Genomic DNA, 121,896 nt, shown 5'->3' with positions numbered 1-121,896 from the left:
AGACCAGAGGTGCAGGGGGTGAGAGGATTCACCAGAGATAGAGTGTAGAACAGAACAGGCAGACTAACTGAAATACACTGCTGAGGGGAGCAGTGGGTGAGACAGAAGGGGTCTGCTGTGCCATGTGGGTAGCTCCCTGGCCAGGGATCGAAATCATGCTGCAGAGGCTGTGGATAGCTTCACAGTGCTGTGCTTAACCCCTTGCACCACCAGGGAGTCCCCCTTCTTTCTTTCTTAATCACTTACCATGAGAGGCATGTGCCAACCCCCTTGTTTGTTGTGGCTCATTTTTTCTCACAGCTAGTCTAGAAGGCAGGTTTTACATCATCCATATTTTGTATATGAAGACTCCTGCCGCGGACCAGCACAGCAGTAGACGATGAGGCCACCTCAGGGTTGAGAGAAGCGTGCAGGGTGGTCAGGGCGTCGGCGAAAGAAATGACAAACAGACACACTTCAAGAGTGAAAATCTGAGTGTAATTTTCTTTGAGTTTGTGACCAGTATATATATGTTTTCCAAAAGCACAGGAATGAATATCAAAGAAATTAGCTTGCTCATGGGCTCAGTCTATCACCATCAGGGAGGTGATCTACATAACAAGCAATGACCATTATAGAAGAAAGAAGGAAGTATAGAAAGACAGATAAGGGATTAAAGTTTGTAGTTTTAGAAAGACAGGATAAGATTTTTAGCATTCTTGTAGTGGTTCTTGGTGGTCGTTATCTTTTGATAAGCTTCTGCCTTTTCAGGGAACTTCCGCTGAACTTCCTCTTCTTCAGGGTGTTATGCTGTTCACCCCCCCCCCCCCCCCCCCGCCCCCCTGCGCTGGTTGCCCAGCTGGACCTAGGGCCGGTTAACCCTAAAGGTCACTGCAGGGGGAGGTGCAGCAGACTCCTGAAGTTGAAGGAACAGAGAACAAGCGTGGACAGAGCCTCACTTCAGACTCAAGTATCATACTCCACTCCTGTGATCACAACTCCTGCACACACTCACTCTATTCTGCTGTATTCTGGGACCAGCTAAGCCTCTATCCTAGGAGGATTCTTCCTTTTTCTCTTTATTTTTTTATTATTTTTTTTAATTTTCTAGAGGCATGTCTTATTTATTTACTATTTGTTTGTTTGTTTGGTTTATACATGCACTGGGTACAGTCAGAAGCCGGGAGGGTGAGAGAATTCACCAGAGCCAGAGCAGGGAGCAGAATAGGCAGAAGGACCGAAATACACTGCTGAGGGGAGCAGCGGGCGGCAGGAGAGGTCAACCCAGCGCTCAACCGCTGCGCCACCTGGGAGGCCCCCTTTTTCTCTTTATACTTGAATCGTTCACCACCATTCCAGAAGTATAAAGGTAAAGTTAGAACACAAATGGAGGAAAAAAACATTAAAAAACAAAAGGGACCTCCCTGGAGGCACAAGGGGTTAAGCATCAGCACTATGAAGTTATCCAAAGCCTCTGCAGCACGTGTTCGATCCCCAGGCAGGAAGGTACCCCTAATGGTGCAGCACACCTCTCCTGTTTCACCCGCTGCTCCCCTCAGCAGTGCATTTGTCAATTTGCCTTTTCTGTTCCCCACTCTGTCTCTGGTGAATCCTCTCATCCCCTGCACCTCTGGCCTGTACCCTAGTTCTTGCATGCACAGATAAATAAATCTTTAAAAATAAATAAATAAATAATTTTTAAAAAGGTGTGGCATCTAATAGGGTAGGGAAATGAAAACCATATTACCATATTCATTGAGTGGCACATGCCTGTGGGATAGAAATATCAAAAGAAGTGCTCACTGTTCCTTCCCCTGTGGACTGTGTCATCCAAAAGTAGGTAAATATGTATTTAAAAAAATACAAAGGGACTCAAGCGACAAGCCAAAGCTAATTGTAGCTTTATGGGATCTAAATTTAGAAATGCTGACTCACTTAAATTGAGTAGAGTGACTGTGGGATGGGTTTGGAAAAAAAAACAAACAAAACAAGAAAGAAATGATTTCTGATGTGGAGTTCTGAAGAACAAGGGTGATAGGGTTTAACAACAACTAAAAACAATAAACCACATTTTTCTGGTGATAACTTGCTCAGTTAAGCTGGGGAGAGATTATTATGGGGCACAGATAAGTCTTTGTAATTTTAATCATGCATGTTTTATAAGCCAGTTTTCCTAAGATCACAATAAAAATAGCTAACATTTTGAAGTGCTTACTATATGCCAGGCAAATATATATATGGTTTGTATACATATCATTTGTTTAATCCTCATGGCAATCCTATAAGGTACTTACTGTTATTATCCTTGTTTTACAGAGTGTTTAATTGAATTGCCCAAGGTCACCTGGCTAGTAAGTGGTGAACTCTGTCTGATTCAGAGCCTGAGCTCTGATCCTCTATGCTCCCTTTCTTTTTAGAATTTCTTTTTTTAAAGATTTATTTATTTAGGCATACAAGGACTAGGGGTACAGGCCAGTGGTGTGCCGGGTGAGAGGATTCACCACAGATAGAGTGGGGAATGGAACAGGCAGATCTACTGAAATACACTTCTGAGGGGAGCTGCAGGAAAGACAGAAGTGGGTAACCTCCCTGGGCTGGGGTGGGTAGGGGGGGTGGGAGTGGGTGGGGGGGAGTGGGAGGGTGGGGGGGTGTAACTCTTTCTGCAGAGGCTGTGGATAGCTTCACATGCTGTGGTTAACCCTTTGTGCTACTGTAACAGGGTGGTCCCAGGAAAGGGGGAGGTTCCCTGCCCCACCCAAGGGAGGGTGGAGCTGAGCAGGAAGAGGAGAAGCTGCAGAAGAGACTGAGGAAGGAAGCAGGATGGAGCCAGGAGACCTGGAGGAGGCACATGGAGCCTAGAGACACGTAAAGAAACTGCGCTTGTCTTTTGTTCGTGGACTGGGTGACACAGATGTGGATGAGACCTGTGGGGAGGTGACAATGGCAGCTTTTATCTTGATGTTGATTTTGCTCTTTTCCTTCCGGGCTTATCCGGTTGTTTGTGACCCTTTTCTGTGGGTCCCCACTGGAAGATGCTTTAGACTTGTAGCAGGCTTTGGGGCCTTGTTCTGGGCCGATCCCATATGGATGGACTTTTACCCACGAGGGGACGGGTAACTTTGGGTGCTTCATTTAGAAACTAGACTCTTTGCCTTACCTGTATTGTTTCCTAGTTTTATTAAAGATCCTTCCCATTAGTCTCATGTGTTTTGTGTTGATGCGGCGGATGGCCGAACCCATTTAGAATAGGCAGGTTTGCGGGGTTTGGGCTGCCCCTCTCCCTGTCCTATAACACTACCAGGGAGGTCCCTATACTCCTGTTCTAATTTCATTTAACTAAAGAGGGTATTCTACACAGCTTAGCAGAGAATAGACATTGCCCAATTAAAAAGTTATATTACTAAGTGGTAATAAATTTCATTTAAAAAAAAAATCTCTTGAATCTGCTCACCTTTCTCCATTTCAACTGCCACAGTTTGTCAGGTCATCTTTCCCCTGAACAATTGCAATCGCTTCCTGCTTCCACTTTTGCTACCTTTCAATCCTTTTTCAGAACCCCATAAAACACAAATATAAACATGTCTCTTTCTTGTTTAAAACCCTTCTGTGGCTACTCATAGTTATCACTGCTTCAATGTCTGCCTCTTCTGCCATTCTGCCAGACTGTAAGCTCTTTGGAGATGACTGAGGCTATCTTGTTCAAATGTTGCATCTCCAGCATCTACGATAGTGCCTGGTACATAGTAGAAGTAAAATAAATGTGTTGAATGAATGGAATTGAAATGACCCTTTAACAAATATATTAGTAACTTAAAAAAGAATCAAGTCAAGGGACCTCCCTGGTGGCCTGGGGTTATTATCACCGCCACAGCCCACTACAAAGGCCTGAGTTTGATCCCCAGCCAGGGAGCAAACCCACATGGCATAGCAGATCTTTCCTGTCTCGCCCACTGCTCCCCTTAGCAGTTTATTTTAATAAGTCCACCTGCTCTGCTCCCCACTCTGTCTCTGGTGAATCCTCTCACCCTCATACACCTCTGGCCTACACCCCAGTTCTTCTACACAAAAATAAGTGAATAAAATCTTAAAAAAAAATAATGAAGTCAGAGGTACAGAGGTAGGTTTTTTCATAAATCGTAATTACCTAATTATTTATTTTCTTCTTAAATATCTCATGCCCTTATGGCCTCATGGACAATAAGCTCCACAAGGGCAGGGACCATGTGCGTCTTGTCCACTACTATACCATGCTCTATGATAGGTTCATAGGAGGTGCTCAATAAATACTTTTTGTTTGACTAATTTCAATTACCAATGTGGATTGGAAACTGATGCAGCAACGATGACAAATAGTACTGGTTAGGGCAGAGTTGGAATAATATAACCATAGATATAAGAGCTGTGGAGGATGAGTATTCTTTCATTCATTCAGTACATATGTACAAGGCAACCCCTCTGTGCTAGACACTGTGTCATGGAGCTTAAGTCTAGTGACAAACAGGCAATTTGAATCACTTGGACAGATTTCCCCTAGGAGGGCAGAGAGAGTGTACTTAAAGGATGGTCTAGGAGGGGACATTCCTTGGGGTAGGATGTAGGATGTGTAGGGAAGAGGGTATGGAAAGTGTTGGACAGTATTCCTATGCTTATGAGATCAGAGGCAGGAGAGCCACTGAGTCTCTACACATAGAGTAAGGTTCCTTAACTTCCTCCCTTTTATCCAACAATTTTTTATTGAGCCATACCATGTGTCTGTTGTGCTCACTGTCAACCAGTGTCAAGAACTGTACTAGTTCATCAATCAATTTATAGTTCAAAACTACTTGTTGAAAAACGAATATATGTAAACATACATAATTTAACGTTTGTATTTATCAAAATTTTGTTTTTAAATTTTCCCTCTTAGTCCTTTAGGGAAACATGATTCTGGGCTGATCTCTTCCCCAACCCCCAAAGTGCTTTGTAGAGGCTTAAGGAATGCTTACTGAATTAATAAATGAACATATGTGAGTAATGAACCTGACCATCAAAAAGGAAAAGCTTTAGACCAGCGCTTTTCAACAGATCTTCGATAAAAATGTTCTGTATCTGCACTGTCGGGCAAAACGGTAATCACTGGGTTGTGGGGGTACTTTAAGTGGCTATATTAGGGAAGAACTGAAGTTTACATCTTAATTTTCATGAATTCTTACATCATTTTTCCTTTTTTTTTTTTTGTGGGACCCTACCCCGGCGGTGGGGGAACGAACTGGCGCTGCAGAGGCTGCGGGCAGCCTCGCACCCCAGCGCTCAACCACTGCGCCACCTGGGGAGGCCCCATTTTTCATTTTTGTACATTGTATGCATTTTCATTTTGGTTCTATTCCCCATACAATTGCAGCCCCCTTATTTTGACCCTAATCCTTCTTCTCTCCGCCCCTCCCCACTCCCCCCCCCCTTAATTTTCATGAATTTAAATTAGAATAGCCACTCGTGGCTTGTGGCAGCTGTTCCATCTCGGATGGCCGCATAGTCGAAACAGCCTGGCACTGGCGCCAGGTAGATTTCCAGTCCCTCGCTGGAAAATAGTGATTTTAAATTAAGTGGCATAGAAAATCTAAATTCTGGGCCGCTGAAAGCTAGCTAGCACCTCTGGAGACCAATGAACCTTGCTTCCTGGCAGACACCCATCCCAGCACCACAGTGCGAAATGGCTGAAGGCGGGGAAAAGACACCTGAGCCCGCGGCCGGCGACAGCCCGAAATCCCGAGCTGCACCGCGGATCCTGTAGTTTAGACGCCCATGACATCACTACCGGTGTCACGCCGAGCGGCCCCTGGGGTAGACTTCCGGTGTCCCGTTGCTTTCTGGGAATTATAGTCATACATGCCTGATGGACGTGGACTTTAGTGGGTCAAGAACTACATTTCCCTGCTGGCTAAGCGATGCACCCGGATGCAATTACTAGAGAGCCGGAAATTGCCTCATCAGCTGTGAAGCGTGTGCTTTAGCGTTGTTGGAGGCCTGATTTCCCGGAGAGGGAGGGGAAAGGTTGCAGCCACTCCTAGTAGGGGGGTCGCCGAGGTCACTGTAGTGGGTTCGCGGTGTTGGCTGGGCGGCGCCATGGCGGTGAGTTTTGGCGGGAAGAGAATCCGCTCGGCGTGGCTATGGGATCTGGCTGATCTGTTTGCTTTTGCTAGAATCTAGGCGTTCTCCATCTGGTAATTACTGTCCTGAATGGGAAGAAATGCTTTGCTAGAGAAAGGGGAGGTCTTGCCCCTATGCTTAAGGCTTGTCTGTTGTGAGGATGTGCCTTTCAGTCCTAGCTGATGAGTCAGGAACTGGTTGATGTCTTTAACTTTACACACTGGTGAATGTCAACTGTGTTGTTTTAGCGAAATTTCTAAAACCGATTTGGAGAGAGAGGATTGATTACACTTTTCAACAAAAAATGATTACGCGCCATGAAACACACAAAAATGTCACTTTCATGGCGTCACACTTGCGTGTGGGCTAGAATCTGAAATACATGGTAAGGGCGCATTGAGTGCTATAGAGAAAAATACAGCAGGAAGCGGTGACTCGAAAGTGTGGAATGGGGTAGGGTTGCAGTTTTGAGTCCGGTTGTCAAAAAAAGGCTTTGCAGAGTCAGACGGTAGAAATGTGGTCAAAAAAAAAAAAAAAGGCTAGGGACCAAGCCATGTAGCTCTATGAGGGTGTGGGCGGATGTGATTTCCAGGCAGAGGCAACAGTGTGAGTGAAAAGCCAATAGGGTGGTTCCTCCAAAAGACAGTGATCCAGAGGGTGGGTGTAGATTCCTGACTGAAGAGTGGAGTCAATAAAGAATGGGAAGAGAGGAACTGGAGAAGTATACGAACAATTCTAGTGGATTCCATAAGGGAGAGCAGATGAATGGGATAATGGATGAAGATCTAAAGACGGCTTTTTTTTTTTTTTTTTAAAGATAGGAGAAATGATTCGCGGTGCGCTCCTGGCAATTACTTTGTAGAATGGGAAAACTGATCCAGAGGAGAAAGGAAGAGATTTGTGGAGTGACTTTACTGAGCTGAATAGAATGGATGTGATCAAGTGCATCAGTGGGGTGTTAAATAGAAACATACTTATCTGTTGTTACAGGGAGGAAAGCAAAATGGGTACCGATGGTTTCTATTTAACCACTGTGCCACCAGGGGAGGCCCCCCTAATTTTTTCTCTTAAGTAGATGCTATTATTATCTCCATGTTACTCATAGGGAAGCTAAGGCATTAGATCAACTAAAAAGAAGAGATAGAATTTGAACTCATTCAGGAATCCATTCTCATTCATTGTAATATTCACATTTGTAAGCTAATTGGAAAATTTCTTTTGCAAATATCTTCCCATAGGGAAAGTTTTCTAATCTTTTCCCAAAAGAAACCTTACTAGTAATAAAGCTGTCGTGAGACAACAAACATGGAATAGCATGGTTAAAAAATTAGTTTTTACTTTATAACTAAATTTTTTTTTAAAGATTTTTTTTTTTTTTTTTTAATTTATACAAGCACTGGGTACAGTCAGAAGTGCGGGAGGGTGAGAGAATTCACCAGAGCCAGAGGGGAGAGCAGAGCAGGCAGACTGACGAAGCATACTGCTAAGGGGAGCAGCAGGTGAGACAGGAGAGGGCTGCGTGCCATGTGGGACCCTTGCTGGCTGCTGGGGATCGAACCGGCGCTGCAGAGGCTGTGGGCTGCTTTGCAGCCAGGCGCTCAACCGCTGTGCCACCGGGGAGGCCCAGGGCTGTTTATTTTATAGAGCTTTTGACACATTTCCTTTTAATTATATATCAGAATTTTATTTTATTTTATTTTTTATAGAGGCATGTTTTATTTATTTATTTGTTTGTTTGTTTGTTTGTTTTGTTTATACATGCACTGGGTACAGTCAGAAGCTCGGGAGGGTGAGAGAATTCACCAGAGCGGGGAGCACAGCAGGCAGAAGGACTGAAGTAACACTGCTGAGGGGAGCAGCGGGCGGCAGGAGAGGTCTGCGCGCCATGTGGGACCCTCCTCCGGTGGCCGGGGAGCAGCCGGGGATCGAACCGGCGCCGCAGAGGCTGCGGGCAGCTTCTCAACCCAGCGCTCAACCGCTGTGCCACCGGGGAGGCCCTATATCAGAATTTTAGAAGGAACCTGTGGTGGTGATGTCATAAAGATAATAGCCAACTTAAAAAAAATTATTATTTTTAAACTTTTTCTTTTGGAAATTTTATTATTTTTTAATTTTTATTAATTTTTTAATTTTATATATTTTTTACACCATTTTTCATTTTTGCACAATTTTGCATTTTCATCTTGGTTGTAGTCCCATACAATTCCCACCCCCCTTCTTTTGGAAATTTTAAATAATAAATAAAGTAGATTTAATAGTATTATGATTATGTTCTTCCATGTCCGCATTGGCAACTTCAGTGATTGACAGCTCAAGACTGATACTGTTTCATATGTACCTCTTCCAGACCCTCTCCATGGCTCAGGAGCACTTTTATTTTTTTTTTATTTATTTTTTTTTTTAAAGTCTTTTTTTTTTTTTTTTTAATAGAGGCATGTTTTATTTATTTATTTATTTATTTATTTTGTTTGTTTTTTTTTTTGTTTATACATGCACTGGGTACAGTCAGAAGCGCGGGAGGGTGAGAGAATTCACCAGAGCCAGAGCAGGGAGCAGAGCAGGCAGAAGGACCGAAGCACACTGCTGAGGGGAGCAGCGGGCGGCAGGAGAGGTCTGCGCGCCATGTGGGACCCTCCTCCGGTGGCCGGGAAGCAGCCGGGGATCGAACCGGCGCCGCAGAGGCCGCGGGCAGCTTCGCAACCCAGCGCTCAACCGCTGCGCCACCGGGGAGGCCCTCAGGAGCACTTTTAAGCAAATTTCAGGCATTTTCCCATTTTACCACTAAGCTTTACATATATACGCTACGCAAACACACTTGTATATACGTGTAAAGTGATACGCTGTCTTAAAACATAAGCACAAAGCCATTTCACAGCTTAATAAAAAGCACATAATGTCTTGTTACTTGTGTATTGAGCATTTACATCATGGACTGATACTATGTTAAGTCCTTCCTTTGTATTATCTCTTAATCCTCACAATAATAATACGAGGTAGGTATAATTATCACCATTTTATAGACAGGTAGAGGAAAGGAGACTTCAAAAAGTTAAGCACTTGCCTAGGGTTCTACAGGTAAGTAAGTGGCAGAGGGGCCTCCCTGGTGGCACAAGGGTTAAGACACAACCTATGAAGCCATCTGCAGTCACTGCAAGCACGAGTTCATTCCCCAGCCAGGGAGCAACCCACATGGCGCAGCAGACCTTGCCTGACTCACATGCTGCTCCCCTCAGGAGTGTATTTCAGTCATTCTGCCTGTTCTGTTCCCCACTCTGTCTCCGGTGAATCCTCTCACCCCCCAGACCTCTGGCCTGTACCCCAGTTCGTGTATGCATAAGTAAATAAATCTTAAAAAAAAAAAAAAAGTAAGTGGTAGAGCTAGGATATGGCAAGAGAAACAAGAAGCAGAAATAGGCAGTGTGAGTTTTTGTCCAACTTGACCATTTGCTGGCATGATAAACTTCAGTTTCATCATGAAACAATTATTACTGGCCTGCCTACTTAAGGTTATTGATAAGATCAAATAAAGTTATGCTCATAAAAGTTTAAAGAACTACAGAATACTGTGAATGTATGAAAAAGTTTATGATTTAGTCCAGTGCCTCTTACTGGGGATGATTTTGTCCCCAAGAACATTTGGCCACTGGTGTGCTATTGGCTTCTAGTGGGTAGAAGCCGGGAATGCTCATAAATACCCTACAATGCATAGGATAGTCCCTGAAGACAAAGAATTATGCGACCCAAAATGACACTAGTTTAGGGACTCTGACTTAGGAGTCAGAGTTTAGGAACTCTGACTTAAATAAACCCTAATAAATTAACCAATTGTCTAGTTGAATAGCCAGTGAAAAAATTGAGGCTCATATTGATCAAATGACTGCTCAAGGTTGCACAACAAGTCTTGGGACTTGGGACCAGTGTCGGATTTCATTACAATCGGCCTTTGAGGTTTTGAGGAACAAGTTTTTCTGGGAAGCAGAAACCTCAAAGAAGAACTTTTGTGTATTTAGCATGCTCAGTGCAGTGAAAAGAAACACATAGTATTAAGTAATTTGTGAAGGCTCTTGCTTTCATATTCTGTAAAGTGGACATCATATTTATTTATTTATTATTATTATTTTTAAAAGTTTATTTATACAAGAACCGGGGTACAGGCCAGATGGGTGGGAGGGTGAGAGGATCCACCAGAGACAGAGCGGGGAACAGAACAGGTAGACTGACAAAATGCACTGCTGAGGGGAGCAGAGGGTGAGACAGTAGAGGTCTGCTTGCCATGTGGGTTGCTCCAAGGCCAGTGGGGATCGAACCGGCACTGCAGAGGCTGCAGACAGCTTTACAGTGCTTTGCTCAACCACCTGGGAGACCCATATTTATTTATTTTTTAAAGATTTATTTATTGATGCATACAAGAACTGGGGTGTAAGCCAGAGGTGCAGGGGGGTGAGAGGGTTCACTAGAGAGAGTGGGGAGCAGAACGGGCAGGTACACTGGAATACACTGCTGAGGGGAGCAGCGGGCGAGGCAGAAGTCTGCTGGGCTATGTAGGTCAGCTCCCTGCCTGGCTAGGGATCTAACTCTGCTGCACTGGCTGTGGATAGCTTGATAGCGCTTTTTTAACCCCTGCACCACCAGGTAGCCCCCACCATACTTAGGCAAAAGATATTTGTCATGTAACTTCGGTGTCTATGACATTATATTTGGTGCTGCAGTGACTAGAGAAGATTTGTAAAGTGCTTACTGCCGGGAGTTGACAGCACAACTGGGTACATGACTTCGGGATCATTTGGTTGCCTGCAATGGAAGTCAACTCAAGTTTGTTAAAATAGAGAGGAACTGAGTAATCATAGTGAGATTTCCTATGACCTGTCACCCTAGGGTAGGAGGTACAACTAGGCCTCATGTGGTCCTGGATACTTGTGACTTCGTGGTCCCCTCCCTCTGCAAAAAATACTAAAACGTATTTTAAAACTATGTTGGCATGAAGACAAATACTTAATGTTAAATATTAAAGTTTTTTTCCAAATAAAAAGTTTACTTTGTTTTTCTGATTTTAAAGCAAATTAAAATTTATTTTGAGTCCTGAAAGTATTGCAGACCCTAGGCACTGTGCCTGCTGTATGTGCAGGTTAAGTTGACTTTTAAGAGTTGTACAGACTGTTTTAAGGGTCATGCAGAAGCGATATATTTTCTGTGTAAAACTCCTTTGCCAGAACCCTGTCACATAGCTCCAACCTAAATGCAAATTTGTCTGGAAATATGGGCTTAACCATCTCTGCTCCACTCCCCTAAGAATGACTGGTCTTTTGTTGTGGAGGAAGAAAAGGGAAGGAACAGATACTGCATAGGCAACCTGCCATGGTTATCCTCGAACAGTAGTCCTTATATGCATATTAGAATTGAAAACAGGGATTAGCCTATATTGAACTAGAGTCTGGGGGCAGATTACCTGTGAAGAGGATTTGCAGTAATGGGCAAAGGAGCCGAGGACCTACATGAGTTTTTGGTAGCAGGAATGCAGAGGTATATTCTTTCTTGGAAAAGGAAATACACAGCCACACTTAGTTTTGTGGAAATTCTTAGGAAAGAGTCCCAATTACTTAGCACTTTGATTCAAATATGCAACCCAGGTCCTTGTCCATGTTATTTCTTTATGGCCACAATATTCAAAAAGCAGGCAGTGTGTCACTGTGCACTGTAAAAATCTTTAAATACTCAATAAACATTTATTGAGAGCTATAAGTTAGACAGTGAGGATATCATGAGAAATAACAGTCTCCATCATGAACACACTATGGTCCTGTGGGAAGGCAGCCATGCTGATGCTACTGTGTGATTAATGCTACTGTAAGGGAAATATTGGTAGCTAAGAACACAATAAGAATGGCATCTCAAGACAAGTGATCAGCTGAGACTTGAAGGCAATGAGATTGGGGGGTTGGTTTGAGAGAGAATAGGAGACAAGATGGACCCTGAGTGAGAGTTTAAGAGTATAGACTTTATTTTTTTAAAGATTTTATTTGTACAGAGGGGGGTAGGCAGTGGTGCGTAGGGTGAGAGGATTCACCAGAGACAAAGTGGGGAGCAGACCAGGCAGACTGACTGAAATACACTGCTGAGGGGAGCAATGGGCAAGAAAGGACAGGTCTGCTGCGCCATGTGGGTAGCTCCCTGGCCAGGGATCGATCTCATGCTGCAGTGGCTGCAGATAGCTTCATAGTGCTGCGTCTTAGCCCCTTGCGCCACCAGGGAAGCCCTGTAGTATCTGATTTTAAAAAAGTATTTAAAAACTTTTTACATATTTAAGTGATTCTTTAACCGTTCATTTGAGGTTTGATGGGAACAGCCCAACTTTTTAATCTTGTTCATTTGAATTTTAAGAGAACCATGGAAAAATGGACCTCTCAGTAAGCAGCTCAATTCTCTCGGAACCCAGTTCTTTTTCCTTTTTTAAGAACAAGTTTGCTGAAGAATAACGTGGATTATTCTCTTTTGTATCCAATAGGAAAGAAAAGGAACGGCCAAAGTGGACTTTTTGAAGAAGATTGAGAAAGAAATCCAACAGAAATGGGATACTGATAAAGTGTTTGAGGTCAATGCATCTAATTTAGAGAAGCAGACTAGGTGAGTAATAGTTTGTGATGTTCTATACATTGTGTTTTTATACCATTGGCTTTTAATACATAACTGCTCTGTGGAAAGGATTGTATTTATAATGTTTGAAATGGGCTGGAAGAGGTGACTTCCACTTAATATTTTCTTTCCTATGGAATTCTTGAAGGGTTTGTTTCTGTACAAAGTTTTAAAAAAAGTATTTTCTTATTTAAGCAAAGGCAGATTACTGGTGGTGGATGTGGTGAAATAATATACATTTGCAGAGGTGTGACCCTATTTCCCTGTGACATATACTATGCTGTAAATCAACATTACCTCAATAAATATGGCTTTACAAAAAAAGGAAAACAAATAAAGCAGGATGTTTTCCTACTGGTAAAAAGAATTCATTTTATTCAAGAGATTCATGTTACTGTGATAATAATTTCCAGAGATTCATGTTATTTTGATAATAATTGAAGTGTTTCTGTATTTGAAGAGCTTATCTCATAAGTATATATTACCTGATGTTAAGGATCATTGATTGTAAGATAAACCAGAGATAATGATATGACATTGGGGAAAAACAAAAACCAACTGCTTTCTAATAATATGTGCATTTCATCTCAACTTCCGATATATTGAAATGTAGAAAAATGTGCCTCTCAGAACTAAGGGGAATATACTGATAATAATAATAGCAGCTAATGATGAATACCTTTTAATATGCCAGGGCCATAGGAAATATGCCATTTTTTACATGCACATTCTCACGTAACCTTAATAGTTCTTTCAGATTACCAATACTTTTTTTTTTTTAATTTATTTATTTATACAAGAACTGGGGTACAGGCAAGATTCGCAGGAGGGTGAGAGGATTCACCAGAGACAGAGCGGGGAACAGAACAGGCTGACTGATGAAATACACTGCTGAGGGGAGCAGTGGGCGAGACAGGAGAGGTCTGCTTGCCATGTGGGACCCTCGCTGGCTGGTGGGGATTGAACCGGCGCTGCAGAGGCTGCGGGCAGCTTCACAGAGCAGCGCTCAACCGCCTGTGCCACCAGGGAGGCCTCTGTTTTCAATTCTAATATGCATATAAGGACTACTGTTTGAGGAAAACCATGACAGATTGCCTATGCAATACCTGTTCCTTCCCTTTTCTCCTCCACAACAAAAGACCAGTCGTTCTTAGGGGGGTGGAGCAGAAATGATTAAGTCCATATTTGCAGACAAATTTGCATTTAGGTTGGAGCTATGTGACAAGGTTCTGGTTTTCTGGTTTTCTCTGGTGGGAAAGTGGGGAGGAGCATACAGGTAGCTTCAGGGGATTCATGAGTTGGATGCTGTATTAATAAGTGTTCATTTTATTATACCTGATAGTAGTCTGTGTTAGAGGTACTTGATTCATAAAAAGGAATAAAACGCAATGAACAGGACCTCCCTGGTAGCACAAGGGGTTAAGCACAGCACTATGAAGCAATCCACAACCTCTACAGCACGATTTCAATCCCTGGCCAGGGAGCAACCCACATGGCCCAGCAGACCTCTCCTGTCTCTCCCGCTGCTCCCCTCAGCAGTGTATTTCAGTCAATCTGCTTGTCCTACTCCCTACTCTGTCTCTGGTGAATCCTCTCACCCTGCTGCATCTCTGGCCTGTACCCAGCTCTTGTATGCATAAATAAATAAAAAAATTGAAAAAAACCCACAATGAACAGCTTTTTAACTGAATTCACTACATATCATGTAATACAAAGAATACTTATTTGGAGTTCAGAGACTTTGAATTGCTTTTTATATATAGATGGCGAATAGAAATCTCAGTTAATCAGTAAAACATTAAATTAAGCTAGATTTGTTCAGAGTATTTAAAATCATTTTTCAGTCTGTTGTCTTTGCTCAATATTTTAGTTTAACTCAGGAATTTAAGTTAATCAACCCACTGTTTACTACAAGGATTATTTCTTTTTTAATGAAAAAATTTTAAGATTTTATTTATTTATGCATAGAAGAACTGGGGTGTATGCCAGAGGTGCAAGGGGTGAGAGGATTCACCAGAGACAGAGTGGAGAGCAGAACTGGTGGATCTACTGAAATGTACTGCTGAGGGGAGCAGCAGGCGAAGCAGGAGAGGTCTGCTGCACCATGTGGGTTATTTCCCTGGCTGGGGATCAAACTCAGGCCACAGCAGTGCTAGTGTGATAGCACTGAGACTTAACCCCTCAGCCACCAAGTAGGCCCAGTTTTAGAAAACTGGAATTCTGAATTTATGAATTTAATTTTAAATGTCTTTTAAATTACTAGAACTTAATTATTTATTGGAATCTCACCATCTCATTTTAAAAGGAACATACCATTTTCTTTTCATTACCTTCTTTTTCACATGTTTTTTTTTTGCAGCAAGGGCAAGTTCTTTGTAACCTTTCCATATCCATATATGAATGGGCGCCTTCACTTGGGACACACATTTTCTTTATCCAAATGTGAGGTAAGTCTGTGTTTAATATACTAGGATAGAGGATCTTTAATAAATACTATTAAGATGAATACTAAAGTAGTTAGCTTTAATAAGTACTGTTTTTAAGAAATGGCATCTATAGCTTTTATTACCTGTTAAGGAATTAAGAATTCTTTAAGTATAATTACAAATTTTTATATTTAGTTTTCACATGCTGTGTATGTGAGAGAGAGAGAAAGATAGAGAGAGAGAGAGAGAGAGAGAGAGAGAGAAAAAGAGAGAGAGAGAGAGAAAGACAAGGGCCTAAGGGAAGTATGCATGTGCATAAGTAATTTCTGGGTTACTGGAAAGACATGAAAATTATAGTGGACTAGAATTTTGGATTAAATGTACAATCTAGCTTGTGCTTTAAAGGAGGGGGTTAAGGAGGAAACTAAACTGATATTCTTTGTGAAAAGTCAGCATCTAGCTGATTTGATGCAAGCTGTATCTAGTATTGAAATTTGTAATTTAAATTTAATTTTTCCCCCCTGTAGTTTGCAGTAGGGTACCAGAGATTGAAAGGAAAAGTTTGTCTGTTTCCCTTTGGTTTACATTGTACTGGAATGCCTATTAAGGTAAGATTGCTTTTGGGATTGGTTTCTACTCTTGGTAGCTTGGAACAGATAGTAATATCCAATTCAAGAGTTTGAAATAGGATTTTTTTTTTTTTTTTTTTTATATTTTTTTTTTTTATAGAGGCATGCTTTATTTATTTATTTTGTTTGTTTGTTTATACATGCACTGGGTACAGTCAGAAGCGCGGGAGGGTGAGAGAATTCACCAGAGCTAGAGCGGGAGCAGAACAGGCAGAAGGACCGAAGTACACTGCTGAGGGGAGCAGCGGGCAGCAGGAGAGGTCTGCGCGCCATGTGGGACCCTCCTCTGGTGGCCGGGGAGCAGCCGGGGATCGAACCGGCACTGCAGAGGCTGCGGGCAGCTTCGCAACCCAGCGCTCAACCACTGCGCCACCGGGGAGGCCCTGAAATAGGATTTTCAAATACTGCTGTATATATTAAAGTGTTTTTTGAAATGTGTTGAATTTATTATAGTGTTCATTCATCCCTCTATTTTATAATTAGATAATACCCCTAGCAAGTAAAATATAGTATTTTGTGCATTTGTGACATTTATAAAATGTTGGCTTAATGTAATGAGCGTCTATTTTGGTCATTGTTGCAGATATCATCTTCATACTTTCTTTCCTTTTCTCCTTTTATTGTTTTGCCACTAGTTTACATAATTATAGAATTTTCATTGCAAATTTGTATTAGAAATAAATTTTGAAGAAGAATGGGTCAAAAACTAGAGTTGAAAGTATTCTCTAAATGTAATAGGGTTAGGAAGCTTAACTCCCCTTTTTCTTTAGTCACCAGTCTTTTATTTTGAAAAATGTCAAAGCTAAAGAAAAGGTGAAAGAATAGTAAATAGAATAAACCACATACCTTTCATTTATGGATACCAGGTCCTTAATATCCATCTTGCCACAAATGTTTACTAAATTTACACCCTTTTTGTGTGAACTTGACAATTAGGTGCAGACATGACTGTCAGTCCTAAGCGCTTTAGCATGTGTCCTTTGAGAACAAGGACGTTTTCTATATCACTACTGTCCCATCATCCCTTCTGAGAAATTTGACATTGATATAATATCTTTCTTTATATCTTTCTTTATTCTATGTCTAGTCCCAAAATGTCCTTTCTGGCAATTTTTTACTTTTGATTTTGTGGATCAGATATTGCATTTGGTTATCAGTTCTTTTTTTTTTTTTAAAAAAAGATTTATTTATTTATGCATACAAGAGCTGGAGTATAGGCCAGAGATTCAGGGGGTGAGAGAATCCATCAGAGACAGTGGGGAACAGAACAGGCAGACTGACTGAAATACACTGCTGAGGGGAGCAGCAGGCGAGACAGGAGAGGTCTGCCTCGCCATGTGGGTTTCTTCCTGGCTGGCCGGGGATCGAATTTGTGCTGCAGAGGCTGTGGATTGCTTCATAGTGTGGTGCTTAACCCCTTGCGCCACCAGGGAGACCCGGTTATCAGTTCTTTTTTAGCATCTTTTAGTTTACTGTGACACTGACATCTTTGAAGAATCTTGACTACTTCTTTTGTAGAATGTCCTATAATTTGATTGTTTTATTCGTGATGCCTCGTGACTAGATTTTGACAATAATACTGTGTTGGGGTGATATAAATTTCCCATTGTATAACATCAAAAGGTATATAGGGTCAATTTGTCCCACTTTAGTGAAATTACATTAAGAAATTACCAGATTTCTTCATTCTAAAGGTAACTTTTTCTTTTCTTACTAAAAAGTAGTTTGTGGGATGTAGTTGGGAGCCTCTAAATATCTGGTTCATAGTAATCCAGCAGTTACTCTGCTTCGGTAGCTGTAAAATGGTGACTTTTTTTTTTAAAGATTTATTTTTTGTTTAAACAATATCTGGGGTACAGGCCAGAGGTGCGGGAGGGTGAGAGGATTCACCAGAGACAGAAGTGGGGAGCAGAACGAAATCTCCTTGGCCGGCTGGGAATCGAACCAGTGCTGCAGAGGCTGCGGATGGCTTCACAGCACTGCGCTCAACCCCCTGCGCCACTGGGGAGGCCCAAAATGGTGACTTTTTATTTGTGTCATTCTTCATTTTTTTTTAAAAGAATTACTCCTTTATTGTAAGATTTTTATTTTATTTATTTTTGTGTAGAGGAACTGGTGTGCAGGGCTTCCCTGGTGGCACGAGGGGTTAAGATGCAACCTGTGAAGTTGTCCGTGGTCACTGCAGCAGGAGTTCAATCCCCGGCCAGGGAGCTGCCCACATGGCTCAGCAGACCTCTCCTTACTCGCCTGGTGCTCCCCTCAGCAGTGTATTTCAGTGGATTTGCCTGTTCTGCTCCCCATTCTGTCTCTGGTGAATCCTCTCACCCCCTACCTCTGGCCTGTGCCCCAGTTCTTGTAGACATAAATAAATCTTTTAAAAAAGAAGAGCTGGGGTGTAAGCTAGAGGTACAGGGTTGGGGGCATGAGAGGATTCACCAGAGACAGAGTGGGGAGAAGAATGGGTGGATTGACTGAAATACACCGCTGAGGGGAGCAGTGGGCAAGACAAGAGGTCTGCTGCACCATGTGGCTCAGCTCCCTGCCCAGGGATCAAACGCAGGCCGTTTTGCCTTGGGAGGTCCTTCATGGTGGTAGTGCTGAGACTTAACTCCTAAGCCACCAGGGAGGCCCCTTTTTCATCATTTTTTAACTGAAATTCCTCTGCATAGAATAGTCCCCTCCTATTTTAAAATTTACAATTCTATATTTGTAATTTTCTCCTAACATTAATATTGGGTACTTGGTGTCATCTTTGTTTCTGATAGCAGGCTCATTATAATACAATGAGAAAATGTGGTATGGAACGTTTAGAATTATGTGTTAGTTCTGTTGCTCACTAACTTTATGAAGTGGATAAATCATCTCTCAGTGTTTATTTTCTAATTTAATACTTATCTAACTGACAGTCTTGTGATAATTATTTATAGTTTGACAGTAATCTTTCAGTTGAAAAATGCTATTACTAGTGTTACTATTATTCAAAATGATAACACATGATATCTTATATCTCTTTGTACTAGTACTGCCTAACATATCAGATGTATACTGAGTACTCAGGGTTTTGAATAAATATTGTTGAGTAAATGAAGTAAAATACTAATTCATAAATCAGTACATTTTGAGGCATATGTGAGTTGTATCCTTTGCATTTTCTATGATCCAAACATGTATAAATGTATTACAAAAATTGCAGTCAATTATAGTTGGCCATAGAAGCAAAAAGGTCAAATCATTTCTGCCTTGAATTTTGAATTTCATTATCTTTAATGTTGTGTTTGTTACAGGCATGTGCTGATAAGTTGAAAAGAGAAATAGAGCTATATGGTTGCCCCCCTGATTTTCCAGATGAAGAAGAGGAAGAGGAAGAAATCAGTGCTAAAACAGAGGACATAATAATTAAGGATAAAGCTAAAGGGAAAAAGGTTTGGTGATTGATGATATTTATCTTGGTTGAAATTTAATAGTTGTCTAGTTTATATGTGCATTCCCAGTTCTAGTGCAGTATCTGGCACATAAAATGTATACGGTAATTTCTAAAAGATAACAAAGCCAAAAATTATCTTTCTGACTATTTGATTGCCTTTTTCCCCCCTCCTTATTTTGAAATAATTTCGGACTTATAGAATAATTGCAAGATAGTATGGAGTTATCTTATAATTTTCATGCAGCTCCCCTAATGCTACATCTTATATAACCATAGTACATTGGCCAAAACTAAGAAATTAACATTTGAATAATACTGTTTACCAAAATACAAACATCATTTGGATTTCATCGATGTTTTTGCTAATGGTCTTTTTCTGTTCCAAGGACCAATCCAAGATTCCACATTGCACTTAGTTGTGTTTTTTTTTTTTTAAGATTTATTTATTTATTTATACAAGCACTGGGTACAGTCAGAAGCGCGGGAGGGTGAGAGAATTCACCAGAGCCAGAGCAGGGAACAGAACAGGCATAAGGATCGAAGTACACTACTTAGGGGAGTAGCGGGCTGCAGGAGAGGTCTGCGCGCCATGTGGGACCCTCCTCTGGTGGCTGGGGAGCAGCCGGGGATCGAACCGGTGCCGCAGAGGCCACGGGCAGCTTCGCAACCCAGCGCTCAACCGCTGCGCCACCGGGGAGGCCCTTGCACTTAGTTGTCATTGTCTCCTTAGTCTCTTGTCTTTGTCTTCCATGACCTTGACACTTTTGAAGACTACTAGTCACATTATTTATAGAATGTCCCTCAGTGTGGGTTTGTTTAATGCTTTCTTGTAAGTAGATTGAGAGGCAATGTGTCCTCTTCAGTGCATCATACCAGGAAGTATTTGATACTGATGTCTTTTTTTTTAAAAGATTTATTTATTTATGTAAGAACTGGGATACAGGCCAGAGGCGCGGGAGGGTGAAGGTGAGAGAATTCACCAGAGACAGAGTGGGGAGCAGAACAGGCAGATGGACTGAAACACTGCTGAGGGGAGCAGTGGGCGAGACAGGAAAGGTCTGCCACACCACGTGGGTATCTCCCTGGCCAGCCGGGATCAAACTGGTGCTGCAGAGGCTGTGGACAGCTTCACAGTGTGGCGCTCAACTGCCTGTGCCACCAGGGGAGGCCCTGATGAAAGTTCTTTAATGGCTCCACCTATTTAGTTTTTCTTGGTATTAGAATCCTGGTGGGTATCAGACTCTACAGCGTGGCAGACAAGATAGACTCTCCTAATGCCTGCAGTGTTCTGACATCAGTAACATTGTTTTAGAATTTAAGAAAATGAGCAGATGGAATTATTCACTTAAAATTGTTAACTTGTTGGTGGTTTGTTCTTTGATGAATTTGTTTTTGCTGGTTATTTTCAGAGTAAAGCTGCTGCTAAAGCTGGATCTTCTAAATACCAGTGGGGTATTATGAGATCCCTTGGGCTGTCTGATGAAGAGATTGTCAAATTTTCTGAAGCAGAACATTGGCTTGATTACTTCCCACCACTGGCTATTCAGGATCTGAAGAGAATGGGTTTGAAGGTATGACCATCACCCTAATATTTTAAGAAAATATGAAGGAACACATTTACATTTATATGATTACCTGTGATTTGGACTTCTTAATTAATTTTTTATTTTTACTTTATTATTTTTTAAAGATTTATTTATACATACAAGAACTGGGGTACAGGCCAGAGGTGTGGGGGGTAAGAGGATTCACCAGAGTGGGAAACAGAACCGGTGAATTGACCGAAAATACACTGCTGAGGGGAGCAGCGGGCGAGTCAGGAGAGGTCTGCTGTGCCATGTGAGGTCAGCCTCCCTGACTGGGGATCGAACTTGTGCTGTAGTGGCTGCGGTGAGCCTCATAGGTTGTTTCTTGACCCCTTGCACCACCAGGGAGGCCCCATAAGTGTGTCTGTTTAAAAACATATTAAACACAAAATCAATGTAATTGTGATATATCCTGAATAGGTGGAACTTCAAAATTTATTCTTTCGATAGTTGATATAATTCTAAGTTGGAAAATAAAAAATAAAGAATAAATAATTGCTGTGTGGAAATTCTCATACACAGAGACTATACAAATTTCTTAAAGATTACCTTTTCCTTTCTCCTGTAGGTAGACTGGCGTCGTTCCTTCATCACCACTGATGTTAATCCTTATTATGATTCATTTGTCAGGTGGCAGTTTTTAACATTAAGAGAGAGAAGCAAAATTAAATTTGGGAAACGGTAAGTTTGTTGTCTTTCACTATAATAAGCATACATCATGTAATTCCTGCATCGTAAGTCAGTGCCCCACAGCCTACTTTTCTCATTGTCCTTTCCCTTTATGATTTTTTTCCCTTTTTGTTCTTTTGTATCCTTTAGTTTCCTTCTTGTCTTGCCAGTGTCTTCATTTCTCTGAGCTGCTCAGTGTTTGTAACAAATAGTACCAGGGAGAATAGGAGTGTTGGCTTTTATGATTTCACTGAAGAGTCTGTCCAGAATTCCTAGCCAAGAAGTAAAATAATAATTTTATTTGTAATTTTGTTTATCCTTTGTTCTATAAATTAAAAGTTCCCCTTGATTATATGGATTAATTTAAAACTATTTGTATTTCATAAGTGATTTTATATTTATTTATACTCTTTAGTTTACTATCACGAAGCCAAGGTCAATGAGCATTTTCTTTTAAAGATTTATTTATGTAGGGGCCTCCCCGGTGGAACAAGGGATTGAGACGCAACCTATGAAGCTATCCGCAGCCTCTGGAGCACAACTTCGATTCCAGGCCAGGGGGCAATTCACATGGTGCAGCAGACCTCTCCTGTCTCGCCCGCTACTCCCTTCAGCAGTGTATTTCAGTCAATCTGCCTGTTCTGCTCCCCACTGTCTCTGGTGGATCCTCTTACCCGCCTTCTCCCCCACCTCTGGCTTGTACCCCAGGTCTTTTTTTAAAGGTTTATTTTTATTTATTTATACAAGCACTGGGTACAGTCAGAAGTGCGGGAGGGTGAGAGAATTCCCCAGAGCCAGAGCGCAGAGCAGAGAAGGCAGACTGAAGTACACTGCTGAGGGGAGCAGTGGGTGGCAGGAGAGGATTGCGCGCCATGTAGGACCCTCCTCCGGTGGCCGGGGAACAGCCGGGGATTGAACCGGCGCTGCAGAGGCTGCGGGCAGCTTTGCAACCCAGTGCTCAACCGCTGCGCCACAGGGGAGACCCCTGTACCCCAGTTCTTGTATGCATAAAAAAAATCTTAAAAAAAAAGATTTATTTATGCCTACAAGAGCTGGGGTGTAGGGCAGAGGTGTGGGGGAGGGTTGGGTGAGAGCACTCACTGGACACAGAGTGGGGAGCAGAACAGGTGGGCTGGCTGAAATACACTGCTGAGGGGAGCAGCGGGTGAGACAAGAGAGGTCTGCTGCACCATGTGGGTAGTTCCCTCGCTGGGGATAGCTTTATAGTGCTGAGATTGAACCCCTTGCACCACTAGGGAGGCCCTCAATGTATATTTTCTCATGGTACTACCTTTCATGAAGACAGAAAACTTAATTATTTTTTAAAAAGATTTATTTATTTATTTATATAAGCACTGGGTACAGTCAGAAGCGCGGGAGGGTGAGAGAATTCACCAGAGCCAGAGCAGGGAGCAGAACAGGCAGATTGACGAAGTACACTGCTGAGGGGAGCAGTGGGCAGCAGGAGAGGTCTGTTGTGCCATGTCGGACCCTCACCCGGCGGCCGGGGATCGAACCAGCGCTGCAGAGGCTGCGGGCAGCTTCACAGCCCAGCGATCAACCGCTGCGCCTCCGGGGAGGCCCAGAAAAACTTTAAATAAGCACGGTTTGGCAGCTCTTTTTTCTGCTGTGACTATGCAGTCATTTCTTTTCACAAACCTTTTTCCTTTGCAAAGCAGCCACAGCAGATCTCTGCCTACTTGTGACCATGCAGGTGCCTTTTTTTCTTTCCCTTTTTCTAATAAGCCCATTCTTTTAAAATGTTAAAGAAAAAGAAGGGCAAGATTTACAACTTAATTAGGTTTGCAATAGAACTACCCATAAAGTCATAAATAATAGAAGTAGGTATTTCTTCAGTTAAACTGTTTTAATTAGAAGAAATATAATAACATGGTAGGATCAATATTGGGAAATCTCTTAGGATAAAACTTGTGTATTATAATACTTGTCACTATTTTTTAGGTATACCATTTATTCTCCAAAAGATGGACAACCTTGTATGGATCATGACAGACAAACTGGAGAGGTAATTATTTGTGACATAGAGTGCCTATTATAATAATCTTTATCTGGCCACAGAGTTTAACAGCTAGATTAGAAACAGAAAATAACTATTCAAGTGCTGCATAACTTAGTTCTGATTCTCTAATGGCTGTGTTGAGGGAGGCAGGATGTCATGACAGGTACAGCTACCTGCAACTTGTCTAGCACTGTGCTTCTCCAAGAGTGGTCTTGGGGCCAGCTGCCTCAACTTGTGATAGAAAAGCACATTCTTGGTCCAAAATGTGAACCAAAAGCTCAGGGATTAGGACCCCAGGAACCTGTCTTTTAACATGCTCTCAGTGTTATTCATTAGTACTGCCTGGAGAATAGAATATTCTCCTCAAAAAAAGAGTGTGGGGAGAGGTAATGAGATATGTGGCTAACTAAGGTATACAGATTCCATTTACACTTGCTTTGATCACGTGCCTATTTGCCTATTACCAAAGCACTTCTAGCTATGAATGACATCAGTTTACTGTACATTCCTGGAGGGCACATTAGTAACATTATTCCTTAGTGAATCAAGGCTGAGTGATTTGCCTAAAGCCTTGACACAGCAAGTCAACAATATCAGAATTTGAATTTAGGAGCTTCTCTGAGTATATCATTCTTTGTTACTACCTCTGAACATATTTGAATGTAACTGCTTTTCAGAATCAAAAATTATTCTGAAGTAATGTAACTTATGTGTTGAATGTTGAACAGGTTTGAAAGATTTGAAAGAGTCCAGAAAGCCCTCTTTATGACCATGTTGTGCTTTTGTATAGTCAGTGGTAGTAATATCCTACAGTTCAGTACTATGTCATAATTTTTCAAAGCATTTTCTATATATTATGTGGTCCTTTGGACAATCCTGTGTGAGGCATAGCATAGTTATTTTGCCGATGAGGAAACAAAGGGTTAGAGAGAATGTGACTCTCTTGGGACAAGCCATTAGTAAGGGCCAAAGCTGGGTTTAGAGTGTACACCCTCTGACCCCTGGTCTAGCATATGCCTGCTCTGTGACTATCTTCTAACTCCACTCCCCCCAAGCCCGCCCCCCCCCCCCCCCCCAACTCCGGCTCCTCTCCAGGGAGCTCTCAGCAAAGCATCCTTACTCAGCGGAGTCTGGGTTGTCTTTGCTAGTTCTGGTGTGGTGTGGTTTGGGTGGGAGGGTGGTCTCCCAGATCACTTCTTACACATTAGGCTTCCACAAGGAGGATGGGTATAGAGGAAAGAATTCTGACAATAAGAACCCATCTTGGAAATGTGATACAGATTTCTCACATAGCTTAGTAGGTTTAATCCAAGTTGTTTCCGCCTCAAGTTTTGTTCTGTTTACTTGTTTAGGGTGTTGGGCCTCAGGAGTATACTTTAATCAAATTGAAAGTGCTTGAGCCTTACCCATCCAAATTAAGGTAGGTTTGCCAAGGAGTTATTGACTGTATCTTTTCTGCACTATCACCTTGTTGTGTTAATAAATGTACAACATTCTTTTACATCAATATGTGTTTTTCTGCTTAGTGGCCTGAAAGGAAAAAATGTCTTCTTGGTAGCTGCTACTCTTAGACCTGAGACCATGTTTGGACAGACAAACTGTTGGGTTCGCCCTGATATGAAGTACATTGGGTTTGAGACGGCGAATGGTGATATATTCATTTGCACCCAGAGAGCGGCCAGGAATATGTCATACCAGGGCTTTACCAAAGACAATGGAGTGGTGCCTGTTGTCAAGGAGTTAATGGGAGAGGTAAGTTGGGTAGCATACTTTTTATTTTAGTGCATACAGTTAGAGGGAAATTTCAGCGGTGAAATTTGAGAAAAGAACATTTTGAGAAGGTTTCTAATTGTGGCATAAATGCAAAGTGTAAATTGTAAGTGTGAGTTTTGGTGTATGTTCATGTGTCTGTACTCTCTTAGCACCACCCAGATCAAAACATAGAACTCCAGAAGGCTCTCTCATGTCCATTTCACTGTCAGTACCACCCTTTTCCTGCAACATAACACTTGCTCTAACTTAGTCACTCACCAAGGATTAGGTACTGTTCTTCAACTTTACGTAAAGGAGTTATACAGGGTAGTCTTTTACATCTGGGTTCTCTTCCTCAGTGTTAAGTCTGTGAAATTCATATTTGCTGTGTATTAGGAGCAGGTTTTTGTTATTTGTTTTGGTTGCAATATTCATTATGTCACTGTATCACTAAAATATCATTTTCTCTCTTTTTTTTAAAGATTTATTTATTTATTTATACAAACACTGGGTACTGTCAGAAGCACGGGAGGGTGAGAGAATTCACCAAAGCCAGAGCAGGGAACAGAACAGGCAGACTGATGAAATACACTGCTTTAGGGGAGTAACGGGCGCAGCAGGAGAGGTCTGCGCACCATGTGGGATCCTCTCTGGCGGCCGGGGATCGAACTGGCACTGCAGAGGCTGCGGGCAGCTTCGCAGCCCAGCACTCAACCGCTGAACCACCAGGGGATGCCCTAAAATATCATTTTCTAATCTTGTATTTCAGCTCATAGTATCAAATAGTTTTCCTCAACAGATTTAATAGCTGCATCATATATATATATATATATATATTTTTTTTTTTGCATCATATATTGTATTACTTTTTGAATATGATTATACCTGTGTTTCTCTGTAGAATTGTAGCTGCTTTTTTTCTGAGAAGCAAGTCTTGGTTCATGTAAACTGATTCTGGACAGTTACATAGCTCTTACCCTTACAATTTATTACAGTTTCTGAATGTGTTTTACTCCCCTTTGTTTATGCTGATCTTTGGTATCTTTTTTTTTTTTTTTTTTTTTTTTTAATAGAGGCATGTTTTTTTTTTTTTTTTTTTTTTTATTTATTTATTTATTTTGTTTACACATGCACTGGGTACAGTCAGGAGCGCGGGAGGGTGAGAGAATTCACCAGAGCCAGAGTGGGGAGCAGAGCAGGCAGAAGGACCGAAGTACACTGCTGAGGGGAGCAGCGGGCGGCAGGAGAGGTCTGCGCGCCATGTGGGACCCTCCTCCGGTGGCCGGGGAGCAGCCGGGGATCGAACCGGCGTCGCAGAGGCCGCGGGCAGCTTCGCAACCCAACGCTCAACCGCTGCGCCACCAGGGAGGCCCGATCTTTGGTATCTTAATAACTGTTTGAAAGAAAAATTTGAGTAGAGTACCTCCCAATTCTTTTGAATTTTTGCTTTCTTATTTTGTAAAATTACTGTTTTCCTGGATTGTTAAATGTTCATTACACTCAAACAAAAGACAAAAAGATATAAAAGATATCTCTAGTCATTCAGTTCCCCCTTGCACAGTTTTTTTTTTTTTTTTTTTTTTTTTTTTTTGGTGGGACCCTCGCTGGCACCTGGGGAACGAACCGGTGCTGCAGAGGCTGCGGGCAGCCTCGCAGCCCAGCCCTCAACTGCTGCGCCACTAGGGGAGGCCCTGCACAGGTTTTCAGTAAACTCACTGTCTTTTGTATCCTTCTACAAGTACTTAATATCTACCCAAGCCAATGCATGTGTATACACCAGCCCATACATGTGTAGATATTTTTATTTAGGAGAAAAAGATAAGGTTTAATAATATATATATGGAGAATTTACATGACTGAATTTTTCGTGTATATATTCTTTCTCCCTCTTTTTCACATACAGATGATAGTATGTATACTTTGTCACATTGTTCTGCACATGCTTTCTTTCTTACACAACTATATCTTGATAATTTAGCAGTATAAAACACCTTCTTTGTTCATATTTTTATAGATATATAATATTTTGTGTGGCTGTACTACAATTTAGTTAATATTCTCTGTAATGGATATTTGATTATTTCCTTTTTCTCTTGGAAGTAGTGTTGCCACATCTCATTAGTTCCTGGTAAAGTTGTAGTTCTGCCTGAGAAGTCTGTACTAATAACATAGTTTTTTCCCTTTTCTTAATTCAGCTTTTTCCTATTTTGATTTGAGCAGATTATGGAGGAAAATGGGTGGATAAATTAAAAAGTAGCTTTCAGCCTTTAAGACTATTAAAATATTGAGTCTTCAGCTACATGACTATAAATTTCATAAAAGCAACTCAGCCGTATGAACAAAGGGGGATAAGTGGGAACTGAGTGGACTTGAAATGTGTGTTCCTAGGTGGAACGAATGGCTATAAGTTGTTTATTGGCAAATGAGAAAATAGGCCCAATATTATATAATCTCCTAATTTTTTTTAAAGAGAAGATCCTTTTATATACAGTATTGTCTTGTCCATGTCTCATATCAAATAACTTTTCTCTCATTTAAAGTTTTCTTTGTTTCCAGGTTTTACAGTATAGTTAATAAGCATTGTGCTGTCTTCTCAAAGCAAAAACAATTTTTTTCCTTTGATAAAAATTTTTAAGATTGAACTTGTGAACATTTGCGTGGCTCTTACTCTGAATTCCTATGTTGTCTAGGAGTACAATGTCACAACAGTATATTACTGTATTAATTTCCTCACAACCCTACCAGGTTTGGCAATTGTAATTATTTATGATTATTTTTAGTCTAGGAGGTATAAAATAATGAGTTTTGTTTTACTTGATATATTTTTGATTACAGACTTTTGTGGACTTAAAATATTAGGATTGTTTTAATTTTTTTTTTTTTTATAATTTTTTTTTTTTTAAGATTTATTTATTTATACAAGCACTGGGCACAGTCAGAAGCGTGGGAGGGTGAGAGGATTCACCAGAGCCAGAGTGGGGAGCAGAGCAGGCAGAAGGACCGAAGTACACTGCTGAGGGGAGCAGCGGGTGGCAGGAGAGGGACCCTCCTCCGGTGGCCGGGGAGCAGCCGGGGATCGAACCGGCGCTGCAGAGGCTGCGGGCAGCTTCGCAACCCAGCGCTCAACCGCTGTGCCACCGGGGAGGCCCAGGATTGTTTTAAATTTTAATGGTTAAAATAAGTTTCTTCACCTTTTATGCTGATCTGTTTCATATACAGGAAATTCTTGGTGCTTCGCTTTCTGCACCTCTAACATCTTACAAGATCATCTATGTTCTCCCAATGCTCACCATCAAGGAGGATAAAGGTAGAGTTCTTTCTTTCTAGAAGTACTTCAGTAGTCACATTTTGGTGCATTGGTTAATTCTACACTTTCTTTTCTAAGGCACTGGTGTGGTTACAAGTGTTCCTTCTGATTCTCCTGATGATTTTGCTGCCCTTAGAGATTTGAAGAAAAAGCAGGTGAGTATCTGAGTTTCATGTTCTTATTTCCTCTTTATCATGTCATTGGTTAGGAACCATTTAACTAAGTATGGGGTTAGGCTAAAAAGTTATCTCTCAGCTGCTTCTTAAAATTCATATATTTTTCTCTTCTTTGAATTTTAAATATAATATTTCATCTATTTTTTTTAAAGTTTTATCTTTTTGGAGCAGTCTTACGTTTATAATAAAATTGAAAGGAAGGTGCAGAGATGTTCCATTTACTTCATGATCTGTACTTGCATAGCTTCCCCCATTATCAGCATCACTCACCACAATGGTACATTTTATACCAAGGGTGAACCTTATAATACAAATTATAATCTCTCAAAGTCCATAACATGCCTTAAAGTTCACTCTTGGGCCTGTACTTTCTGTGGTCTTGGACAAATGTGTAATGACATAGTCATCCTTATAATATTAGAGTTTTTTCACTGCTTTAAAAATCCCCTGTTCATCCAACTTGAATCAGGCATCCTCTTTATCATAAAAGTGTTTGAACATTAGGTAAGGTGGTTGAGGTGAAGAAATTTACTAAAATGCTGAAATGGAGTAGGCCAGGATAGCAATTTCCTGAAAGTTGTGGTTAGTGAACCAGAAATTGGTTCCAGGTGTTGAATACAGGTCCCTGTAGCCAGCAACAGCTGAGAAAGCATGCTTCTAGATCCTCAGAATGCTCCAGTGATCTATCATAAACACCTATGGCAAATGTCCAATTGTTTCTTTTATTTGGTTATCCTAAGAAATTCTTTTCTTCGTAGGTAATATTTATTTAAATATTCAGATCAATATTTTCCAAAATGCAAAATATGCTAAAATTTTAATTTGATTTTAAAATGAATTCAGTATTTAAATTACTCTTTAAATATGGCATCAGCTTTATGTTGTAAAGTACACAAGAAAAAAAATCACTTTTTTCAGATGTTCTGATTTGCCTAATAATTTTAAAAGTTCTATTTCTCACTTAATTATTTATATATATAACCTAATAAGTTTTAGATATTCAAAATAGATTAAGAGCTTCTAAAATTCAACAAAACTCCATTAAAAAAAGACATAAAACTTAAATAATCATTTCTCCAAACAAGATATACAAAGAGTCGGTAATTTCATAAAGAAAATAGTCAACATCACTAAATATTAGGGAAATACAAATTAAAGCCACAGTGAAATATCACCTCCCACCCATTCGAATGGCTAAAATAACAAGTGTTGGCAAAAATGTGAAAAATTGGTGGAAATATAAAACAGTGTGTTACAATGGAAAATGTATGGAAGTTGTCAAAAAATTAATAATAGAACTACGATATAGTCCAGCAGTGATACCCTTAGATATATAACCAACTGCATTGAAAGCAGCATCTTGCTATTTGTACACTACACCCATGTTTATAGCAGTATTCTTCACAATGGCAACAAGGTGGTGCAGCCCAAATTTCAATCAGGAGATGAATCTATAAAAAGGTAGTATAACTTGGATACATTGGAATATTGTTCTGTTGTTTAAAGGATAATAATTATTACATATCCGACAACATAAATGAACCCTGAGTCTATTACACTCACAAACACAAAAAGATATATACCATTATGCCTCCAATCATTTGAGGTACATACATCAGTCAAATTGATATAGACAGGAGGCAGAATGGTGGTTGTCAGGAGCTGAGTGGGACAGAGAATGAGGAATTGTTTAATGAGTATAGAGTTTTAATTTTGTAAGATGAAAAGAATTCTGGAGACTAATGGCACAATTTGGATGTACTTAACATTACTGAACTGTATATTTAAAAATGCTATGTCTATTTTAACATAATAAAAATTTTAAATATTTCAAAAAAAAAAAAATCCCCTGTTCATCTTAAAGTCCTGTTCATCTCTCCCTCCCTGGTAACTGTTGATTTTTTTATTATCTCCATAGTTTTATGTTTCCCAAAATGTCATATTGTTGTACTCAAACAGTACATAGTTTTTTCAGCTTGGCTTTTTTTCACTTAAGCATTTAAGATTCTTCCTGGGATTTCGATTGGAATTGCATTGAATGTATAGTTGAATACGTAGTAGGGAAGAATTGACATCTTAACAATACTGAATCTTCTAATCCATGACCATGGATTATCTCTCCATTTATTTAGTTCTTTGGTCCTGTTCACCAGAGTTTTATAGTTTTCCTCATAGATTGTGTGTGTGTGTTTGTGTGTGTAGTTATGAACCTAAGTATTACATCATAGGGGTGTTAATGTGAATAATAATCCATTTTTAATTTCCAATTTCACTTTGTTATTGTTGTTACATAGGAGTGCAGTTGACTTACACCTGATCTTAGTGGGAAAGAATTGAGTTAGATATTAAATATGATGTTAACTGTAAGTTTCTTGTTGATAGTCTTCATTAAGCTAAAGTCTGCTGCTATTCTAGTTTACTTAGTTTTATCATGAATGTGTGTTGGATTTTCTCAAATGTCTGCATTTATTGATAGAATAATGTGATTTTTTTTAATGTGTTGCTGAGGTGAATTTCACAAAACTTGAAAAGTGCTGATACTCACATTATCATTGCAACTTGGAGTTTGCAAAAAGTGCTGTGTGTGTATGTGAATTTTTGTTTTTGTCTGTATGGTTTCTCTTTTTTTCTTTTTCTTTTTTTTTTTTAAAGATTTATTTATGCATACAAGAACTGGGGTATAGGACAGAAGTGTTGGCGGGGTGTGTGTGTGGGAGGATTCACTAGAGACAGAGTGGGGAACAGAACAGGCAAATCGACTGAAATACACTGCTGAGGGGAACAGCAGGCGAGTTAGGAGTGGTCTGCTGTGCCATGTGGGTAGCTCCCTGGCCAGGGATCTAACTTGCTGCAATGGCTGCGGACTGCTTTATAGTGCTGACGCTTAACCCCTTTTGCCACCAGGGAGGCCCTTGGCTGTATAGTTCATCATTTAAGCCATTCACTCTTGCTTAAACTGTTGAGTTTTTTTTTTTAAAGATTTATTTATTTATTTATTTATACAAGCACTGGGTATAGTCAGAAGCGCTGGAAGGTGAGAGAATTCACCAGAGCCAGAGGGGAGAGCAGAGCAGGCAGAAGGACCGAAGTACACTGCTCAGGGGAGCAATGGGTGGCAGGAGAGGTCTGTGAGCCATGTGGGACCCTCGCCCGACAGCCGGGGATCGAACCGGCATTGCAGAGGCTGTGGGCAGCTTCGCAATGCAACCCAGCACTCAACCGCTGTGCCACCGGGGAGGCCCTAAACTGTTGAGTGTTTGAAAGTTGTAGGTCCTCATGATATTTGGGAAAATTTAAAAATAACTAATAATAGTTTATATGTAAAAAATAGTTTACAAAAAGATAATTTGGTAAAATTTAAAAGTAATAATAGTTTATTATGTGAATAGTAATTTACAAAAAATTTGGAGGTTGCTCCCTAATGGTTATACCTAATCATAGTGTCATCTTACAAATTTTTTTGTAGGCCTTACGAGCAAAGTATGGAATTAGGGATGACATGGTCTTGCCGTTTGAGCCGGTGAGTACACTGATGATTCAGAATATTTTCACCCATCTCTTTATCAGAGACTAAAGGAACTAATATTGTCCTTGTAACAAAATTAAGTACTTGGTGGGGTATGAAAATAAGAGGGAGGTTTGCTTAAGAGTTTGCTTACTTTCACTTAATATCAGCTGTGTCAGAGAAGAGAGAGAGAAAAACTATCAATAAGCATTTTGTTAGCATCTATAATCCTGGGACAAACAAATAACATTTTAGCATCACCAAATATCTAATAACTTATTTTTCTAAGCTGGTCAATTTCCAGGTTTCTGAAGATAGGATTTTGCCCTATCGTTCATGATTGTTCATGTTTTCATTTTTATGCCTGCAGAAGGAAAACATTTAAATTAGTAGCAAATAACTTGCACGAAGAATCCAGATGACTTATTACAAACCAAAAGTAATACCATTTCTAAATTTAATTGTTTATGTCATTTTGCTATTTTCAGTGTTATTTAGTTAATTATATGCCAGTGGAGGGTTGAGAGCTGGGGAAGGTGTGTGTATAGTGCAATAACGTGGGGATTGGTGCACAGAGTTTGGGTGGTTCATGTGAGAGTAGGAAGACAATTCACATCTGGATGTTAGTCATTGTGTGATACTGCCACAATGATAAATAAAGCTAAAATGACTCCCTGGACAGCAGAAGCAAAGGATTCTGTCTCAGGGGCAGTTTTTGTGTGCAGTACAAGTTCCTGACATTGCTGTGCTTTGCAGGTGCCAGTCATTGAAATCCCAGGCTTGGGAAATCTTTCTGCTGTAACCATTTGTGATGAGTTGAAAGTTCAGAGCCAGAATGATCGAGAAAAACTTGCAGAAGCAAAGGAGAAGTTATATCTAAAAGGGTTTTATGATGGTGTAAGTAACTTTTTTATTTGATTTACTCTTGTACACTGTGATTCTTTTAATGAGTCAGAAAAAAATATTGAAAAATTCTTTATAGTTGCAGCTTTATACTGATTTGAGGGAGATTAATGTGAGATTGTCATCTTCTATTTCCACATTTCTTTTAAAGCTATTCTTTAGTCTAATAGCATTTACGTTTTTGTGTCTTCTAGAATCTTATCTAAGGAATTAATTTCTTGAGACTATATTTAAAGTTCATATTGCCATGCAATAAACTGCACAGTTTTATTGCATAGATAGTACCTGGTCCCTTCTTTTGCTCTTTTAAGTAATGAGTTCGTATTTAAAAATAAACAGTTTTATTCAATTCATTAATTTACTTGTTAATACCTATTAAATGCCATATGAACACTCCAAACAGTTTTTGAATCTCTCTTTTCTCCTTAATTGTGCATATGTTAATGTGGCTTATATTTCCATGGAAAGACTAGGCCAGAGAAAGTAAATATTCAGCCACTTTATTTAAATAGCTGAAGTTGAAATGAAGATTTTTAAGGACATAAGTGAGAATGTTCTTTATTTTTATGTTTGTTCTTATTTTTCTAGATAAATTAAAAACTGATTATATGTCTTTTTAAAAATTAATTTACATTATGGGTGATAAAATGAATACATGTAGTACTGATATATTAACTTGTTTAAATCTCAGAATATCCTTGTGAAGTAGGCACTGTTATTTCTGTTTATAGATAAAAGAGATTGAGTCACTAAGAAATTAATTAATTTAGCCAAGATCCTCCAGCCAGCCAGCCAGTGACAACTTGGCTCTAGGATTTCTACTCTTAATCACTGCATCATAGTGATTGTTAAGTATAACTTCATGATGAATTAACTAGCTATGAAGCATACTAGTATGTTAGAGGGTTGGAAGGTCGAAATTGTCTTTTCCATTTAAGACAGAAGCTATTTGAGAGAGACCCAGGAGTCAGATAGATGGAGGTCAGGATACCGGCTGAAGGGGGTTATGGCTTAGATCTGTGACAACAATGGGCAATACTTTGCCCTAGAATTAAGTTCCTCTACTAAGTAAAAGGCAGTGTGGAAAACTAGTAGGCCTTCCTCTAAGAGCCAAGTTTTCACATGATCAGAATGCTTGCTGGCAAAGGTGGAATTCAAAAGAGGAGCCTTAATCAATAGGGCTGGGTTACCTAGCCTTAGTCCTTCTCCCAAAGCCTTCAGGAACGAGGTGAGTTAGTGTGGTGGAATTCTGTGCTTGTGGAAACCTGATACATGGGAAAGAAGTGGGTTTTCCTTTCCTAATCATGTTCATGTTAGTTACCCTAGTTTTACTAAAGGAAAGACAAGGAAGTTAGAAGTATTTGTTGTAAAGCTATGCCAATGGTTTGGCATCAACCATTGGTTGATGGTCATGGTTGTAAGTGATTAACTTCCCACTAAAAATATCTTAGTTTTGTGGACAGAAAATTTAAGGGAAACCCAAAGCAAATTTTAATTGTTTTGCTTGTGATTTTGCCCACTTCTCTTTCATTTAGGTAATGTTGGTGAATGAATTTAAAGGACAGAAGGTTCAAGAGGTGAAGAAGACTATTCAGAAAAAGATGATTGACACTGTAAGTGATAAGCTCGCTTCTGTAGGGTGTTATAGAACTTTTATTTTATTTTTTTAAGATTTATTTATTTATTTATACAAGCACTGGGTACAGTCAGAACCACGGGAGGGTGAGAGAATTCACCAGAGCCAGAGCGGGGAGCAGAGCAGGCAGAAGGACTGAAGTACACTGCTTAGGGGAGCAGCGGGCGGCGGGAGAGGTCTGCGCGCCATGTGGGACCCTCCTCTGGTGGCCGGGGAGCAGCCAGGGATCAAACTGGCACTGCAGAGGCTGCAGGCAGCTTCGCAACCCAGCGCTCAACCGCTGCGCCACCGGGGAGGCCCTGTTATAGAACTTTTAATATACTCTACAGCATTAGTTAGCAGTGAGTTCTCTAGAAGAACCTGGAGCTATATTAAAGATACCATAAACTTTTATGCTTGAAAATAGGAGACCTGTTTAGCTCTCATTTAGCTTGTGATGTTGGTGAGAGTAGTATTCTGAAGCTGGCATGTACCAGGCACTTACAGAGAACTTTTTGGGAGTGACTATTTGAGATACTGGTAGTTACACTTCTTTTTCTGTAGTGCTTTGTTTTTTACTTTCATGTCTTTTTCTCCTCTATTTTTGTAACTTTCTTCTATTGAATTACTTAACTACTTAAATTTTAAAACAAATTTACATTTTTGACAGTTATATTTATCCATACTTCAGAGAGACAGTTGCCTGTAAGGCTTATTAAAATTAAAAGACAGCAGTTTCCTTCTCATCCTGTGCTTGTAGGGTAATTTTTATTTGAATTTCCAGTTTGTAGCATCAGCCACTGGTTTCCTTAGGGGTGAACTCTTTCCTCCTGCCTTGTGTCTTCTTTTCTAATCTCACCACATTAGTGTACACTTCCCCACCCCTCATCTTTGCAGTAAAGTTATATTTAACATGTTTTCTTTTACTGTTATTTACAATATATTCAATGGTTAAATTCTTGAGACATGGCTGATCTAAACAGCCATGTAAACAGTGTGCATTTTTTTCCCAACATCTTTTGATTTTCCTTGGTGTTACTATCATTTTTTCTTTTTAAATTTAATTTAATCTTTATTTTTTAAAGATTATTTATGCATATAAGAACTGGCATGTAGGCCAGAAGTGTGGGGGAGGGGGTGAGAGGATTCACCAGAGACAGAGTGGGGAGCAGAGCAGGCAGACTGAAATACACTGCTGAGGGGAGCAGCAGGTGAGTCAGGAGAGGTCTGCTGTGCCTTGTGGGTCACCTCCCTGGCCGAGGATTGATCTCGTGCTGCAGTAGCTGCAGATTGCTTCATAGTGCTGATGCTTAACCCGTTGTGCCACCAGGGAGGCCCCTGTTTCTGGGTATTTTTTATATCTTCTTTTTGTGTTTGTGTGTGAGTGGAAACTTTATAAACATCTTTCATGTTCTACTGAAAAGGAAGCTGTATCTAGGGAAGGTGATCCATTTGATGGTGCTGCATGTGGTTTCAAAAGCAAGTGTAATATAGAAAGAAAGGCAGATAGCTCTACCCTGGAAAGACAGAAGGCAGACAATGTGGGGTTGCTTTTATTATCCTTCAGGAATAGAGATTTACTTGATAGTCTAACTGACATATTTTTATTTACTTTCCTTTAGAGAGATGCATTTATTTACATGGAACCAGAGAAACAAGTTATGTCCAGGTCTGCAGATGAATGTGTTGTGGCCCTGTGTGACCAGTGGTTAGTCTCTCTTTATAGCAAGAAGGAATTTTCTCAGTCACTTTGCTTATTTTTTTGGCTTTCATTTTAAAAAAAAAATCAATTTGTCCACTCCAGGTACTTGGACTATGGAGAAGAGAACTGGAGAACGCAGACATTCCAGTGCTTGAAAGACCTGGAAACGTAAGATGGGAGAAAGTAATGAGGAAAGGGAAAGGAGATATGAAACGTGAGCAACAGAGGGAAGAGAGATATTTTATCTTTTATTCTCTACAGATTCTGTGAAGAGACCCGGAGGAATTTTGAAGCTACCTTAGGTTGGCTGCAGGAGCATGCTTGCTCAAGAACTTATGGTTTAGGTAAGCAAACTTCAAATTTTTTTGTTTGAATGACTTTGTCAGTTACATAGCAAATTATACTTTGATCTCTTTTCCCTGGCTTGTGGTGTTTTCTGAATTAGAAGTGGATGTTTTATTTAGAGGGTGAGGAAACAAGGGTGTTTTTCCCTACTGTCTATCTGGTGGTAGATGTATGCCCACATAGCTTTTATGATGTGACTTTTTTTTTTTTTAAAGATTCATTTATTTATGCATACAAGAACTGGGCTACAGGCCAGAGGTGCGGGGGGTGAGAAGATTCACCAGAGATAGAATGGGAAACAGAACAGGCAGACCCACTGAAATACTCTGCTGAGGGGAGCAGCGGGTGAGTCAGGAGAGGTCTGCTGCGCCATGTGGGTAGCTTCCTGGCTGGGGATAGAACTCATGCTGCAGTGGCTGCACTTAGCCACAGGTTGCATCTTAACCATATGTGCCACCTGGGAGGCTCTGGTGTGTCTTTTTTTTTTTTTTTAAAGATTTATTTATTTATTTATACAAGCACGGGTACAGTCAGAAGCGCGGGAGGGTGAGAGAATTCACCAGAGCCAGAGCGGGGAGCAGAGCAGGCAGAAGGACCGAGGTACACTGCTGAGGGGAGCAGCGGGCGGCAGGAGAGGTCTGCGCACCATGTGGGACCCTCCTCTGGTGGCCGGGGAGCAGCCGGGAATTGAACTGGCGCTGCAGAGGCTGTGGGCAGCTTCGCAACCCAGCGCTCAACCGCTGCGCCACCGGGAGGCCCTGGTGTGTCTTTTTTATGGAAAGATTCCAGTGCCTCAACTGTTTTGTTTTTTATCTGCCATCTTATTTTTGTTACTCAAATAAATTTAAGAACTTCCTAAATAAGTAGCTTTGTGTACAACTCTTCTTTTTTTTTTTTAAGATTTATTTTACTTATGCATACAAGAGTTGGGGTGTAGTCCAGAGGCATGGGGGGGGGGCGGTGAGAGGATTCACCAGAGGCAGAGTGGGGAACAGAACAGGTGGATTGACTGAAATACACTGCTGAGGGGAACAGTGGGTGAGATAAGAGAGGTCTGCTGCGCCATGTGGGTTGCTCCCTGGCTGGGGTTCCAGTTTGTGCGCAGTGGCTGGGGACTGCTTCATAGTGCTGATGCTTAACCGCTTGTGCCACCAGGGAGGCCCTACAACTGTTGTTGGAAATATGGATTCTGTAGATGAAGTATCTCTTAGGTTCCTCATGTACTAATTTTCTTTTTGTCTTGCAGGTACTCGTTTACCTTGGGATGATCAGTGGCTGATTGAGTCGCTCTCTGATTCCACAATCTATATGGCATTTTACACAGTTGCACACTTGTTGCAGGGGGGTCACTTGCGTGGACAGGCAGAGTCTCCTCTGGGCATCAGGTTAGTAAATGGATAAAGGAAGTATAGTTTGTTAGCAAGAGATGTGATGTTTTGATTTATGTACTGAAAATTATTTATTTTTTGTAAAATTTCATTGAACAGCCCATTGTCATGAATTTGTTTTTTGCTGTTGAACTGAGAAAAAGTAACAAATAGCCCCTCCTCTGTTGTTATTATTATCCAATCTTCATTCTTATGGGAGTCTGTTATCCTCATTTGTTACTCTAGCTAGCTTAAAAGGCGAATTCATAATTCATAGTTACGCTAAAATACTGAGTCTTTCAAACAAATATATATTTATTTTGTGGTTGTTAATTTGTTTTATTTTTAATATAGACCACAACAGATGACCAAAGAAGTTTGGGATTATATTTTCTTCAAGAAAGCCCCATTTCCTAAGACTCAGATCCCAAAGGAAAAATTAGATCAGTTAAAGAAGGAATTTGAATTCTGGTATCCTGTAGATCTTCGAGTCTCTGGCAAGGATCTTGTTCCAAATCATCTTTCATATTACCTATATAATCATGTGGCTATGTGGCCAGAACAAAGGTGAGTGCTAATAAAGATGTATATTCAATTTATTGATGATTAAGAATATCTTATGCCCTCAAGTACATATAGGACATTATTGTGGAGGATGTATTTAGATATGGCAATTATATCCTTTTTCTTATACTAAATATACTTTGAAAGAGAGTATATCTGCTTCTTTCTGTTATATCTAGAAATCCTTGTACCTTCCTTAGGCTACCAAAGCCTCTCACATATTAGGTGCATTCATGATCTCTCTGTAATTCACTTGTCCATTTATGTGACTCATTTGAACTGTTAGATGTAGGGATAAAGGTAACTTCAGCTAGAGCCAAGAACATTAGAAATGGGAGGAAACAGTCCTTGGGAGCTGAGAGGCCCAAAGTTACACCATTAACTGGAAGCAATGTTTTGGGTGTAAGGCATTTTTAATACCTGTGTGCCTCATGTGAGTTCTTAAATTTAGAATGAGGTTGCTTTTTTCCCCCCAAGAATAAGGAAGATTTTGAAGTAGAAAAGTAAAATTAACCTAATGTTCTTGTCAGCCAGTTATTTTTCTCTATTGTTTAAAATGTAGTTTTAGAGAAATTTGGTATTTCAGAAGTACTGGACAATAATATAGTTGTGTCCTTACCCCTTCACATCAAGTTTTGAGATATATTAGATTTTCAGAACTTATTGGTAAGTAATAAGATGACGTGCTTATGCCTATTTGTAATAACCAAGTTAGAGAAACAATTCAAATGCTCCAAAATAGGTAAATGAATAAAAAGTTGTGGTATATTTATAAGATGGAATACTACTCAGTGATCAAAAAAGACAAACTCATATTATTTGCATGAACATGGATGGAGCTGGAAGGGATTTTCCTAGCTGAAATAAGTTGAAAGGAAAAAGATAAAAGTATCGGATGGCCTCGATTTTATGTGGAATGTAGAGAAACTAAGGAAAGGGTTAAGAAAAAGTCAAAACTAGCAAGCTGACCATAGACCTGAGCCATACAGAAAGGGATGGGGAGCAAGGGTGACTCAAAAACTAGAGGAAAGAGCACAAAGGACTATGGTGATGGTTCATGGGTGACAAAGTAGCAGAACTACAGGGACAACAATGATGTAAGAAAAAATTAATAATAAAATAAAAAATGAAGTGCTTATGTGAGGCACTGTTCTGGTCAATTTTAGTAGCTCATTTAATTTTCACTACAACTTCTCAACGAAATTCTGTAATGTCCTCATTTTCCACATATGGAAACTTACGGAGAACTTAAATAACTCTTCCAGTGTTATCCTAGCATTGGCAGAACCAGGATGCAACCTTTGCAATCTGGCTCTGGAATTTTTATTCTCAACAGCTGTGCCTCACACTATCTAATTGTCAAGTGAATGAATGATATGTACATAATTTGAAAATTCAAAGTGTTCATAAATGTAAAGAGTTAAAGGAAACGTTCATGCTTTCCCCCACATCAGTATATTTCACAAAGCTTATCACTGCTACTAATGATTTTTTCTGGAAAACAGATGTATGCATATACCAGCATCAGCTATTTATTCTTATTTTTTACATATACAAAGATACCACCCTTTGAACACTATTCTGTGTCTCATTTTTACACTTTTTTTTCATATATTAATATTTCCAGGATCATTTAATATTCATATTTATGGCACTGCCTGTATTTGTAAAATAGTTACATTTCATTGTATGCCTGTAACACAGTTTATTTTTATTTTATTTTTTAAAGATATATTTTATTATGCATACAAGAACTGTGGTGTGAGGGGTAAGGGGTATGGGGGTGAGAGGATTCACTGGAGACAGGGTGGGGAGCAGAACAGGCAGATCTACTGAAATACACTGCTGAGGGGAGCAGCGGGCAAGGCAGGAGAGGTCTGCTGCGCCATGTGGGTCAGCTCCCTGGCCTGGGATTGAACTCATGCTGCAGTGGCTGGCAGTAGCTTGATAGCATTGAGACTTAACCCCTGTACACCAGGGAGGCCCCTGTAGCATAGTTTATGTAATTAGTCCCTCACTAATGGGCACTTTGATTTTCTTTTGCTTCATGTTGTGAACAAGACTCAGTAAACATCCTTGTGCAGTTGGCTTAGCACAATTTTATCAATCTTTTAGCATTTACCTTAAAATTTTAAGTCTAAGTTGTAATCTTTAAATTTTATTTTCTGTCTATGAACATTTACCTGTAAAGTGACAAATGGCCTGTAGCTGTAAGAGCAAATGGACATCTCCTCCTCAATTCTGAGAAGGTAAGCCCTCTGAAAGTTTAAAATTCTGCAGAAAGTTTTTCAGATTTAGGAAGTTGTTCTATAAAAAAAAAAGAAAATTTCAGGGAGTTAAAAATCTTTGATTTAGAATGTTTAGGACTAACAGCATAAATTAGTAGTTTTATCTTTAAATTTGAGTGAGAAAAATAGGTAGTATTAATTGAGGAGAGAGATGAGGATGGGGGAAGCTTATTTGTTACAACTTTGTAATTAGAATGACTAAGGGGCTCATAAATTATGACCAGAGAGAGAGAGAATCAGACACAGACGAGGATGGGAAATATAAAGACCCTAGCACTGTGACTCTGGATTCTTTCTCTTTAAGCTGAGAAAGTAGTTTGGTAGGGTATTATTTGTTTGTTTTATGCTATGAAATCTGGAGTTTGTAGGATTCATATGTGTTATTTAATGCCTGTTCTCAGGCAGTATAATGTCTCCTTCTATACTGCTACTTCTTCCACTATTGATTTTTTTTCTATTTTTAAAGATTGATTTATTTATACAGGAACCTGGGTACAAGCCAGATGTGCGGGAGGGTGAGAGGATTCACCAGAGACAGAGCAGGGAACAAAGCAGGCAGACTGAAATACACTGCTGAGGGGAGCAGCGAGCGAGACAGGAGAGGTCTGCTGCTCCATGTGGGTTGCTCTGCGGCGGGCGGGGATCGAAGTGGGCTGGGATTGAACCAGCTCTGCCGAAGCTGTGGACAGACTCACAGCGCTGCGCTCAACTGCATGCGCCACCAGGGAGGCCCCTTCTACTATTGTTAATACTAATGACTTCTTATCTGTTAAATATTTGTCTGATTAATCAGTGTCCTCAATAGAAGGTTATGTAAACTTCTTGACAAAGCTGTCACCCCTGTCAGGCCTTCGTGCATATTAGAAGAGGGAACCCCTCCAGCTCTGTCTGTGGTGAATTCCCTCACCCTCTCGGGCTAAGGGCCTGTAACCCCATTCTTGTATAAATAAATAAATCTTAAAAAAAAATCTTGTCACAATGTTATTTATTTTTCATTAATAGTAATTGTAACAAATTGGATTTATTACAACTGTAAATTTTGCTACAACCAGTGAAATAGTAATAGTAAAAGAGCATTTTTTAAAATATTTATTTTATGCATACAAGAGGTATGGGGGTGGGGTGGGTGAGAGGATTCACCAGAGACAGAGTGGGAAGCAGAACAGGCAGATCTATTGACATACACTGCTGAGGGGAGCAGCGGGTGAGACAGGAGAGGTCTGCTGTTCCATGTGGGTCAGCTCCCTGGTCGGGGATAGAACTCCTGTTGTAGTGGCTGCCGATAGCTTCATAGTAATGAGTCTTAACCCCTTTTGCCACCCGGGAGGCCCTAAAAGAGTATTCTTATTATAAATATGTCATAGTGAAAATTGTTACAAATTTAAACAAATAAGCAGAAGATAAGAATTGCAATACGAAACATTTTTAGCCAGTGCCCTAAGATTGAAAGGGAATAAAAACATTCATTTAAGATAATCTATAGAGTAGGCTGAAAATAGTTCAGCAGAATGGGCTGTTTTATAGATTGTATTAGGTTACAAGGCCCTTTGATCATCAGCCTCCTTTGTTTGTAATTCAAAGCAGAACCATATATATATTTTTACTTATACATAAATACAAATCTTGCTATAATGTGATGTTTTCTTTGGTCTCAACATTGTTGTACTATACACCATAAAGATTTTATTAGAATAGGGTAATTCATTACCATGTAGTGCAAAATTGGTACAAAGCCTCCTTTCTTTGATCTGCAAAGTCATGGTAAAGACAAAAAGAATTTAAAATTATCAAGATTGTTAGGATCTGTGTAGTGTCTCCTTAGATGGTCTTTCCTCAGGCAGAACATAATTTGAGCGACCAATTATTGTGACCCTACAGACAGGAAGTTCCTTAATACCCTAACTCTGACCTCATAAGAGGGTCTGTCCCATTTCTGAATGACTAATTGCTATGAAACTCTTCTTGATGACCAACTGACATGTCCCAGAGTTACAGTGGAGTCATTCTACATCCTAAGGCTATTTATTGCAGTGAGCAATGGGCTAAGTATCAGACTGGAGATCCTGTCTAGCACTGGTGCAACCATTTGAGTGGGCTGGACAAGTCACTGTATTGACTGGACTTCAGTGTTCCCCTTTGTAAAATTAGTATAATGTACTTTTTCTTTCCACATTTCTGTCTTTTTAGTTTTTATCTGATTATGGCCAGTCTATTTTTTTTTTTTTAAAGATTTATTTATTTATTTATACAAGCACTGGGGGAGGGTGAGAGAATTCACCAGAGCCAGAGCGGGTAACAACAGGCGGACTGACGAAATACACTGCTGAGGGGAGCAGTGGGCATGGCAGGAGATTTCTCTTGCTCCATGTGGGATCCTAGCCGGTGGCCGGGCTCAAACCGGTGCTGCAGAGGCTGCGGGCAGCTTCGCAGCCCAGCGCTCAACCGCTGCTCCACCTGGGGAGGCCCTGGCCAGTCTATTTTGATTAAATTTGTTTGCTTTAGTTTATTTTATTTATACATAGTCTTACTAATGCCTACTCATTGGCTTTCTGTTTCAGATGTCAAAATCCACAGGCAACTTCCTCACTTTGACCCAAGCTATTGACAAATTTTCAGCAGACGGTGAGTAAGCTTTTTTTAATTAATGCTGTTGTACCAGGGTCTGATTCTCCTCAGATAGCACAAGGCAATTTAAGATTGTTTTTATTGCTTTTTATTTTTGCTTTTACCAATTTAACATACTTGTGTTTTATTTGTGTACATAAATACTGTGGTTATTAAGGAGTATTTTGTGGTTATTACACCTTCTTATAAGGAGGTGTAGATTAGCAATTCAGAAAGTACTTTATGTGTACATTAGCCTTGAACAAGAAATAACAAATTATTGGGCCTCCCTGGTGGCACAGGCGGTTGAGCACCGCACTGTGAAGCTGTTCACAGCCTCTGCAGTGTGGGTTCGATCCTGGCCAGCCAGTGAGAATCCACATGGCGCGGCAGACTGCTCCTGTCTCCCCCGCTGCTCCCCTCAGTAGTGTATTTCGTCAATCTGCCCATTCTGTTCCTCGCTCTGTCTCTGGTGAATTCTCTCACCCTTCCATGCATCTGGCCTGTACCCCAGCTCTTGTATAAATAAAATAAATCTTAAAAAAAAAACAACCAACCAATTATTAATTTATTTTTTAAAAGATCTATTTACATTTATGCATACAAGAACTGGGTTGTAGGCCAAATGTGGGGTGGGGGGACTGTGAGAGGATTCACCAGAGACAGAGTGGGAAGCAGAACAGGCGGATCTACTGAAATACGCTGCTGAGGGGAGCAGCGGGCGAGACAGGAGAGGTCTGCTGCTCCATGTGGGTCAGCTCCCTAGCAGGGATCGAACTCATTTTGCAGTGACTGGTGATAGCTTGATAGCACTGAGACTTTAACTCCTGCGCCACCAGGGAGGCCCCTTATTTCTTTCTTTTTTTTTTTTTTTAAGATAAGTAAACCAATTTATTTTTTATTTTTTTTTAAAGATTTATTTATTTATTTATACAAGCACTGGGTACAGTCAGAAGCGCGGGAGGGTGAGAGAATTCACCAGAGCCAGAGCGGGGAGCAGAGCAGGCAGAAGGACCGAAGTACACTGCTGAGGGGAGCAGCGGGTGGCAGGAGAGGTCTGCGTGCCATGGGACCCTCGCTGGCCGCCAGGGATCGAACCGGTACTGCAGAGGCTGCGGGCAGCTTTGTAACCCAGCGCTCAACTGCTGCGCCACCGGGGAAGCCCCCCTTATTTATTTATTAATCAAAGGGGAAAATAGTAACTTTACAGTAGAGAAACTTGACAAGTGACTGTTTGCAACACCAGCCATCAGTCATACCAGTGTCATGTACCTCCCTGATAGTGATGCCTGAGAAAAATACACAGCAGCACTCTGTGATGTTCTTGCTGAAGATTCATAACCTCATACAAAGCATGAGGAAACATCAGACAAACCCTCTTGAAGGAAACTCTATTAAGTTCCTGACTAGTACTCAGTCAAAATGTCAGTGTTACAAAATATAATACTTGAGAGACTGCCACAGAGTTGAAGAGACCAAGGAGAAAGAATAATTAAATGCAATCTTGGTTCTGGATTGGATTCTGGAACAGATTCTGGTGTTCAGATCTATCAGATGAATATCCTAAAAAAGGATGTCAAATAAGGATATTGACAGTGACATTTGAATCAGATCTGTAGTTAATAGAATTATACTAATGTCGACTTCTGGTTTAGAAACTATGGTTATGTAAGTTGTTAATATTAGAGAAGCTGAATAAAGGGTATCTGTTTATTCTTTTAACTGTCTTTTGCAGCTTCTCTTTAGTGATAAATTATTCAAAAAAAGTTAAAAAATATTTCCAAGTAAAATTTTGTAGAAAACTTTGAAAAATCTACCTTGGGGGCTAAGAAATTAAATGCTTATTTGTACACAGGGCACAGTTTGTATTCTCATGCATTAAAATATTGTAATATTTTGCCACCTGTAAATGAGGCTGAAATGTTGGTATAAGGTATCTTTTCCTAGTTTATTCTTTTCTTCCTCATTAAAGATCACTTTATCTCATTAACTTAACATGCCTGAAAAGGACCACATATTGAAGCTAAGTGTATGCAAAGCCATACAGATGGTTCAAGTATTTTAACAACATTGTTAGGGCTCCTACTTTTGGTAGGATTTATTTTTGCTGCTCATCCATGGCAGTCCTTTAAAGGATTTGTTATTTCATAAGTTATATATAGGCTTTGCAGTGTATCCAACGGGACACATAGTTGATATTTAGTAACTGCATTTTAAAATCTTTGATTCACTTTTTTCTTCCAGGAATGCGTTTAGCTCTGGCTGATGCTGGTGATACTGTTGAGGATGCAAACTTTGTGGAAGCCATGGCTGATGCAGGTATTCTCCGTCTGTACACCTGGGTGGAGTGGGTGAAAGAAATGGTGGCCAACTGGGACAGCCTAAGAAGTGGCCCTGCCAGTACCTTCAATGATAGAGTTTTTGCCAGGTAATCTATGGATCCCAACCACTGTGTACTTTGGAGTTGCTTAGTACTGGTGCATTTTTAAGTTTTCTTACTCCCCCCTTCAAAAAATTAGATTATAATAGTAGCAACTATTCATTGAAAGTTTATTTGTGCCAGGTACTATGATAAGTACTCTGTATCCATTAACTGATTTTGACCTCATAGTAACCTTTAAAAGTAAAGATATTTTAACTGTTTTATAGTTAAAGAAATTGAGACTTTGAAAAATTTAAGTTTTTCATGAAATGCCTTGAAGCTACTGGGATACACATTTGTTTCTATCTCTGAAGCCCCACAACAATTTTATGGTGTAGTCTTGCTTTAGAGTAGGGTGGAATGGTACATGGAAAAATAGATTAAAAGAAATGGAGAATTGTCATTTTTTTTTTTTTCACCCTTGAAAAGATGTTTAATCCTTCCTGTTGGTATAGCAGGAAAAAAACAAACAACAAAACACTTATCCAACCAATTAATAAGTATAATAATAGGGATGGAGGGACTTTAGAAGAGGTGATGTATGAGTTCTGGGTTTCCTAAAAAATAAAGAGGATTTTTGCAGGGAGAGGGAAAACCATGAGAAGAGTATGATAGATCAAATTTGAAGTATGTGGAGAATAGAAACGGGAGGTGAGATAAGTTGGGGCTACATTCGGCCATATGTTGAAGGGCCTGAGGTCATGTGAGATAATTAAAAAATAAACAACAATTTGTATCTATTGTTTCAGATGAGATTTCAATTAAACCTCACTACAAGCTTAAATGATTTTTGTATTGCATTTTAGGCTTAATTGCAAAGTTTCCATCAAGGAAATTTTAAACAAACACTTATTGGCTGTGTTATTATTGTAAACAGGATCCCTGAGTAGTGGCAACGACAATACTTAAGAGAGGATAGACAGTAGGGGTTGCACTGCAGTAGTCAGCTTTAAGAAACATGAGACGTGGTGTGGTTGAGCCCTTTTGAATATTTTAGGGATTGCTCTCGTTTTGCTGTTGGGTGGTACATGTAGCAGTTTTTTTATACCTATACATACTTGCTTTTAAACTCAATAACCTTTTTTTCTCCTATTCAATAGTGAGATGAATGCAGGAATTATAAAAACAGATCAAAACTATGAAAAGATGATGTTTAAAGAAGCTTTGAAAACAGGGTTTTTTGAGTTTCAGGTAGGCGATTCTTTAGTAGCTGTAAAGTATGTCAGTGTGAATATGATGTGCATTTACCTTTCTCCTTTCCTGCTGTAACAGAATAGCTCATTTTAAAGTAGAGACTGAAAAATCTTACCAAGAAAGTTTTGAATTCTTCAATTATTTTGTATTACTTTTAAATCATTTTCTTGGGTAGTTTTCCTATTATGTCGATCAATATAAGTTTTGTTTTTGGTTATGCTGTAAGCATTAAAGAGATTAAATCTAAAAGTCAAATATACTTTCAAGGAAAATATTGATAAAAAATAAAGGCAGAATTATATAGCATATTGCTATTAGTTTAAAAAGTAATAAAACGTTTTCTGAAGTTTTCCACAAGGTGTCAGTATTTCCTCAAGTTTGGTAGTTCATATGCTTAGGTTAAAAATGTAACTTTACTCAGTTTTATAAACTATCACATTGGGATTTATGTAACTTGGCTTTTAGAGATGTGGTTTAAATAAAGATAAGTGCTAAGCATAGCAATATATAGTGTTCAGAGCCTTTTTTGATACTCAATATTTTATCCTATATTCCTCTCAGAGCTTTAACCCTTAGTACACAGTTTAAATGTTCTACTTTCATGTTTGCTACAGTGTCTTCTTAAACAGTGTCTTCAGTACAGTTAGTGCTTTATATATTTCTCCATTTATTCATTTTGCGCTCTTATTAATTTAAAAATGAATTTACTCGGGCCTCCCCACTGGTGCAGCAGTTGAGCGCTGGGTTGTGAAGCTGCGCTGCCAGCCTCCGCGGTGCCGGTTCGATCCCCGGCTGCTCCCCGGCCACCGGAGGAGGGTCCCACATAGCGCTCACTCCAAGGAACTCCAAGGAGAAAGCGCTAGTCATTTCTCACACCTGAGCACTGAGACAGGTCTCAGTGCTCAGGTGTGAGCACTGAGAAAAAAAAAAAAAGAATTTACTCTACCCTTTATAACTACTAGGAAATAACATAGGTGAACAAGAGGCAAGTAAAATCAATCACAGTCCCTATTATTATGCTAGAGTTAACAGGGTGCAGGGAAAGAAGTTTGTTAGTGAAATAATTACATATATGTATGTAATTACATATAACAAAAGACGAAATGTGAGATGTACTTGTGTGTGTATAACCTAGTTTAGGGTGTGACAGACCCCTTCAGTGGAATTTTGAAGGAAAAATTTTAGTATTGTATTGCCCACCAATTTGTCATTTAATTCTGAAGGCAACTGAGAGTTATTTTCCGTTACTGAGAGATTTATAAAATATATTGTTCATATACCCGCTTGAAGCATGTTGTTGGATGAAAGCACTCAAACGGGACCTCCTCATTTTCTCCATTTCTTGACAGAGCTCTTACTGTGTGGAGTGAAACAGCATTCCCTGTTTCATTTCTTTATAGGGTTTGTGTTAGTTTATGCCACTGAGCTTTTTGTTTCAGTGTATACTGTTAATAATCTCTTAAAATCTATATATAATCACAGTGTACATTACAAATGTTAGGTTTGTGGTTTATCAATGAAAATAAAAACAATTATTTCAGTCCTCACAAAACTTCTTTGTGAATCATAATACAAAAGTATGTATCCTTTAGACAAGGATGGATATAATTTTACTGAGACGTTACTAAAAATAAGTCACAACCATTATAGAAATTCATTATGGAATTTTAAAAGACTAAAAACTTAAAAATGCATTAGACAGAGATAGCTGAATTTTTCTTCCTTGAATTTTAAAGAAGTACAGAGAGAGAAAGAGCAAATAATTTTAAATTTTACAGGCTTCGAAAGATAAGTATCGTGAATTGGCCATTGAAGGGATGCACAGAGACCTTGTGTTCCGGTTCATCGAGGTGCAGACTCTTCTCTTGGCTCCATTCTGTCCACATTTGTGTGAACACATCTGGACACTTCTGGGAAAGGTACCTTTATACATTTGTGATGTAGGTGGGTTTGATTTTGGTCTTACTAAGTAAATGTTTAAAGTACAGTATGTGGTAAGTTAAGTAATGGGCTGAAAATGAGTATTTCAAGAAGAATACTAGATTCCTTCTAATTATTGCCACAGATTATACTGGAAGCTAACTCCTATTTACACAGATACATCATATATGTGTCTGTTTATATGCACACAGTGTATTTTATTTTAAAAACATGTGACTGCAGGTTGTTTATCATCTACTTCCTGTTAGGCAGTGTTATAATACATTTGAATATGTTCAAATGTTATAATACATTTGAATACATGTATAACTAATACTGTTTTTCCAACAGTTTGTTAAAAGGTGAAAATATTGAGAAAGATATAAATAACTGCTATGAGCTGCTTAGAAACAAAGATAGAAGTGTATATTTGCATAAATATCCTTGTTTATTGTGAAATTTCTGGCATATATAAGGCTGCATATTCAGGGATATTATATTAGTATTCTTACTGTGAAGATAAATTCAATTATTTCTTCCAGGCTTGCAGATAAACAGATTGGGTGGTTTAATAACTCCTTTCCAGCCTTATTAGCCAGGCTCTGTTGTATTTTTCAGTGCATGAACAATGCAAAAATGTGCCCATGATATATATACCGAAAAGCAATACTTTCAATACTGGATGTATTAATAGGATAAAAACTGAGAGTGTGCATATTTTATCTAAAATGATTCAATTTAGGCAAATTAGCATTACATAATTTTCTTTGAAAGTGAGCATATGTGTGTGGGTATTAATATACAGTACAAATGGATGCTAATTAAGAATGTAGAGTCAGACTTCACAGCTTGAATTCTAGGGAACATTACATCAGGGGCTATGGAAGTGTATTATGTGTAGTCAGGTTTGAACTCTGAGCACTTAATTACAGATGGTAGCCTGGTATGAAAGTGTAATCAAAAGCCATAAAATAGATGTGTTGTCTAATCTCATTGAACCTTTGTGGGTCTTTTTTTTTGGTTAAAGCCTGACTCACTTATGAATGCCTCATGGCCTGTGGCTGGTCCTGTGGATGAAGCCTTGATTCGTTCCTCTCAGTATCTCATGGAAGTTGCACATGACCTTAGACTGCGACTCAAGAGCTATATGATGCCAGCTAAAGGGAAGGTTAGTTGTTTTTTTTAAATTTCATTACACATGCTGAATTTTATTTTTACAATTAAAGATTTTTTTTCAATTGAGGAAACATTGGTTTACAACACTGTGTGTGACGTAGAGGTGTAGGATCTTACCCTTTAGGTGTTGTTACCCCACCACACCTACCACCAAGGTTCATAGTCCTCTATCATAGTCCAGCGTGCCCCCTCCACACTTTGCTCTCTAACTCTCTTCCCCTTTATGCTGAGTTTTTTAATTTTGTATTAACTTTTTAATTTTCTTACATCATTGTTCATTTTGTACAGCATTTCATTTCTCCCCTCAGGTGTAGTCCCCATAAATCTCCCACCACCACATCACCTGTGAACATCACCATGGTCCCTGGTACTCATCCCTCCCGTTTTGATCCCCTTCCTCCCCTGCTGTAAGCCTCAGATCTGTTGTTGTCTGCAAGTTTGGTCTTTTTTTTGACCCTTTGTTTGGTTTCCCATGTTCCTCCTATAGGTGATGTCATCCAATATTTTCCTTTTTCCTCCTGGTTTGTTTCAGGAGCATAATTTCTGGTAGTCATTTTTTTTTTTCAAGATCATTCCTTAAAAGTTACTGGTCAAAGACATTTAACAGTGATGAAAATTAAGACAACTTTCATTAAAACGTGTTAGGCCATCGTCAACTGGAGGTGTAGCGGCATGCCTTTTCACATTAGTGGCATAGTGGTGTCAATTGGGGAGGGTTCTTTTCATTTTTGGCTTCTAGGAGAGTGATGAAATTTCTTCTTCTCCACAGAAGACTGAGAAGCAGCCCCCTCAGAGACCTTCGCACTGTACCATCTATGTGGCGAAGAACTATCCATCTTGGCAGCACATCACCCTGTCAGTTTTACGCAGGCACTTTGAGGTGATCTTCTTAGGAGACCTTCCTCCTAACATTGTTGGGTTTTGCCTACTTGATTTTGTTTTAAGGATGTTGGTAGTGCTTGCAGGTTCGTCTTACCTTCAGGCATGGATTGTCCTTCTTATCCCTGATGACTCCTATATAAATGCTGAGGGAAAAAGGTGCTATTTTTTCATTATGTCTGAAACTTGCAGAAAATACACTGCATCTAGTTGTATGGAATTAAAAAGTGTAAGAAACTTTTTCATAGATATGGTTAAAATTAAGAAGTAAGAGGACTGAGTTTGCCATTTGGATTATTATTTATATTCAATATTGGAAATCATGAAATCTTAAGCTCATCATGTTTGAAAAAATATGAAGCTTGACTTTTTTTTTTAGGATTTATTTTATTATGCATACAAGAGCTGGGTTGTAGGACAGAGGCGCGGGGGTGTGTGTGTGTGTGTGTGTATTTGAGAGGATTCACCAGAGACAGAGTGGGGAGCAAAACAGGCAGAGGGACTGAAATACACTGCTGAGGGGAGCAGTGGGCAAGTCAGAGGAGGTTTGCTGCATGATAGGGGTTAGCTCCCTGGCTGGGGATCAAGCTCATGCTTGCGCCACCAGGGAGGCCTCTAGAGATACTATTTTTAAGAGGTCAGTAGCTAGGAATTCTTTTTCTCACATTTGTGGCAACAATTTATAGGGAAGAATATTTAAAACAGATATTGTATAACTCTTGTTATACAAGGACTCTTGTGATATATATATATTTTTTTCATTTTGATGTGACTAAGGACATGTTTCTAGAAGTTTGAAGACACGTAAGATCTAAAATCGTGAAAGTACAGTTGTTATAAGGAAAAACTAAATAGTCATCAGGATGTACCTGCTTTTGTCCTTTACCATAAATAAAGGCATGTTGGGCCTCCCTGATGGCGCAGGGATTAAATCTCACCACTATCTGCTATTGCTGCTGCGATCTGAGTTCGATCCCCAGCCAGGGAGCTAATCCACATGGCATGGCAGACCTCTCCTGTCGGCCTGCTGCTCCCCTCAGAAGTTTATTTCAGTAGATCTGTCTGTTCTGCTCTCCACTCTGTCTCTGGTGAATCCTCTTAGCCCTGCACCTCTGGCTTACACCCTTATTCTTGTATGCATAAATAAAATAAATAAATAAATCTTTAGGGAGAATAATAGGTATGTCCTCTGCACTTAAAAGAGGGGATCGCAGAAGCCCTTTTGTGTTATTCATTCACCTCTGACTCCGCATGGTGCTCGGGGCTGCACACTCGTGCTCGTCAGCACACGCAGGCTGCTTCCTTCAGGCACATCTTCTGTCCTGCATTCTCTTTAAAATATTTTCCTCCCCAACTTTTTTTTAGACCAACAATGGAAAATTGCCTGATAACAAAGTCATTGCTAGTGAACTAGGCAATTTGCCAGAATTGAAGAAATACATGAAGAAAGTGATGCCATTTGTCGCCATGATTAAGGTAAGCTGTGGACCCCATGACCACAGGAGTAATGTTGAAACAGTAAAGGAAAGGGGGAAACTTTGGGTTCAGTTTTCCCCAAGAAATGGCTAAAATGGCACGTTTCAGTCAGTGGTTATGGGAAATGAGCTCTCAGATTTGGTGTTTGCGTGTGCATTTCTTAGTATGTGAAACTAGGTATTGTGGTAAAATATTGGTATAGAATTGTTACACTCACTGAATCTTTCATGCTTTACCATCCCTTCTTTTCATTTTGGGGTGGAAGCATATTCTTTTAGCTTACATTTGAGTGTTTTTACTAGCTCCTACTGGAACCAAGATTTTATATTTAAATAATTTAGCTTAACAGGATAAATGTTGTTTGTATTGGTAAAACAGAGCTCCTCAACAGTGGCTCTATTGATGTTTCGGGTTGGGTAGTTCTTTGTTGTGGGAGGCTGTTCTGTGTACTGTAGGATATTTATCAGTTTCCTTGACTTCTACCCACTAGATGTCAGTAGAGCCTCCCCCACACCCTTCTCAAGATGTGACAACTTAGAAATGTCTCTAGACAATGCCAAATGTCTCCTGGAGCAAAGTCAGCCCAATTCCACACTTTCCCTATTAAGAATCACTGGGTTGGACTCTTATTTTCATACACCATAGCTCCCCATTACCCCCCACCCCTTGGCCCTCCCGCCTTTGCTTGCCACGATTTCAGTTACCAAGGTCCAAGAATATTACCTACAGTGAGCTATTTTAATAGAGATGCCACATTCACATAACTTTTATTACAATATGTTATTGTAGTTACTCTTTTATTACTAGTTATTGTTAATCTCTCACTATGCCTAATTCGTAAAGGAAACTTTATCATGTATATGTATATATTGGAAAAAAATCTTAGCATATGTAGGTTTCAGTACTATCTGTGGTTTCAGGCACCACTGGGTTCTTGGAATGTATCCCCTGTGAATAAGGGGGGGGGCGACTATACGTAACTAATTTACTGAATTTATTATGAAGAGAAACAGAAAAAAGACTGTATTTACATAAGATCTCAGGCTCTGACATCAGATAAATCTTGGTCCAAATCCTGTTTTTCACTTTTTAGTTGTAAGGACTTAAACAGATCACTTCGATTCTCAGGGCCAATGTTTTTTATCTATAAAATGAGGAAACTAGTAGTACCCACCTTTTAGAAATACTGTGAGAAGTAAGTAAAATACATTTACCATACTTAAATGCTAACTGTCAAGAAGTAGGCTGTGTAAATCTTTTTAAAATGTTAGTTGGTGTCTTCCAACCTGTTGAACAGATAGTGGTTATTCATGTAATTTATATTCTTTTTTTTTTTTTAAAAAGATTTATTTATTTATACACGTACTGGGTACAGTCAGAAGTGCGGGAGGATGAGAGAACCCACCAGAGCCAGAGCAGGGAGCAGAGCAGGCAGAAGGACCGAAGTACACTGCTGAGGGGAGCAGCGGGTGGCAGGAGATGTCTGTGCGCCATGTGGGACCCTCCTCTGGTGGCCGGGGATCGAACCAGTGCCGCATAGGCCGCGGGCAGCTTTGCAACCCAGCGCTCAGCCGCTGCGCCACCGGGGAGGCCTGACAAAAACTCTTAGCCTATTCTATATCAGCAGAGATTGTATTCTTAGAATAAACCAGAGTCAGCTATCTGAACCTTATGGTGTTTTAACTTTCAGAAATAATTCAGAATTTGGGATTGATCTATACCAATCAAATTGTCTCTTAGTATGCTTATAATGCTTTGGTTTCCTACTCTGCTAGAGCCATTGATCAAAATGCTAGATCTGTTATCAATATGTGAATTCAACAAAATATCCGGTTATTGGTTGCAAAGACATTTAATTTTGATGGCATGCTGTTAAAGAATCTGGTGGCATATTGGAAGAATAGTTTTACTAAGTTCAAGAATTGACTCTTTGAAAATCCAATGTTAGACTTTTGAGTGGTAATGTTTTTTTTTAGTAATATCAGTGATTTGCCAGACACATTGCTTTGAAACTTTGAAAAGGATTCAATCTAGAAATAAGAAAATGGCTTTTTCATGGGAAAGAAACAGAACTTGGATGGTAAATGAAAACAGTCAATATCGGGAATCATATCAGTGTGGTGTGTTTTCAGCTGTATCTGTATTTGTGCACATGAACTTGTATCCCAAAGGTTACATTTTGGGTGGCAAATATTTTATTTCATGTTCAAGAAAACTAAGAATAAATTGCTTTTACATATCATAGGATTATCTGAGTACCCATATAGTATGACATTTAAAACGTTTATAAATCTGTAGGAATATCTTTAGGATTTTTTTTTTTTTTTTTTTGGTCATTATTAAGTCACTGTTCTCTGAAGTAGCTTGAAAATGTGGTATCTCCGAAAATTCAAATTGTTTTTGGTGACTCGCAGGCATATTTCCATATGTTGATTTCTTGTCAAAGTGAAGTATTCGGGTTTACATATTAAGTTACTTTAAATAAACAATGATAAAACCATATTATTTTATAAATCTGTGAATCTTGTCCTTCCAGTCTTTTCAGGGATGCCTTTATCTTATCATACTTTAAATGGTAATTACTCTGAGCTAGTAATTTTATTAACAAGCAAATATAGATAAGAAAAACCATATAGCAGAGACCTTTACTTTAATTGTTGAAATTTGAAGATTTTATCAATTGAGAGAAAAGCAATTGTCTTAGAGAAAATATTTTCTTTTCAGCATATTCTTAATGTGATTTTTTTTTTCTAAACCATTTTGGCTATTAGGAAAATCTGGAGAAGATGGGACCTCGTGTTCTGGATTTACAGTTAGAATTTGATGAACAGGCAGTGCTTATGGAAAATATAGTCTACCTGACCAATTCCCTTGAGGTAAGAGGGGCCAAGGATTATCATAACTGGTTAAGTATAGTAAATATAATCAATCCAGCGCTTGAGTTTTATGATAACTTGTTATCAGCATCATTTTTTGTGTTTAATACCTTTGCTAGTATGTCAGTTAAAATTATTTTTGGAGGGTGAGTGTAGAAGTTGCAGAAAGAAAAAATAATGTGTTTTATTTCACTTATTTTATATATAAAAATATATATATTATGTTTTAAAAAAATGAGGAGATACCTTGTACTCAGATGTTTTTAAAATATATTATGGGGTACTCTGAATTGCTTCTTCTCAGCCCCTATCCTTTTTAGATCTCAGCTTCACATAATTGAACTTACTAGAATCCTTAGTTATTGACATATTATCACTGGTCCGTGTTTTGCCTCATTTTTTAATTTATTTATTAATAATGTGCTGAACATCTTTGAATCTACTGACCAGCTCAGGAACTAGAATGTTACCAGTTGCTTTCACATTTCTGTGAGTTTCTCCCTTACAAACACTTCCTGCCCCATCTTCCTGCCCCAGTCACAAATATATTATATAGATTCTAAAAATCTTTATGATAACTAGGCAGTAGGAAAGATGGATAATTTGCTAGAAAACTGTATTAGAGGACTCAAACAATGGTTCTATGTTAGAGGTTCTGTGTTAAAGGACTCAAATAATTGAAGACATCAAAGCACAAAAATGTAGGTTTAGAATTTGAATACAATTGATTTGTGAAGTATGAACATTGAAAAAAGCTATTTATAAATTATTTTATAATGAGTCAAATTTGGGGGGTGGACAGGGTATCTGAACCGTATCTTTCTCCTCTTTCTGGGAGACTCTGCATATACCCTGAGCCTACTGCTGGCTCTGTCCCTAACCTTGCTCTAGGCCTGATCCTGAGCCAGCGGTGGAACCAGGGTCCTTGCCCTTCCTAGGGCTATGTGCAGCCTTCCAGGCCACTGGATTCCTTAAATGAGTTAATAATTACATTAATAATTTAAGAATTAGTAGACAGATTTTATATATTTCTAAATGTTCATATATATTCATGGAGGTCAGAAAACTGCTTGGATCTTTTTACAGGGGCGGTGGAAACACCTTATACTTAGGCTCACTTTATATTCAGGTATATGAAATATGTTCCATTTCTGAGTTTTTCCATTTATTTAAATGGGAACCTTGTATTCTCAAATGCTGAATTTCTGAACTTTAAGTGGAAGCCTTTTATGCTATTTTTCATTTTTCTTAATACAGTAGGTAGATACCATATTTCATTACAGAAAATGGCTACGTGAGTCTAAAAATAACAATACTATGAAATATCTGATTTTTAAATAATTTACAAATCATTTAATGTTTGCATGAAAATAATAAAATTCCACAGACCATTTCATAGTAAGTGGAGAACCTAGTCTTGCTCTTTGATGAGATGAGATGGTGATTAATTTCAATCGTATTAAGTGATACTAATGACTTCCATTTTTTTCCCCTCTATTTAGCTAGAACACATAGAAGTCAAGTTTGCCTCTGAAGCAGATGATAAAGTCAGGGAAGATTGCTGCCCTGGAAAACCACTTAATGTCTTTAGAACTGAAGTAAGTTGAAAGAATCTCACTGAGTCATTGCATTTTAGAATTGAAAGAGACCTTTAGAGGTCATTACCTCTAAACCCATTATTTTAAAGATGGAAGGAAGAGCGGTCCAATGAAACTGATTGCTTTGGTCCAGGCCACATGGTTTGTTAGAAATAGGGCTACATTTGGGCCTCCCCTGGTGGCTCAGCAGTTGAGGGCTGGACTGCGAGGCTGGTTCGTTCCCCGGCCGCCAGCAATGGTCCCACAAAAAAAAAAAAAAAAAAGAAATAGGGCTAGATTTGAGGTCCCTAATTCCCTGGTTGGTTTAATACTCACTTAACCTTATTCTACCATGATAGATGGTATCAGATGTTATTCATGAGATTAAAAAAAAATGCAATTTTTTTTTTAAGATTTATTTATTTATGCATACAAGAGCTGTGGTACAGGCGAGAGATGGGGGTTGTGTGTGAGAAGATTCACAAGAGACAAAGCAGGGAGCAGAACAGGTGGACAGACTGAAATACACTGCTGAGGGGAGCAGTGGGTGAGACAGGAGAGGTCTGCTTCACCATATGGGTTTCTTTCTGGCTGGCCGGGGATAGAACTTGTGCTACAGAGGCTGCGGATTGCTTCATAGTATGGTGCTTTAACCCCTTGTGCCACGAGGGAGGCCCCAAAAATGCGATTTTTAAAAACTGATTTTTATTACAAATACAATAGGAATTGAAATGTATGACTTTTGTTATTTATTTTTTAAAAATTTATTTATGCATACAAGAACTGGTGTGTAGGCCAGAGGTATGGGGGGTGAGAGGATTCATCAGAGACAGAGTGGGGAGCAGAATAGGTGGATTGACTGAAATACGCTGCTGGGAGAGCAGTGGGTGAGACAGGAGAGTTCTGCTGTGCCATGTGGGTCAGCTCCCTGGCTGGGGATCGAACTCATGTTGCAGTAGCTGGCGATAGGTTGATTGTGCTGACTTTAACCCTTGCGCCACCAGGGAGGCCCCCTGAAATGTAAGACTTATATTTTATTTTATTTTTAATTTTTTTAATTAATTAATTTTTTACACAAGCACTGGGTACAGTCAGAAGCATGGGAGGGTGAGAGAATTCACCAGAGCCAGAGAGGGGAGCAGAACAGGCAGACTGACGAAGTACAATGGTGAGGGGGGCAGCGGACGTGGCAGGAGAGGTCTGCACGCCAAGTGGGACCCTCACCGGCGGCCAGGGATCGAACCAGAGCTACAGAGGCTGTGGGCAGCTTCACAGCCCAGCACTCAACTGCTGCGCCACCAGGGAGGCCCTATTTTATTTTATTAAAGATTTATTTATTTATGCATAGAAGAGCTGGGATACAGGCCAGAGATGCGGGGGATGAGAGGATTCACCAGAGACAGAGTGGGGAACAGAACAGGCAGATTGACCGAAGTGCACTGCTAAGGGGAGCAGCGGGTGAGTCAGGAGAGGTCTGCTGCGCCATGAGAGTTGCTGCCTGGCTGGCTGGGGATTGAAGTCGTGCTGCAGAGGGTGTGAACAGCTTCATCGGTTGCATCTTAACCCCTTGTGCCACCAGGGAGGCCCTGAAATGTAAGACTTTCAGGAGCTTTCACATTTGAGTTGAATCCTGATTTCCTATGTTACTCAAGATATTTGTTATTTGACATAAACCAGACTGATTCTTTTTTCATATTTTTTTTGCCACTAGTGACATATAAAGAGGTTTTGGTGTTGTGGGAGACTATATTTATTTACTCTCAAAGAATTCATTCAGAGTGACAGCATGTGACAAGGTCCAGTGGAATGTATTGTGAAAGTCCACAAAATACCCTACTTTTCTTTAAAAGCAGAGAACTCTGTTATTTTTACTGTATTTACTTGAAAGCCCAGAAAACAGAAAAGGCCTATTTTGAAAGAATGAGGTCATCATGATCATGGAACTTTCCCAAATTTAGCATATAATTAATACTCACATTATGTCAGAATGTAGAAGCTTTTTTTTTTAAAGATTTATTTATTTACTCATACAAGAACTGGGGTACAGGCCAGAGTTGTGGGGGGTGAGAGGATTAACCAGAGACAGAGTGGGGAACAGAACAGGCGGATTGACTGAAATACACTGCTGAGGGGAGCAGTGGGTGAGACAGGAGAGATCTGCTGCACCATGTGGTTTAGCTCCCTGGCTGGGGATCGAACTTGTGCTGCAGTGGCTGCGGCCAGCTCCATAGGTTGTGTCTTAACCCTTTGCGCCATCAGGAAGGTCCAGGATGTAGAACTTTTTTTTTTTTTAAAGATTTATTTGTTTATACAAGCACTGGGTACAGTCAGAAGTACAGGAGGATGAGAGAATTCACCAGAGCCAGAGCAGGGAACCGGCAGACTGACAAATACATTGCTGAGGGGAGCAGCGGCACGGCAGGAGAGGTATGAGCACCATGTGGGACCCTCGCTGGTGGTCAGGGATTGAACCGGCGCTGCAGTGGCTGTGGGCCGTTTCGCAGCCCAGTGCTCAACCGCTGCGCCACCGGGGAGGCCCAGGATGTAGAAACTTTTAAAATGTGGTCATTTGGACCATAGACTATAGGTACATGATATGGTGTTCCCTATACAAATATGTTTATTTCAAACCACTTCCAACCATTTCAAGCATTCCAACATTAAGTATGTTGGCCTCTTCACAAGACTCAGTCGACATTTTTCTTCTTAAAATAATAAGTAGTTTATATAATGTGGGAGGTAGTATGGCATAAAACTGGGTTTAATCCTAGCTCTCTCTATGTCACCTTGGGCTACTTTGTTAATCTTTCTGTCTCTTAACTTCTCATCTGTGATTAAGGATTATGATGAATTGCCCTTGAGAGTACAGGGTTAATGATGATAAAATGTTTAGTCCAGTGTCTGGTACACAGTTGAAATGCCGTATCTGGTAGTTACAGAAGAGAAAAATAATTATTGTTATTATCCATCATCAATTTGATATATGCAGTGAAGTTATTTTTACATCAGCATTTGGCTATCAGCATGAGATCGTTTTCTCTCCTATCTGAATATCTCTTGGACTAGAGTAAGGAATATCAGAATCAAATCTTCTGGGCCTCCCTGGTGGCACAGGGGTTAATGACAGCGCTATCAAGCTATTGCCAGCCACTGCAGCACAAATTCCATCCCCAGCCAGGGGGCTAACCCACATGGAGCAGCAGACCTCTCCTGTCCCACAACAGTGTATTTCGGTCAGTCTGCCCGTTCTATTCCCCGCTCTGTCTCTGGTGAATCCTCTCACCTCCTGCATGTCTGGCTTACACCCAGCTCTTGTATGCGTAAACAAATAAATCTTTAAAAAGAATAATAATGGTATTTCAAAAGAAAAAGCAAGGTAAATTTTGTAGAAGTGACCCGAACATGAAGGTTGACATGTACATATGAATCAAATCTTCATTTCATTAGACATTAAAAGTTAGCAGAGAATTCCCCTTTCCTTGATAGTTTTCACATTTGACTTCTGGTAACAATCATTTTCTCCTTATTTTCCTAGCCTGGTGTGTCAGTTTCCCTAGTGAATCCTCAGCCATCCAATGGCCATTTTTCAACCAAAATTGAAATCAGGCAAGGTGATAACCGCGATTCTATAATCAGGCGCTTAATGAAAATGGACCGAGGAATTAAAGGTAAATGGGTTTCCCTGAAATGCATATTTGGCAATAACTTGTGGATTCGATGAGTTCTAAGCAGAGGGGAAGAGGGAAAATAACTAGATTGCTTAGAGACAGCTGTGTAATGCTGTGGAAGAGTGTTGGACCCAGAATCAGGAAACCTGTATTCTCTTCGGGACATTGTGACTAGGGAGCTTGGTGACTTGTCATCTCATTTAAGCTCAGATCTGATCTTTCTTTTAGTAAAATGAGGATGTTGGATTCAGTATTTTTTCCAAGGGCCCCATCTAGCTTTTTTTTTTTTTTAGATTTTTTAAATTTTAACTTTTATCATTTTTTACATTTTTAAGACAATATTTGCTCCCCCCAATCCCCTCAGATTGAAAACCCTTAGAATTTCCTTCCCCAAGGCACCCGTGCACCATCACCTCAGTCCCCTGTGCTCCTCCTCCACTGCAGGATGTCTCTGGTTTATAATTGTCTGTTTTTGCTTTGTTGTGTTTGTACTGTTATTATTATTTTTTTACACTGATGTCTTATTTGGATCCCCTATATTCCTGTTATAAGTAAAACCATCCGATGTTTTTCTTTTTCCTTCTTATTTCACTGAGCATAATTCCTGCTAGCTCCATCCACGTTGCTGCGAATGGCATCAGTTTATCTTTTTTGATTGCTGAATAATATTCCATTGTGTATATATACCACATCTTCTTGATCCAGTCATCTATTTTTGGGCATTTGGGTTGTTTCCAGGTTTTGCCTATTGTAAATAGTGCTGCAGTAAACATAGGTGTACAGGTGCTCTTTTGAATCACTGTTTTTGTGTCCTTTGGGTAGATCCCTAGGAGTGGAATTGCCGTATCGTATGGTAGCTCCATTTTCAATAGACTGAGGAACCTCCAGACAGCTTTCCATAATGGTTGGACCAGTTTGCACTCCCCCCAGCAATGTAGGAGAGTTCCTTTTCACTGCATCCTCGCCTACATTTGTTGTTGCTTGTTTTTTTGATATGTGCCATTCTTACTGCTGTAAGATGGTATCTCAGTGTGGTTTTGATTTGCATTTACCTGATCATCAGGGATCCCATCTAGCTTTAAATTGTAACAGTTTCTCTCAGAGGCATTTGGAATTAAGAAACAGATATCCATAATATTCCAAACTATGCTGCTGAACTGGGCCTGTCCCTGGAGAAGGCAGAAGGCAGAGAAACAGTGAACGTTATTGCATGTCTCCCTCATATGAGCCCATTTAATTCTTTCATAACCCTATAGCAAAGAGGGTATTATTATTTCCCTTTTCCATATAGTGTAATGGAGGTTAGAGAGACTAGGTAACTTGCTAAGTTCATTCAAATAGTAATTCCTGGAACAGGAATTCACATTCAGATTTATTTGACGCCAAAACTCATTTTTTTCTAAACAGTGTACTTTCAGGCAAAATTTGCAATCTTAATTTCTTATCAAGATTAAACCTAGATCTCCTGTGATTATATTTAGTATAATAGTTTATAGTATTTTTTAAATAATTCAACTAGGTCTGCAGCTGAGCAGAGTGTGAAGGAAGCTAGTATGTCTCACTTTTTTCCAAATTATGAAGACAAATTAGCATTTAAATTCCCTATTTTGCTTTATTTTACTTCTCTCTCTCTCTCTTTTTTTTTTAAAGATTTATTTACTTATTTATACAAGCACTGGGTACAGTCAGAAGTGCAGGAGGGTGAGAGAATTCACCAGAGCCAGAGAGGAGAGCAGAGCAGGCAGATTGACGAAGTGACGAAGTACACTGCTGAGGGGAGCAGCGGGCGGCAGGAGAGGTCTGGGCGCCATGTGGGACCCTCGCCCGATGGCCAGGGTTCGAACCGGCGCTGCAGAGGCTGCGGGCAGTTTCGCAACCCAGCGCTCAACCGCTGCAACACCGGGGAGGCCCCTCACTTCTCTTTTTAATGGCAATCAAGAGTTGATTGTGTCACATTTCAACACCATAAAGATTTTCTGAAAAGATTAACAAATCCCAGTGACTTAATTTGCAGAATTTATATTCAAAGTAAATTGTGACCCTTTGGAATTCATTCTTTTTTTTTTTTTTAAAGACTTATTTATGCATACAAGAACTGGGATACAGGCCAGAGACACAGGAGTGTGAGAGGACTCACCAGAGACAGAGTGGGGAACAGAATAGGCAGACGACCAAAAACACTGCTGAGAGGAGAGTAGGGGGCGAGACAGGAGAGGTCTGCCTCACCATTTGGGTATCTCCCTGGCCGGCCGGGAATCGAACCCGCACTGCAGAGGCTGTGGACAACTTCACAGCGCTGTACTTAACCCACTGTGCCACCGGAAGGCCTGGAATTCATTCTTCCATGTGTTTTTTGTTCTTTTGAAGTCATTTGTCCACCTTTTGTGGACCTTCCTTGAGAGATTACTGTGTAAAGTGTGTGTAGAGATAAGTGTGACTGTGGAGACTCCTGTGTCTGCACTGGGGAGCTTGGGGAGGCCACAGAGTAGTGCTCTTTAGGAGGCTGCATCTGGGGACGGGGCAGGGGACTGAGCCACTTGAGTACATAGTCATAATCGGAGAGAAACTGCTGAGTGCAGTAAGAGAGGGATAGGTAAAATTTACAGCACAGAAAAAAGTGGGATTATTTCTAGTTGTTAGTAATCAGAGATGGATTTATGAAGAAAATACTTTTTGTGAAATATTATTCCGCAGTCAAAAAGGATAAACTCATGCCATTTGCAGCAACATGGATGGAGCTGAAGGAATCATGTTCAGTGAATGAAATAAGTCAGCAGAAAAAAGAAAAATATCGGATGGTTTCACTTATAGGAGGAATATAGGGGAACCAAATAAGGCATCAGGGGAAAAAAGCAATAACAATACAAAACGCAACAAAACAAAAACAGACAAATTATAAATCAGAGACATCCTGCAGGGGAGGAGGAGGGAGAGGGATCAGAGGAAGGGAGGGAGGAGCACAGGGGACTGAGGTGATGGTGCACAGGTGCATTGGTGAAGGAAATTCTATGGGGACTACACCTGAGGTGTGGGGGAGAAAAGCAAACATTGTTTAAAAATGAACAATGATGTAAAAAATATATTTAAAAAAAGTAGAAACTTAAAAGAAAAGAAAGAAATACTGTTTGCATGATGCCTGGAAATTATACCTATGAGGGTGGGGGAGGGTTGCACTAGCAGGAGGGCAGCACTGTCTTTCTTTGCGCCCACTAGCAGTGTGTTAGGGCTAAGGATTTTATTGTGTTTGTAGATATTTTTAAAAATTGTGCTAAAATATGCGTGACATGAAATTGGCTTGTTTGGTCATTTTTCAGTATACAATTCAGTGGCATTAAGTGCAGTCATACTGTTGTGCACCCATCATACCACTTGTCTCTGGAACTTTTTCATTATCCCAAGTGGAAACCGTATATACCCCTTAAACAATAGTCCCTTGTTTTACCTCCCTCCATCCCCTCTAATCCTCTAACCCTGGTAACCACTGTTTTGCACTCTGCCTTTATGTATTTGACTTTTTGTGCCTTGTGTAAATGGTACCATACAATTATTTGTCCTTTATTGTTTGACTTACTTCACTTAGCAAAATGTCTCCAGGGTCATCCATGTCATCACAGACTTTTATCATGTTCCCCCAGGAAACCACTGTATTACTATACAGTAATATTGCCAGCCTTAAAATTTGTAGGAAAAGAAAGAAACAAAATTTGTAGGCCACAAAAGGCAATACTTGGAAGTTTCAAAATATGAATATCTAGGAGGTCATTTTGTGGTCTTTTGTTAGGCTGTTTTATATTGCATATTTTCAGGCATAGGGAGATTTTGTTACAGGAAGAACTCAGTCTTGAAGAACAATATGGTAGCTTTTAAAAGAAGCAGATATTTGTGTGGATCCACTGGATGGGATTTTTATAAGGTTGTGACGCATGAGATGATATATTGAAATGTGTTATATAATGTTAAACCTGCCTCCCTTTTAAATATACTCAGATACAGCACTGACTAGTTTCTTGAAAATTGTACTAAACATGTTTTGTAAGTCTTTTCTCACTGAGCCTCTGGTATTCTTACATCCTTTGTCACACTAGCTGTGAATAATATTATCCTACAGTGCTTTAAGGTTGATGTTAGTGGCTGCTGTGGGTTTTAGAAAATAGAAATGTTAGGGGACACTTTGAAATTGATATTCCTCCAACTATCTTCAGAAGAGCTCTAACCTTGAGACTTCCAGAAGCCCTCAGGATGCTTTGATGTCTAAGGGGGCAGAGTATTTGAGATGGGAAAGGAGTAAAATTCAGGAATACATTTCTCAGTCTGTCTCTGAAATAGCTGGCAAGTCGTCCAATTAGTGCCAATTGTATTGAGGGTGATTATGATATAGGTCCAGGAGGAACTGGACTAAAACCATCATTTTACTTCACAAAGGCCACCGAGCAACTATTTGATGATAATGACTTTAAATCACTCATGGCATGTGCCACGTATGAACTAATAACTTGGAGGTGAAAGGCTCCATTTCACACTATTAATCCTTAGGGACTTTCTGTCCCTCTCTCCTTTTCTCTCAATGCCTTAATTCTTGTGTAGCTGCAGACTTAAATTTCAACATTTGTGATGATGAGAGGTCTGGGATAAGAAAAGATAGTACACCCCCTAAGAAAGCTCCAAGAATTTATTGGCAGTAATGAACAACAGGGTGAAACAAAGCAAATGTGTTTTGTCACTTAGAAGCCTGGTGGAATGTTAAAGGCTTCTTTGAAATAGTTTGAGTCAGAGTTGCTTGGAATGATGAGGGATGTGAGAGAGAGAGAAACAGATCTACAGTAAAAGGCCTTGTGCATAAAATCTTGTGGCGAGACTTGGCACTGCTTCCGTAGCAGAATATTTGGTATCGCCTGTGTGCTTGTTAAAGTACAGTTGTTAAAATGAATTGTATTCTTCCCCCCAAATAAGTACTTGACTGTCACGAAGTCTGTGTCCGCGCCTTTCCCTTTTTAATTTTCAGGGCTGAGCTCTTGTCTGAGAATAGATTGTATGGTCTCTGCAGAGACTCTCCAAGAACTCTCAGGCAGGGTTTGCCTTCATGGTAGTTGCAGGTAATTACTCTGTAAGCCCCAAGATCCCTGCTCTAAACTTGCAGGCCTTTGGTCTTTGTTTCCCACAGAGAGTAGAATGCCTGGATAACTTGTACTCCTGGCGTAGCCGCTAGCTGCATTAATGTCTCCTTTTATCTCTTATCCCTCTCATGCTAAGCTTCGTACTCTACAGGCAACATGAGGGAATGTAGCTCACAGACCACCCAGTGATCTACTTTAGCAAGAGGTGGGGAGTAATTCAGAAAACATCTTCTGTTTCTGTGGGTCAGGTTAAGCATAACCAGCCGTGCTGCACTTAGAATGAGAAGTAAAGCCAGAATGAGCATTTGTAGTCATTTATGGTGTTTTTCTACCATATAAAATAAAATCATTTGATGTTGGGAAGTCTCAGAATTGCTGAAATAAATAAATTTCTTTTGGGCTCAGTTGTTGGCAGGATTGTTGGGTTGTAAATTTGCTCAAGGGACAAGTGTTTTCTTCGCCAGGAGCCATCTTATCAGCTTTCACAAGAGCAATCAGGACAATCTTAAGCAGGCGAGGGTTGGCGCTCCTCCAGAAGCTCAAAATTCTAAAAGCTTTGCCCTTTCCCTTTCCCCTCTGTACTTCCCCTTCTTTCCTGTCTCTCATCACCTTGTTAATGCAAACACTTTCATCCTTTGAGCAAAACAAGAAACTGGTAATGCTCTTTCTCTTAGAGTAATTCTCCAGAAGTATCTTACAAGGAAAAAAAAAACCCACAAAAAACAAAACTATAACTAATGAATGCAGTCTTAATGTATTCCAGGAAGCAAGACAAGAAGGAAATAAATTTTAGATTTTTCGATATCCTGAAAGATGGTTAATTGAAGCATATAAAAAGTGATTTGAAAGACCATATAGGATAATGCTAAACAATGTATTCAGTCATTCTTCTTGGTGTATAACTTCAGGAGATGTATCACATAGAATCTCTCAGTTTGACAGAAGATAAAGATTTGTTGTAGTTAACCTTGCTTCCTGAGAGTGTCTCATTTATTAATAATTTGATGAAAATGTGACAACCGATGTTTACGACATGAATTATTAGAGTTGGCCAGGGGTTTAAGTCAGTGATTAATTAAATGCTCATCTTGTAATCCTTTTGCTGTAGATCTTTCCAAAGTGAAACTGATGAGATTTGATGATCCCCTGTTGGGACCCCGGCGAGTTCCTGTCCTGGGAAAAGAGCACACCGAGAAGACCCCCATTACCGAGCATGCTGTTTTCCACGTGGACCTCATGAACAAGAAAATTCATCTCACTGAAAATGGGCTACGGGCAGATATTGGTGATACAATTATTTATCTGGTTCATTGAACTCATGCCAACTGGAGATCTGTCCTGGTTTCTAGGGATATGACTACTCTGTGTCTGCAGATTGGCTATGAGGACTGTAGGGTGAACCTAACTAGAATTCATTTCCAGCCATCAAATTCTGCATGTAACCATAATTATACTAAGTCATCTTGGATTTCTAGAACTAATAAATTCTTTTTTCCATTCTTCTGGTCTCAAAGAGAAGTGCTTTGTTACCATATATTTTCAACCAATTTATTGCTCTTTTCCTGAAGCTTCTCATCTTTCAGAAAATGTCAGCATGCTCCTTTCTGAGGTGTACTTTATACCGCTAATGAAGAATAAGGAGTATTTATGACTTTTATATTATTTTCAGTATAGAATTAGCTGAAAGAGAAACAATCCTTTATACAATTAGTTCTGCTTTATAAAGAAAAGAACTCTCATGATTATTTATTTATTTATTTATTTAAAAAAATTTATTTATTTTTGCATACAAGAGCTGGGCCGTAGGCCAGAGGTTTGGGGGGTTGGTGAGAGGATTCACCAGAGACAGAGTGGGGAACAGAACAGGAAGATGTACTGAAATACACCGCTGAGGGGAGCAGCGAGCAAGTCAGGAGAGGTCTGCTGTGCCATGTGGGTCACCTCCCTGGCCGGGGATCAAACTCGTGCTGCAGTAGCTGCAGATAGCATCATAGTGTTGACCCTTAACCCCTTGCACCACCAGGGAGGCCCCACTCATGATTATTTAAAAGAACAAATGAGAATATTTTGACTTGACTGGAATCACTAAGTATTATGTAAAAAATGTAGGTCTTGTATTTAAGAATTTTTTTTAACTTTAATATACCTAGTTAATCACCAATACTCTTTTTTAAAGGCTGTTATCAATAGTTTAGAAGCAGTTTACTTCATTCACACTAAATTATTTGGTCATTTTAAAAGAGAGGATCTTTTTTGTCCAGTTTGTATTTATTTCAGTTGTGTCTTAAGATCATGTTGACTACATTGCAAATATATACTTTTAATTCTTGCTAGAATCTTTTATTATTGTCTGTGCCATCTGTCTTCATCTGAGGAAAAAATATTCAGTGATTTCCTAGCAGAGGACAGAAACACTGCCTCTTCTTGAAGGGATCAATATGGGGAAGACCAATTCTGATTACCCAAGGGAATCTGAATTCTAACTTTCAGGTCATGTAAAGAGTTTTTGCTGAGCTTCTTTATTTTGGTCTCTATAATTTGAGACTATTAGACCTAGTTGAGTGCTTTATCATAGGTACATTAAAACACATTCAAATCATACAATGCTAGGGAAAAAACGATCCTTTAGAGATCATCAAATGCTAGGGGCAGGCCAGGATAGCTTAGTGGATAAATTACATACTTTGAAGTTAGACTAGTCAGGTCACATTTCCATTTCTTGTATTTGTTACTTTAGTTACCTTGGCCTATTTCTTGGCCTCAGTTTCTTCAATTATCAAATGGAACTAGTAGGATACTATTTTCTGGATTTGTTTGAAATGTTTAGATGAAATCATCAGAGAAAATCATATATATATATAGAATAGTGCTTGGCAAGTGGTAAACCTCCACTAAATGTTACTGATGATGATTAATAACAATAATAATGTTAATAATAATATATCAGGGTGCAATGCCTTAAGATTACAATAGGCTGTTATCTTGTATTAGTTCTTCTGGGGTAACAGTTTTGTTGTTTGCCCTCCTTTAGATAATTTTGCTGCTCCCTCTTCTATGCATAGTGTTAGTTAATCCCCAAATTAAGTGATTCTTTCTGGTGCCTAAGCACAAACCTAGTTAATGTTTAATTTAGGCAAATTAAGCTAATGTGCTTGATTAAAAAATAAATAAAACAAAGAGGAAAATTATTTTAATGTTGTGAGTGATTTTACCTATTTTATTAATTGAGCTGCCTTGGGTTAAAGATATATGAATTTTGTACAAGGAAGCCTCCAAATATAAGGCCATCATTTCATCTAGGCTCACCTGAAGAAACAGCAGTTTTCAATGAAATAAAGGAAGTACCTGCTGCATTGGACTCGTATTGATAGGAGGATGGTTGGTACTTTCCTAAAGGATTTTACTGTTTTTAAGTTGTGAAATAATATACACACACATAAAAAGTGAACAATAAAAAATATGTAACATACACTCTATGTATGTACATATATATATAATATGCACATATAAATTTATATGTATAGTGTACACACAAAAATGAATGACTAGGGTGGGGGGCGGGAGGGGAGGGATTGGGGTCAGAATGGGGGGGTTGCAATTGTATGGGGAATATAAAAATAAAATTTATTATTTAAAAAAAAATTTAAAAAAATTAAAAAAAAAGGGAATAAAAAACCAAAACAAACAAAAAAAAAATGAATGACTAAACAATTTATCAACAGTGCAAAACCTATGTTCACCCAGTGAGGGAATAGCATAATGCCAGCCACATGGCAGAAGTCTATCTTGTGCTGTCTCCCATAAGACATAAGCTTATGACTCAGTATATGATCAGTTTTATACATGCTCTATATAAAAATGAAAAAGAATATTCTGTAATTGTAGAGTTATAAGGTCATATTTGTAGTTTGAATTGTTCAACTCTATAGCCTACTATTTTGTTTTCTTGGTTTACTGTTGTTATTTGAGAGGGGTATTAAAATCTCACATGACCATAGATTTACCTGTTTATTATAGTTCAGTTTTGTTTTATGTATTTTGATACAGTATTATTAGATGCATATAAATTTAGATTCTGTTATCTTGCTGGTAAATAGAACTCTTAGGAAGTGCTCCTCTATTTTTAGAAATGGTTTTTAGTTACTGTTCATATGGAATATCTTTTCCATTTTTTTACTTTCAAACTTCTATAGCTTTATTTCCCTTTGACAAATTTTGAACCCACAGAAAAGTGAAAATAATTGGTTGACACATCCATATACTTTTTTTTTAAAGAGGCATGTATTATTTATTTATTTGTTTGTTTGTTTGTTTATACATGCACTGGGTACAGTCAGAAGCGCGGGAGGGTGAGAGAATTCACCAGAGCCAGAGCGGGGAGCAGAGCAGGCAGAAGGACCGAAGCACACTGCTGAGGGGAGCAGCGGGTGGCAAGAGAGGTCTGCGCGCCATGTGGGACCCTCCTCCGGTGACCGGGGAGCAGCTGGGGATCGAACCGGCGCCGCAGAGGCTGCGGGCAGCTTCACAACCCAGCGCTCAACCGCTGCACCACCGGGGAGGCCCACATCCATATACTTTTCAAGAAATTTATCAGTTAACATTTTGCCACATTTGCTTTCCCTTTTTCTTTCTCTAAATATATGTGTATTTTAAACAAACCTTTTATTTACCTTTTATAATTAATGAGTATTTTATAAGGTGATATTTTGAGACTTAAGTGAATATCCTATGTATCAGGCAACTGTGATGAAATGGTATCAGTCATGGATCATTTCTCTGCTGATGATTTCACTGGTAGTTATAGTAAGTTCTGATTTTATCATTTCATGTATATTTATTAGGTATTTTTCTGTAAGGAAGAGGTTTTCCTTTTGCTCTACATTTTTTTTCTTTTATCATTCTTTTCAGATCACTGTGGACTAATGGATTCTTTTCATATATGCTATAATCTATTGCCATCATTATGCTTTGACTGCTCAAATTCTCCTAAATTACCTAGTGGGAACCTGTTCAAGCTGGTGCTGAGGCGCTTTTGATATCTTCCCATCAGTCTTGGAACATTTCATTGCTTAATGGCACAAGAAGTTCCCAACTCACCTTGTGTTTTCTTGTTCTGGAATTGGAGTTAGCTTTTTCTCCAAGGAATCAGTTTCATTTTAATGGAGAATAGTAGTAAGGAAATGTTTGCTTTCCTGTTACCAAAAAAAGCAAATATTTACATGTACTTCAGTTTCTCCTTTCTCATTATTTTTTTTTTTTAAGATTTATTTATTCATACAAGAGCTGGGATACAGGCCAGAGATGCGGGGGGTGAGAGTATTTACCAGAGACAGAGTGGGGAACAGAACAGGCAGACTGACTAAAATACATTGCTGAGGGGAGCAGCGGGCGAGACAGGAGAGTCTGCTGCGCCATGTGTGTTGCTCCCTGGCTGGCTGGGGATCCAACTCGTGCTGCAGAGGCTGAGGATTGCTTCATAGTGCGGTGCTTTAACCCCTTGCACCACCAGGGAGGCCCTCTCATTATTTTTAACTTTGTTCTTTCAAGTTAAAAACATAGCTGGGACTTTTAACAAAGATATTTCTTTTTCCTTTTCCTTTTCCCTTTTCTCCCCCTCTTCTGTCTTTGAAGAATATCGCAAATGTGCACCATAATTTATTCAACTGCTCTTGGACATTTAGGGTGGTTTCGAAGATTTTGATATTTTAGAGACTTTATATAGGATGATATAGTGAGTAACTTGAGAGTATGGTTTTTTATATTTGTGGAATTGTATCTCAAGAGTAAATTTTTAGAGGTGAATTTGTAGATTCAAGGGTAAACTGTGCAATTTTATTAGCAAATAATCTGAGGGAATAAAAGCATAGGTAGAAGGAAACAGCAGGTATGAAAGCTGCAGGGCTGGGGTATATAACTGGTATCTTGAAGGGACAGCAAAGGGGCTACAGGATGAAGCCAGTCTCGAGATGAAAGGTAATCCACCCCAGATCCTATTACCTAGTGCTGGCCGGAATTGGAATCCTGGTCTCCATATATCCAGTCCATGCAGCACACTCATTAGACAAGGAATGCATACACCAAGAGGAGGAACAGGCTAGATCAAAGCTAGTGTTGTCAGGGCTACTAGGTCAGATAAAGAAGTTTATACAGACCAGGGTCAGTAAGACTTCGTGGTTGAGGTGGGATGTGAAGGATGGTTAGGACTGGAGTAGCAGTTGAAGGGAACAGTTCCTTGTTTCTAGTTTTTATTTTTTTACATTTTTAAATATTTATTTATTTATGCATACAAGAATGGGGATACAGGCCAGAGGTGTAGGGGGTGAGAGGATTCACGAGAGATGGAGTAGGGAGCAGAACAGACAGACTGACTGAAATACACTGCTGAGGGGAGCAGCAGGCAAGACAGGAGAGGTCTGCTGCACCATGTGGGTATCTCCCTGGCCAGCGATCGATCTCATGCTGCAGTGTCTGCGGAGAGCTTCATAGGTTGCGTCTTAACCCCTTGTGCCACCAGGGAGGCCCTGTTCCTAGTTTTTAGAACTGTGGGTAAAGACTTGAGGTGAAAACGCATGACTTGTTTGGGAGATGATGCCAGGAGAGGAATGGTTATCTGGGAGGAATGAGAAAAGCTAGAGCAGTTAAGTAAATTGGGCTTTCTTACAAAGATTCTTGGATTCTAGGATGAAATTGATTTAATTGGAGAGTCACTACAGATTTTTGAAATTGGATGAGACCGATAAATTCTTTCATGTCTTCTGTCATTGGTGGTAGTGGGGTCTATCTTGTTTTCTCTTGGAAAAATTCATGCAGTCTCTCTAATAACTAGCTACACTTTTATTAGATACCTATGTGTCTAAGTGTGGTAAATTCTCAATGTTAGCTGCTACTTTGTTAAATCATTTTCCTCATAACTTCCCATCTGTATTAGAAAATATTCAGATGCAGCGCAACACCTGCAGCCTGTTAAGTTTTCCAATTGCAGACAGTTGTTTATAAGGAGCAGCCTCCTCCTCCCCCAACCCCACACTAAAAAACAAAAAGCAGAACAGGACGTGATCTTTGTTCCAAAGGGCTTAAGGAATTTGACAAAGGAGCACTTACTGCAGTTTCACTTTGGAGGAGTAGGTGGTAGTTTGCTCTTCTACCCCTTGTTTTCTTTATATTGGAGTAAGATCTAGAGTGTGCTCTCCAGTAATTTAGCCACTAAACATGTGTCTGTAGAGCACTTGAAATGTAACTTGTCTGAATTGAGGTGTGCAGTAAAAATGTAAAATACACTTCAGATTTCAAAGACTGGATATTTCAAAGAATATAAACTATCTAAGTAATTTATATTACATGTTGAAGTAACATTTTGAATAAATTAGGTAAAATAAGATATAAAATTATTTTTTTGTTTCTTTTGACTTTTTTAAAGAAATATTTTGATCACACCCAGAGCTTTCCATTATAATACATATTTTTTAAGTCACTCCAGAAGTTTTGTTGTAAAGATATGTTTAAAAAAAAATCTTCACAACTTTCCATTGTAAAAATATATTTTGAGTATTTCTGGAATCTTTGGAATTAAGACACATTGCTTTTGCAATTAGAAATCTGTAGAGTGGGGCCTCCCTGGTGGTGCAGGTGGTTGAGTGCAGCTCTGTGAAGCTGTCTGCAGCCTCTGCAATGCTGGTTCGATCCCCACCAGCTGCAGAGATGCCCACATGGCGTGGCAGACCACTCCTGTCTCCTGCTGCTCCCCTCAGCAGTTTATTTCAGTCAGTCTGCCTGTTCTATTCCCCACTCTGTCTCTGGTGAATCCTCTCACTCTCCCGCACATCTAGCCTTTACCCTGGTTCTTGTATAAATAAATCTTTAAAAAAAAAACCTTAAAAAAAAAAGAAATCTGTAGAGTATTATTTTGGTATCATGGAAATGTCCATCTCCTGATTTTTTTTTTGCCTTATTATTTTATTATCTCTTGAATATCCTGACTATGGAAAATGGTAATTTAAAAAATATAATCATTTATTTCTCATAAATAGTTGCCATTCTTCTTCTGGAAAGAATATTCCTTTTTCTCTTTTTTATTTATTTTAGGTGAAAATTGAGTGCCTTGTGGATGGGTCATTTCGTATAGTAGATGTTTGATTAGTTTGGTCCAAATGAAATTTTATTTTACTCCCCCCCCAATGAAATTTTAAACCATGCAATTTTAAAACTGGAACCAGCTTTTACATGTATAATCATTGATCACTCTTACAAAGGTCCTTACTGTAAATTTTTTTTTGCAGCATTAGTGGTCACTTAATTTGTTACTATCCTCTTGAATTTTCATATATAGAATATCATTCAACAAATTATTGAATGCTTATTATGTTTCAGACACTGTTATCTACTGGACTAGAACAGTGTAGGGTAAATGATTTTCAGCCCTTAGTACTGTATACCTGATGGGGGGCACCTGTGTTTTGTTACATTGTTATTTTCAGTGGTGGTGTTTACTCTTGTGCCACATGGCTGCAGTATTTATATTCTCCAAGAGCCTTCCAGAGAGAGAAGAGAGCGCCAGAGAGCCCTGAAAGAGGAAAGACCAAGGACTTGCCAGGGGCTGAGAGGCCTGCAGGCCTCCTGGCCCCCCAGCACCCCTGCCTGCTCTGTACCTGGTTGCTGCACTACATGTGAAAGCTCAATAAAAGCCTGAAAAAGGCACCGAGGGCTCCAGGACTCTCCTTTACCCTGTCTGCTGTGATCATAGAAAACCTGCTGTGTGCCCTTCCTGGCACTACAAACAGTAAGCAGAAGAAACGTAGTGAGCGAACCCAGTGAGTGAAGGCAATTATGAAGCTGTATCTGAAAATTCTTGATTTGGAAGGCTTTTGCTGTCAACTGTGCTTTAGTAAGTTCTTTGAAGTTCGAAACTCTAAACAGTCATTTTCTGTGGGTCTGATGAGAATATGTGGCAAAATTGGTAGTTTCTTCCTGTTGTTTTTCTAATTAACAATGAAATGTGATTACAGACTCCTTTCAATGTGCAATTTTTATTCTAGTTTTTTCCCCTCTAAGGACATTTCCCCCCCAGTTTTCTGGATCCACACTTACATAAGGTGTGGTCCTAGAGGCATAGTTAAGAGGCTTCTAAGACCCTGAAGATTCAGAGGTAGGGGCGCAATCACAAGCCAAGCCCTTGCTTTGTTCTCTAGATCCCCATTGGGCTAAGTAGGAAAGCAGCAGCACCACCTCCCTCAGTGAAGTCCATGGAAGTGTCAGGAATTTTAGAGGTTCTAGAAAGCCTCAGAGGGTTGGGACTTCAACTTTCAAATGCCATCTTAAGTGACATGGATCCAAGTACGAGATCTGAACTGCCTTCTGTCCTTTCTTTCACGTTAGTTCTGGGACTCTTCTCATCTTGCTGAATTGGAGCATCTGTCCTGGGAATGGCAACCCCTACTGCTTCTCAGCTACATGGCGTGGCAGAAATCCAAGCCTTTTGAGTTCCCTTAAGGATCTGGTCAGTTGACAGCTAGATCAGGGTTTAATAGAGTTCTCTCTCCAAGCAAAGGATTTCCTCCTCAAAGACAAGTTGCCGTTTTTGATTTATATTAAATCTTAGCAGTTTTTCTCCAGATTAGTAAGACAGATATGTCTATGTGTATCTGTCTATAAAGAAATATGGTGCCTTATCAGTTAACACTGCTTATGACCTCGGGTTCCAGAATATCAAGGCAACATTCTTTAGAGGAGATGTTTCACTTTGGATTGAATCTAAGTTTAGAATCAGTTTATTGTCAAAGGGAGGCGAGGCCAAGTGACAAGAAAATACCTCTGCTATGAATTGCTTTGGAAATCACTTCTCTGAATTTCCTGAGGATGTTTCCTCAGGCAACATGCACTCCCCTCTGCTGCTTTCACTCATGCCATCTGAAGATGAACATTTTATTTCCAACTTGAGGTAGGGAGTAGGGTGATTTCTCCCCATACCAATGTTAGTCTTTGGTTGGGATATGAAATCCATCTGTATAAGGAGCCAGGAAAAGAAAAGTGGGCTTGGGAAGAAAGTAGTTGGTAACATTTTTCATGTCTACTTGAAAAGGGGGCCACTGATTAGTTGCTTGGGGCCTTGTTTGGCTAGTGAAAAGAGAAAGGCTGGCATGGATGAAAGGGTGTCTATTCTTATAATGTTGAATCCTGACCAAGTGAAACATTATTTCTAGTGGCTGCCAGTAATTTTCACCCTTTTGAAATCAAAACTCAAGGGTTTTGGCTTCAGTTAAGAGCTGGATATAATCAAGGAGGCCTGAGTGGAAGTCAGAATGTAGTGTAAGTTTCATTAAGGAAGTGAATAACATGAGACCCCTAGGTCGAAATACCAGGCATGTGGGGACGTGCAGTGGAGGATGTACTTGCTCTGAGAAGGATGGAGTGAGGTTTAAAAGGGGTAGATGAATGTGTATCTCTCTTAATACTGCTCCTCCCTTGGAGCAGGTAACTAGAATGACTGGAGTCAGCCTCATGCCTCTTCAGCTGAAGCCTCCCTCTTCTGCTTTTTGGGGTGACCTTTCCTATTGGTCTGCCTGTTCAGATTTTAGCACTGTATGTTTCATCCAGAAAAACCCTTAGTCCTGGAATGGAACTAAGTATCTGGAATGACTGAACTGAACTGAACTGGAATGACTGGTAATCCTGACTGAATTTTAAGGTAACTGGGTAGTATGTATGACAACTGAGAAACTGCCCCAGATCTACTATAAGGGGAGTCACGAGGAGCAATCTTTGAGCCAGTACGTGGTGCTCATTGCCAATTTGATGCTAGCGGGTAGAGATTTCCACATTCCACTCCCTGAGCAGGGTCTGATGGAAAAAAAGGGTGGAGGTCGGTCTTTGGCAGTCAATCCGCTGGTGAAGAGGGGTGTCTGTGGAGAAACTGCTGGCTTGCCATGTGGGGCTATAGCTTGGACCTTGGCCACTGCTTAGAGGACACTAGGGGTAGGACAGATGGTATGTAGTTACCAGTTTATAAATTCATTTTCTTTCCCTTTTCTTGCTCCCTGTGTAAATAAATCCTATTGTTGTTTCTCGTCATCTGTCTGCTTTTGAGTCTGTCCTGCAGTTCTAAGTGTGCGGGTTAGGCCCCACCAACTGGGTCAACCCAAGTTCCCCTGGGTTTGCTCTGTTTCACTTTCTCTGTTACTTGTTTCTCAGAAAAGTATACAGAATGCCCTGGAGATATGCGAGATTCTTAAGTTGTAATAATAGCTATAGTTCCAGCGAATGCATGCTTGCGATGTGCCAAGAAGGTGATGCTGTTCAATCCTCACAGCATCTGCAGAATTAGGTTATTTAGATTGGAAGAGGAGACCATAGCTGAGCGATGTGACAAGTTGTGTTTCCCAATATTAAATAACTAGAATGTAGCTGAGCCACAGTTGAACTTTAGTGAATTTAGCAAAATTCCTATTCTTAATGGTAGTATAAGATTTTGTGGGAATAATATACAGAGGCTGTATAGGAAGCTACAATATCTACTTTAGTCTGCTATCTGAAGCAGCCTTTGAATAATTGCTTAGTTTTTAAAGGAACTGTAGAAAGTGCTCAGTGATAGGTTACTATGTTTGTTATTTAACTAATTCTTTAAAAAAGATTTATTTATTTATTTATGCATATAGGAACCTGGGTGTAGGCCAGAGGTGCAGGGGGTGAGAGGATTCATCAGAGACAGAGTGGGGAGCAGAACACGCAGATGAACTGAAATGCACTGCTGAGGGGAGCAGCAGGTGAGACAGGCCAGGTCTGCTGTGCTATGTGGGTCAGCTCCCTGGCCAGAGATCGAACTCATGCTGTAATGGCTGGTGAAGCTAAATAGCACTGAGGCTTAACTCCTGCACCACCACCGAGGCCCTATATTTGTTATTTTAATTGGGACACACAGTTATGATCTTGAATTGAAATACTACAACCAATGCATATCACTTCAAAAACTGAAACATAAAAATCACCAAAGATTCAGGATATTAGGAAAGAAAGTTAGTAATACAGTTATTGAGTTCCAAATTAGGTGAGCACATAAACTTTTTCCCCCCACCAAGGAAAAGCTATCATCTTATTTTTCTCATTTGGAAAAGACACAGTACAAAGAGCTAAATGTGTTGGGTTTGTGGAGGGATGCTGGAAGCTTTCAGGCCACTTTGCTTTTATTTCATCAGTTCATACCAGAAAGTAGTGCCTTCACTAGAGAGTGAAGTGCAGATTGGGGTTACTTAGTTGATAGCTGGATTGGAAGAGGACTCAAATATAATAGAAGAGACATGTGGATTCATTTTGATCCATTTCAAATATCATGCACCCCGCTGTGTTTCACAGGGTTGTGTGCTAGATTCTGGGGAAATGGGGAGAAGCAGCACATGCCTTCTACCCCCAGGGAGTTCACATGGAAGTAGAGGAATAAGATATGTATAAAGGTGGTTTCTGCAGAACCCGCTTGAAGTCTTCAGAAGCATGTTAATCTGCTCAGGCTTCCGTGGCAAAATACCATAGATGGGGTGGTTTGAAGAACAAATTTATTTTCTCACAGTCTTGAGGCGGAAATCCAAGATCAGGTGCCAACAAGGTTGGGTTCTGGTAAGAACTCTCTTCCTGACGTGTAGCCTTCTTGCCATGAGCTTACATGGCCTTTTCTCTTTCAAGGACAACAATCTTTGAACCCGGATCTCACCATTTTCTGGGTTATTCACTTAATAGTACTTCATGTCCAAGGTCAGTATCTAGTCCAGATTTCATTGTGCCTGGTCAGTTCAGTTCCTTATTGGTGTCTTCAGCAAAGGTTGAAAAATTTAGGGTGTAGCCTCACTTAGGATCTCCTATTTGCACATACTTAGACACAGTAAACTCATCATACATCCTTCAGTCGACAAAATAGCTGCGAGAGGTAGTTTTTTCAACTTATACTGAATAAACTGAAAGCAGAGAGCCCCAGTGTCTTAGCCAAGGTCAAGCTTCCAGGAAGGGGTATGCTAGGATTTGAATTGAGTCTTTTGGTTCCAAATTTGAGAACTTAGCTATTAGAAACAGAGAGCTATACTGAGGAAGCAGAGTGAATATTGAGTGTAAGGATAGGATTTTTCTTTTTTCTTTTTTTTAAAGATTTATTTATGTATGCATACAAGAGCTGGGGTACAGGCCAGAGGTGTGGGGGGTGAGGACTTACCGGAGACAGAGTAGGGAAGAGAAGGGGCAGATTGACCGAAATACACTGCTGAGGGGAGCAGTGGGCGAGTCAGGAGAGGTCTGATGAGCCAGGGATTTTCTTTTTTTAGGTGTGGTTGCTTGGATTTTTCTTTTTATTGAAGTGACATTAGTTTACCAGTGTAGGTTTCAGGTATAATCTTTTTTACCTCATCAGCTGTATGTATTACACCTCTCCCACCACCCAATGTCCACTCCCCAGCCTCCCCCAACCAGTTGTCTCCCTTTACCTCCTCCCCCCCCTCTGGTAACCACCATTCTTGTCAGAGTTGAGTGGCAGGATTTGGAGTAATAAGGCCATTCAGGGACCTCCCTGGTGGTGCAGGGTTTAAGTCAGCATTATCAAGCTGTCACCAGCCACTGTGGCCTGATTTCCATCACCAGCCAGGGAGCTGACACACATGGCACAGCAGACCTCTCCTGTCACGTTCGCTGCTCCCCTCAGCAGTGTATTTCAGTAGATCTGCTGTTCTGTTCCCTACTCTGCCTCTGGTGAATCCTCTTATCCCTTGCACCTCTGACTACATCCCAGTTCTTGTATGTACAAATAAAATAAGTTTTTAAAAAATGACATTCATAGAGACAGAGCAAAAAGTCAGAGGAGTAGATATGACGCAGGAGAAGAAAGGCACTTGTGCTAGGACAGAAGAGGCACTGCTGCTGTCTCTTCTTTATCACTCGGCCTTGGCTTAGCAGTTATCTTTCTGAACCATCTTCTTTCTTTCCAAGTTAATCACCATCCTTGATTCTTCAGGACCCACGCATCAGCCCAGGCTGTGGTGAAGCAGCCTGTCCGGGGAAGCAGTGGCCGGACCACAATCACAACCATTGTGCAGACTGGTGGAAACTGGAGCACCGGCCTCTTCAGTGTCTGCAGAGATAGGAGGATTTGTATGTTGTTCCTCTTGATTTATGTTCTCCTTTATTGCTTTCATCCCCAAGACATCAGTGGGTGGAAAAGCTATATCGGCTACAAGGACAGAAATTAAATGGCTTCAGGATAACTGGACTAATTTAGTGACTCAAATATACTCCTTGCCAGGAAAAAGCTTGCATTTCAGGGGTATGGATGCTTCTTATAGAATAATAGGTGACTTAAAAGATTTTTAAGATGACAAAATCCACTGAAATGAAATGGGTTCCCCCATTCACTGTGCATAAATTGGTACAGTCTTTCTGGTGGATGACTTAACAATACACATTAAAAAACCCTCAAATATGATACAGTTTTTGGCCCAGTAATTACTTTTTCAAACATTTAGTCTAGGGAAATAAATCACGAGCAAAGATTTAGCAGCGACATTGCATTTCACATCCCTGGTTATTAAAGTGACTCCCTGGAACAACCTGTATGCTCAGCAGGGCATCCAGAGCAAGAGTAGTATAGTCATGAAATAATGCGTTGTAGAATAACATTTAATGGGATGAAAAGATGTTTTGGATACATTTTAAAAAAAGATTTTATTTATTAAAACATACAAGAACTGGGGTGTAGGCCAGAGGTGCCGGGGGTGACAGGATTTGCCAGAGACAGAGTGGGGAGCAGAACAGGTGGATTGACTGAAATACACTGCTGAGGGGAGCAGTGGGCGAGGCAGGAAAGGTCTGCCATGCCATGTGGGTAGCTCCCTGGCCTGGGGAATCAAATTTATGCCGCAGTGGCTGGCGATAGCTTGACAGCACTGAGACTTTAACCCCTCCAACCAGCAAGGAGCTTGGATACATTTTTTTAAGATACTGGTGAAGATTGTTAAGCTATACATGTCACACCGTTTGGGAGAAAATGCTTAGACAAATATCTGGAAGGTTACAAATACGAATGTTTACAGCAAATGTCTTAAAAAGATGGTCTAATGAGTAAGCTTTCTTTTTGCTATCTCTTTCTGGTATTTCTGTGAGGAATGCATAGTACTCTTAGAAACATTAAGAACAGGGCCTCCCCGGTGGTGCAGCGGTTGAGTGCTGGGTTGCGAAGCATGCAGCCTCTGCAGTGCTGGTTCGATCCCCGGCCACTGGATGAGGGTCCCAGATGGCACGCAGACCTCTCCTGCCGCCCGCTGCTCCCCTCAGCAGTGTACTTCGTCAGTCTGCCTGCTCTGCTCTCCGCTCTGACTCTGGTGAATTCTCTCATCCTCACGTGCTTCTGACTGTACCCAGTGCTTGTCTAAATAAATACATAAATAAATCTTAAAAAAAAAAAGAAACATTAAGAACAATCACAAAAAGAAGCCCCTTCATTGCTGAAATCTTGAAACACTGGTTCAACTCTAAAGTGGTCCCAAGTACTGTTCTCTAGTCACAAGACTTCCCACAGCTTTGAAGTTCAACGTCATCAATTCTACTTTTACTTCACCATATTCTGACCCGTTTGTAGTGCCACGTGTCAGTATCTTCTTCCAGGGCCAAATACCCTTGGCCTAGGTGGAAACCTCTGTTACAGAATCTCTTCTGGAGAGGTCGGTCCCTTTGATGGTGGGGGGAGGGGAGGTCAGTGTCAAGTTCAAAATCTACAGACCCTTTTTGAAGCATTGTCCTAAAACCTTACAGACTGGATCACTTGAAGAGCTTGTGGGCTTTAGATGATCCAAGGCCTTATTCAACTGAGAGTCTTGCTGAGGCAAAAAAGCTCTTAACATTTTTTAGTGCTGTGGCCATCTGGAATGGAGCCTTCACTGTTTGTCTGGGTTTCATAGGAAAGACACTGCCTCGCACCAAATCCTGCCCTCCACCCCTGTCCTTTGCCCACCTGACCCAGTGCTCAGCTGCTTTCCTCCTGCCTCTGCCTCCCATGTGGACTTCTGACCGGACAACTAGGGCAACTGCTCCCTCAGTCTCAGGATTCTCCCGTATCTCTTCCAGAGCCTCAGCCTTTGTGTCACCTGGTGCTGAAGCATAGAGAAGGCAGCATAGCCTTGTGGGGATGTGGAGATCTAGACCCGTTTTCCTTTTAGGTTGTAGTTGGGGCTGGAGGGGTCATCAGTGCATTTCCAAGTAGGAAAGCCTGGTATTTAATGGTGGGTAGGGGAACTGTTTGTATCATGTAGTGACCTTGCCTGGAATCTTAACTCTGGCTCTTAAATAAATTTTCTGAGTCTTCATTTTTCCATCTCTAAAATAATGATAAAGACCCAGCTCAAGGATTGTTGTCAGGATTAAAGAGTGCACAGAGCTTTTTTTTTTTTTTTTTTAAAGATTTATTTATGCATACAAGAGCTGGGGTGTAGGCCAGAGATGCGGGGTGGGTGTTGAGAGGATTCACCAGAGACAGTGGGAAACAGAACAGGCAGACTGACTGAAATACACTGCTAAGGGGAGCAGTGGTTGAGACAGGAGAGGTCTGCTGCGCCATGTGGGTAGCTCCCTGGCTGGAGATCGAACTCATGCTGCTGATAGCTTCATAGTGCTGTGACTTAACCCCTTGTGCCACCAAGGAGGCCCCCTCAGAGCTTACTTTTAATATCAGTTTGGAACATAGTTGGTCAGTCAGCAATTTGGCTGCTGGGTTAAATAGTACCCCTTCAAAATTCATTTAACTTAGACCTCATTTGGAAAGAGGGTCTTTGCAATATAGTCAAGTTAAAAAGAGGTTCTCTTGGACTAGGTAAGTCCTAATCTACTGGCTGGTGTCTTTGTAAGAAGGGGAAAATTGTATACAAACATGCAGAGTTGAGGCCACGTGAAGACCAAGGCAGAGACTGGAATAATGTACCTCCAAGTCCCTCTGCCGCATACTCAGCCAGCTCTCATCGGGTCCCTGAATGCAGGGACCACAGTTGTCTTGTTCCCTCTCGTGCCCAGCAGAGTACCTGGCTTATAGGAGGTGCTTAAAAATATTTCCTGAAGGACATACAAATGAATGCATTTTAACTTGCAGTCCTGTTTCTTTTCTTGCACTTCATTGAAATAAGGATAGAAGCTCAGAGTCTGAAGGGATATTAGGGCCAAGTGATTTGGTCCCTCACCTGCTGCCTGAACCCCTTTGCAGCATGCCTGGCGAGGGCCTCATGCTGGTGCTCTGGACACTTCCAGGGTGGAGGGCGCTCTGCTGTGGAGCCAGCTTAGGGCTTACAGATTTTTTCTGAATAGGCTACAGTGCACAAGATGTAAAATTCAAAAGTACCTACCCATTTCATATATGAAAATCAAGCACTCCATCCTTGTTCTCCTCCTCCACAATCTCAAAGGTAATCACTCTTAAGTCCAGACACAGTCTATGTGCTTATAAAGATATAAAAAAACTATAGTGATGTTGGTCAATTATGTCAATAAAGATGGATAATTATTTATAAACCCAGAAAAAAATTTTGAATGAAACTTTTTTTTCTTAACCGCTTGCTCCACCACTTCTCTACACCATTAACACTTTTTAAAAATATATATTAATTTTTAAATTTTTTTTACATCATTGTTCATTTTAAAACAACATTTGCTTCCCCCACCCCCTCAGGTGCAGTCCCCATAGAGTTTCCTTCCCCAATGCACCCGTGCACCATCACCTCAGTCCCCTGTGCTCCTCCCTCCCTCCTTCTGATCCCTCTCCCTCCTCCTCCCCTGCAGGGTGTCTCTGATTTATAATTGTCTGTTTTTGCTTTGTTGTGTTTTGTAATGTTGTTATTTTTTACACTGATGTCTTATTTGATTCCCCTATATATTCCTGCTATTAAGTGAAACCATGCGATAATTTTCTTTTTCCTTCTGACATTTCACTGAACATAATTCCTTCTAGTTCCATCCACGTTGCTGCAAATGGCATGAGTTTATCTTTTTTTGATAGCTGAATAATAGTCCATTGTTTCTATATGCCACATCTTCTTGATCCAGTCATCTGTTTTTGGGCATTTGGGTTGTTTCCATAGCTTACCTACCTATTGTAAATAGTGCTGCAATAAACATAGGGGTGCAGGTGTTCTTTTGAATCAGTGTTTTTGTGTCCTTTGGGTAGATCCCTAGGAGTGGAATTGCTGGGTCATATGGTAGCTCCATTTTTAGTAGACTGAGGAACCTCCAGACAGCTTTCCATAGTGGTTGGACCAGTTTGCACTCCCACCAGCAGTGTATGAGAGTTCCTTTTTCATCCTCACCAACATTTGTTGTTGCTTGTTTTTTTGATATGTGCCGTTCTTACTGGTGTAAGGTGGTATCTCAATGTGGTTTTAATTTGCATTTCCCTGATGATAAGGGACGTTGAACATTTTTTCATATGCCTGTTGGCCATTTGCATTTCCTCTTTGGAGAAATGTTTTTTAAGTTCTTCTGCCCATTTCTTGGCTAGATTGTTTACTTTGTTTTTGTTGAGTCATGTGAGTTCTTTGTATATCTTTGTGATCAGTCCCTTATCAGTTGACTGGGGTGCAAAGATTTTTCCCCAATCAGTGGGGTGTCTCTTTGTTTTGGTTAATGTCTCTTTTGCTGTACAGAATCTTTTCAGTTTGATGTAATCCCAGGTGTTTATCTTTTCCTTGACTTTCTTTGCTTTGGGTGATGAGTCTTTAAAAATGTTATTGCGTTGTATGTCTTGTAGTATTTTACCTATATTTTCTTCTATATATTTTATGGTTTCAGGTCTTATGTCCAGATCTTTTATCCATTTTGAGTTGATTTTTGTGCATGGTGTGAGGTAGTGCAGGTGGTGGTCCAGTTTTCCCAGTGCCATTTATTGAACAAACTGTCCGTGTTCTGAATGAAATGTTTTTTCATTGTGACACTATTAGATAATTGTAAAAAGGAAAATGCCAAAAAGTGTCCTATAATAGTAAACCTTAAAGGTAACCGTTATTGATATTTTGGTTTCCTTCTAGAGTGTTTGCTCTCTGTGTGTTTTTGTGATTACACAAATAGTATTGTAAACATACTGCGCAGTAACTTTGTTTTACAGTATGTTTGGGTGATCAGACCACATCAACACATCTGTAGCTAATATTTTAAGTTTCTACATAAATTCCGTTGCATGAATATACTATAATTTACCCCAAGATCCCCATTAGTGGATGACCCTCGTGTGGTTCCCAGACTTTTTGCTGTTTATTTAAAAGATTTTATTTATTTATTTTCTCATAGAAGAACTGGGGTGTAGGGCAGTGATGTGGAGCTGGTGGGGTGTGAGAGGAGTCACCAGAGACAGAGTGGGGAGCTGAGCAGGCGAATTTACTGAAATACACTGTTGAGGGGAGCAGCGGGCAAGACAGGCGAGGTCTGCTGCGCCAAGTGGGTCAGCTCCCTGGCTGGGAATCGAAATCAGACCTTAGCCTGATAGAGCTGAGACTTAACCCCTAAGCCACCAGGGAGGCCCCTTTTTGCACTTTAAACCATGCTGTGTGAATAACCTTGTGCAGATGTCATTGCCCATGTGTGTGAGTTTCTGTTGGATAATTGCTGAGGATAGATCTGTTGATTAAATACCATTGAAAATCTTGGTAGATGGCTCTTGCCAAATCTTGCCAAATGGCTCTTCACTTGGAAGTTCTACTAATTTCCATGCTCGCCCATAGGCATGGGTGCTCCCCCTTCCTTTTTTTTTTTTTTTTAAAGATTTATTTATTTATACCTACAGGAACTGGGGGCTAGACCAGAGGTACTGGGGGTGAAAGGATTCACCAGAGACAGAACAGGTGGATCTACTGAAATACACTGCTGAGGGGAGCAACAGGTGAGACAGGAGAGGTCTGCTGTGCCATGTGGGTTCACCTCCCTGGCTGGGGATCAAACTCACACCACGGTGGCTGAGTTCAAGCTATGACGATAGCTTGATAGCGCTGAGACTTAACCCTTTGCCACTAGGGAGGCCCCCCTTCCTTTTGTTTGAGCATCTCTTCTTGTTAGATGGTTCTGCCTTTTGCAATAATTGATCTACATTGTACTTTCCTGCAATTTCCACCCACCTTTCCTACTTCTGCTCCCTGGGGCTCTATACTTTGGTTTAGTGTAGGCTTTTTCTTTTTATCTGATTCCTGGGATTTAGAAGGATGAATAATGCTTACATAACCTCCCAGCCTCCGAGTATGAGAGGAAGGGGATGAATTTATGGCTCTAATCTCTTTGGGCCTGTTCTCGTACATATATATATATATGAGAGTGTGTGTGTGTTTACACACATGCATATATATTATATATAAACAACTTCATAACACATGAATATGTTAACCTTATTAAAAATAAGATTTTAAAAGAGAGAATAGAGTTCCCTCTTTCTCAGTAGGTTAATTTGGAGGATTGTTTTCCAGATCTTTTTCTCTATATATGTATTCATTAGTAACATATACCATTGCTTTGCAACTCTTTGCACACAGCATAAATGATATTAGGCTGTACATATCATTATGCAATTTAATTTTTAATCCAAAATGTGTCTTAGAGGGCCTCCCCGGTGGCGCAGTGGTTGAGTGCTTGGTTGAGAAGCTGCCCACAGCCTCTGTAGCGCTGGTTTGATTCCGGCTGCTGGGCGAGTGTCCCGCATGGCGCGCAGACCTCTCCTGCCACCCGCTGCTCCCATCAGCAGTGTACTTCGTCGGTCTGCCTGCTCTGCTCTCCTCTCTGACTCTGGTGAATTCTCTCATCCTCCGGCACTTCTGACTGTACCCAGTGTTTGTATAAATAAATAAATAACTAAACATATCTTTAAATAAATAAATAAATGCCTCTACTCTTTAAAAACAAAAACAAAAACAAAATGTATCTTAGAGATTTTATTTTCTTGGTACATAGTCGATCTTTTTGCTTCGTTCTTAAGTAGTCTATAGCATGATTTCTACCCTGTTTTATTTACACTTTTGTCTACTAATGCACATTTAAGATGTTTTAAATTTCAAGTTACAAATTGTGTCACAGTGCGTGTCCTTATGCTAGTTATTCTAGGGTATATACTGATAACTGGAATCACTGGGCCCTGAGGTTTCAGCCACGTTGCCTTCCGCGTGACTGTGCCCATTTCTGCTTCCATTAGTGAGTGGAGTACCCAGTTCTCTATGATGCCACATGTTTGATATTTAACGACATAGAGAAAGGTGGCATTCTTTTGGGTAAGAAATGATTTCTGATTGACTCAATATACATTCCCCTGGTCACTATGACACAGAGCTTCCTTTCATGTTATTAGCCGCTGTATTTCCTCTTCAGTGATTACCTGCTCCATCCTATGGCTGTTTTCTTCTTTTGTCTAATCTTATATATATTGATTTGTGGTAGTTCTTTATCTACACTGGATACTTACCCTTGGCCTGTGATACATGTTGCAAAAATTTCACCTCGAGACTCTTCCACGAAGGGTTCCATTTCCTTTTGTAGTCCTTGCTGCATGAGCAATAGTGCGCACTCTTGTCCTCCCTCCTGGTGCAGAGCAGGACACCTGGAGATCTGAAGGCTCTGTTCCCCACTCTGTCTCTGGTGAATCCTCTCACCGCCACCCTCCACCTCAACACCTCTGGCCTGCACACCAGCTCTTGTATGCATAAATAAATAAATCTTTAAAAAAAGGAAAAGGCATAACAATAAAGTTCAGTAGTTCCAATGCACAACACAACATTCTTCATTCAGTGCACAATATGATATTGTTACTGCGGCTGATGGGCATTTCTATTTGCTTATCAAAGTGGTGCAGCTCAGGCAATTGTGTAAACACAATTTATTGTTCACCTAGCTTGGCAGCTTTATAATGATGCAATTTGTGATTAATTTTTCTTTTTATTTCTTTTTTCCTTTGATCTTTGATCTTTTTCTTTCTTGTGAGTACTTTTTTATTTGCAGGGATTTACACTATTTCAGAATCCATACACAAAATGAGATTGATTGATTTTTTTATGTGCCATGATTTCAGAGTCTCCTAATTCAGGGTTACATACAGTATGACCCCTGCAAACGTGCTGGAAGTTTCCTGGGCCATTTGCTGTCCTCGAAGCTGTTGATGCCCATTGTCAGTGCAGGACTGCTGGTCTTGTGGGGACTAAAGATAAATTTAAAAAAAATTTTTTTTAAGATTTATTTATTTATTTATACAAGCAGTGGGTACAGTCAGAAGTGCGGGAGGGTGAGAGAATTCACCAGAGCCAGAGCAGGGAGCAGAACAGACAGACTGAAGTACACTGCTAAGGAGAGCAGCGGGCAGCAGGAGAGGTCTGCGCGCCATGTGGGACCCTCGCCAACAGCTGGGGATTGAACCGGTGCTGCAGAGGCTGCAGGCAGCTTTGCAGCCCAGTGCTCAACCACTCGCCACCGGGGAGGCCCTAAAGATATTTTTTTTTTAATGTGGAGTGAAACAAGACTGAATTCAGAGTTTGCTTTGAGACAAGGGATGCCTACATGATGTGATGTGACTATCTTAAGACTTCTGCGTTGATGATGTCGATGCTGTTCTTGAAGACACACTGCTCCTTGTCTGCTCCCCATGCCCTTGTCATGCTGTTTGTGCTTGTGCGCTACCTCACCCCAAGCTAAATCGATGATGCCCAGCATCCTGGAAGGCCCCTTGGCAGTTCTATAAAATAACAGTATCCCTAGCTTTTTGTTTCTTTGTCACTGAAGAAACAAACAGTTCTCAGTGCTGGGGAGGGGGAGAAGGGGGTTAGGCTGGGACAGGCAGGTCTTTGACAGGAGGTTCTAATGTGGTCATGACAGGGTGTGTGAATCTTTGTGTTGGGGCACTGTCATTTCACACCCACGAGAATGGGTAAAATAGAAAGAATTGACAATAGAAATGCTGGTGAGGATGTGGAACAAGAAAACCCCCCATACATTGCTGGTGGGAGTGTAAAATGGCTCAAATACTTTGGAGAATTATTTCTATTTTGTAAAGTTAAACAAATAAACCTCATGACCAGGAATCAACCCAGGTGAATAAATACATATCCACAGAGACTTGTATAAGAATATTCATAGTACTTAATGACAAAAGTCTGATAATGGAATAATCAGTGGAAAAATGGATAAACAAGTATGTAGAATACTCATATCTTGGAATACTACTCAGCAATAGAAGAACACTACAGAATTATAGCATAGATGAATCTCAGGAAACATGCTGTTGAAATAAAGAAGACAGTTATTAAAGTAAATCTGATTCTATTTATCTGAAGTACAAGAGAAGAGGTAAAACTCAGCTGTGGGAATAGCAGTCAGAAGAGTGATTGCCTCTGGAATGGCAGGGGAGGGCTGGGATCCGCCTGGAGAGCTTCTGGGATGAGGGCCACGTTCTAAACGTTTGGTTATTTGGGTGAATGTGTTGTCAAAACTCATATAAGTGAACATTTATGATCTTTAAATTTTCTTGTATATCAATTATTCCTCAACATTTATTGATGGTATTTAAAAAAATTTTTTTTAAAGATTTATTTATTTATACAAGCACTGGGTACAGTCAGAAGCGCAGGAGGGTGAGAGGATTTACCAGAGAAAGAGTGGGGAACAGAACAGGCAGACTGACGTGTACACTGCTGAGGGGAGCAGTGGGCGCAGCAGGAGAGGTCTGCGCGCCATGTGGGACCCTTGCTGGTGGCCAGGGATCGAACCGGCACCGCAGAGGCTGCGGGCAGCTTCGCAGCCCAGCGCTCAACCGCTGCGCCACTGGGGAGGCCCTGTTGATGGTATTTTTAAAAGGTTACAATTAGCTTATTTTTTGGCTTGTTTTGCTATTTCTATCCCAACGATTTGTATTCACCAGGGTCATTGTCTTTTAGAATGCTAGATGACATATAACACCATCACTGTACACCAGGGGTTCTTAACCTGAGTCCTCAGATAGTTTTCAATGGATTTTTTTTTTTTATAATTTTTTGGGTATTGCAGTTATTTTTATTTTTATTTATTTATTTTATTTATTTATGCATACAAGAATGGGGGTACAGGCCAGAGGTGGAGGGGGGTGAGAGGATTCACCAGAGACAAAGTGGGGAACAGAACAGGCAGACTGACTGAAACACACTGCTGAGGGGAGCAGCGGATGAGTCAGGAGAGGTCTGCTGAGCCATGTGAGTAGCTCCCTGGCCGGAGATAGAACTTGTGCTGCAGAGTGTGCGGTTAGCTTCATAGGTTGTGTCTTAGCCCCTTACGCCACCACGGTGGCCCAGTTTTCAATGGATTCTTGGACACCGTGGGGCTGAGTGCATAATTCTGCCTGCCTGTGTGCACAGATTTTTCTCTTCCCTTGAGGCGTGAGTTCACAGTTATGACCATAATATCAAAAGGGTCTGTGACCCAAAACACATTTAAAACGGTATCTTTCTGTTAGATGGTTCATGCAGAATGTGGATGGGAACAGTATCAGTAGTTAAAGGTGAATGAATGCATAGATGACGAACTGTTTCCAGTTGACATTCAAGGAACCAAGCCTCTAATGATTTGAAGATTAAAACTGGCAGATGCCAGTGGCTCCACAAAACTAGCAAAAATTAGAGTAACTTCTGAAAAATAAAGTTCTGATAAGAATAGCAAGCAGAATCAGTGTACCATAAAAGAGGTTTTGATTATATTTGTAGAAAAAGATACCTGCTATTCAAAAGTATCATATACCATGTCTACTTTTAAGTATTGAAATTGAATACATGGACATAATAGAAGCAACAGTCATGATTGAACTGCACAAATAATTATATAGTGCTTTTCTCTTGACAGGAAGAAACAATTACATGGTGAATGCTAACAGAATTGTAGCAGGTTGATCTTTGCCAGTGTTTTAACAAAGGAAGACAATTTTGATGTGTTTCCTTTACGGCAACTTTTATGCACTAAATTTTTAATTGGTTCTTCATTCTCAGTCCGGTATCACAGGGAAACATACGCAGCATTAAATTGATGGCATAGAGTGTAAATGCTCTTTGACATGTGAAGTGACTGTGAGGACACCTGGAAACCTTGGCTTTCTTTTATCTGGTTATTGACAGGTTTCTGTGGTCTGTTTTGTCCAATATGTCTTGAGTGTGACATTGCTAGTCATTATGGAGAGTGTCTCTGTTGGCCATTGTTACCTGGGTCCACCTTTGCACTGAGAATTGGCACCAGAGAGAGACATAAAATACAGGTAAGGATGTTTGAATGTGTGTGTGAAACTGGACTTAAAGGGGAACCTGGATGCTTTCCAAATATGTGATTAAAAATAAATAAAAAGGGCCTCCCCGGTGGCACAGAGGTTGAGTGCTGGGTTGCGAAGCTGCCCGTTGCCTCTGCGGTGCTGGTTCGATCCCCGGCTGCTCCCCGGCCACCGGAGGAGGGTCCCGCATGGCGCGCAGACCTCTCCTGCCACCCACTGCTCCCCTCAGCAGTGTACCTCGGTCCCTCTGCCTGCTCTGCTCCCCGCTCTGGCTCTGGTGAATTCTCTCACCCTCCCGTGCTTCTGACTGCACCCAGTGCTTGTATAAATAAATAAATAAATCTAAAAAAAAAAACAAAAACCCTAAAAATAAATAAATAAATAAATAAAAGGCATAGGCAAGAATGCTTAAAAACACCACATTTAGAGGGAGAATTTGGGGAAGGAGAGGAATGAATTCCCAATTTTATTCATTGCTAGGGTGGATATTAACCAAAATGCCACAGTGTGAAGGGTATTTCCAAGGGGTCCTACTATACTGCAGGTTACTGGTCAGTGGGCCAAATGTGTTTCTCTCAATTCATCAAGAGAAGATGACAACAGACACCAAATTTGGAGGATGTATTTTGGGATGGTCTGACTTAAAAATATGGCTTCTGTGGCACATGCAGAATTCACTTTGGGGTTCCCCCGACAGCCCTTTAAAGAGTCAGATGATTTCCAGCACAGCAGAGACCAAGCTATAATGAGAGATTGAGAACAGATAGATCATACATAGTAAGAGGTGGAAAGTTAAAAAAAAAAAAAAAACATCTCTTTATATTCACATGGAGTGATCTTCAAGACATATTTTTAAGAGAAAAAAGATCATTGCATAAAAGTATACAACTATTTAAAATAAAGGACTTTATTGTGCATATTTGTGTCAACTTAGAGTTTATGTGGAAGTATAAATAAGTAACTGCAACAGTGGTTGTTCCCTGACTGGCAACTGGGTGACAGGAGGCACCTATACAAGGAGGGGTGTATTTTTAACTTTCTATCCTTTTTATTTTTTTTAAAGATTTATTTATTTATTTATTTATACAAGCACTGGTTGGGTACAGTCAGAAGCGTGGGAGGGTGAGAGGACTCACCAGAGACAGAGCGGGGAGCAGAACAGCAGACTGACGAAGTACACTGCTGAGGGGAGCAGCGGGTGCGGCAGGGGAGGTCTGCCGCACCATGTCGGACCCTTGCTGGTGGCAGGGATTGAACCGGTGCTGCAGAGGCTGCGGCCAGCCTCGCAGCCCAGCACTCAACCACTGCGCCACCAGGGAGGCCCTAACTTTCTATCCTTTATACTGTATTACTTACTCCAAAAAACAAACAAACAAATATATATTTAGTCTAAGAAAATTATTGACAGAAAAATCAGTGGTTTCAAGTGTGAAGCTCATGTCAAAAGCCCTAAAGATGGGTCTCTGAGTTGCCAGAATTGATTAGCAGTCAAGATATGTGGCACTTAGTTAAACCAGTGAAGTTGTGTCCATTGGAAGTGACTTACGGAGTTGATGGGTCTTGGAAGTAATGGATGGGATGCGCCATCAGATATCAACTGTACAGGGCCCTCGTGATGGGAGGGGGTCTGTGTGGTTGCACCAGAACAGAGCCCCGGTCTCCCCTCAGGGCACCCTATGTGAAGACTGGCTGGCTGTGCACTGCTGTTGGCCTCTTTCCATCTGCCAGATGGCCCGGGAACTCAAGATGAGGACCTCCCAACTCTACGAGATATATTCATCCCCTTCGACTAATGATACCTTTATTTAATAGAGCAAGATAATTCTTCCTCAATCTCCAAAACCCTCCTCTTAAACCCATCTTACTAGATTGTTCTTGAGTTTTCACTGAAATATTATAAAAATAAATGATATCACCTTCTACTGCTTTGCTGTTCTTTCCTTACCTATACCCACGATGGAGATGGTTGTTGTCTGGATTTGCTATTCCGGCCCAGCCATATACGGCAGACAGTTTCTAGAGGTGAGTGTTGGGTCCTGCCTTAACTTCCTACTGTCATCCTTTCATGAGGGTGTCTTGGGGGGAGGAGGTAGGACAGGTGGTTACTTGTAGTTAGCACCTGAAGTGGGCCCACATGTCAGTGAGGCACAGAAGTACATTCTTTCCCTTGTCTTGACTTCTCCGGTCCTGACAATATAAAGGAGAAAATCTTAGTGGCTGCTGACTTTGCAACCCTCTCTAACATCTGCGTATCTTCATCCTTAGCATCACAGCCTTAGGCAGGCAGCTGTTATGAGTTGAATTATGTCTCTTTTCTACCAAAAGATACCTTGAAGTCCTAACTCCTGGTATCTATGAATATGACCTTATCTGGAAATAGGGTCCTGTGATCATTTGGGTGGGTCCTAATCCAATCTAACTCTTCTCCTTTTAATAAGGGAGCAAAGACAGGGAGATAGAGACATAGGGAGGAGGATGGCCAAGTAAAGATGGAGGCAGAGGTTGGAGTGATGCTGCCACAAGCCAAGGGCTGCTGGGGCTGCCAGAAGCTGGAGGGGGCCAGGAAGGAGCCTTCTCCAAAGGATGCAGAGAAGCGTCTTCCTGCCAACATCTTGATTTGGACTTCTGGCCTTCAGAACTGTGACAGAATAAGTTCTTTTGCTAAGCCTATCCATTTGCAGTACTTTGTTATAGCAGCCCTGGGGAGCTAATACATCAACATCTGTCATGTGAATAGGATATTCTTGTATCTGTGAGGGCAACAACACAGGGCAGTCCTAAGATGCGGGGTTCTGAAGCCTGAGCTGCCTCCTGCATTGACTGACTGCAGTACTGTAGGCAACTTGGCGAGTGTCTTTGTGCCTTGGTCTCTTCATCTGTAAAATGATATTACTGACCTCTTGGGGCTGTGAAGATGCTACAAGTTGAGACACTCAGAACAGTGCTTAGCAGGTGGAAAGGTCTCAATAAACAGGATGTTATAACAATTGTCCTGTTACCTTGTATTCATAACAAATTATATGACTTTTCATTTATGTTGGGATATAAAGCATTACATTTTAGATTAAAATTGAGTTAATGGAAATAAGAAAATCAGTATAGATAGATGGTTGGTGGATTTGAAGAATTTTTTTTTTTAAGATTTATTTATTTATTCATACAAGCACTGGGTACAGTCAGAAGTGTGGGAGTGTGAGAGAATTCACCAGAGCCAGAGCGGGGAGCAGAACAGGCAGAAGGACCAAGGTACACTGCTGAGGGGAGCAGCAGGTGCAGCAGGAGAGGTCTGTGTGCCATGTGGGGCCCTCGCCAGTGTCCAGGGATCGAACCAGCGCTGCAGAGGCAGCTTCGCAACCCAGGGCTCAACCGCTGCACCACCGGGGAGGCCCCGGATTTCAAGAATGTTTAATGCACTCTACAGGTTTTAAGACAGTGGTCCTTAACATCCCGAGGAAAGTGATATTATATGACCATTTTTCCAGAAAAGAAACATGAGTCACAGAGAGGTTAAGTAAATTGTCCAAGGCCACACAAATGGCAAATGGTAGATTCTCCAGGCTGTGCTCCTGACCTCCATAGTGAGCTTGCGCAGAAGGCTTCTAACCAGTGCATTTTGGGCCCTTGTGGAGGCACAAGCTTGAGTTCATTCTGTTGAGGTGAACTCTAGTATTTGTGGACAGGAAGTGCACCCCTGCCTTCACCCATGCACACAGACACTGAGCAGTTCCCATGTGGCAAGTGTCATACTCTCTTCCCTGCCTCCCTCTTGGGTGTCCAGAGTTGCTGCCAGAAACCAAATCCCTTTGCGAAAAAGTAAGTGCTCAGTGTTGATGTTTAATCTATGATAAAGTACTCTCCTCAGCAAGTCAGCTACTGGGGAAAACAAAAAAAGCAACCAGGCCTGAGGGACAAGTGTATTAACTGAAAATAAATCTGTTTTATTGTTTCATGCTAAAACACCTACGGTCTTCACAAGCTTCCAGCTGGGAACAATATGAGTTTTTGGCAAAGGAGACGTGGGTAATCTTGCCACATGGTTGGCCCCCCTCCTCCTACGTGAACATCAGATGGTTTCATGCCAGTTTCTGGCACAGTTCTCCTCTCACCAATGTAAAAGGTGGGAGTGGACCTCTCCAACAAGGGGGTCCCTCTTTCCTTTTGCTGCTTCTGCTCAGTCTGGGCTGTAAAGCACAAACTTAACACTTCATTAGAGCCACAAGCCCATACAAGCAAAACTCCGGGCTTTCAAAGCAACTAATCTACCAGCAAATCACAGAACATAAAATGAAGAATTTGTATGTGGATAGTTCTTTGAAAAGTGATGGTAGCGTGAAGTCCTGAAGCAAGGTGACTGGCTTCCTCCAGAACAGATCAACTCCAAGAAAAAGGACTTCACAAAAATATGCTTTCTTCCCAGCAGAAGAGCTATCCAACACCAGTCAAGGGAGAGGCAACAACTCTGATATGAAGCTCCCCATTTTCTCAGACTTACCAATAGCTGGCAGTGGTACAGATCTGAGAGGTACCCAACAGTGAAGGCATGTTCCATGTGTTTTTCTTCTCAATAGAAAATTCCTCTTGGTTTTCCAAGATGCAAAGTGTGGAACAGATCACTAATGGCTCCATGTGGGTAAATAACACCAACACATATGCAACAGACATTTCAGAGTACTCCATACAGATTCTTATAAATTACAAACCAAAATACAAACAATCCCCCCGACCCTGTCCCCAGCCCTGTGGCTTAGTGGAATACACTAAGCAAATAAGCTGCCACCCCTGGAACTCCATATTTTTTGGAACAAAGATATAAAAAAAATTGGAAGTCCTTAAGTGTTCATTGCCCTATAAAATAATTTTAATGTTTATATATTTTATGTATCTAAGGTTTATACAATAGTCTATAATGACAAACATATACCCTTTTCATAGACATTATTCATATACATGTTATCCCATAAAGATTCTTTTTGGTCTATTAAAAAACTGTACTTAAAAAAACAAGCACACACACAAGAGCTATAGCTTTTCTGTTTGTTATTTTTTTTAAAATAGCTTCTCTACTTACATTTCCATGGAGGAGTGAGTTTTCCTCCCCTTTCATTTTCTTGTCTTTATTCCCCTAAACAACAGCGCTTCCCCCAACCAAATATGTAACAATAAAAAGCAATTCGAGTTGCTGAGACTCAGATTTCAGGGTTAGCAAACTATTCTAGGTTATGTGTCTGGTTCAACTTCACTTTTGTAATTCTAAATCCTCACCTCCTCTATCCCTCCACCACTTTTGGACCTTTGACTTCTTGAGATCTATATCAGCTGGAACTGACAGCCAAGACACAGAAACTTTAGGAAATAGGGAATCTTTCCTAAGTTTCTTGTCTTGGCTGGGAACAATCAGATTCTACACTTCATGTTTTGGAAAAGACTTGATTTATTGGCTAAGCAGGTTTAAAACAGAAGCCAAATCTCCATGAAACCCTACCCTATAAGCCACGGGAAGTTCCCAGAGATTTGAAAAACAACAAGTATAAAAATAACAAGTGGCAGTTTCTTGTTGCTCTAAGTGTGAGAAGGGGAAGCCAAGGTAAGAAGAAAAAAAATGAGTGAAGAGGCCTTGAAGTCAAGGCTGTAATTAGCTAGTGTGGTCTAATGGTTTCCGGGGATTAAAAATCATTTGTCTCCCCCACTTTATACACCTTGCTTTTGTGTGGGAGCTTGCTTATAAGTAATCTTTCCACACATCATGTATAAAAGTAAATTGCTTCCAACTCTGACAAATCCATGACTATACCTTGGAAAGTGAAGTCATTTTAACCTATTTATAGGGGGCTATAAGGCCTCATGGTGGTAATGAGTAGATTCTAGAATGTGAAGGCAGCATCTCTATCTTCATAGATTCTGAAGCTAAAGAGGAGCCAACCAAACCTGAGTTCTTTCAGAGAAAGTGGAGCCAAGGTTCAGTCACAGCAGGTCAGAGAGAAGGGGTGATTGCCACTTGGCGGCGCCGCCTCTGACCATGTATGAGACGGCCATGTCATCACTGACTCATCCCCTCTGTGGTTGCATCGCACCTCTTGCCTTCCCACTCACCACTTGGCAAATAAAACCAGTACTTTGGGACTTCTGGTTGCTTATTATCACCTTCCATTGTGGTTAACCAAGAGAAAGGTGTGGTTAAGAAGGACAAGTTATTCATTAAGACATGGGCGCCAGTTTGAGTCCTGCAAGTCATGGATTCACAGAGAAGTTAACGTTTCTGTAACCACAAAGTACAATCCTTACCCACTCTGGTTCGCTGATTCTCCTTCTCACAAGCACGACGGGATGAAAGACTGAAGAGGCTTCAGTGCAAAATTATGATCCTGAACTTTAAAACATCCAATACATCCAAATAATGCTGCATTTGCATTTTATTATCTTGCTAATCAGGGCAGCAGGTGCTCATAAAAATAAAATTCTTACTGATGTCTTGAGATGGGGAGAAGATAAAAATGCCTCTCAGGGTATTTGTGAATTTCATGTCTATGTGGGGTTCCTCTCAGGTCATCACAGATCATTTCAAATTTGTGTATTAAGTTACAGGTTGTTTTTTTTTTTTAAACCAGGGGTAGAATATCTTCTAATGACTTGTCCTGGAAGATGGGCTATTTATTAATAAAAAGAATGCAGAGTTACAATTGACTTTTATAACTGTAGATATGTAGCAGCCCCTCCATAAGCATGGCAGTCTGTGGCATCTTGTTTTCTTATTTGATATTTTTTTCTTTACTTCCTTTATCAATCTGTTCTGGATCAGAAGGTATCAGTGGGGAAAGAGAATGGAATTGGAATGGAAGAGCATGAGGAGAGGTGGGGGACAGAGGATGCGGTGGGGAGGAGATGGGGGTGAGAGAAGTTGTGAAGAATGCTCGCCTTTCTGGCTTGAACACCTGAGAGAAGAATATGATGCCGTCCCCTAAGCTAAAGTCTCTAAATACAAGTTGGAGACACAGGTCAGCCTCAGAGCTGGAAGACACAGGATGTTCAGTCATTTCTCGTGTCAGGTAGGTGGCCAGGTGTGAGAAATCGCTAGATGAAGCGTAGTGTTGACCATAGAAAGGAAGAAGGGGAATGACAGTGTGGTGTGACCTGTAACTGCAGGGGACCCACTGGACTTTCTCCGTCTGCCCCAGCACCCATTGATACTGTGGGTGAAGACAGAGTGCTCTTTCTCCTGTCAGCCTTCTGTCTTGGAGGCCGGCCTCTACAGCATCTTGGCGTCCAAGGAATATCACATGGTCCACAAACTCTCCACCGAGCAGTTTCCGTTCACACAGTTCATTTTCTCTGTCGTCTTCTCATAGTCGCCAGCTCATCATCTTGGAAAGATTATCAAGGCAGGGTCTGTGAGGTGGAAAAAAATTCAGAATTTATTATATGTGAATGTAGCCTAAGAAGAACTATAGTTCCTTAAAATTCTTCAGCTTTGTGGGCAGGGATAGGACTTTTCATTTTACAGAAGCCATGTTGTCTTCTCAGTTCACTGTATCGGGAGGCACATGGATCTCTATCCCCATTACAAATGATGCTGACTTTGGTCTGTTGGCTGATGTGGTTGTCTTTAAGCTTCCTCCACTCTCCATTGCTATTTTTCCCTTTGTGATTAATGAGCATCTTGTGAGGAGTTATTCTGGACTCTTCACTTCACTCACGGGTTTTAATATTCATTGATTCTTCTTGCCTGAACTGATTATTACTGTAGTGGTTGCTGAATGGTGATTTCAAAAAATTCTATCACGGGGCCTCCCTGGTGGCGCAAGAGGTTAAGACGCAACCTATGGTGCTGGCCGCAGCCACTGCAGCACAAGTTCGATTCCCAGCCAGGGAGCAACACACATGGCACCGCAGACCTCTCCTGACTCACCCGCTGCTCCCCTCAGCATTGTATTTTGGTACATCTGCCTGTTCTGTTCCCGATTCTGTCTCTGGTGAATCCTCTCACACACTTCTGGCCTGTACCCCACCTCTTGTATGCATAAAAATAAATCTTAAAAAAAAATTCTATCATGCCTTCCACACTTAGAAGTTGGTGTTCTACTATAAGGAAGAACCTTTCCTTTTTCCACAGTTATTTATTCATACAGTATGGACTCAGGAATTCCTATTTGATGTGAAAGGTTATCATCTGTTATTGCCAAACACAAATAATCTGAATCAAATGATGAAGGCATATCAGACAAATCCCACTGAGTGACATTTTCTAACATAAATGACCTATAATCTTCAAAATGGCAAGGTGAAGGAAGACAATGCATCTTGTGGAAGAAACCAGAGACATAACAATCAAATGCAGTATATGGTTCTTCAGTAAGTTCTAGATAAGACATTAAATTTTTTTCTCTAAAAAGGAAAAGAAGACGACAGTTGAAAAACTGTAGACTAGTTAAAAGTGCAATATCAGTGTTAATTTCCTGACTTGGTGATTTCATTGTAGTTGTGTTAGAGTATACATTTGGTTTTAGAAAATACACACAGAAATGTTTGGAGATAGATGGGCATTTGCTCTTCAACTACTCTAAATGGTTCACAAAAATTGCATGTATAACTTATATTAAATTTTTACTTAATATTTAATATTATAGGGCCTCCCTGGTGGCACCCTGGGGTTAAGACACAACCTATGAAGCTAACCACAGTCACTGCAGCATGAGTTCGATCCCCAGCCAGAGAACAACCCATATGGTGTAGCAGACCCCTCCTGACTTGCCCGCTGCTCCTCTCAGCAGTGTATTTCAGTCAATCTGCCTGTTCTGTTCCCCACTCTGTCTCTGGTGAATCCTCTCACCACCACCCCCCCCCCCGCACCTCTAGTCTGTACCCCAGCTCTTGTACGCATAAAAATAAAATAAATTAAAAAAAATATAATATTATAACATGTCTGAAAGAGAATCAAAACTACATAGTAAAATGTTAAAATTTAGAGAAACTACCTTTGAAGGGGATATAGGAATTCTTTGTACCAATTTTAGCAACATTTCTGTAAGTCTGAAATTATTTCAAAAATAAAAAAATCAATGAGTCCCCAGAATTTCTCTAGTTACTGAACTCTACCTGCATTGCTGTCAGCCCCTCATGGGTCACCAGTGTCCTCCCCTCCCTGCCCAGACCTTTGCTCCCTTTCTTTTCTTGAGGCTGAGAGCTCAGAAGGAAGTGTGTGGCCCACGCACCCTGTCTGGGAGAGGCAGGTGATCACAATGGTCACCGCAGGAGTCAGGCTGCCCTCTGTGACTTTGCTGCCAGAGTTTGGCTCCTGGCCTTTAACTACAAATCAAGTTCCGGCTGACCATGTGGACAGGGGAAGGCAAGAAGGATAATGGGAAGTTGGTCCATTAACGTTTGGGAAGACTTTTCTCCTAGCCTCAGAGTTCATCCATAAGTGAGTTCCAATATATTTCCAGTAAAACAGGAAATAATTGTAGACAGTTTTCCATCACTTGCCTGATTTCTTTCATCAGGAGTTTGATTTCTTTTCCTTTTTCCACATTGATTTATTCATACAGTATGGCCTTAGGGATTCCTATTTGATGTGAAAGGTTATCATCTGTTATTGCTAAACTCAAACAATCTGAATCTAATGATGAAGGTGTATCAATGGTTGGCTTGCTTGTTGCTACCTTTACTGACCTGTAGCATTTCTGAGGGCAGGTTACAAGTACCCCTGCTGACTTAACAGCCCAGTTTTCTCCTTGGTGAAACTTTAATGACCATCACAGGCTCAATCTTTGCAGGATGCCATGAGTGGATCTTGAGGCAAAATTTATGCGAAACACCAACTTGGGAGTCTTACCCAAGGCCCCACTCTGCAAGGCAGAAATTGACCTATGGCTCTAGAGAGTGTACCAAAACAGCCTGAGCTTTCAAACAGACAACCACACTAGGGACCTGGGGGGCTGCAAAGGCAGCATGGCTCTCACTCATCTGCTGGCCTGTCGCTTAGCACCAGTGCAAGCGAGTGCTCAGAGGCTCCTGGTGCCTGCTTAACATTCAGCAGAGGAAGCAGGATGAGTACAAAATCTTTGGTTACTCCACAGAAAAACTAATTAAATTAATCAATCAGTTTAGTAAAGTGGCAGGATACAAAATCAACGCACAAAAATCAGTAGCCTTCCTATACACAAACAATAAATCTGAAGAAGAAGAAATCAAGAAAACCATTCCTTTTATTATTGAAACAAACAAAAAAATCAAATACTTGGGAATAAACCTAGCAAAAGAAGTAAAGGACCCATACAAAGAAAACACTGTTAAAAGAAATAGAAGACGACACAAAGAAATGGAAAGACATCTCCTGCTCATGGATCGGAAGAATTAACATTATCAAAATGGCCATCCTACCAAAAGCAATCTACAGATTCAATGCTATTCCAATTAAAATTTCAATGTCATTCTTCAAAGAAATGGAAAAAATATTGATGAAATTAATATGGAGCCACCAAAAACCCTGAATAGCCAAAACCCTCCTGAAAAAAAAAAAAGAAGGGAATGGAGGCATCACTCTCCCAGATTTCAAACTACACTACAAAGCCATAAAAATAAAAACTACTTGGTATTGCAACCAGAACAGACACATGGACCAATGGAACCAAACAGAAAACCCAGAAATAAACCCACAGATCTAAGGTCAACTAATCTTTGACAAAGGAGCAAAGAATATGCACTGGAGCAAAGAAAGTTTGTTCAATAAATGGTGCTGGGAAAACTGGGTCGCTACATGCAAAAGAATGAAGCTTGACTACTACCTCACACCATGCACAAAAACCAACTCAAAATGGATTAAAGAACTAGACATAAGACCTGAAACCATAAAATACATAGAAGGAAATACAGGTGAAACTCTACATGACCTGCACCTCAAAGACATCTTTACAGACGCATTACCCAAAGCAGTGATAGTGAAGGCAAAGATAAACATCTGGGACTACATCAAATTAAAGAGCTTCTGCACAGCAAAAGAGACAATAACCAAAACAAAGAGAAACCCCACTGTCTGTGAGAAAATTTTTGCACACAACACTAATGATAAAGGACTGATCACAAAAATCTACAAAGAGCTGAAGAGACTCAGGCATATGAAAAAATGTTCCATGTCACTTGCAATCAGGGAAATGCAAATCAAAACTACAATAAGATGCCATCAAACACCAGTGAGAATGGCACATATTAAAAAAACTAGCAACAACAAATGCTGGCGAGGATGTGGAGAGAAAGGAACTCTCCTGCACTGTTGGTGGGAGTGCAAACTGGTCCAACCACTATGGAGAGCTGTGTGGAGATTCCTCAACCTACCAAAGATAGAGCTTCCATATGATCCAGCAATTCCACTCCTAGGTATTTACCCAAAGGACACAGAAACATCAATTCCAAAGAGCACCTGCACCCCTATGGTTATAGCAGCACAATTTACAATAGCTAAGCTTTGGAAACAACCCAAATGCCCAAAAACAGATGATTGGATCAAGAAGATGTGGTACATATATACCATGGAATATTACTCAGCATTCAAAAAAGATGAACACAGGCAATTTGTAGCAACATGGATGGAGCTGGAAGGGATCATGCTCAGTGAAATAAGCCCAAAATAAAAAGAAAAATACCGGATGGTCTCTCTCATAACAGGAATCTAGAAAACCTAAATAAGGGACCAGGAAAAAGAATAACTATAAGAAAGAAAAAAATCAAAATCAACAAACAACTATGAACCAGAGACACACTTTGGGGGGGGGGTGGGTAAAGGAGGGATTGGGGTCAAAATCAGGGGGTTGCAATCGTATGAGGAATATAAAAATAAAAAATAAATTAAAAAATATTCATTAAAAAAAATCTTTAGTTGCTAGGATGCATTCCATGTTCCACCATGTCAATGAGTTACACAGGATCTGGAGTTATGCTGTCTCCACCACTCCCCATTGATTGTGGGCAGGAGTTTCATCCTGCTGTGCATGACTATTTAACTCTTCAAAGAGGCCCCCTTCAAAGGGGCCTTCCCTGTGTGGAAGTTGCTGCAGTGCTGATGCTGGGCTCCCGCCTTTGGAAATGGGTCAACCTCTTCATATCACCAGTGGACCCAGAAAATACTGCTTTGATCTGCAGATCAGGCCTGGGGTCCACAGCCAGTAGCCTGTGGCTCCCAGAACGAAGGCAAGGTCATTTGGGAAAGTGCACCCAGGCTCCCAAGGGGGCAGCGGTGGTTGGTTTGCTTTTGTTGCTACCCACTGTCCTGTAGCATTTCTGAGGGCTCAATCAGGTCGCAACAAGGAGTAACTGCCAATGGCAGGAAGTCTGCCACATTAACCTGACCTTCCAGGTTGTGCTAAATGGCATAGAAAGAACTTCAACTCTAAAGAACAATGAGCCTCCATTTTAACAGGGCCCTGAAAATGTCATAACTGCAATCTCCCTATGCCTGGTAGAGGCAATTGTTTAAAAAAAATTATTTATTTATGCATACAAGAACTGGGGTATAGGCCAGAGGTGTGTGTGTGTGGGGTGGGGTGCGGGGGTGAGAGAATTCATCAGAGAGAATGGGGAACAGAACAGGCAGACTGACTGAAATACACTGCTGAGGGGAGCAGTGGGCAAGACAGGAGAGGTCTGCTGTGCCATGTGGGTAACTACCTGGCTGGGGATCAAACTAGTGCTACAGAGGCTGTGGATGGCTTCACAGTGCTGTGCTTAACCCCTTGTGCTGCCACGTAGAGGCAATTTTTAGTGACAAATCCAGGGGCCAGAGGCTCCCAGAGTTGGCAAGGTGATAATGCTTTGTTTACTGAGCACTTAGAAGCTGATGTGTGCAGGAAAGCTGTAATAGTGTCATCTTAAATGAGGTGTCAGATGGGTAGCAGCACAGACTGATTCAGATTGCCCAGCTTGGATAGCTCAATTCCTAGCTGTGACCTGTGGAAATTATTTAATCTCTCTAGACCTCAGTTTCCTTATCGGTAAGATCAGGGTGGTCATACTACTTACTTTGCATGGTTGCAGGGAGATGTTAAAATCAGTTGACATAAGAAAAGCGCATAGAACATTGTTGGCACATATGGGGTTCTAGATGGGGTTATATTATTATTATGGGAGCTCTTGTGATTCTGCTTCTCAATGACCTCAAAGAATGGACAAACCCTGCAGAGGGTAGATCCCAGGGAACTGGCTTGTTGTCACACAAGTTACTAGCGTTTTTTTGCCTTAGAAACCTTGAGTTTCAGTTTCCTAAGTTGAGTTCTTTTTTTTTTTTTTTTTTAAAGATTTATTTATACAAGCATTGGGTACAGTCAGAAGCGCGGGAGGGTGAGAGAATTCACCAGAGCCAGAGCGGGGAGCAGAACAGGCAGACAGACAGAGAACACTGGTGAGGGGAGCGGCGGGCGGCAGGAGAGGTCTGCACCATGTGGGACCCTCCTCCGGTGGCTGGGGAGCAGCCGGGGATCGAACCGGCGCTGCAGAGGCTGCAGGCAGCTTCGCAACCCAGCGCTCAACCACTGCGCCACCGGGGAGGCCCCTAAGTTGAGTTCTTAAAATCTTACATCCTAATCTACAAAATGAGGATAATAAAAGTTTAGTATTTGCATGGCCTATATTATTATTCCCATTTTATAGATGAGAAAGTTGAGGCTCAGAGAGGAGAAGTGCCTTCCCCGAAGTCACACAAGAGAGGAGGGGGAGGGAGGGGAGAGAGGAGGAGAGGAGAGGAATGGAGAGAGACAGACAGACACACAGAGAGAGGATGTGAGCAAGAATCGAGGAAGGAGACACAGCTAAGAAGTATTTTCTGAATAAGTGGGAGTGGAAGTTCAACAAATATATCCTAAGGATAATAAAGGAGATGACATTTCATGCTCTGTCTACACAATTGCAAACAACCACTTTGCCTATAAAAAAATGCCAGGTAGCTTTTGTTTGCTGTGTAGTCACTGCTTTAAAGAGCAGACAGGGCCCTGTCCCTGTGTAGATGAATTCTTAAGCTCCCACCAACCTGGAAGCCAGTGCCTGCGCCCCTTCTTTTAGAGATGGAGAGCAGGGAGCAACTTGCATCTGTGCTGTGGCATCTCCCATAAGTTCATCCTTCCTGTCAAGGTCCTCCTTGGCAGGAAAAATGATTCGTCTCCTCTCCAACTGTCCGTTCAACACATTTATTGTGTGACTGAAAATGTGATAAATGAACGCACTTCAGGCTGTGCTGAGCTCGTTCCTGCTACCTGGACTGCAGCCTGTCCAGCTCCTTCTTTTCTTCCAATCTCAGTTTAAATGCTACCTCGGGCCTCCCTGGTGGTGCAAGGGTTTAAGCACAGAACTGTGAAGCTATCCGCAGCCTCTGCAGCACGACTTCGATCCCCGGCCAGGGAGCCATTCACATGGCGCAGCAGACCTCTCCTGTCTCGCCCGCTGCTCCCCTCAGCAGTATATTTCGTCAGTCTGCCTGTTCTGTTCCCCACTCTGTCTCTGGTGAATCCCCTCAGCCCCCACACCTCCCTGTATGCATACATAAATATTTTTTTTAAAAAAGAAGTTATTTTCTAAAAAAAAATTTGAATGTCACCTCCCTGGACACTCTACCTAACAAGCTGCACCCTCAGCCATTCCCATGGCTTCCTTTATAACATCTGTCACAAAGAAACAATCCCTTGTCTTGAAGTTATTCACATTTACTCCCCTTGACAAAGGCAGGAATCTTACTCTCACTGTTCGCTGCTGTATCCAACGCTATGGAACAAAACTTGGTGCAGAGTAGATGCTCAATCAATACTTTTGAATGAAAATGAATGAATAAGTGAATGAGGTGATGTTGATTTTTTTACCGAGAAAGAAACATTCTGTGACTTTAAATGGAGCTGGCCCAGGAGGGAGCTCCTCGGTCCCAATGGCAGCCCAGCAAGGGTTTAACTCATGAGCACAAGCATTTTATGGATTGCAAATTGTGCCAGGGACATTTAATTTCTGTTAATTGGCGCCAAGGAGGAAGGGTTGTTACAGAAATCGCCAGGTGACTGGAAATGCGTCTGTGTCAGAACTATTTGCAAATCAGAATGGACATTTCATAAACCCTGTCAGGGCTGGGTTTGTGTGTCCCCAGCCAGCCAGCACCCGTGCGCTCAGTGACTGCATTTAGGGTCCCAGACAACATAACCCTTGACCTTCAACAGATGGGGTGAGGTGCGCTAGTGGGGGCAACCGGCAGAAAAAAGACTGACGAGGGTCACAGCACGCGAGCATCACACTAACGCCACGGTGCTTTCCCATATGCTGCTATTGACACTGTATTATCTCCTGAGTCCCTACCAAACCAGGAAAGCACCATGCAAGATCTGCATTTTATAAGCAAGGGAACTAAGGTTGTGAGAGATTTCATGATCCACCACAGTGATACCAGGAGAAAATTCAGAGCCTGGATTTGAATCCAGGTCCCTCCGATTCACTGTGCTCTCAACCACCTGGCCCCTGAGCCGCGGTGGGATTAGTGTATGCCTGCTCTCTGCCTCGGTCATGTCTGCAAACTCCAACAGCTACCACATCTCGGGCCCGTTCTGTACATGGGCATCTGACCTGCCATCTAGCTTCCATTTCCCCATGCCCCATGGAGTGCCCATTAGAGCTTCTACTCCTCAGATGAGTAAACAAAGTTGCCAAGGGGCTCATGAATTTGGGCCAAGGACAGGGAGCCTAGAAGTAGCGGGGCCTGGGTTTGAATCCAGGGCATGTGGCTCTGAGCCCAAGTGCTGCGTTTCCATGTAACCTTTCCACGTGCCCCCTTTCAGAACCTGGTTCTGCTCATGGAAGCTTTCCTGACAACTACTCTGCTCTCCCACGTCTGTGTGACATGCCCAGCTTTTGGGGGCATCTCTGTTTTTGAATTGTGCCCCCATGTACATCTATTAGTCAAGTCCGCGGTTATTGAGCACTTTGATTTACTCAGTGCCATGATCCAAACTATGCATGCACAATCTCCTTAATCCTGCCCCAAGCTCCCATAGGGTGGAGGTTCTGATGCCCATTTTACAAATGAGAAACTTGAGGTTTCAGGAAGGGTAACTTTTCCAAGTTTGTTTAGCTCCTTGTCAAAGGAAACAGCTATTAAGTGACAAAGCTGGACAGAACCTCAGATAATTTGACTCCAAAACCCATCACTGTGGCTATTTTATTCTATTGCTTCTCTATAGTTTACAAAGCTCTAGTGGATTGGGAATGGAGCCGGAATAGCTACTTCCACTTCCTTGTAGATTGATGCTTTAAATCTAGTCCTTTACAGAAGACCTAAGCTCTCAAATTTGCCAACATCTAAAAACAACTTAAGCTCAAAAAAGAATTCATCTTATAAATAGAATGTGTGGAATGGAATCTTTGGAAATTGTTCTGATATCTAAAATTAGCTTTTTCTTCCAAATGTGTTACCCTTCCTGTCTGACTGCTCTGTTCCTTGCAGAGAAGCTGGTGCTGCTTCCCCTTTGCTGTGGCTGGCATGTCCTCACAGTGCAGTTCTTAGCTCTCTCCTTGACAGAGATGTAAAACACCTCTAGGTAGGATCTGGATACAAGCTTTTAAAGGTGCTATTTAGTTGAATTCCCCTTTGGTCCTCCAGGCCTACTTTAGCTGCTGCCTTGTGTTGGGATTCACACTGGCTTTTTGTTAATTTGTGAGCGTTTCTGAACTTAAATGGTTCTCCAGTCCTCTTGGATGGCCCACGGAGCCTGTTTTCACAGGAAGGGCTTTAGGCTAGCCCTTGCCTCCAGGACTTGTGTGACCCACAGCAGTCCAACTCTGACATGGCAAATGGCCTTCATCAAGTCGGTCAGACATGCTGGCACTGATTCTATGAGCATTAACTGAGGATACACAAAATGGTCTTTGCAAATGCTTTTTAGACATCTCCCTGGGATTTGTCTTACTAGGCTACAGCTCTTGTCCATCCAGCAGTGATCCTATTTGCATAATTACCTTGCATGCGTGGGTGTGTATCTACCCCCAAAAGCAATTACCTTGAACTTTGGATAGATACCAGCATGGAATAGGTGAGCTTGTGGGGGCAACCGGCAGAAAAAAGACTGATGAGCCTTCCTGTACCCACAGAGAAGATGAAAAGGGGGGGGTATCATTTTGGAAATCATATCGCCCTTCTTCTGGTGCTCTTTGTTTCGTTTTAAACAAGGACAAGCAAAGCCAGAAATAAACACATGAAGAGTGATCTAGGGAATGCAAAGTGATCATTGTGTTTTGACATCAATGATCCAGAACCACATTGCAGGCGTTGGCTCTTTTTCAGGTTGCCTGGCTGTGTCTGGCCGCCCTTGCGGCAAGGGTGGATTTGCTTCTTGGATTTCTCTGTACAGGATACTCTCAGTTACCTTCCTTCCCACCCCTACTTCTTGGACACAGAGACTCTACCTTGTACTTTTTCTCTGGGAGCACCTGAAACATTCTGATCTGCAGCTTGGGGACTTTCCCTGCATCCCTGACAAAGGTTCTCATGAGCACTTGTGAGCAGCAGCAAAACCAGCAAGATTGGTTTCAATTTCAGATTCTGCAGCTGGCTGCCCAGAGGGGCTAGGCGTGGACCCAAGGGTGCCTGGCTGCCTGGCTGGAAAGTCGTGTGCTCACACCACTTGGGCGCAGTCACAGGCTGTGTCTCCCCTACTCAAGAGCACCGAGGCCTCCTCCATCAGTCATATGGAAAGGAATTCTTGTAAAAATTCTTCTCACTAAGAATGTCTTCAACTGGACATGCTGGTACATCAAAACCTCAACTCCCAGCCATGAATCCAACCCTTAGGGTCCTGGTGATAGAAGCCAGATGGCAGCTCAGAAATGCAGGCAGGGTGTCCACGGCCTCAGGTTGCTCAGTGTTTACTAGCACCTCTGTGAGCAGCGCTGAAATTTCTACTGGATACATGTTGGGAAATTTACAAGGGAATGATAAACATGGAATTTAGGATGGTGGTCGTGATGAGGTAGGGAGAGGGGGAAGAAAGGAATGTGACGGGAGGCATGCAGCAGGCTTTCGTGGTATTGATAATTCCCTTTTAAAAGGCTAGGTGGTAGGTGTGTGGTTATGTGTTTTATCATTGTATATAATTACACATTAAAAAAGGGAGGTAGGGAGAAAAGAAGTAAGGAGCCGAAATGCAGAAAAAATTGTATCCCTATTGCCTGCCTCTCACAGAGGCTGGGCCAGAGTGGGTACAGGTGAGTGTTGCTGAATGAATGGGCAGGTAAACGGGTGAGCCTCTAATATTGCTCAAGGCCTCTCCCCCTTCATCGTTGACCCCCACCTCTGCTGCATTTGGTTTGGCAAAGTGTAGGTCAGTGGGCAGAAGGGCTTCTGGGAACATCTGTTTCGGCTCTGGTGTAGGACATGATACTACAGCCTGGCACACAGATGGCGCGATCACTAAGCCTTGCTCGAACTCATCAGATGTCCTTGCACAGTCCATTCTCAATGACACCGACCTGCTGCCACGAGCTTGGCACTGACTCCTCTGGTTGGGTCCTGCCTGCCAAACTCATTCCCTCGGTGGCTGTCTTTCCTGGTCATCCGAGAGGCCGCTGGAAGTGCTAACCCTCTCTTCTCTTAGCTAAAGGGAGATCTGGGGCCTCTGCTCTCAAGATGTAAACAAGCGAGGCATCGGGGGCACACCTGCCGGCCCTGCTTGCTAAGCACTTGCTCCCAGCTGGACAGACGTTGCAGGCCCCTGCTCTGCTGCCTGCGCAGCTGCTCGCTTCCCAGGAGGGAGTACGGAGGCGGCGGGGCCTGCTTGTGTGGACAGACATGGGGGAGAGGATGCCTGCTCACCTTATTGAAACAAATGATCTTTGGACCTGCCTAATCAAGCCAGAGTGGCTGGGAAGCCAAAGGGCAAAGCTTATGCTTGTGAAAGCAGCTGAAAAGGCAGACTAGTGTGCGTCAGCCTGCTCCCTGTCCCAGCCTGCTCCTTTCCTATTAAGGGCCTGACGCAGGTGACTGTGAAGGGCTGGACAGAGGCCAGGATGGGGATAAGGGGAAGTGCTGCACTTCACAGTTGCTCGAGTGACCTCATTGGGCTTTAGCAGCAGTATGGCCTAGGCACTAGCCAATAAGAAGGAAATAGGGCTTTATTCTGGATATCTCAGCTGCTCCTGGCCTTTACCCTTTGGTTGTTGGGTGGTTGAGTGCCAGGGAGGCCCTAAAGGAGGGGCCAGGGTGCAGGAGTTGGGGAGGCCTTGGGGAACTCAGAGCATCCACTACTCACTTATCAGTGCAGGCCTGTTTCACCATATTAACAAGTGGTGTGGCCATGCTCCTGCTGAGTCAGGGCAGTGTCAGCTCGGATGCCCAACCCAAGAAAGGCAGATTTGATTCTCATACTTGAGGGGCATCAGCCTCACTTCATGAGCTTGGTGAAAATGGAGGCACCCAGCTCCTACTTGAAAACATGCTCTAGGCCAGGCTAAGCTTATTTTACTTTGCCAGGAATCAGCTGATCTCTAAAGATCCAGCTTTAACTTTCAAGGGGTGAGTGACTCAGAGGTGAACTTCCACGTGCTGTCTCTAGGGCAGCTCAGGTGCTCATAGCCTATCCTCATTGCCTACCTTCAGCACCTTTCATAGCACTATGGTGTGAGGGTCTGAATCCCCTTTCCTCATCTCTATTGAGGGGATAGAGCTCTCACAGGATGGAATGTTTGACTTCAGATTCTACCTGGGATCCATAGAATGCTCCATGGAATCTTTTTTTTTTTTTTTTAAAAGATTTATTTATTTATACAAGCACTGGGTACTGGGTATTTATTTATACAAGCACTGGGTCAGAAGCACAGGAGGGTGAGAGAATTCACCAGAGCCAGAGCGGGGAACAGAAGAGAAGAGGCAGACTGACGAAATACACTGCTGAGGGGAGCAGCGGGCAGCAGGAGAGGTCTGTGTGCCATGTGGGACCCTTGCCCAGGGGCCGGGGATCGAACCGGTGCTGCAGAGGCTGCAGGCAGCTTCGCAACCCAGTGCTCAACCGCTGCGCCACCGGGGAGGCCCTGCTCCATGGATTCTTAAAAGCACAAGGGAACTGGGCTTGATTGCTACCTATAAATCCAGTTAGCAAGCACTTCTTCCCCTGCTTGGAACACTCTTTCTCCCACCCCTTTATCCACCTGACAATCTTACTTGTCCTTCAGGACTCAGCTGACACTGTGCTCAGATCTCCTGATTGGGCTATGCTGGTCTCCTTTTAGCACCGCAGCCCTAGGTATGCTAGGTTATTTTCTCACCTAGGATTTCAAGAGGCTGCTTCCGCAGAAACATTCAAGTCTATACACTCATGAGAATAGCCCATATAAAACAACAGCAGCAAAAAAACCAAACAAAACTAGAAACAACCATCGTTGGCAAGGGTTTGGAGAAAAGGAACCCTTATACACCATTGGTGGCAATGCAGACTGCTCCAGCCCTATGGAAAACAGCATGAAGTCTACTCAAAAGTAGATCAAACATATGTCCCAGCAATTCCACTCCTAGGTTTCTACCCCAAGAATGCACTCCTGTGTTCACTGAAGCACTGTTTACATAGACATGTTATAGAGACAAGGGCATCCCAGAGATGCAAGGCCACTCTATAGAGATAGCAGACAAAGGGAAGAACTTTCTGGTTCATGTTTATCTCTCTGACACTCTAGCAACCTATTGAGAGCAACAACAGTTAAAAATTAATTGGCTCCATTGCTACTGAGGCACAGACTAAGTATTTATTTGACTACTGATGTCACCTACCTGCCACTCAATCCTAAACTTGAGTGCTTTTTTTGGTAAAGAGGAGGCCTATTTACTCGTATTTTGATAAGTCATGTAATGACTCCCTGTCTTGTGATTTCCGCACATTTCTCCATCTGGATTACATTTACTTCAATGAGGCATGGGGTTGGATGTTAGTCTATGGAGTAGACTTGGGCCAATATCTCACAGAAATAGTAGGATAATGTTACCACGCTGTCCTAAAGGTTTGATGTGCAGTATTCCTTGGCAGGATTAGGGCTGTTTTTGTTTTATCAGGGTCTGGAAAGTCCTTGGCCAAGTGTGTAGGTGGGTATGTAAAAGATACAGGTCTTTAATCCTAGGAGCTTCAACAACTGTCCAGGGGAAAGGTCTAATTAGACCTCCTTTTTTTTTATGGCACCTAACCTTAGTAGCAAATGGCATTTATGCATTAAAGTGCCCACACGGATGGGTATGCAATAAATGTTAGATCACAACAATTAAGTTTAATGAGAATTAATGGGTCGTTTTACAGCATCACCTTGGGTCTCTGGGATGCCCTTTCACCCTAGTTTACAAGATTCTGCTTGGCTGCTCCTGCTTACTTCAGCCCATTTTAGTGGGGTCACCTAGTTTTGCAGACTCTGTCCCCTCTTTCCCACCTGCCAGGAATGTCAAGACTGTTCCCTCCTCTTTTATTATCTTCCCCGCAACTTTCCCTAATCCTTATCACCTCTCTCCTCTCTCTTTGCCATCTTCACCCTCCTGTTTTCCCTCTCCAACTCTCCTTGTCCAGTCCCTTTTATAGTTTTCTCTAGGAGGTGTACCCTAGAAGGCACTACCTTGGACTGGAATCTTCTCACCGCCATTGTTGCCTTATCCTGCAACCTGGCGAAGCAGCAGCTAGCTAGTTGAAAAGAACAAAATCAGAGAAAGAATGTTGCAGTGATACTCATGGTCTAAACTCAAAGCCCTTATATAAAGTTATTTTTTAGGCGTGCTGTATTTTCTTTGTGATGTCAGACTATTGAGCCCACATGAATCAACTGCGTCCATAATACCATGCGGGGCACTGATCATGGCTACGGACTGTCTGTGTATCGATTATGTAGGATTTTATGTGGGAAAACAGATCAAAAAACTTAAAGTATGATAGTATTTTGATATGAGGAAGTCAGCCTTCTCTCTGACCTTTTTGTTTATAGCAAACTCAGAAAGTTGACCCCTTTGGTTTTAGAGGGTTCTTGGGTATTCAAAGCATCCATCTCATACCCTTCTCAGAAATTGTCTCTTTGCATCAGGATTGTGACTCCATGGAGGGAAAAAAATATGGTGGCTACTAGCAACTAGTATATAGGCTCCAGAAGATGGCAGAAACTATTTTAATGCTTGTTAAGAATATGGAGATGAGGTCAAAAAAGCTATGCCAATATTGCCACCATTGGACACCTCTGGTTGAAGTCCCTTGTAGGACATCACACATTTTGCACAGGACATAGGGGACAAGAGCCACACACTCCATGCTGGGGGAGAGGGTGGGCAGGATGGGCCCCCACTGATTTGTCTGAGTCGTGGCCTTGTTGCCTCAAATCATTACGTTTGGAAGGCCACCTGCTCTCTCCGCCCACCAGGGCTGGGTTCCCTGCTCCCACCTTTTCTTTCCTGGAGGTAAAACAGGCAAACAAGGACCCAAGCTTTAGTTCCCAAAGAATAGCAGGACACCCGCAGTAGAGGCAGATTGTATTTAAATGTAATTCACCTCTTGGGGGTCTAGGAATAGCCACCTGTAGATTCATTTGGTGGGAAACATGGTCTGTGCGGCCGAGGCAGTGGACACCGAGGTCATGGTTTTGCCAAAAGTTGATTTCCTCCGGATGTCTGTCTGCTGTCCAGAATGGCAGCCACTTCGGTGGGCAAATAGGATGGTCATCTCTGGGCCCAAGGGGGCTGCGTCAGGCTGGGATCCCTTAGGGATGGCTGGCTGTTCAGACTTTCCAGAGCTGGGATGGGAGGTGCAGTGTTTGGCAGGTGGAGGACTGTAATTCTGAAATCTCACAGTTTTGACTTGCTGCAAGAGAAAGGAGAGCAAAGGGATAAGGATGAGGAGGGAGAAGAGGAATTTCGTTCATGTTGTCTCTCTACACTTTACTTGAAGTACCTCATTTATGTGCTCATTGGGCAAATACTATGTCTACTATGAGTGTCAATTGTGCTTCATGCACCTGTTAGGTGCTGTGAGTACACGAGTGAACAAAACTTCTCTGGGAAATAGACAACTATCACAAGCATTAGGAGGGTGGAAGTAGAAATGCTTGAAGAGTGGAGAGGAATATCTAACTGAAGTCGGAAGAAGGCAAGTCAGGGAAGGTGTCCCAAAGACACCCCCTGAATCTCGCAGGGGGGTGAGAGGATTCACCAGAGACAGAGTGGGAAACAGAACAGGCAGACGGACCAAAATACACTGCTGAGGGGAGCAGCGGGTGAGACAGGAGAGGTCTGCTGTGCCATATGGGTTGCTCTCTGGCCAGCTGGGGATCGAACTCATGCCGCAGAGGCTGCGGATTTTTTCATAGTGCAGTGTTTAATCCCTTGTGCCACCAGGGAGGCCCAAGACAGAACTATTTAAATTGAGAGGTGATGGATGTGGTGTGGGAATATACATCTGAAGAGGTGTGATCCTATTCCTCTGTATCATACACAGTGATGTACACCAATGTTACCTCAATAAAAGAGAGAGAGAGAGAGAGAATTGCAGAATAATTAGGAATTCTCTAGGAGAAACACAGTAGCAATCAGCAGAGAAAAGTGTCTGAGGCAAGAATGTCTGATCCCCTCCAGAGAGGAAGTTGGCCTTCCTTCTCTCCTCTCTGCCCACCGGCAGGCACCACTAAGGCCTGTCTCAAGGCCTAACTCTTCTCTGAGGCCTCTCCGGGTGACTCTGTCAAGAGAGTTCCATTGTGGCTTTGTTAGTCCTCAGAGCAGAGTTTGCAAACTGGGCACTTGTTGACTGAGTGTACTCTGTAGAATATTCAAGAATTTCGTTTAATTGCCAACACATACAAATTGAATATTACACATAAATATCAGAACTTTGTATGTCTCTCTTTTTTTTTAAAGATTTATTTTTATTTATGCATATAAGATCTGGGGTGTAGGGCCTCCCTGGTGGCGTAGGCAGTTGAGCACAGAGCTGTGAACCTGTCTGCAGCCTCTGCAGCACAGGTTTGATCCTGGCCGGCCAGGGAGCTACCCACATGGTGCAGCAGACCTCTCCTGTCTTGCCCACTGCTCCCCTCAGCAGTGTTTTTGGTCATCTGCCTGTTCTGCTTCCTGCTCTGTCTCTGATGAATCCTCTCACCCTCCTGCCCATCTGGCCTGTACCCCGGTTCTTGTATGCATAAATAAATAAATAAATAAATAAATAAATAAATAAATAAATCTTAAAAACAAAACAAAACAAAACTGGGGAATAGGCCAGAGGTGTGGGAGGATTCACCAGAGACAAAGTGGGAACAGAACAGGCGGATCTATGGAAATACACTGCTGAGGGGAGCAGCTGGCAGGGCAAGAGAGGTCTGCTGCGCTATGTGGGTCAGCTCCCTGGCTGGGGATTGAACTCATGCTACAGTGGCTGGTGATATCTTGATAGCTGACACTTTAACCCCAGCACCACCAGGAAGGCCCTATATGTCTCTTAAAAATATCTGGCGGGCCTCCCTAGTGGCTCAGCGGTTGAGCGCTGGGTTGCGAAGCTGCCCGCAGCCTCTGCAATGCTGATTCGATCCCCGGAGGCTGGCAAGGGTCCCACATGGCGCTCAGACCTCTTCTGCCGCCCGCTGCTCCCCTCAGCAGTGTCCTTCGGTCCTTCTGCCTGTTCTGCTTCCCGCTCTGGCTCTGGTGAATTCTCTCACCCTCCCGAGCTTCTGACTGAACCCAGTGCTTGCATAAACAAACAAACAAACAAACAAACAAATTAAAAAAAAATATCTGGCACACTGGGATTGTGCCTCCCCATTCTGGCAACCAGTGCCTGGAGCTGACTGACTACAACTCTATGTAAGATGCCAGTCTTCTGGCTCCCCAGCTCCTCCCCTCCCTACTTTCCAGCACCGGTATGTGTCTGCTTTGGTCTCCCTGTCCTTGGGCTTATACACTAGGCAGTGCTGCTGCTTAGGAGTCATTTTTTTCCCCATGAAATTTGGTCCTAGTGAGAATCCGACTTTCTTTATATTTTTGACCCTCATCACATCTAGCAAGGTCTAGGCACTTCTTTTTTTTTTAATAGAGGCATGTTTTATTTATTTATTTTATTTGTTTGTTTTGTTTATACAAGCACTGGGTACAGTCAGAAGCGCGGGAGGGTGAGAGAATTCACCAGAGCCAGAGCGGGGTGCAGAGCAGGCAGAAGGACCGAAGTACACTGCTGAGGGGAGCAGCGGGTGGCAGGAGAGGTCTGCGCGCCATGTGGGACCCTCCTCTGGTGGCCGGGGAGCAGCTGGGGATCGAACTGGCGCCGCAGAGGCCGCGGGCAGCTTCGCAACCCAGCGCTCAACCGCTGCGCCACCGGGGAGGCCCAAGGTCTAGGCACTTCTTACCGCTGCGCCACCGGGGAGGCCCAAGGTCTAGGCACTTCTTAAACACAGTTTGAGGGCTGTGTCTAGTAACTTGGGGTAACGGGAAACTGGGACCTGGAAAACTCTGAATCATTTGAACACTATAATTCAGAAAAAGAGCTCCAACATTTATGTCAGTCAACACTAACTTTTCCAAAAGCAGCCTTAACTTAGCCTTCAGAGCATGAGTTTTTGGGATCTCCCTGGTGGTGCAAGGGGTTAAGACATAGCACTATGAAGCTGTGTCTATTCACAACTACTGCAGCATGAATATGATCCCCGGCCAGGGAACTACCCACATGGCACAGCAGACCTCTCCTGTCTTGCCCGCTGTTCCCAGCAGCAGTGTATTTTGGTCCGTCTGCCTGTTCTGTTCCCTACTCTGTCTCTGGTGAATCCTCTCACTCTCTGCACCCCTGGCCTATACCTCAGAGGTGTCAATAACAGTTAATTGTTGGAATCATTATAACTTGATAAGTCAAGTTAAATTTGACTTGATAAGTCACTTAAATTTTCTTGTGCCTCAGTTGCCCCATCCATGAATAGTTATGCATGGAGCCTGGTACAAGCATTTGCACAGCTTACATCATTTAATCTCTACTCCAAGCCAATGGGGCTGTTCCTATTATTACCACCATTTTAGAAATTAGGCACAAAAGAGTCTCAGAAAAGTGAAGTGTCCTAACTAAAGCGACCAGCTATCAAGCAGAGCTGGAATTCAAATGGAGATTTGGTTGATGCCAAAGTCATGACTTTTCCAAGCTACCTTTGGCCATCAAAGGAAGGATGTGGAAAATGGACGCATAAAAGAGATTCAGCAACTGTAGTGCAAGGCTTAGAAATTAGGTTTTTGGGGTGAGGACGTGTCTTGGGGATTGTGGATAAGGATTCCTTCGAGGTTGTGATTTGGATTTCTTGTCCACTAAAACAAACCTCAGAAGCTGGGACATTGCAAAGTTAGGGGGTCTAAAGAGTCAGCCCTTCACCCTGAATGCCACCTGCCTACCTTTTCAATACCATTTCTTGAGTTTTCAGGTTTCACCAGGATTGACGGTGGGGCTGACGCAGGTGGTTTGGGTAGAGGCTCACTCTTGACAGGGATCTCCTTGCTTTCCATGATGAGAGAACTGGCTGCCGAGTGGATCCTGGAGTCGCTGGCCCTACTGACACACGTGAGGGCAGTGTCCCCTGTGGGAGCAGGCTTGGACCCCATCTCTGTCACCACTGTTGAGGGCGAGGACGGCTGGTAGAACTGGAACTGCTGAGGTCGAACGACCATGGTAGGGCTGCGTCTGAGGGAGCCCACCAAGAGAGTGGGGATCCCTGACTGGACAGGCCTCTGCAAGGAGCCATCTAGGGGATTAAATGGCAGAGATATTAGCGACAGGGCCACTGACAGCAGGCTGGGCTGGGGCTGGGTGAGCTGTGTGCTCTGCTGCCCCAAAAAAGTTAAGTGCTTTCTCAGTGTGGCTGCACTACACCCTCTCTCTCTCAGGGTCTTCCAGTGACCTGACTCTTTCTCAGTGCTATGTGATGATGCTGGCAGCAGATATCTGGCAACTAGCTGAATGTTGGGGGTGGGCAGGGTGTCAGAAGGTATATTCCTTCCATTTTCCTTCTCTCTCCTCTCTTTCCTACTCTCTCTCTTTCTTCCTCTCTCTCCCTCTCGTCAGGTCTTTAAGATGGAAAGTCTTAAAGCATCACACTTTGAATAAAATCATCAGCAGTTGATCCAAAAAAAAAAAATGGAAAGTGAAGAAAATGGACTTAGAGAGACAGTGTTACAATGATAAGCAAAGGTAGAGGCCTGCAGATCAAAGAGGAAACAAGAGCAGAGAGAAAGTCAGACCACAGACACTGGGAACGCAAGAGAGAGACAAGTGACAGGGATGAGGAGGGAAGGAAGAGAAGACACTAAGCAGCCACTTAAAAGAAAATTCTACAGAAGCTTTAGGCCTGAGGCGGTAGGATCACTTTGTGTTAGGGGCTGCAGGGAGGAAGGGTGGATGGGATGAAGAGAAGGTGTGTGCTAACTGAACACAGACAGAAGCAAATTGGGAGACGTTATTCCAGAGTTAGACTGTGTGTGGGTGAGCCTCGCAAAGTCTCATGACACAGGTCCGGGAATGAGACTTATTCCCAGGTAGCCCAGGAGACGTTCATGACCTCACCCCTTGTTCCCCGGTACCCTTGTTTGTAAACTGGAGTTACTACCAGCATCTGGCAGGGCTGGTGTGAGGATTCCATTCTGTGATGTGTGCAAATCATTAGCTTAGTACTTGGAACATAATTGATGCCCCATGTTTGTGGACACCATTATTTTTGGGTAAAGGATAACAACCCTTAAAATGCAAGGCCTAGAAATTAGGTTTATAGTTGTTCTCTGAGCTCATTTCCCCCCTGCTTCCTGTTAACTGAGAGAGTGTCCCCCAGGAAAAGAAAGCCATTCCTTCTCCCCAGGAAAGCTAGGCCTTCGGAGTAGGGCCTGCGTGACCAGGGAATATAGGGGTTCTTTGCACTCTGCGGGGAGGGGAGAGATATCGTGAGAAGCACTGTGGGCATTTCTCCATAAGGGTGACGTCCAGCGGGAGGCGCTTTGTGACACTGTGGACATGTGTGTGAACTGGTCATTTGTGTCCAGCACAGAGGGCCGAGCCCTGACTGTGCTCTGAGACGTGACTCTTCCTCGAGTGGATGTGAACATGAAAAGCAGAAACCTCGCTAGACGCTGCTGCCAGCAAGCCCGTCACCGTTTACACAAGTCTGACCTTTCGATGTAGACATTTATTTTTCCACTGACAGCCCTGTAAGGTGCACACAGTCAATTCTCCTGTCATTTCTCTTCGCCTTGGGGAGATTGATAGCTTGACCGGCCTCACCTTGGGAAAGGGAGAGACAGAAAGCCTGGGACCTGGCAAAGTCAAAGCAGCACCGTACAGACGTGTCCTCAGGCTCCCAGAACTGGGTGAAGAATCGGTTTCATGCTTTATCTATTCCTCTTGTTGGTTCCTAATTTCTGAGAGACTTAACCCTTTCTCAGTGCCAGTGCACACAGAGCAAGCAGTCAAAGCCCCACGCCAATCAAAAGTTACCACAAGGCGGAGAGGGAGAGCGTGAAGGGCAGGGCGAGCACCTGCCAATGGGACTCGCTTCTTGCTTCTCGGCAGCTCAGGTGGTCCCGGCTGACTGCGGACTGGGGCTAAGAGTTTACGTTCTGGATGCACCAGAGATGATCTGCTTAGCTGTAGCGGTAATGAGAATACTGACAAAATGATAAGACTCTGAAGCTGCTAATTTTTCTGAAGAGCTTAGTATGTTCCAGGCACTGTGCCATCGTCTCCTACGGATTATTTTATTAATGCAAACACTATGGATGAGGCAGGCACTATTTTTATTTCCATTTAATGGAATGAGAAACCCAAAACTGAACAGATCAGTTAGTTGCCAGGAGGTGGTTGTGGTGGGATTATTTATTTTGTGTGTGTGTGTGTGTGTTGAGGTGGGGGCATGGGGAGAAGGCAGAGAGAGGTACAGAAGGGTGCAGGAGGGAGGCATGGGTGGACAGAATATTGAGGGAAAGCAGCTGATGGTTAAGCAGCTGATCAGATAAAAGCACTGAGAAAGGGTGGCGCCTAGACACTTGCTTTAATCTTGGGGGGACACTTTTCTGTGTTGATATTGTCCTACATTTTGCTCTTTTGCTCTGATATTGCATTTTCATATTTAATCATTTTTTGAAATGCAAGAGAGAATCCAGAGCCCAATTTAAGCCAGGGGACATAGAATAAATCAAAATCACTTTGCCTGGCTTGTCTTCTAGAGAAGAGAATGAATACTAGGACCTCCATTTTTTGTACAACAATGATTTTTGGACACTATAGAGCCTCTGCCAATGAAGAATCTTACATAGAAGTTAAATATGTAAGGAGGTAAAAGCATGGCTTTTAAGAGGAAGGAGCTAGATTATTGCCATATGTGGAATACAGATGCTATAGAGAAAAAATAAGACAAAACAAGGTGCAGAAGAGTGCCAGGAGTGTGATTAAAAGTTCTATTAAAAAATGCAAGAGAAATTGTCCCTTGAGGTTAAGGACATGAAAGAGGCTTGTGCAGTTTTGGACAATGAATTTTTTTTTTTAAGCTATGTGATAAATAAGAAAGTGAGGTTCAGGATTCCTATCGCTTTTGGAGCCCTGTTAAACTCCTCCCATCCTCCCCTAGTTTCCCTCTCCAAGAGGGTCCCTGGATCATAGTTTGAGAAACACTGATCCAGCAAGTGCTTGGATGGTTCTGACTTAGTAAGTGCAGACTTCCACCTTGGCCGGGTTCTGATTACCTCTTGCCACATGGGGCTGCCGTCACCCGTCATTCAGCGTGTATGAATGAAGTGACCTTGAAGCTAGTCTGGCTTCATTTGCTAGAACAACTCGGGGTTTAAGGATGGTAAGCATGTTTCTCAGAAGCATGTTTTAAATAATCCAGTCAAAAAATGGGCAGAAGAGCTAAAAAGAAACTTCTCTGAAGAGGAAATGCAAATGGCCAACAGGCATATGAAAAAATGTTCAACATCACTTGTAATCAGGGAAATGCAAATCAAAACTACCATGAGATACCATCTCACACCAGTGAGAATGGCACATATTAAAAAAACTAGCAACAACAAATGTTGGCGAGGGTGTGGAGAAAAAGGAACTCTCCTGCACTGCTGGTGGGAGTGCAAACTGGTCCAACCACTATGGAGAGCTGTGTGGAGATTCCATAACCTACTAAAGATAGAGTTCCCATATGACCCATTTCCATATGATCTGGGTAAATACACTCCTAGGTATTTACCCAGAGGACACAGAAACATCAATTCCAAAGAGCACCTGCACCCCTATGTTTATAGCAGCACTGTTTACAATAGCTAAGCTTTGGAAACAACCCAAATGCCCAAAAACAGATGACTGGATCAAGAAGATGTGGTCCATATACAGCATGGAATATTACTCAGCAAACAAAAAGATAAACTCATGCAATTTGCAGCAACATGGATGGAGCTGGAAGGGATCATGCTCAGCGAAATAAGCCAGAAAGAAAAAGAAAAATACCGGATGGTCTCACTCATAGCAGGAATTTAGAAAGCCTAAATAAGGGACCAGGAAAAAGACTATTTGTAATAAAGTAAAAATCAAAACCAACAAGCAACTATAGACCAGAGACACACTGGTAGGGGCTGGGGGGGGGTGTTGAGGGGAGGGAAGGAGGAAAGTATTAGGGTCAAAATAAGGGGAGTAGGAATTGTATGGGGAATATAACCAAAATGAAAATGCATACATTGTGCAAAAATGAAAAATGATGTAAGAATTATATAAAATACAATAATAAAAAAAAAAAAACCC

At 41.4% G+C, this 121,896-nt stretch overlaps 3 protein-coding genes across 7 annotated transcripts in view; 2 read left to right on the top strand and 1 right to left on the bottom strand.

The window, feature by feature from the left end:
* Positions 1–15,116: 15,116 nt before the first annotated feature.
* Positions 15,117–67,233, top strand: LARS1 (leucyl-tRNA synthetase 1; the record flags this gene model as incomplete). Of its 3 annotated transcripts, XM_084251910.1 has the most annotated exons (30): positions 15,117–15,182; positions 15,689–15,769; positions 19,075–19,212; positions 20,624–20,785; positions 21,369–21,481; positions 23,432–23,495; positions 24,842–24,909; positions 25,016–25,241; positions 28,461–28,548; positions 28,627–28,703; positions 32,191–32,244; positions 32,986–33,126; positions 34,668–34,745; positions 36,370–36,455; positions 36,552–36,617; positions 36,711–36,793; positions 38,041–38,179; positions 38,516–38,728; positions 40,917–40,974; positions 43,572–43,635; positions 45,862–46,045; positions 47,140–47,230; positions 49,012–49,152; positions 50,181–50,321; positions 51,099–51,209; positions 52,574–52,684; positions 55,456–55,560; positions 57,063–57,158; positions 60,673–60,805; positions 67,028–67,233. In XM_084251910.1, exons 1-30 carry the CDS (start codon positions 15,132–15,134, stop codon positions 67,231–67,233), a joined length of 3,369 nt encoding a protein of 1,122 aa, XP_084108036.1. In that variant the 5' UTR covers positions 15,117–15,131. The 3 variants fall into 3 exon arrangements, with proteins under 3 accessions (XP_084108036.1, XP_084108037.1, XP_084108038.1); XM_084251911.1 differs by lacking the exon at positions 15,689–15,769; XM_084251912.1 differs by lacking the exon at positions 19,075–19,212.
* An 8,498-nt stretch (positions 67,234–75,731) lies between these two features.
* PLAC8L1 (PLAC8 like 1) lies at positions 75,732–92,965 on the top strand (the record flags this gene model as incomplete). Its single annotated transcript, XM_084252881.1, has 4 exons — positions 75,732–75,853; positions 79,898–80,034; positions 91,011–91,147; positions 92,825–92,965. 4 exons carry the CDS (start codon positions 75,732–75,734, stop codon positions 92,963–92,965), a joined length of 537 nt encoding a protein of 178 aa, XP_084109007.1.
* A 20,729-nt stretch (positions 92,966–113,694) lies between these two features.
* SH3RF2 (SH3 domain containing ring finger 2) overlaps positions 113,695–121,896 on the bottom strand; it is a gene marked incomplete at both ends in the record, with an annotated part of 118,542 nt that continues 110,340 nt past the window's right edge. For all 3 annotated transcript variants that reach the window (XM_084252737.1, XM_084252738.1, XM_084252739.1), the window contains 2 exons: positions 113,695–113,970; positions 117,522–117,868. In XM_084252737.1, coding sequence (XP_084108863.1) covers positions 113,695–113,970; positions 117,522–117,868 — 623 coding nt within the window. The remainder of the gene's footprint in view (positions 113,971–117,521; positions 117,869–121,896) is intronic.

The sequence above is a fragment of the Talpa europaea genome, assembly GCF_964194135.1.
Source record: "Talpa europaea genome assembly, chromosome: 13".
Lineage (NCBI taxonomy): Eukaryota > Metazoa > Chordata > Mammalia > Eulipotyphla > Talpidae > Talpa > Talpa europaea.
This window is presented reverse-complemented; position numbering and strand designations above follow the sequence as displayed.